We start from the raw sequence: 144,179 nt of genomic DNA on the forward strand, positions 1-144,179 counted from the left end.
TCGTTTTAAGTGGGTGGTATAATGCCGGGCCCAAAGCGCACCAGGCCCATGAACTCCAAGGAGTTGGGCACTTTCCTGTGGCTGGTAATGCACTACCTGCCCAGACTGATAGAAGCTGGTAGTAGAGTTATCCAGCGTTATTGCATGTCGGTGCGGAAAAGCCTGTGGGAGAATATCCGGCAGCAGATCATGCAGATATATGACGGGGACCAGAAGGCACAAAAGTTAAAGCATCGCTGGCAAGATCTTGTGGACAGGGAGTCAGACCAGCTGGAATATGTTGAGATTACAGTTGGTGGACCTATACGTAAGTACATTTTTGTCACTGAGATGTAATGTGTATCATGTTACGCTTTAACAGTTATGGGCCATGAAGTAAGGGTCACAATGATGTTTCACATTATATTGTCTTGTGCTAGATAAATAATCTAGACATACCATGGCTATAGTGCATTATCACATTTGTGAATCATTGGTTCCTGTGTTACAATGTGACCATCACTATTTTCACTATTACCATAGGTGAGTGAAATGCGTTCATGGTAAGCATGGATTTCACACGCATTGCAATGCATTTACTGAAACTTGGGAGCCAATTTACATGGAGTAACCATCATCAGTACACATCTTATTCAGACGTTCTGGTGAAGGTCAGCACTTTACCTCAGATACAAGGGGGCACTGCTTCACTTAAGCCTGCTTGCAAATACAGCCCCTACTCATGCAGCATTTTGCATGAAATAGGCATGTAATGTGTGTTGTCGGGGTGTTCCACAACAACATCCATTGCTGCATGATGCTGCCCCATCCTCACATGGTATGGGTCTGTGCAAAATGTTTTCACCAGGAAAAACCTGATCTGAAGCAGGCGATACAGTGAGAAATGTTATATTCCTCCATGTATTATGATATTTCCACATGTGCTGCTTTCTGCTGCACACATACATGTATATATAGAGCAGAACCCCTGTACAAATAGGTTATGTGAGGAAATGTGTCTCTTACTGAACATTAACAATTGCCCCTGCTGCGCAGGCACCCTAGCAAAATAACTCTAAGGTAAAGACTCTGGCCCTACGCTGCTTCTATTGCACCTGCACTAGGGGTAATGCAGTGGGGCGTCATATTCCTGTACATAAGGCACATCCCTGCGTTTTTAAACAGAAGGACCACAGCTTTATCAAATAGGGCGTTGCACTGCGCACCGCAACGTTCTCTTCATTATGTCCCTTCATGTGATTAAAAGGGTGGCACTGCGCATGTGCACCAAAGGAAGTAGTCCTGCTATAGGCATGTGTCTTGTGAAGGGACAACATTGTGATCTGCTTTTGATGATCTTTGGCATACCACCTCTTAATTGGCTAGCATCTTTGATGTCTGCCATGGCTTAATCTGTTTTGCTAATCCCTAGTAATTAACTTTGTACATGATGTAGGGATGTATTGAAATTGTGTTGTACGATCCCATACCCTCACCAGCACTGACATTTAGGCTGCACAAGTATAAATTGGGACCAGTACGTATGATCACAAATATATGCAGGATGATGATTTAATGGTGTGTGTAAACAGAGGGCCTCCAGAAACCATTGCCAATGTATGTATGTATGTATGTGAATTCTGTAGGTGCAGACAATCATGCAAGTCAGCTACATGTGTGTAGCTTTTTTGAGATGCTACATGGCCAACCAGTGCATGTGCAATAATATCACATGTATTTACAACTAGCCATCCTAGGAAATGCGTGTCATCTAGGTATGTAAATATGTTATCTGACCACTTACAACCTGATAGGCCACATGGCCAATAGTGTGACATATGTAGTGTGTTGTTCTTGCATTCCATGTAGGTGCGAAAAAAATTATGATGTCCTGTACATGGTATATCTTGCAGATGGAACCCACCTTATACCGATTCAGAGATGGCCAACTTCGGCAACCCCAACTTTACCGGTAAGTGTCTTTATCTGTATAACAAGTGTGTTGCAAGGAGTCAGTTTCATGTCAGATGTATATGTATTTGCCTGAATCATTATGCATCCTACCCACCAATTCACTTTGTGAAGATGTGGCATAGGTAATGGATAGACGTGGCCAAGTGTTGCAAGTATATCACCTTCTCATTAGTATTGATGATGAAATGTTGACTAACTTGAACTTGCAAGATGAAAGTTGTGTGTGAGGTGTGTAATTATGAAACTGTCTAACAATGCTAATGTATGTGGTAATTGTAGTACAAGTCGGCCTGAATAGGGTGTTATTGCTACAGTATGTATGTCATATGTACATCTAAAAAACTTGTCTACATTTCTACAGGGTTGGTATGGCCCACGGTAGAGTGCCATAATGTCAAAATATGGAGTTGTTTACATGCCACTGTCTGATGTGTTGTACATTTGATGCATCCAGTATTACATTTTATGCTTACCAGGTTATCTGTACAGGAAGGAATGTATCCACAAAAAGCTCTTTGTCCCATCTATCTCAAAATATTTGGACGCAAGAAACATGCTGTAGCATGACAGCTATTGAATGATTGCCAAGGTATACCACTTAACAGACATGGTAAATGTATTCACCAATCCATGAATACAGACGCAATTATGTACCTGTATATGGCAAATACGGAGATGATCGGAGAAGGAAGAGGTGTGGCGCCGCGGCCAGGGCGACTGACTCCGGAATCTGGGGATCACGGTTCGATCCCCGGCGGCAGATTAGCCCAGCACCATGTGACTCTGGGCAATAGCTTGCTTAATCTGCCCGATGGCCCCCAGCGCCTAGAGACTCTTACAGGTGATTGTTCGTGCTTTACAAATGTGGATTATTATCATCATAACGCCTGCCTATGATGTGGGTATGTAAGAGAAACAGTGGTTCCTGCGGACAAAATACTACTCTATATTGGTAATGATATGCACAATCGCAATGATAACTGGTTGGATTGATGTCAGAAGGAAAGGAGACCATGAACACCTCTGTTTGTATTTACAATAATTCTTTTATATAATTCAAAGAATATACGGGTATGTACAAAAAGGAAATTACACAATAGTGCTTTGTGTCCCCAGTGTGAATGGAACCATAAAGCAAAAAGTGGTGAATTTGTGACATATACAACTTGGTTTCCACAATTTTTAAAGGCAACCATCCATAACTTTACAATGATCACAGCTACTGTATGCAATAATCAGAGCTGATCAAATGGTTCGCTTTAAATAGCTGTCGACGATGTTTCGACCCTTCATGCGTTATAAGGTCTCTTTAGGACCTGTGGGTGTAGGGACATTTGAAAGGGGGTTGCGCAGCCACGTGAAGAGTGTGAAACACCGGTCAGGTGAGAAAAGAAGTAAAGAGAATACTCACACGGGACCCAGCCGGGTGCCCAATGTGAGGAACGGTGTGAGAGGCTGGCAACCACGGATATGCACAGCGTGGTGAATGACGGTATATTGGACGAGAAAATGCCTGTAGACTCGGCCTGTTAGTGATACGAGTGGATCTCAGGATCAATGCCAATTGCGCAGGTGGTGACCATTGATGCCAGGTAGACGGACGGTGCGGTTCTACCTTCTTCGCGTAGCTGAGGCACGCGTTACAGATCTCTTGTATCGTTTAAAAGATTGTAACCTGACCCGACGGGACGATCGAGTCCTCGTTTAACTACTTACAATGCACAGGTTGGACCAGCCGCACCTCCTGCGCAATTGCCATTGCCATTTCCTCTGTTGTTAAGGCCTTAAAGAGTGGGATATAAAAAACATTCTCCAAAAGAAGTGATCTAAAGGTCTTAAATTAAAAGGCCCGGCAATACATTAACAGATCAGGACTTGCGATTCCCCATAGATCTTTCTCAGACGTAACTTTTTCCACGCAGTCCTTGCTCCCTTATCTGCCCAAATAAAACTGCACAATGTCCCTTGTCGTTTTTTAACAGCATCCACGTTAAATTCCAAAGGGATTGTATAAAAAATAAACGTAAACTTAGGTACAATGAACATTTTCAATAAGTTTGATCTACCTAGGAAGGATAAAGTTAGACTATTCCAGGTCCTCAATGGACTTATATTTTCTTTTTTTGATTTTGCAAAATGTATCTGAGCCAGGCCACTGAGATTCTGTACCACCTGAACCCCCAAGTATCTGATCTTTTTTGCTGGTTTACAAGATATCCTGATATTTACCGAATTCCTTAAAAGTTTTAAAAATCTCTGAACAGGATGTTTCCATCTCACTGGTATAAATCATCAAATCATCTGCATAGAGACCCACCGTCTTTTCCCAACTTCTATATTTAAAAGGTCTTATATTTAAATGTGCTCTTATTTTTTATGCCAACGGCTCAATATATATGTTGAAATGTAAGGGTGACTAAGGGCAACCCTGACGTGTCCCACGTTCAATTTCTGTATGATCCGCGAGAGTCCCATTTACCAGAATCCTAGTAGTGGGATTATTATATATTGCTGACACTGCTCTTGAGAAATTCTCCCCTAAGTCATTTTGCCTAATCAACCACTGTAGGAAAGGCCAGCTGACCCTATCAAATGCTTTAGCAGCATCAAAAGTGAGGATTGTCAGAGGAGTTTTACTTGTTGCTACGTCTATTGTTCCAATCAGTTCCTGGGTCAGATAATGCAGATGTCTCCCCTTTGTAAAACCCTTTTGGTCAGGATGTATCAGTTGACCAATAACACTCTCTAATCGTTTTGCCAAGATTTGCGTATCGATTTTATAATCTGAGTTTAAAAGAGAAATCGGCCTATGTGATTCACATAGTTTGGGGTTTTTAAATGATACTGATTGTTGCTTCTTCGCAGGAGCATAGTAATTCTTTTACTTCCAAAAAGGCACAGTTTATCAGTTCTTTAAACCATAGGGCCAGTTCCTCTTTAAGAACTTCATATAGCTCATTGGGGAGACTGTCTGGGCCTGCTGCTTTCCCTTCTTCCCATTCCCAGTATTACTTCTTCTAAACTTATCTCTGCACTTAGGAGTTCTGTTCAGGAGGGTGTCAACCATGGGATATCTATTCCCTCAAAATAGCTTTCTAATTGTTCTTTAGATACTATTAAGTCTTCATTATACAAGTCTTTAAAGAGCCATACAAAAGCGTCCTCCAATTCTTTACCTCCCTTTCACAGTCTACGTGATTATGGATCTAAAATTTCTGCAATATTGTTCCTGATTGATTCCGATTTAGTTTTCCATGCCAGCAGATTCCACAGTTCTCTCTGTATTCATAATAAGAACTCTTACTAGTCTCTCATTTCTTTTTGATTTCTTCTTCTAGGAAACTAGATAATATAAATTTCGCTTCCTGTAGATTACCCCGTATTAAAGTCTGGGCTTGTGTATTGAAGGGGTTCTCTAATTCCTTAGACCACTTAGTTATATTATATTCTAGTTTCTCGATTTTGACTTTCCTATCCCTAATCTGATTTATAGAAAGATTGATTAGACGTCCCCTTATAAATTCTTTATAAATTTCCCAAACTATGTGCATCGGGGCTGAAGGTCTATTAATCTGAAAAAATTCCTTTATCTTTAAAGTTTTGACTAAATTGGTATTCATTAATAGTACACGGTTTATCGTCCATCTCTTTTGGGTCAGTGGTTGATTTAATATAAATACCAAACTGACCGCTGAATGATCTGATAAATGCTCTACTATGTGTTTTACATTGGAGACTTTATTACCAATCCTGCTATTGACTTAGAAAAAATTGATTCTTGAAGAGTGTCCATATTTTTTGTTATTAAACGTATATCTGTTATCCTTGATTAACTTTCCCCTCCAGATATCTATTAAACCCAGGTTTTCCATCATAAGTTTTAAAAAATCTCATTATTGGATTGTTAACTGTACTCATGGGGGACGATTTATCAAGGATTGGGTCAATCAAAACATTAAAGTCATCCCCAATATAACAGGGACATTTACATCCAGGAGGGAGTTATATAGGTCCTGAAGCAGTACTGGGTCTTCAATATTGGGGCCATAATATCCTACAACTGCAAGACAGTTATCATACAATTTAAATTTAGCCATGGCCTATCTCCTCCTTTTGTCTACCATGCATTCCCCTAGGTGTGCCTTAATATATTTTTTAAAGAGAATTGCTACCCCTTTTGTACAGCACTCCTGATCTGTGCACACATAGTGTTCTACCCATTTTAGATTTTTTTAAATTTTGCTCCATTCTCCTTTTACAAGTGTGTCTCTTGTATTATTATTATCTCACTATTAGACAATTTTGAGAATTTCAAAAACAATTTCCGCCTACTAACACCAAGACAGTTGACATTCCAAGTTAAAATGTTCACAGCCTTGTATTTAAATACCCCAGTAATTTTCTATCTTAGTATATACAACAAATAGGTAAAGTCCCAGTCTAAAAGGATCTGCCGCTTTTGTGTCAAGGAGCACCTTGTTTTTGTTTCCCCTCATGCTCACCCACCCTGTGCTGAACATAATAGAAAAACTTCCTACATGAATGTGTCCCCCCGATCCCTCCCTGGGGAACCCTCCCATTTATAATCAAGTGTCCTTATTAAGGGCACTCTTATTTTTTGAATCCTGTCACCATTCCGGGATTTATTAAACTAAGTTATTTTTGGTGTGCTTTGATCTGATCAATCAACATTTCTGCTTCTTTTGGGTCTTTAATATTATGCATCTTATTACTCTACATTACCCTTAATGTGTCTGGCAAACACATTTGAACAGTGGCACCCAATGATCTTAGCTCTAGCATAGACTTACCCAACTCCCATTGCCTATCCTGGGTTGTCCTAGAAATATCCGATCTGATTCTAAAAGTCCATTCTCCCCTTGTGTGTGAGCCTGCTTTGATGGCTTCTAGTAAGATTGTCTCCTTGAGCGTGTATGTTTAAAAATTTACTAGAATCTTCCTCATTGTCTTCCGGGCTGTAGATTTGCGGAAAGGATCCCGGTGTATGCGCTGTATATCTTCTTCCAGTGTACTAATGTCGAGATTTGGGATGAATTCCTTTAGTAAACCTGTCACAGCTTGTTTTATGTTGTCCCCTTCAAAGCCTTCTGGTATGTTTAAGATCCTCATATTGTTTCTTCGTGCGTTGTTCTCCAGGATCTCAATCTTGTCTCTTAAATCTTTTTCACCTGCTCTAAGGGAAGATATCTCTTTTTGGTTTATTTCAACCTCCCCAGTCTCTATGGATACTTCCATGTTTTCCATTCTTTCCACTAAAGAGTTCACCTTACACTCCAGACTTTCACAAACATCATGTATCTTCCCCTGATTTTTTCCGATATATCAAATCGTTCTTTCATTTCACTGAAGAGGGATGTTATCATTTTTTCCACCCCTGGGTGTGTCCCCTTTTCTACTTGCATATGGGGTTCCAAGTATACAGGATGTTCAACGGGTAGAGTTGGACTCTTTTCCTGTGGCATTTCCTCTGTGCCATTATCTGCCAATACTTGATATCTGTTTGTAATCTCTAGATCTCCCATAGTTTCCATAGCATTGCAATTACTGGTAAGTTTTTTCTCGCTGCCTCTGCCTTATCTGTAATATCTGCTTGATGTTGATTTTTACAGAGTGTGCCTAGTATTGGAGTATGGTTTGGCTTCGCCTTTCCCTGAGCTTCGACTTTAAAATAAGACTGCAAGGACGGGGTTATTTTAACGCGAGCAAGAGATTTTGGTCCTTTTTTCTCTCCTTCTTTTCCCATTCTCTGACCCTCTACCAGTTTGTGCAGATTATTTGGGGTCTGGAGGGAAGTAGTAGTATCCTGTGGAACCTGTGTATTTCAGGGGAATTCTGGTGTTACATAGTTTACTAAAATATATTTGTTTCTCAGGGCATATCTATTGACCTGTCACTTTGAACCCCCCTTCAGCCTCCTTATTAGTTATTGGTTATTATTCCTGAGCTATCTAACTTCTTCCCTAGTACTGAAGACTCCTGCTGGTCTCTTCCTGCTTTTTGTTTTGTCGGTGTCATAAATGTTGTCTCATCCCTTTGTATGGAAAACTGACTCCTCAACCGTTCTTCATCCCTAGTATTTCAGGGTTCATAACCCGTCTGAGATGCACCTCCTAGGACTCCTCAGTAGCAGATTCAGCCTGAGGCTCACCGGTCCCAGTAAAGCCCTGTGGCAGCCTCTGCCCACACTCCTACACCACGCTGGGGGGAAGTGCCCACGGCTATCCCGGCTGATTCCCGTCTCTGCGTCCTCAACTGCTGCATACACACTGCACTGGAGGCCAAGGGAAAGTCCTCCGAACACTCCGTGCCCTCCGACACACTCCACACCTACAGGATTCCCCGTATTGCACCGCACACTGCCAAACACTGCTCTAAGCTTCCGGAAGGTGAGAGAGCTTGCGACCTGCCTAACCACCAGCCGCCATGTTCGCCCCTCGTAACTCAAGTATTTATTAATGTGTATCAGTGATCTATTGTGCTCATCTGAGTCTGGATATTATAAGGTATCTTAGCTTGTCGTGTAGCACAATGTGTGAGTAGTATCCTGATCTAGGGACAGGGTACTGTCATACTGCCCCTTTATTTACAGAATCTGACATCCATACGATACAGACCAGGATATGTTTGCCTGATGAAAGACTGCTAAATATGAAGTCGGGTGGCAATCTCTGCTCACCTAGCAGAGTTTGTAGTGCTTTACCAACCCAGCATTCCGTTGGGAACTTGGAATTCAGGTAAAAGCTCCGACTCCGTGGTATAGCAGAGTTAGCCCCTGCGCCCATGCCCATCAGAACAGGAAATAATCACTTACCTACTCTGGCGTCTCCGGGCTGTCCTCCTCCTTGCGGTGGTATCTCCTGGGACGATGTCCCCCCCCGGTCTTGAAGAAACACCACACATCCAGTTGTATTGTAGGCGTGAAACATGTCGACCTTTTAAATCCACTCTCACTCGTCATTACACGTTATTTAGCTGCAACAGGTTGAATTGCTCCTGCCAGCCTAGACTCATGTAGTCTTTTTTAACCATAGCACAGTGCCCAGTTAATAAAGGTTCACTGGAGCACTGATAGCTATTTTTATTTTCACTCATACGCATGACATCCACTTTACTCACTACTCCACGCCCCTCCAACCATACACATAGGGCCTCCTGGTGTGTTTAGCTAAAGACCTCCGGCAAAGAGCCCCCTGAGGGGCCTGTAGGGCATTGCAGAGCCGGCCCAACGAGGAACTGCCCTATGATGAATCATGACACCTCTTGGGGTGTGTGAGGGCCCTTCTCCTTATTGGAGCTCTCCCCTTTCTGATCCTTCTCACACCTGGGTTTCCCTTTTCCCTCCCTTCTCTGACCTTCCCTTTAGGAACCGCATACTTCTATTTGATCCACATGTCCTTGGGCATGTATGCTGGACCTGTCTCTTAAAAGCCCCCGTTCCTCTATTATTGATTTATGTTTCACTGGTTGATATGGATGTACATCACACTTGCAGTAGGAATGATTTCACCCTTCACATTGACCACATGTTACCAGTTAAACATTATCGAGGCCACCTTGACTTTGCACTCAAAGCAAACCACACCATGGATGGTTCAAAGATTATTTTTACTCTCACTGCCTATCATAGTCCCAGTGTCTGCAGACACAATGTCATAGCTTTTTGCAGTATGGGATTAAGTGGCTACACATATTATCCATTGGTCTATACTTGTCCAGATTCATGGTGACAGATAAAACACATGTGCAAACAGAATTGGGTCACACACGGACAGTTCACAGAATAACAACCCCAAAGGATGTTTCTGTGGGTCCTCGGAGTCCATGGGTGTAGCTGTGGTGGTAGGTGGGGCCTGTTGGTTGTTTGGCGGGGTATGTTGAGATGCCACAATGCTGCTGACCCTCCCTGGGTCCAGAGATGGTGTTCCTATAGAGTCCAGAAGCTCTTGGAGAGTGTCGTGGTTGATAGGTTTTCATCATCATCACCATCATTGGTGATATCTGCAACAGGGTGCTGACCAGGAGGTAAGGCTTCATCCTCTGCAATGGAAAGGGCAAATTCTATTGATGTTGTCCCTACATGATGACATTTTTTTAAGCATTTGACATTCAAAGTGCATGACACTTTCCATTCTTCTACGATCCATGCTACACCTGTTACACTAGGCTGTGCACGGCAGTTTACACTGTCCATAAATGTTACATGTCAGGAGCTCAGGATTATGACATTACCACTGTGTGACAACACTGAGTGGATAAGGCCTATCCTAGTAGTCATATAGGAATCACTGACATCCATTCTGTTTCATCATGTGCAGAGCTGGTCATCTGTAGGGTGTAAGACATCTTATAGATTTCTTTCACACACTTGTATGTGTGCATTGATGCCTCTGTGCATTCAAAACAATGGTACAGACAACCAACTTACTGCCACACTATGATGTGACCATGATCATGAGTGGCTTATCCAGTAGCTACTACACGTACATCATGTGTGGCTATCCCCAAGAGACTGTTATTGCAAGCTTTACAAGGTGACATGTGTCATGCAGCACCCCAGATGTTTTTTGGGGGGATTGTGAGATGTATCTACGGAGGGTGCTTGTGACAAGATTTTGACAAAACATGGCACTGCCGGCACTTTTATCTATGCAACCCATCATATTTACACATACACAGGACAGCACCATACTCAGAATGAGCGTGTACTCCCCTTGTGTTTTCCCCTGCAGTGGCAATGATGAAGAATGTCAAGCAGCAACTCAGAACCTTTGAGCCAGAGTTCAAGGATGGATGCCTTGCTGCACAGCTGAACTTTTTGCAGCAGTACAGGGTTGTGTACAGGGATAACACGTACTCCAGTGTATATGGCCCTTCCATGCATTTGTGAAAGGTTGCATGTTGGCACAAACCAGTCTGTATGCATTTGCATCCTACCACTTTTGACTTTACATATGGCCTATGTTCTATATATGTGCACATTTGCATTCCTCCTCAAACCCAGGGGCATAATTACAAGGTGATATCGCCACCAAAACGTGACTTTTGGTGACGTTCTGGTGACAAAATCCCCTTCTCGTTATTTGCAATGCAGTGTGAAGCCACTTGACCTTGTAACTAAGGCTCCTTTCCACGCTTCACTTAGTATGAAAGGGTCATGCAATGGGTGTTGCAGTGGGCATTCTTCCACACCACCTATTGCTTTTTTAAGCTTCCCCACATTTACAAGGCTTGGGCAGCACCAACAACTAAGGCCAGGTAAAACATGGGCCTTATTTAAAAGCCCCTTGCACCGCTGGTATGTCACTTTTTCACATATTAAAAGTGATGCAGCGGCTGCACAAGAGGCTTAAGACCCATGGTACTAGGATGGCGATATGTAAAAAAAATATTGATTTCTCATCATATTTTACTCTTTCTATGTGTGCTGCATTGTGCTGTACACATAGAAATGGCAAATATCATGTAAGGATTGTTTATGTGCAAGGAGGTGCACCTTCCTGCACATCAACATATACCCCTGCAGCGCAGGCACCCTAGCAGCATGGCACAAGGGTGGCTGCGCTTGTGCAAGGCAATTTTATTTTAGCACCAGCACTAGGAGACATGCAAGGGGTCATCGTATTTTTGTGCATTCAGCCCATCCCTGCATTTATAAACTATCAACTTTGGAGTAACACAGCGCTCTGCAAGTTTATAGGAAAAATGCCCCATATTTACTACAGGAAAGGGCCATATCTTGACAACAATGTTCATGGCTGGTCTTACATTGTGTGTTAATATAGCCCAACTGTGAGTCTTGCAACGCTGCCCTATGCAAACATTTGTGCTAAAGACACATGACTGTTCACTTGTCATTATTTCTATGCATAGAGTACCTAGGTGGCTACTGTTTGACCTGCACACAGTGTGGGAGAGCGCTGAGGTATAGGTGCCTGGACTGGACGACATGACATATTTCCCCCCCAAGTCCCTTGTTGGTACTTACCCTGTTGTTGATGTAGTTGGTCATAGTCAGCATAGTTCTCTCCCTATACTCCAACCACCGACTCCTAACAGATGACTGGGACACCTGCTCCTCCAAGAGATCGAGCTCTTCCTGGGGCACTGGACTCCCACCTCCGACCTGCAATGCTGCCTGCCGATTGCTTGCCTGTTTCTGCTAAGTTTTGCGCTTGGCATCATGCCAGCTCTTCTTGCAGTCCGTCACTGTCCTCTTGACTTCTACGATGGAGTTCACCTTGTTCACTATGGCCTGCCATATAGCTTTTTAGGTCCCCAATGACAGCTGACGAAGAGCTGGTGTTGATGCTCCGTCACCTCCACAATCAGGATCTCATTCTCCTCCTCACTGAATCTGCATTTACTCTTGCTCTATCCGTTGGAATCTGGCTGGACATCCTGGTTGTTGGTGGAGTTGTTCTGTGCTGAGCTTGTTCCTGGCTGCTCCATTCAGGTTTTTTTCCTCCTTAGCGGAGTATTTGTATTTTGTTCCACGCTAGATGCTGAAATGTGACGTTTGTCTGACTAACAGGATTTTTCTTGATGCTAATTGGCCGGCTGGCACTTTTTTTCATGCTAACAGATTTTTTTCTTATGACTTGACGCTAGCGTTAGCTTCATTTTTTCCAGCCGCTAGCTATTCCTAATGCCACGTAGTGTGGTATTATTAATATGGTGCAAGCATGGCGTTAGGAATTAGTGTATGGCAGCGGTAAAAACAATACGCTAATCAGCGTCAAAGCATCATAGCGACAAACCTTGTAAATATGCCCCTTGGTTATCTCTTATCAGTCTTTTTATGGAATAAGAGAAGATCTCACATTTCCTTATCTAAGCTTAAACATCCTAAGTGTGTTGGTGGAGTTACCTTCACTGATTTTCAATGATATCACAAAGCCTTTTGTCTTCAGCAGGTATCTTTCTGGCTTTGCAGAATCTTTCCGCTTCTTTACCTCTTTGATTGACTATAGAAAAATCTCTTATCTCCTCCTTTTCTTTCCACAAATATATTTCTCACTCATCTCATCCTCCGCGTCTTTCTTCTCCAATTTTCATACAATTATGTAAAGTACTACACTTTCACATTTCTCACAACTCATTGACCAATTCCGCATTTGAATGTCTCTCTGATATAATAACGCTATTAAGATTCATAATAAACCTTTCTTTTGGAAGTCCGGGAGAGATAAAGAATTATTTGGGTTGGAGATTTATTTGTTGAATGTGCTCCAATCTCCTTTCCCCAATTTCATCAAACATTTCTATGTCCTACTTCCTTTCAGATTAAGTTTAATCTCTTTTCTTTAAAAAAAAAAATTTTTAGGAGATTTTTCATTAGAGCAACAAAAAGTAGCCATTTTCCAAGCACAGGGATAAAAGGCATAACAAATCCAGCATAAGCAAATTGAGAAATGAAAAACATAATAAAAATACATGAAAATCGACACATGACCTAATACCTTGGAGAAGGAGAGCACCGCGGATTAACGTAATGAAACCCAAAGCTCAAGACTAAGTGGACCAGCCCTGACAAGACACCATCTCGGTCTGCCACCCTCAAACGGAATCCCATATCCGACCTAGCCGACTCCTCCGAAGGCTATTATCGATTAGTACCATCTCTAACCTACTCGTATGTAAAAATTCCCGCCACCATATCTAAGGATCAGGTGTCTTACTGGCAAGCCAAAATTGTGCTAAAACCAGCCTAGTTAAACGGATGGAAAAAACACGGGGAGGATGGTTGGTGAATTCCCCAACATAATAAGCTTCACATCTGCAGAGACCACCATATTGAATATATAGCCCAGTTTACCAAAGATAAATTGCCAAAACAATTGTAGCACAGGCCAGGATGTGAAAACATGTACTGCATTAGCACCAGCCATCCCACAGCAGAAGTAATGTTCATCAAGCAGTAGCTTCATAATAAAAAGACAATGCGGGGTATAGTACCAGTTATTAATGCACTTAAGATGATGTACCTTCAACTGAGATACACTCAAAACTAAATGGGACAGCGTGTTACTACTAGGCCTGGGCGATAAATTCCGTTCCGTTTGCGGAATTTGTACAATTTGGGTAATTTTGCGTTCCGCGTAGAACGCGGATTTGCCCAAAATTCTGCGTTCCGTGGAAGTTTTTGCTTGTTCGCGTTCTCAAAATGCGTGTTCATGAGATATTTCCCTCGAGCACGCAAACAGCGTTAGCGAACAGGAAAAAAGCATCGCAAACAAGCAATTCTGCGTGTTCGCAGAATTTCTGCGTGCTCGCGGAGATTTTTTACCGTTTCGCTGAACTTTGCGTAGCAGGACTACGCAAATTCTGCCCACCCCTAGTTACTACACCGAAGATAGGCCCCAGTAACAACTTCTTTGCACAGCCAAGAACTCCACTTATTATCCCTCTGCTGGTACCAGTCCTCGATTAGATTATGTGAAGCCTCATAAATTAAGTTGTAGACAAACTCAATATTTCTCTTACCAGGAGTAGTCCTTATAAGGTCCAAGCCGAGGTTTTCGGTAGTATTCAGGTCTTCCTTAAGGCTGAAAGTAAAATTCAGCAACTGTAAATATCTAAAAAATAACCTAGATGGAAGGGAAGCCTGCTACTGTAAACTATTAAATGAAGAGAAGTTGTCATACTCAAACAGTTGTCCTAAGGTCAGAAGATTAACCCTACCGCATATTTCCTGAAACCCATTGTGAACTCCATTCGGAATGTTGGGATTATACCCCAAATACGTAAGTTGATTAAACGGGGTCCTACCCAGGAACAGTCTCCTAAAAAAACGCACCAAACCTGATGAATGACTTTAAGGGTCTTAATGCGAGTATGCCTGAAGTACATTGTGTCAACAAGACCCGAACTGCGGACAATCAATTGACCTAATGGAAGAAACTCTGAGAACATGCCTGCCAGTGGCACAGAGTCCACCCCAACATTGACCGGAGTCGAGTGAAAAATTATTGCCAAAAATAAAATCTAAGAGCAGGAAGTGATAACCCTCCTTCCTTAGACTGCTGTAGAAGCTGAATCTTACATCGAGGTATATGGTAGGCCCAAATAAACTTCTGCCATCATGCCTCCACTTTGGAAAATAAAGCTGCAGTAAGAAAAAGTGGAATACAGAAGAAAAAGTACAGGTAATATGGGAGAATAATCATCTTAACAAGATTACAGCGACCTATAAGCCCCAGATGCAGATGTTCCATTTAAGAAAAACCTCCACTGAATGCTTATACAACTTCCCAAAGTAATGGTCCAAGATATCTGGAATTTTCATAGTTAAAATGACCCCAAGGAAGACCAAGGACTTCATCCACCTCTGATCCTGGACAGGGGGTCCACACTTGCTAATATCTGAGTCTTATTGGAGTTCAGTTTCTAGCCAGAAACAGCCCTAAATGATTGAGCTGCTGACACCACTGCCTTCAATCCCACACTTATAGGAGATATAAAAATGGCGATGTCATCCACATATGCGAGAATTTTGACTTCAGATTGGTTAAGCCGCAAAGGTTGTATCCCCTTATTTTGTTTAAGAGATTGAATAAATAGTTTAATATAGAGTGCTAACAACTGTGGAGAAAGAGGATAGCCTTGCCAGGTACCACGTAGAATGGCAATAAGGTCTGATAAAGGGCCTGCATACTCTTGCCTTAAGGCCCAGGTAGAGATGCCGAACCCTGGAAACAAATATAGAACCCAAACCAGTGGACTCCATTACCACCCAGCCGAAGGGCCAAGAGACACGGTCAAAGGCCTTCTCAGCATTCAGACAAATCATACTGACAGGACTCCCTGCCAAAGAGGCCACCTCCAAAGTCATAATTGTCATGCTTACATGGGATGTTGTATCACAGCCGGAATAAAACCATGCTGGCTCGGAGCCACCAGTTTTGAGATAATCGCTGCCAACCAATTGGCAAGAATGCAAGTATAGATTTTAGAATCCGCAATAGTTTCAGATATAAGGTGGTATGACCCACAGGAAGTAGGATCCTTCCCCTTTTCTGGAAAGACAGCAATATTCGTTTCTTTCCAATACTCAGGGACGTCATCCAATAAATCCAACAAATTAAAAAGATCCCTTAACACTGGGGCCAAATTCTGTGAAAAGGTATCATTAAATTCAGATGGTATCTGGTAGCCTCACCCACGAGCCAAGGAACTGATGACCTCTTTAACCTCAAAAAGAGTAATAGGTGCCTCTAGTTTAAAACACTGGTCACGAGTCGCCCAGCAACCAAAATACTGCTGTATAAATTCAAAGATATATTCCCTGGACAAGAGACAGTCCTCCCTATAGAGGTCCTGGAAGAACCGATGAAAGACCTCATGAACAGAAACGGGATCAGCAACGTGAAGCCCATTCTTATCCTTGATTTGCAGAATATAATTTGACCTAGATTGATCTTTTACCCTCAATGAGAGAATCCACCCCATTTCCTCATTATTCTCGAAGTATGCTATCTGGCGGACCCTACCGCTTTTGACCAATTCTCCCAGATTATTGTCCTAAGGGAAGATCTAAGGACGGCAGACTGTTCCCAAAGCTGCTCAGCCTTTAGCCAGTCCTTCACCCTAACACTGCTTTCCAGATCGGATTCAACTGACCTCAGAGTCCATTGAATCATAGTTTCCTCCCCCAATGACATCCTTCATTGGTAAGAAGTGAATTGAAGAGTCTGACCTCGACAAAACACTTTAAAAGAGTCCCAGACCACCGGAAGTGATGCTGTTTCAATGTTAAATTCAAGAAACTCCCTTATATGCGAATTCAGTGAAGTAACATACCCATCTTCTTACAGTAGCCTGCATTCAAATATTTAGATACGGGGCCAGATGCTTGAGCAGACTCACTAAGTTGGAAAAACAAGGACAAGGGGTTGTGGTTCAAAAGAACCCTTGTGAAGGAAAGTAGGATCTGCTTCTTATGGTTACCCCCAATTTTTGCTAGATCTAATGCTGCTTTTGACTAGTCTGACTGGGATCCTGCTAATCAGGACCCCAGTCTATCTGCTTTCTCCCTAAACTGTTGTGTTATGTACTTGGGTACACTCCAGATTGGATACAGGGGTACCCTTTTCAGTCCCTAGTATATGGTACACAGGTGCTCCAGAGGCCTCCCATGGGCTGAAGCATGTAGTATGCCACCCATGAGAGGCCATGCAAAATGGAACTACAGGCCTGCCATTGCTGCTGGTGTAAGTTGGTGCAAGCACCACTTACTTAAGATATAGGTTTACTATATCTAAGGGCCACCACTTAAAACCTTTAAGTCACCCCTCTAGCAGGCCTTAACAATCCTGAGGGCAGGGTGCTTGGTTCTAAGTGAGAGGGTCCCCCTGCATGAGCGGGACACCCCTGCTGCCTATGGAGTCCATTCTCCCTAGTTGTCGGTGATGCAGTCATGTACTACTATAGAGGGGCATTATGCGACTGTGTGATGACCAACTCTAAAACGGCTGAAACAAACCCTATCGTGTTTGGTGTCAAACATGTTGGAATCATACCCCCACAGTGGTAACTAGTGTGGGATGTATGATTCCACCTCTCAGAAGCATCCTTAGTGGGGCTCCTGGTGTTCCTGGTATCAGCCTTCTAGCTCCGTACAGCACAAAATGGTTGCTGCCGACCAGAAACACATTTCTGCCCTCCTGCTGCTGAGCCAAGCTCGAGCAAGGGAAGGATGAACAATAGGCATCCTGTCACAGGGAGGTGTGACCCCCTCCCAGCCAGGATTTAGTGTATTAGGGCTGGGTGGGAGCGCTTGGCAGCGACTGAAAGTCTGCATGAGGGGCACATTTGGTGTCCCTGTGCACAATCTAGTCCAAACCAGTCCTCGAAGCCGTTGGCTCTCGCCCTGGCACAAAACTGGACAAATGACATGGGAGTAACTTCCCCACTGTCCAGACCCTCGCCTGGGAGGGTCCCCTGAATCTTTCCAACCCTCTCCCTTGGGTACTTAGGGGCTTACCTGCCTGTAGGACCTTAGATTCGTCGTGGACAAGATTCAGAACTGAAACCACTGCACTTCGACCGTCTGGGCACTCTGGACTTCATTTGGGCCTGACTTCGTCTCCTTCTCAGTCTGCTGCATCGTCTGTGCACCATACAGGATCTGTGTAGGACCTGTGGAGCATCCAAGACACCTGAAGATAATCTCCCTTGGAGGGAAGGAGTCACTCCCCTGCATTCACAGGCACCGCAACACTGCTGACTGGTCTGTTGATCCAAAGCTCCTATAGGCTCAAAAAGGCTCAGCGACACAGGGGGTGGGTTTCTACGTCCCTCGAGGTCTGAGCTGCCCTCTCACTGAGTTTGAGGTCAGAATCCTTTGTGCAATACCCAAACCCCTGTGCACCATGTACTTTTGAAAGTGCATGTGCTTGTTGGCAATCCTGCAACAAGTGCATTGGGCTTCAAGTAGCCCCAACCTCTGGAAACTCTTTCTACAAAGATCGTCAACCACCTCACACCGCTTGCTTCGTGGCCTGTTGTTTGGTGAAGCTGCCCAAGGTCCTCTCGTGACTCCTGTGCCTCCGGCCTGTGGGTCCAATTGAGGGTCATCTTTAATCTCCTTGGGCTACCCTGATTGCTCAGGGCCTGTCCTGACTCCCCTGCTTGTGGTGGTTCTCCTGGACCTTGCTGGTCCGAACCGTACACTTACTTAATTTACTGCATGGGTTGCTTTTGCCAAGCCTTGTTGGTGCTCCCGCCAGACACTGACCCCTCAGCACTCAACATCCTTTGTGGGACAGCTCGCATCTGGCTCCTGGTCATCCTCAACGTCTCCTGGTCCCCGCAGCCACAGAGTCAAGGTCACCGTCAACTATCCTGAAGCATCTGACATCGGTGGGCATTCGTCTACCGAGCCCCTGGTCACTCCCAAGTGACCCAGACTCTGTCCCCTCTGCTTTAAGGTACTCTTCGACCAGAATCCACGTTTGGATTCCAACTGTCACTTTCTCCTCTTCCAGCAGCGGCTCTTCTTCAAAGTCCTCCACTGGGTTCGACTGTGGTTTCCAACGCCACTTCACACCTATGCACCCAGCTTCCCTGGGTTAAATAACTTGGGTAGTTCAGTATCCACAGGTGGGATGGCTCTTCAACCTTCTGTCTTCCACAGGGTTTCTTTGAAGTCCATTGGGAAGGGTCCTTAACCTTTAAAAATCCAACCCCAACCTGCACATAGACTTGTACAGAGCACGCAGTCGTGTTCCCACACTGCAGAAGCACTCTGTGGGGTCCCTATCTACTCACCTTGGGTGGTTCCTTGGGGTCCCAGCAATTCTATGTTCTCTTGACATTGTCCTGACTCGAGTCGTGGTTCTTATATCACTTTTTAGTATATGGTTCGGTCCTCCCCTGGGGTCCACTGTGTATTAGTGCTATTACTGTGATTTATTTTCTATACTATTGTGTCCTTTGTGTATATCTCTGTGTGGGAGATACTGGGATGTACTAGAGAGTATTATATAATAAATACACATTTTTGATAAATATCTTGTGTGGTTCTCTTTCATTTAATCTATTCTATAAGATTGCATTCTGGTAAAACAAACTGCTTTACACTCCTTCAAAACTAAGCCTGAGGGGTGCTCACTACAGCTACCACTTGGATAGCTTTCTAAGGTTGTCTGAGACCTCTTAAATCACCATAAGAGTTGTCTGGACTGGTGCAAGGTGCCCACTTACATTAGTGGACATCAAATACCAGGCCAGCTTCTCACACCTTGTGTTACACGTGATCCTCGAAGAGGAAACACAGCGTGTTGCTAACCAAAAGCATATCCAATCTTGACATGGCCTAATGAGGAGCGGAATAGAACGTAAACCACAGGTCATCAAAAAGCTGATCTGAGGGCCCAAGCTGGGATGACGACTCAATCTTAGGGCACAGTGTAACATTAATGTCGCCACAATGTAAGGTGGGGCCCAGAGATGCAACTCGATAAAAAACGATCATTCGTATAAGGCCCATAGAGAACGCAAATAGTAAAGAGCTCGGTATCCTTCTGAATAGTTGCCACCAACCTGCAGCCTGTCCCGCCAATCCATAATTTGACACAAAACCTCCCTTCAGCCATCCCATATCATGAGTACAACCCCCCTCTGGGGCAACTCGAAAGGGATAACGTCTAATATCCAAGTTCTTTTAATACTGAGCTCTCCGTCTGAGATAAATGAGCCTTTGGAGACACAAAATTTGTGGCCTGAGATTGTTCAATTCCTCCCGTACAAGTTTCAGCTTGACCCCAATAATAATCCACAATAAAATATGTAGCAGCTGCCCAGAGCCTCTGCCTGTCCTAGCTATAACCATAACCCTACATTATCCACGGGCTTCTCCTCCCCACCACACTAAAAGATATGCTCGCTCCAAGAATGTTTTGTCAGATCAAGCTGAATATTTTACCTACAATGTAACAAACCTTGCTCCAAGTCAATTTGCCAACAATAATACCTCAAATGCTCTGAAGAGTGAACACAAAAGCCCCTAACCCACGTCTGAGCCCACCCCTGACTCCCATGCGGTGAGCCAACCCACCCCGCCTTTCCCCGAGCACCTGGGGCCCAACCTGAGTTGTGGTTCAAAACCGGCCAACCACTGACACAACTTTAGGACCGGCCCCACCTGCCTCAAAGTCCGTTTAAGACCAGAAAAAAAGAAAGAGAAGGAAAGAGAAAGGCATCCCACTACTCCCCCCACATGCACCCAAGAGTCCAAGTCTAAAAAAAGCAAGAGGAAGGCATAGCTTACGCACCAGCACAAGAACAGGGGCGGCTCCTCCATGTGGGTGGAGGAGTGATGCCCCACTGCTTTCTCGCAGTGCGAGAAGCAGAAACATAAAATACAATTTTATGTTTCTGCTTCTCGCAGTGCGAGAAAGCAAAAGAAGGGTTTGGTTGGGGGCGGGCGGGTCGGGGAGGAGAGGCTAGCCCAATGTTATGGGCGCTGACTGTTTGGTCCGCCCCAGGGCCGACCAAACCAGTCATGCACACTTTGCCCTTTTCTCCATGTAGGCTGCATGCAGCCTGCATGGAGAAAATGGCCTCCCCATAGACGCCTGTGCAGTCGGCGTCTCAACCAATCACAACACTGACATTGCAACATTGTGATTGGCTTAGGGGAGGGGAGGGAGGCTGCCTGTGGCTGTTTCCTGCAAGGATGATGCGGGACCGGACCACCGAAGGTACGTATTTTTAAATTTAGAATTAACCCCCTCCCCGCGCGAACCCTGCCACCCCACCCATGAGTCATGCCGGCCGCATCTGCACAATTATAGAGCATACCTTGACAAGAAAGGGAAGAGGAAACCCTGCTCATCAGCAGCCCCACCGCAAGTGAAGAAGAAATTCCCCCACCCTGTCAACCACTAAGCATAATATATCCAGCCCTGAAGCCCATAAGAGACTAGTCCCAGACCAGTTCCAAACCCAGTGCTTTATCATAAGAAAACAGTGCCCAAGGCAGCTCACTAGCCAGACATATACCAAATTCTGAGAGAATAAAAAGGGAGGGTCCTCACCTTATCCCTGGTTGCCACTTAGTTAGCACTTCTTGTATTTTATAACCATCAAACAATAAAAAAGTCTGACAATCAGTAGAGTTGCATGCTCCATAAGAGAGACCGAGGCCCCCATTTTCTGGAGTGTTGAAATGAACTCCCGTAGCTGCCAACGTCCCACGACTGTTTGATTACAAAAGTCTGAGCAAACAAACAAATTGTTGCCACATGCTTTGGCCGGGTGCTTAGGATTTTGCTGCCTGAAAAACCTCTTGTCGAAGGATGAATCCCCATATAAACCAGTATGGCCCAAGAGTACCGAGAGGGTTTACTGGGAAGATGGAAAGGAAAACGATGTGCCCATTGTACCATACAATCCATATCCCAATCACTCAAAGCAGGGAAAGCCTCTCGGAATAAACGCACTACAAACCCACAGGGGTCATGTTATGTTATGTTATGTTATGAAGTTTTGTAGAGCGTGACTAATACCCGAGGGTGTCCTGGCGCTATAGAAAGAACACCATCCTAAGTCATGGCGGCGGCGTAGAGAGTTAAGATGTAAAGAGGCTGGTCTTAAGTGCCTTCCTGAATTCTTGATGGTTAGATATATGTCTAAGGCATGGCGGCAGAAGGTTCCAAGCCTTGGTAGCTTTTGCCTGGAAGCTGCGTCCTCACCAGTTGGCTTTCTTTACCCTGGGGACTGCGACCAATTTGGCCTCGGAGGACCGCAGGCTTCTTCCCGGTGAATACCATTGAAAGAGCCTTATTAGATAGAGGGGTCCTTTTTTGTGTAGAGCTCTATGCGTAATGCACAGAGCTTTGAACAGTATTCGTTTATTTACTGGCAGCCAGTGAAGATTTTTTATCTCAGCCGAGATAGAGGCATATTTCGGGGTGCCAGATATCAGTCTTGCCGCAGCATTTTGCAGTAGCTGCAATTTTTTCTGAAGTCCCTCCTGAATGGTAAGGTAAAGACTATTGCAATAGTCTAGTTTAGATAGGGCCAAGGCCGAGATGACCATCCAGTGTGACTCTTTAGGGAGAAGGGGCAGTATCTTCTTACATGATCTCAGGATAAAAGATGTGGAGGAAATTACTGCATTGACTTGGTCCTTAAACAAAAGTTTATCGTCAATGATAATGCCCAAGTTCTTGACTTTCCTACAAGGTGTGGGAAGAGGACCCTGTGAATCTGGCCACCAGGTAGGAGTCCAGAAACTTGGGTCATTTCCAAACAAAACCACCTTAGTTTTGTTGGAGTTCAGCTTGAGGCAGTTTTGGGTCATCCATCTGCCTATTGCAGTCATGCACTCTTTAAAACCTTCTGCTACGTTTGATATGACTCCAGGTAGAATCAATACCACAATCTGGGTATTGTCTGCGTAGGAGGTAAGGTTGAATCCAAAGGATTCTACCAAGGGTGCAAGGTGTTTCACGTACACATTAAAGAGTGTGGGACTGATGGAAGATCCCTGTGGGACCCTGCATGGTAAGGAGAAAGCCTTGGCCGTAAAGTCTCCCAACGTGACCGCCTGTATTCTGTCTGCTAGGAAGGACTTAATCAGCCTCCATGCTTTTCCTTTGACGCCCATTTCATGTAACCGGTCCATCAATATACCATGATGGACCGTGTCAAAGGCTGCAGACAGATCCAACATGATCATTGCAGCCTTTCCTCCCTGATCCAAAGTAGATCTAATTTCTTCGGTTGACTTGACTAAAGCAGATTCAGTGCTATGTCCTGTTCTAAAACCATGCTGTGTGGGATCTAATAGCTGGGCCTCTTCCAGGAATCTGCTGAGTTGTATATTCATGAGTTTTTCAATAATTTTAGCAGGTAGAGGGAGCCTAGATATCGGTCTGAAGTTGTTAGGGTCCAGGGGGTCTAACTGAGGTTTCTTTAATAGCGGAAGGATGGATGCTGATTTCCAAATCCTGGGGAAATATCCTTTAGCAAATATCGAATTCAAGATAGACGTAAGAGTTTCAGTGACTGGTTCAGGTGCTAACCTAAGTACGGATAGGGGACAAGGATCCATGGGGGAACCCGATTTAGTTGTCTCCAGAAGTTTGAGAACCTCGACGGAAGATGTGGGTGAAAAATTATACAGCGTCACAGCGTTATTAGCCAAACCATGTCAGTCCACTGACCCTGATGTAATTGTGACATTAGCTAAGTGGGTAAATGTGGAGAAAATATTATCCACTTTCTCAAAGAAAAAGTTAGCTATTTTTTCGCAAATTTCTTGGCTGTCTTTTATCGGGGGGGTGATAGGGTCAGCGAGGGATTTAACCGTTTTAAATAATTCTTTGGTTGAATTTCCTGCTTCTTTGATTTTTGCGGCGTAACAATCTTGTTTGGTTTTAAGGAGGTGTTGTTTGTAATGGGACAGACAGGTCTTGTAGCGATTTTTGTCCTGTATATCATAGTTTCTTCGCCATATTCTTTCTAAACGTTTACAGTCACGTTTATGTTCTCTTAGTTCTTGCGTGTACCATGGGGACGACGGTCGAATTCTAAAATTGTGGCGTGGTTTCCTGGGGGCCAATTCCGTGCATGCTGAGTCCAGCCACTTGGAATAGTTGAGGGCTGCAGCGTCCAAATCTTTAGGAATGACAGGAACGGATTTTGCCAGATGATTAATCAAATCAACTGCGTTAACTTTTTTCCAGGCACGATATTCCGTATGGTTAGCAGTGGTTTTTATTGTACCATGCATGGAGGGTGAGACTAAGAATAATATAGCTTTATGATCAGACCAGGTCACAGATAGTGAATCACTAAAAGTAACCTGTGTGTTATTAGTAAAAATACCATTCAAAGTGTGACCAGCTTTATGAGTGGGTCCCATGACTCGTTGAGTCAAGTCTATCGTCTTAAATAAATCAATAAGTTTGATAGTATCTGGGTCCTCTTCGGCTTCTAGATGGAAGTTAAAGTCTCCTTGGATTGAGTAAGAGCTTGATCCTAGTTCATTTTCCACCCAGGTGCTAGCTTGTACTAAGAACCCAGCTTTTGGGTCCGGGAGGCCTATATAGTAGGGTACCTTTAAACGTGTATTGATGAGAAAGGCGGAAGCAGAAATCCAAGGCCTCACAGTCAGAGTTAGTAGAATTATTGAATGTGGCTTTAATGGACTCATGATAGATTACAGCTAATCCACCACCTTTCTTGTTGACTCTGTTCTGGATATAACAGATATAACTAGCTATGACGATATCCGGGCCAGAGGCCTTATCTGTCCATGACTCCGTTATGAAGGCTATCTTGATTCCTTCGTATTCGATGAGGTGGGCACACTCCGTACTATGTTTTACTAGTGACCTGGCATTTAATAGAAGACATTTTATTTCGTTACTTAGTCCTACCCTACTTATGATATATCTATTATGAGCCTTCTTGTGTCCGAGTAGCTGTATCTTTCTTTCACAGTTAGTGCAGGTGATGCTATTGGGAACAGGTGATATGTCGGGAAAGATGCATCTATGCCTGCAAGAAAAATCCTCGGCCTTGAGAGCATGTAATAACTCACTGGAGTAGACCTGTCGCCCAGAAGGATCTAGGGGGAACCGAACAGGGGAACTGGCGCGGGGCGCGGGACAGGCGCGGACGGGCGCAGACGGGCTTTCCTTAGGCGCGCCAGCGGCGTGCCCGCTGCGCGCTGGCATCGGTTAAGTAGATGTTTCCCAGAAAGCCTAGAGCGCCGACCAAAGTTCCCACAAGATGGCGGCCAGCTCTCGCTTCCCTGGATTCAGTGCAGGTAAGGGGGGAACAATGTGCAATGGAGCAGCAACCAGAGGTCAATGTGCAAAATCGCAATCACTGTTAAAACGTCTTTAAAATGACCGGTTTCGGGGTTTCACCCCTCTTCAGCCAGGATAGTCATCACCTTGTACCCCCTCAGGAGCCCCCAAAACCTGCAAATTGTTCTGACGTGACCTATTCTCCAAGTCCTACACCCTTGAAGACAAGGTGATAATCTGCTGCTCATGCTGGGCCACCCTCTGGCTGTTGGATTCCACTCCTTTTTGGAGTGTCGACTGGAAGGCTTCCATAACTCCCAACCGTGACTGGATGATGCCCATATTTTTTGATAGTTTACGGAGAACCACTTGAGTCATTAGATGGGTGGCCTTCAATGCCATTAAGTTCGTACGATAGTCCTCTCTGTGCTGCAGTGGGAGATGATAAAGGGACCCTAACATTGGGGAATCCTGCGTCGACAACGTAGGTGGAGATCCAAAGGCAGTTATGGGGACTGCCAAGTCATGAGAGCGAGATGGTACGACCAAAGATGAGCCCCCGAGAGGAGAGCGATTCGTAGGCGTCAACTGTATTCTATTCGGGTCCCATAGAAGCTCGTCTTCTGCCTCCAATGGGGCAACAGGGTCGATTAGACCTTGATCAATCACTGCAGACACACAACCCTCTGCTGGGTCTGCAGGCATCCATCCCCTCTGTTCAGATAAAAACACAGAGGAGGCAGAAGGCCCCCAATGTAGTCCTAGGGGAACTGTTTCGAACATTAGAGGCCAATACAGTATGGGTTGCCTGATCAAGATCTTCATCCAAATCACTTATGGAGAGATTTAAAAAAGAAAAGGCCCCAGGACAATCCCACCCCCCCCCCCCCCCACCCCCCGCAGTCGCAGCAACCTTTAAAACATCCAGGGCATGGAAGCTAAGTAGCCAGGAGAGATTTTGACTTGACTAGTGATATCTGATGGGCTACTGAAACCTCTACAACCTGAGCCACTAGGACAAGGCCCACTGGAGAATCTAGTTGAGAGGGTAAGACAAAGATCGGTGGGATCAGCCTCCCACCGCTAGATGTAACTTCACCAGAACAGAGGGGGGAGTTTGCGGTGGCAGCAGAAGAGATACTCCCCATCCAAACTGGACTCAGAAGTTGTAGATGTAGTTGTAGCGGGGAGGGATGCGCCCACTGTCAAAAATGCATCCATTGTATGTTGGGTGCTAGGTACTAGACTGTCCCTCCCCGGTCCAGCTGATACCACAGTGTACCCAGGTGTCCTCTCACTTGGGAGTGTCTCCACAGTAGGCAATACAGGGGAATCCTCGTGTCTCTCCTGCACATTTGTGGGAGGGGAGGAAGGGCAAGAGACAACTGTCACCCCCCTCTGCCCACTGCGAGTATTAATACTGCCACCCCCCCCACCTTATCGGGCAACAAACGCTTCCTCTCCAGCTCCAGGGAGATATGGGAGATATGCAACGTATCTGTGCCCAGATGGCCACCCTTCTTTGAGGCACCTTTCACAGGCATCCTGGCAAATACAGCTTGTGCTTCTAGCAGTGCTTCTAGACGCCCCACACTTCAGACACAAAACCTTCCTCCTCCCCAATGGCACAGCCGCCAACAAACATACAGTGGAATTACCAGCCCACAACAGTGCATACGGTGCAAAACCAGACCAGCGAGCAAGCAGTAACTGAAAGAAACTGAAAGAAAAAGCCAGCAACAATTAAGCGACTGCGTGTCTTCCTCTGCCCCGCCAACAGTTCAGGAACGCAAATAAAGAGCCGCCCACAGCCACTTTCACAGCAGCAGTTGTCTCTGAGATTCGCGTTCCCCCAGTAGCTGCAGCCAGTCGGCTACCAATATGGCCCCTCTGTCGGCACTCATTGGGAGCTATAAACAAAAAAACGTACGGCTGACCAATGTTAAGCACACCAAATCCCAAATCAATACACAATACACAATTTCTTAATAGGTGCAAAAACACGTCCAGAGCATGCCGTACTTGTGCTCTACTGGAAAAACAGATATACAAACTCTTTTACAAAGAGACGGTGCACCAAGGGAAAAGTCTTTTCAAGAATTCCAATTGTTGTTCTTTTATTTTCATTCAACTTTCAGAAAAATCAAACTCAGCCAACGCGTTTCGTTCTCTACGAACTTCGTCAGGGCATAGATTGTTTCTAAGGAACGACCTCCACAAATTTCAAAAATGGCCGACTTCCAAGTGATATGTTTGTTCATATAAAATTGTATACGACCTCTCCAAATATAGATGCGATCATAAATGCGTCACCGGCTAGTTCAAATATTAGTCGGACTCTTAGTTCAGTCTGTATGTATCATAGATAAAAATAGAACAACCTTGTTGTTGTATATTTAGGCCCAATGTACAGGCTCCATTTTTCTTTCGAAACGGGCGCTATCTCAGGTCACCGGCGAAACCGGTGACCAGATTATTATTGTTCTTGGCAGTGAGGTTTCATTTTCTAACGTAGTAAAAAACCATTTACCTAATGTCTCTTTCCATTTGAAGATTTTCTTTATGTTCTAAAGTTTTTTGCGCAATATCCTCTACGGAAGGTCTACCTCTACAGGTCTCTTTACAGAGTGTCTCCTTTCACCACGTATGGCTAGAGACACCTATGTATTTTTACTGAATGAAGCAGGCATGACTTTCACTCATACAATTCCAGACTAACTGCTTAAGTTCACCATTGTAAAATGGCTTTGCAATTGTGTTGCTGTGATGCACATAATCAGCATTTTTTCTCCCACTGTGTGCACTGTCCAACTTTCCCCCACACTTGGCGATGAGTACTTTTATACACCACAGGCCAACGTGCAGTGATTTTACTTTACCCATTTGCACTCTCCTTATGTGTCCTTCCAAGTCTTACTAGTGTACTTCACCCTGGAATTCTGGTATTCTGCCGAGGACTGCTCTGCCACTGACCTGATGGCCAATAAGGCCTTGCATCTCACAGATGGGCCCTGCCACGGCTGCCTCCTCAGCCACCCTTTGTTAGAAAGCTGCTTCTTTGAGGCATTGAAGTGCTAATTGCAATAAGTGCATTGACTGTTTGGGGTGGTAGACTATAGTCAGGAATGCTGTCACATATTAAGTGGAATTAATGTGAATCTAATTGCATACTTATTGATGGAGATTCGGTGGAAGAAGTCCTTAACAGGTAAATATTTTGAGTTTGGGAAGGCAATGCCTATACATAATGGCTTCTCAATAAGCCAAACATTACTAGTTTCTTTGGCCCCAGTAAAAAAAAATGCAACTCCATTCACAAAAGAGTTTTGCAGCCTTTAAATATTTTTATAGCCACTCATATCTCGATTTTCGCTAGGAATTCACACAGGAATTCCTGGCATAGAAAGTAACGTATCATTTGGTCTTTCTCATTTCAAAAAAGATTGATGGATTTTAATCATAATGTTTGGAAAAGTCAATAAAAATAATGGAAGAATAGCCATCTTGACTAATGCTACACATCCCATAATAGTTAGGGGTAGTGGGTGCCATTGAAGTAATAGCCCCCATATCTATTTGAAGGTGGTAATATCATTTAGTTGAAATAAATCTGCAAAATTAGTTGTGACATAAATCCCGAGATATCTGATGGGGCGATTACTATTAAGTAATTGAGCTTTAGACTTAGCCTTATGAATCTTGTACCCACCAATGTCTGTAAAATGTTGAATTGTAGCGAGCGCATAAGAATATTTTGTTCCTTGGCTGCCAAATATAATATCATGTCGGCCGCAAAGATTTTTATCTTTGGGGCACCTTTAATTGGGGCCCTAATTCATAGACCCTGCCTTAATGTTGCAGCCAAAGGCTCAATGACTAGGGCAAAGAGAACAGGTGACACCCTTGCCTTTTGCCTCCCTTGATTGTAACCTGCCCTACCATTTGCAAATTGATTGCAATTTTGGCTTCAGTGTGCTTATATGTATTTAGCAGAAGTGGACAAGTTTCTGAGGGTACCCAAAGCGTAACAGTATAGTGACCAGGACCTCCCGTTGTACTAGGTTGAAAGCTTTTTAATGGTGGACTTTGTAGTATTTGCTAAGTAATACTTGATTGCCTGTACCACTAAGTTGGTTTTGGATGAAATCAGCCTAGTAGGCAAAATGCCACTTTGGTGTGAGTGGACCAGGGTCTGTGCTAACGGGACTAGTCTTCTCGTAATGCTGGTGAAGATTAAATAGTCACTGTTCAACAGGCTGATTGGACGGTACAAACCCGGACTCTTGGGAGTTTGTCTTTTTTGATAAAGCTAGCGATCACTGCTTCAGTAAATGAGCTTGGAAGATCACAGTCTTCTAGAATTTCTTTAAAAAGAACCACTAAGACTTTAGTCCCTTGAGTTTGTCACCGAGAGCAGAGTGGCAGCCATTCTCTTGCAGCCACCACACTCTTTTCAACTTCCTCCATTTGATAATAGATGTGATATTATATTGTCGAAAATTATATGCCCTTTTGGTTGCCACTGTTTATTAATGTCTAAAGGACAAACATTTTAAAAAATGATTGAAAAGGGTGATTAAGTATTTTTCATTTGATCTACTGTGTGATTATTATATATAGTTACCGTAAAGCGCTGGTATTTCCAGGAGTAGAGCTGAAACTCAAAGTTTATATATCACTTTCTGATTTCGTCTTTACGGAAGCATCTAAAGCTGATTTTATTGCTAAGGCATTATTTAAAGTTGTCATTTATTTTTTTCCAGGAAACAAATTTGGACAAATATTAGCACAAGATAATTTGATCTGTCTGATTGGCAGCTCGAAAATGACCACCTGGTGGAAAAGACCATAATGGGATAAATCTTTAATGGCCCCATACATTATATATTTGCCACGATCGATTTTTAAAATTTGATTTCCAATTTAAAATTTTTAGAAAGGCATTGACATCTTTGTTAGCTTTTAACTTTAAGACAATTAGTTTTGATGCTCGGTTCCATAGTTATGGCGGTGCTAATTCCATGCAATATTCCAGCCTACGCACACATGTAGATATCAACTGCACTGACCAAATTACATCTGCTCAGCATAATACTATTCCTGGAAGAATTTTATTTTTGAGACAGAACGCCATTTCTGGAAGATTTTTCTGACTTGTTAAAATGGACTGAGCAAGTAATATTGTGTACAATGGATAATATGGTGAGCATTTATAATTCCTGAGAGCCAGGAATGTTTTGAGGCACAACAGAAGCAGAAGACATACACTTTTAGAAATTTACGATTATTCTGCATAAACCAAATGTGCCTTTCTTCCAGTGCCAAGGGTCTCATTTCTGCGAATAACTCTCCTGCAGTGTCTTGTGTATTCCTTCCAGATATTGAGATAAAAGGGCCTTAGGCATGGGGAAGGGTGTTGCTCTCCCGTGAACAGAATGTTGTTCTGAGGGGTTGTACTCAGCCTTTCTGAGCTCTGCCACTGACAAATGCAGCTTACACATAGGCCTGCCTGCCCTTTGTTGCTTTATACAATTTGGAACCAAACTTAGGGAAGGGGGAAGGTTGTACAAAGGAGGCATCCCCCACCCTCAGGCTGGCGCTGAGGGTGAAAGTGGCACCCTCAGAACCTCTCATCAGAACACTGTTGGACCTGGGGAAGTTTCAGAAAAAGGACTTCCTTGCTGTCTGCAAAAGGAAGATTGGACCTGCTTGCCTTAAACCCAGGCTCTCCAGAAGTGACTTCAAGGGCAATTGACTGGCCTCCTGTTTGAGCTATAGGGACAGAATAAGCTTCCAGAGGCCTCCCAGCAACTGCCCAGCTGACCAGCACCCAGTGGACCTGCCTGAGCCCTGCTGCTTACTTCTGCTGGAATAAGTCCTGATCCTGCCTGAAAGTGCCCCCTTAGATCACGGATCCTTGGCTGATATCACATTGTATTCCTCCGGAAGAAAAGGTGAAGATACAGATGTTTGGGCTTCTCATGATTGCAAAGTTAACTCTTCATTCAGAGAATCCTTCTCCTGTGACTACAACCAACATGAAGGTCCAGCAGGACCTACTCTTTGGGCCAACAGCAACTGTCTGCAACGACTGCTAACGCGAGTTCTGCATTTTGCACCGAACGTGACAAGGTGCGACTACCACCAATGCGAAGCAGCAATGACGACCAACTTATTGTCGTACAATTGCGACCATCAGCTACACCTGACCCTCTCCTCATGCCGAACAGAACCTTCTTGTGGCCTCCTCCAATGAGAACTGCAGCTCATCGCGTAGACTGGAGAAGGTGACTTCAGTGGGACATACGTGGTCCCTGTATCTGTCTCTCACTCCATCGTGGGCAGCTAGAACGTATTACTTTCCTCCATTCCAGAGTGACCAGGTAATCACGGCTGGCGCTTTGAGCATTTTTACGCTATTTTAACCTAAAACTTAATTTAAAAATCTATGGTTATACTGGTCGGATTTTTGCTGTTTTGGTATCATTTTATAGATTAAAATATTCTTTATTTTTCTAAATTTGTTTGGTATTTTTCCTGTGTTGAATTTATACTTAATAACTTAGTGTACCTACCTATGTTGTGAGAACAATGAGTTATTTCTGGCACAGGTAGAAAGCAGGAGCAAAACTGAGTTATTTAGGGGCATATTATCAAGAAACTGCATTAAAATTATTGCCGCTTTAGCGGCAGAAAAACGCCGCTAAAGCGGCGGTAATGGGCTTGATAATACGCCCTTAAGAATTCCCATAGAAGCCCATGTTCTGGTGTCAACATGGGCTTCTATTGGAATTCTCTGCGGCATATTATCAAGCCCATTATCGCCGCTTTAGTGGCAGTTTTCTGCCGCTAAAGCGGCGATAATTTTAACGCCGTCCTTGATAATATGCCCCTTAGTCAGTTGCTCAAAGGCAGCACAGTCAGATTCAATGGCATGTTCAGTCACAGGAGTGTGCTGCCAGAGTGGTCAGCTTGTGGGACTAGTAAGTATGGAAGAAGAGTAAACGGTCCTGTGTGAGAAAAATATATGGAGTGCAGAGCACTGAATGGATTCCATGGCTAGTGACCTTTCAGGCATGTCAAGTATGAGCAGGGGTAGGGCAATCCACACTGTGACAACCAATGGTGGCAGGAAAGGTTTGTGTGGAAAAAACTGCTGGCAGCAGAGAAAATATAGCATTCTGATGAGTGGACAAAACGTTCACAGACCACAGATATGATGTTTTTTGTTTATTTTTTTTATAAATTTCTATAATTTAGCTTTAATTACTACCAGATAATGGTGTTCCTAGTGGTTCATTGTCAGAAAGCGAACGCATCAAGGATTTACATGAATGAGTTTCCGTGACCAGAATCTTCAAAATACCAGTTAAGCCTTATGGGTATATAATCCTCTTGATTAGTGATGTGTGTATATTATCTGAAAGAGATCCTGTTCTTGGACTGCTTTCCACTGACAGAAAAATATGGTGTAAGCACTTTGACAAGGTTACATAGTAGAGATGATGAACTCGCCCTTAATTGTAACAACTGGGGTCTTTCGCTGCTGCCGTCCTGTGGCCCCCAGTAATGCAGAACTCCTAAATGGGAACATTTTTTAGCACTTACCTCTCAACGTAGTAAGGCAGAGCAGTCCAAGACTTATTCAGGGGAGGTGATGTAGGCTAGAGAATCAGCAACGAAACAAACAACCTTTCAATGAACTACCAGTACATTTTCTTATGAAAAGTACTTTGTTGCACACACTATTAAATACTACTCAAAATTAACAAATATACACAAAATGACAAGTAGAAATACGTTTTATGACGTTCTCTAGGGGCCCTCATAACCATCTGCGGGTGCACACTAAAGAAAGGTCCCACATATCAGGTATCCCTAAATCTACCTTGTACTCTCTGTGCTGGAGATGCATCAGCAAGTCCTGAACCCTAACAAGTAGTAAGCATCATTTAACTGAGGAGGTGAATTGATGGAAATGCAGGCCGAATAAATTTGCCAGTGTTCACCAAGGCAGCTTTATTAATACTTTCCTCTTCCACCCAGGGCCGGCTTTAGCACTATTGGCACACACTGCGACAATATTTTTTGGCGGCCCCCAATGACCACATCCTCCACGGATTCCCTCCCCACCACCCTTTAACAGTTTCCATAAGCCCTGTCTCTCAGATGCATTTAATTAATTTTATAGCGTCACTCATAAAAGTGAAAGGTGTCAGAGCGCTTTACATTTCACACACATTAGACAGAGACTATCAATCATAAGTGTGTATATCAGTGTATAATGAAATGTTACATAAGATAGAGGACAACAAGGGGGGGATTCACATATTATCCATACAGGTAGGCACCATAGTTGAAGAGTAGTTGGTCTGTAGAAGCACAAACTCTGAATTTAAAATGTAACACAATGGATTGGGGCTCTCTATAATAACAAGAACTGATTTGTACCCAAATTAACCCTTTTTGGAACATTAAAATAATGAAAGTCTGGGGAAAAAAATCCATACGCTCTAATCTATACCTTAAAGTCTGCACGCAGTTCTATGACATTTAATAGCTTACTGTACACTGCAACTAACAAAAGGAAGTCTCTGAAAAAAGCCTTAACCCACTGACCTGTTTACATTACATTCACTTTGTGATCTGTGTACATGTTCTTTGCAGCAGGTATTTTGGCGCTACCTTACCATTAATTAAAACTTTCACAAAACAAAACTTCTAATAGACAAAACTCTGATCAACCTGGAAGAGCATTAATCACCGAAGTTTTTTTGACATATTAATTGTTGCCTCAAAATTGCTGGAGGCCAGGAACGCGGAAGCAGGTGCCTGAATCAAATCTGTGCCCCCGCTGCTTCCCACGATCGCATTGGTGATATCATTGCCTTTTTTACTGTGTTTTTACTGACACGTTCCGTCACGGCTTGTGCTGATTGAACGGAGGATCGGTCGGCAGTACAAACTTCCGGTTTACCGGAACTGGCAAGTCAGCGTTGTAGCTTTCTCCCCCGCCATTTCTACTGAAACGGGGGAAGGGTACAGGCGCGCGCACCGGCGCCTGAGTCAAATCTGTGCCCCCGCTGCTTCCCACGATCGCATTGGTGATATTATTGCATTTTTTACTGTGTTTTTACTGACATGTGACAAACTTGTTTCTTTTACATTTTATTATTCCTTGCGCCGCACTTACCCTCCTATTTCACCAGGCCTCGTAGCTAGCTGCCTAGCCCCGTTCCGTCACGGCTTGTGCCGATTGAACGGAGGGTCGGTCGGCAGTACAAACTTCCGGTTTACTGGAACTGGCAGGTCAGTGTTGTAGCTTTCTCCCCCGCCATTTCTACTTAAACGGGGGAGGGGCGCGGACGCGCGCAGCGGCGCACCAAATGCAAGCCCGTCTGCACCTGACCGCCGCTAGACGCCAGGACCCTTGACCCACCGGTAATCTCTATTTTATTTTAAAGACTGAAGAAAATCCTAGAACTGTTGAATTGTTGAGGCAATATGATGGTCCTAAACTATTCCAGAAATAAACTCATAGAACTAAATACCTCTAACTCTGTCACGACTGACGCTCATGCAGTAGATTCTATTAAAGTTCTAGGAATCCCGTACATAGTTAGACCCACAGAAGCCGAACCTCACAGCACTAAAAATGGAAAGACTTCTCGGCAACTCAGTGCCATCTACCTCAATGCCCGCTCCATTCCCAAACATTCCGTTGAGATATGGAGTTTGTTAGATCAAGAGGCCCCAGATATCTGTTTTATTACAGAGACCTGGTTATATGAATATGCTCTTCTGGACATACACACTGCTTTCCCCCCTCAATACAAGATAATTCGAGTAGATAGGACACAGACTAAAGGAGGCGTTTTGTTAATAGCCCCTGCAAATGATCTTGATATTACCCTTTTAGAAACCCATGTTCAAAGCCATCAAGAAATGTTCTTTTTTAACCCCTTCCATGCCCATGACGGAACGGTTCCGTCATGAGCATCGGTTGCGCTGTGCTCATGACGGAACCGTTCCGTCATGGCCCCGCCCGCGCTCGAACCCTTCAGCACCGCGGGGGAATTCCCGCAGCGCTGAAGGGGTTAAGATAAATGGCTACCAAAATGGTTCCTGGAGGGGGGCTCTAATGTATCGCCCCCCTGGACCCAAAGGCGATTTCTCAGATAAACTATTGGAGCTTTTAGCTCCCCATGTACTGGCATCAGTCAACTTTCTCCTAGTCGGAGATTTTAATTATCATGTAGATGTATTATCTGATTCCGATACAGAGAAGTTGATCTCCAATATGAACATTGTAGGCCTCGACCAACTGGTACATGAACCCACACACATTGCTAGCCACACCCTTGACCTTCTTTTTACTAACCGGCCCGAAATTACTGTAACCTCCCCAGTTCCATTATTGTGGACCGATCACTATCTTCTAAAATTCTCGATTCCAATCACGCTAATAAAAAAAACCTGAAAATAGACTGCATTACGCAGACCTTGGCGTAAAGTCACTTTGCCTCTTTTCTTAGAACAGTTCTGCCTTGATCCAATTAGTCCTGATGCGGGTGTAAATCAAACACTACAAATCCTAGAGAAGGCAATTTTAACCATGCTGGATGGAATTGCTCCCTCTACACAGGTAAAGACCAATATTAGAACTGCCCAATGGTTCACAGATCAATTAAGAACCATAAAGTCCACATGTCGTACAGCGGAACGTAAATGGCGCAAGAGTAAAAACTCGGTTGACCGCGCAAATTATAAAAATATATACCATAGCTACATGACTGAAATTAAAGTGGCAAAGAAATCGTTTCTAACGGACAGGATAAATAAGGCCGAAAATTCCACCAAGGAACTCTACCAAATTCTGAAGGAATTTACAACCCCTAGAAACAAGCCGTCAACACCCGATTCTCAACACTGGGCGGGCTCCCTTTCTAATTTTTTCGAAGAAAAGATTTTAGCTATTCATCTATCTCTGTCACTTCATAGTAACAGTTCTCATCTAGTTGACGAGTCTGGCACCCTCACTGTTCCTTCCCACCTTCTAGACGAATTTACCAAATGCGACACTAAACAAGTTTCTAGTGCTATGCAAAAGATAAAATCTGGCTCTCCCATTGACCTTGTTTCCCCAAAACTATTTTTAATTATTGCTCCTGCTTTGGTGGATAATATCACGGACCTATTCAATAAATCCCTTTCGGAGGCAGTCTTTCCCTCGAGTTGGAAGATTGCCCGTGTGAAACCAATCTTGAAAAAGCCCACAGCCGACCCTAAACTCCTCTCAAATTACCGTCCAATTTCTCTACTTCCCTATTTAGGGAAAATACTGGAATCCCTTATCAATCAACAGCTTGTTGCCCATCTGGAGAGCCACAATCTCCTGGACCCCTCACAGTCTGGTTTCAGGGCTGCGCATAGTACTGAGACAGCACTGGTCGAGGTTACAGATAACATCAGACGGGCTCTGGTTAAACATCAATCAGTTATTCTCGTCCTCCTCGACCTGTCGGCTGCATTTGACACCACCTCCCATAGTATTTTAGAACAACGGCTCTGGGAGATTGGTGTCAGAGGCAATGCCCTGAAATGGTTCAAAAGCTATCTATCGGACCGCAAAACTATGGTTCAGACGGGAGACAGCATTTCCTCCGCAAGATCTGTTAGGATGGGAGTGCCACAAGGTTCCTTCCTGAGTCCTACACTCTTTAATCTGTACATGACTCCATTGGCCCCAGTGATCAGAAAGTATGGATTTGATGTCATATTGTATGCTGATGACACTCGAATCCTGATTACACTGGGTCCTGATCCTACTGAAACCAAGGCACGCTTTAAAAACTGCATGTCCCACATTGATAGGTGGATGAAAAGTGACCATCTCCAATTGAACGGTACTAAATCAGAAATTATGCTCTTTGGGAAAGCGCCTGAACACTGGTCGCCCGATTGGTGGCCATCTGATCTTGGCACCTGTCCTGCTCCCAAAGAGGTGGTCCGCAATCTGGGTTTTTACATGGACAATCAACTGTCCATGAAAACCCAAATAAACCATATTGGTAGCACATGCTTTGGAATAATGCGTACTATGCGGAAAGTTTTCTAATGGATTCCCATTGAGGCTAGAAAACCACTGATTCAGGGACTTATCACAAATCGAATGGACTATGGCAATGCGCTTTTGTTGTCCATAAATGAAAACTTATTAAATAAGCTACAGATTCTACAGAAGACTGCGGCCAGAATGATCCTGAACCTTCTGCATAGAACATCTTCCGCTCCATGTCTGAAAGCCTTATACTGGTTGCCGGTGAGAAAGCGAATTCTCTTTAAAGTCCTCTGCCTCACGCATAAACATCTATACGGGAAAGGCCCACAATATTGGTCTAAAAGCTTTACTGGTACAAGCCTCAGAGGGCACTTAGGTCCAACACTGTGTCACTGCTTAACCCTTTCAAAATACACACGACGAGACAAGGTGGCAGATCCTTCTTGTATCTTGCGCCATCCTCCTGGAATAAAATGCCCTTATACTTACGCTCCATTCCTGTCCACAGTTGTTTTCGGAAGAACCTGAAGTCGTGGCTGTTTGACCAGTAACTCCTCTTCAGTCTGTCCAGAGTCGCTGCAAGCGCCATGAGACTTTTCGGAGTGATATGTTTGCACTATATAAGTGCCTTTGACTTGACTTGACTTGACTTAACGCACAAATAAACTAGCAAACAGATACCCCCATGCGCAGTCAGCACCCGGTGCGGTGGCACCGGTCGCATCGCCCTAGAACCGGCCCTGCTTCCACCCTCCCAGCTGTAAAGTTAAATATTGATTGTAGTACAAAAACAAAAAACAAAGGGCACCTCTATTTTCGCTCTGCTCCGACTACAAAATGCGATAAATGTGCTAAGAATATGCCAAAAGGGAGTCTGTCACCGCAATAATTAAAGGCAAAAATCTTGGGGGCATATTATCAAGAACGGCGTTAAACTATCGCCGCTTTAGCGGCAGGAAACTGCTGCTAAAACGGCGATAATGAACTTTATAATATGCCCGTGAGAATTCCAATAGAAGCCCATGTTGATACCAGAACACGGGCTTCTATTGGAATTCTCAAGGGCATATTTCCCAAAAGCGGCGATAATTTTAACGCCGTTCTTGATAATATGCCCCATAGAGTTAAAACACAACGGAGTCAATATTAAACCATTTCACGATGGCACGTCCTTTTAATGTATTCATCAAAATATGTTCTATTGCACTGATCAATATTTTTTCAGTGTTCATTATTGTGCACTACATGAGTCTTTTGTCTATCTTTAACCTGGTTATGTAGCATCATAGAACGTAATAACAAAGGGCCATACACCCGATAGTCATTAAACCATTTTTACAGTGGAAAAAATCTGCCTAGGTCATATTTACATTTACCTGGAAGTTAAGGTGACAAACCAAATTTCCAAATAATACTCCTGTAGGGTTCTGACGTTCTCTGTGAAGCCCCCAAAAGCCCTCTTCAATCCCCGTTGTGCCCCTGACCTTCCACGGACTCCACGTTTGTAAATATGCACATTTCTAAGGGTCTCTGGAGGTCTTATATGGCATCCTCTCTCCTCAGCTGAGCTAGCCGCAGTGCTCACTTTGATATTTCTGTGGTCGATCAACTGTTACATTATCTTTATCCTTTTGTTTAGTGCTTTTTTTTTTTTTTTTTTAACAAAAAGCACTCTTTTGTGCAAATACCTTTCTTCTCTGATTGGTGCTCCATTTACTTTCTTTTGTGGCCTTGAAGAAGCTCAAACCCTGTGATCTTGGACTGGGTTCCCTTCTGCTTGAACACACTACTCTTATGCTGGTCGGGAAGGTGATTATGACCTTCCCTTCTCCTATCCAGTCAGGGAGCCCCCTGCTTGCTTTAGCCTGCCTGTGGTCAGAACATGCAGGCAGGCACAGTTGTGATGCTTGCTCCCAGCTCCACCAGGCACAGACACAAGGATCAGGGAAGGTACACAACAATGTTCCTGTAGCTCTGGTCCTCCCGGGGCCCTTGGAGACTAGTGTAAAGCTGTGGGTTCACGCAATAGCCCTAGGACACTGGTCCTCACTGGGGAAGTAAACCAGTGAAGTGGGAGTGCCACACATGTTGCTGGTAAATAATTATGCGAACACACACTGGTCGAAGAACAGAGGAGTGCCAGGAATAAGCAGAGCCTGGCTCTTTAGCGGTGGATTTACCCTTGCTCCTCAATTATGGCACCAACTCTGGGACATGGAAGAGGCCCAGGCCAGCAATCCCCACCCGGGAACGCCTCTGCATTCCTCACCTGTCTGGGCCCAGTGTCTGGTGCTCAGTTGGATACTCCTCGATAATGGCGCCAAGACAGGGGCCTGGATGAGGGACCAGTCTGACAGACCCCTGCTTGGGCACATCACCTGATTCACCACCCTGCTGCAATCGATGGCTAATGCCCCACAGGAGCACACCGAAAAGCCGGTCTCGCGGCAGTCCCCACAAAAGCAGGAGTTGTTGTAGGCCTCAGTGCAAGCAACAGGGCAGGTCCGGTCATCCCCGGCACCGCAAGGCCCTCAGGACACACCTCCATGGCGGCAATGGGGGTCACCGCCCACTCATCAGCGGATCAAGGCGAGGGAGACCATGCATGAAGGGCTTAGTGATAGAAAGGAGGCCAGCAATAGTGTCACCCAGCCCAGCTCCAGCAGGCACATGCGGTCCTCCGCCGCATCACGAACCAGGTGCCGAGGCGCGCGGGCCATGACAGAATCCTCTACTCTGCTTCCTCACCACGCGGGCCAGCAGACCAACGCCCCGCTCTCCCACGGTAGCCTCACCGGATCAGGCAGCATGCAGTGATTTGTGTGACCTCAGGGCCTGGGGGGGCCCGACCCAGAGAGGAAGCCCCCTGCCACTAAGGGTGGGACGACCCGAGGGGTACTGCCGGTGGGCAGGTGACTCTCCGCTTCTTCGCATTGCGGTACCTCGGACGTCACAGGGGTAGCACCACAGCCGCCACTCAGGCCAGTGAAGGTCATGGATTAGTAGCCTCCCCGGCCTCGCCGCCCACGGCCCCAGGGCATCGACAAGGGAGGTGTGTCTCAGCAAGCTTCCCGTTGGTTCGTGTGGTCCCTATGATGCGCTACCAGCCACTATGATAGCCGATGGTCGGGCTCGCTCACAGAGCACTAGGTAGGCATGTCCGCCATCTTGGCTGGCTCGGTCACACCCCAGCACTCAATTCCTCACATAATGGAGAAAAACGTTTATTTACGTGTAAATACTTATTTACATAAGGAGCTGATGTACAGTAGTCCAGTGAAGAGAGGGTTTTGATAATGATGAGCGACGCCGCTGACAATAGTTAACAGTGTTAAATTCCTCCCTTTTGTGCATGTATAAATGAGGCAACCTCATAGTAGTAAAATGGGTTCTACCTGTGAAAAGTCACGTTTTTTTCCTTGGGCCCTATGGTTTTTGACACTCATTCACAAAACCTACAGAAACCATCAGATCGGTACTCTCCTGTAAGAATCCGGTGCACCCTTATCTGTTCATAGGGTGGTAACAACATTGTTCGGAAAATAGTAATTCCCTGCGCTTTGAGTATACAAGAACACACATTGTACCTGAGAGTAAGAATGGTAGCGCATCATATGGGTAGAGCCACCAAGGGTTGAAAGCAAAAAATAAAAAAACAGAAAAGCTCACGCTCTCTCTCGTACACTTTCTCAGGCATGCTAGTGATAGAGGGATGAAATGATAGTATTTGCACTGGTGCAAATTTGATGCACATTCCAAAGCCGCTATACCTACTCAAATGAATCTTGATCTCCATCTACGTCTTAAATCATTAATTCACTAACATACCAATGACAATGAAGCAGATGTTGCCCTACAGTAATGACAGAGAGGAGTGCAGTTGCAAACCATGAAGGTTTATTAACACATTGGTAAAGTTACAGTTTCAAATCATATCAGTTAGCCATAAGTCAATAATCATTTGAAAACGTGAATATAATAAAGACAAATCCAAAGGCAAATGTGAAGGCAAGTTATTTAAAGATTAAATATGGAAATTATAGCAAAATATGTTCCCTGAAGGGAAACTCCCTAGAGCTGAGCTAGAGATGGGGCAAAGTCTGGGGTTTCATAAGCAGCAGGTGTCAGCAAATATAACACCTCAAATAGAAGCAAATGAAGGTTCCAGTCAAGACAAGAAGACATCTGCTTGCTCCAGAAGCTTTCTCTATAAGCAGGGTTAAAAGGAGCATGGGGTGCCAAAAGCAGATAAATGGACGTCCGCCTCGGAAGGAGGAAAGAAGTAAGTCTAAGTATGTTAGACCTGTCAGCCCTTTGGGTGGTCCCTCCTCATCATTATTTATTTTGTCCCACTTTTGCCTCAAACCCTGTTATGAATTTTTCCTTTTTGGGAACCACCAGACTTTTTAGTGTTGATGCAGTGTCAGGGAGCCATTTTCCCTACCCCTGGAACTTCTGTCTGGGGGCCTGAGACACAAAATGGTGGCCACCTGTGACATCATCAGAACCCACTGGAGATTTCTAGAACCTTCTGCAACATTCTGGAACCCTGTGACAGTTGGAGGCGGTTTAGAATGTTGGGAGGCCATCTCAGTGTGGCAGTTGGCAGTTGGCACTTGACTGGAGAGGAGAGAGGACAGAGATTCAGAAGGAGGAAGGAGTGAGGCAGAAGGAGTGAGGCAGCAGGGGTGGAAACCAGTGCTTGGAGTGGGGTCCAGAAACCCACCCTTGATGCTAGTCCCTACTGACCAAGCCCAGCCTAGAGCCCTGTGTGGGACCAAGACCAGAAAAACCATCTTAAGGACCTAAATATTGTGAAGAGGCCTTAAAGAAGACGACCCACAAGTTCCTGACCTGTACAGCAGTGTTCTCCTGGAGTCCTGACGTCGAGAAGCCTGGAGACCTGGAGCCCGAGGTGGAGAAGCGGCGCTGACTGAAAGCAGACGTCGTACCCGGAGCCGCCAGAGGTTGATAGAGGGCGCCGACAGAGGTCGTGGAGTCACCGGAGGTCGAGTAGGAAGTCACCTGAGGTCGAGGTGAGGCGTCGACGGGGGAGTGAAGTCCGCCCTCCGGAGTCGCCGGAAACCCAGGTGAAGCGCGCAGGAGATCGGGAGTGGAGGTCGCACTCCGGAGTCGCCTGAGGTCGAGGTGAAGCGCGCAGGAGGTCGGGAGTGGAGATCGCACTCCGGAGTCGCCAGAACCCGAGGTGGAGCCGACGGAGGTCGGGAGTGGAGGTCGCACTCCGGAGACACCCGGAAGCGGGGAGACCGTGACCCTGTGACGCCGGAACACGACATCAAGCCAAGGCCGCCCAGCGACATCGATCCGGAGCCGCCTCACGGCACCGACCCGGCGTCAGGTAAAGCGGATCGACGCGACATCGAACCGAGGCCGCCCAGCGACATCAAACCGGAACCGCCAGACGGCATCGACACGGCGTCAAGTGGAACAGATCGACGCGACATCGAACCGGAGCCGTCCAGCGACGCCGACCCGGCGCCGAGCGGAGCCGATCATCGTGAAAAGGGCAGTAAGTGGTAGAAAGGGCATCTGAGGCCCTGTGGAGCTCTAAAAGACCATTCCAGGGGCTAGAGGGGTGTTAGGACCAACCTGAGAGTGCTAGGGGGTGAACTGAGACTGGTGCAGGGACCTGTGTGAGGGACTGTGTAGTTGGAGAGTCAGAACCTTAGGTTACCCTCATTCTACCTCAGCTTAGGCCCCAGCCTTGACCACTCTAGGTGGGACATCCCCAGGCCACCCCAGTGACCACAAGCTGTACTTGGGCATGGTAAAATCAATCTACCTCATAAATGTGATCTGATTTGCAATTGTTTGACTGCTTATATTATTTATTGAAGGTGTGTTATTTATTGTCTGACTGTATTTATTCCTGCCTTGTATTTATTGTCTGACAGTATTTATTTGCCCTATGTATTTATCGCACCACTATCTATTCCTTGTGTATTTATGACCTAATCCTATTTATTGCACCTGTAAAGTGTTATTATTTAATTGACCTGCTATTGCTGAAGAAAATCCTTTCGTATTGTATTTGTGACATAACCCTGCAACTAAGAGAAAATTAAGATAAACACAAAGAGATTCTTTCATAAATTTTTACGGTGTAGAGTCGTTTTTGGAACGGATGAACGCATGGTTATTGTGAGGGTGTGACGTACGCTTAACACGGTGCCTGACCCCCGACCGCTCGAGCCAAGATACCACCCCTTGTGCTTGGAAAAACCGGGTGACTGCTGACCCGGTTGCCCGGTTTTCTAACATAATTGGTGTTCAGCGGTGGGATACAGCTGTGCTTGCGTCCACTCGACAATAACTGTGGGTAGTCCATAGGCCTACACCGGGAGTTTTCTCAAAGCGGACTTCCTAATTCTGAGTTTTGTTTTTTCCAAATTTACTCTGGTGGTGGGAGGAGGTATTACAAAAGGTACCCCCCTGCATAGCTTCTGTAAACACCTGTCTTCTGATCTGAGTGGGCAAAATGGAGTTTGTGTTGGAAGATGTGGAAACGTATACTGTGGCCCAACTCAGAGAGTTTTGTCAGAGAGAGGGGGTGTTTTGTCCCCAAGGTGCAAAGAAGGGTGAACTCCAGACCAGCTTGAGGGCTTGGGGGGAGGCACGACGAGAAAGTAAGGCTGAGCAGGAGGACAGGGATGGAGAGCCTGATAGCGAGGGGGCTGGATTGTACCAACCTGAGGTGGGGAACCTAGTAGCGGGGCCCAGAACCATTTCCAGGAAGGGCAGCACTGTCTCTAGCGGTGGCTTATCTGAAGCAGAGTTAACTGACCGGAGGGAGAAAAGACAGCTCACATGGAAGTTAGCGGAGCTGGAGAAAGAAAAGGAGGAACGGAGGATGGCTCACGAGTTGAGGCTCAAGGAGATGGATCTCCAGATCTTACGAGTCGGGGCACAAACTGTTCCTAATGGTGGCAGCAAAGACCGAGAGATCACCAGGGAACCCAAACCCTATCTGCCGAAAGACATAGTAGCTAGCTATAGTGCAGGGGATGATATTGCCAAGTGGCTAGCGGCCTATGAGGTCTCTTTAAGGGCCCATGGGGTTCCAGAGAAGTACTGGGGAGGGGGATTGTACAAATACATGCCTCCAGCTGGTAGGGATGCATTATTGGCCCTAGAGCAGGATGAGCAGACCCACTACCCCACCATGAAAGTGGTGCTCGTGAGAAAGTTTGGACTAACACCCGAGAAATACAGACAGAAGTTCCGGGGTAGCCACAAACTGGGCACACAGAATTGGGTGGATTTCCTGGATTATGCGAAGAAGGCATTAGAGGGATGGATTCAGGGCAGTGAGGTGAGGGACTACGAGGGGTTGTTTGATTTAATGTTGAAGGAACACCTGCTCGAAAAATATTTCCCTGAACTGCGTCAACACCTGGTGGATAGCAAGCTGACCAATCCCCGGAAGCTTGCTGAGGAGGCGGACATTTGGGCTAGTACCCGGGTGTCCACAAGGGGGACTGGAGGGGATACTCAAAAGGCCGGACAGGGCGCCCTCCAGAAGAAAGAGGGAGGGGAAAAGAAAAAGGAGTTCTCTAAAGGCCCCCAAAATAGTTTCCCAGGGAAGGGAACGGGATTCACCCCTAGGGCTAACCCACCCAGAAACCCTAATCCTGGCCAGAGTCAGCAGCCAAGGGTTGTCCATTGCTTCGAGTGCGGTGGCGTCGGACACTATAAGGGAGATGCGAAGTGCCCGAAAAGACCACCCCCTCCCATCGGAGGAAAAGCCCCCGGAGTAGCTAGTGTAGTGCTCGGGGAGGAGATGCCTTTAGATAAGGGAAGGGAGTGGGCGGGTGTCACTTTAGTGTCCCTGGGAGAACGGGAGATGGTTCCTAAGATCCAGGTGCCCGCAAATACCATAAAGTATGGGCAGTGGGTCACCATCAACGGCCAAAGAGGGGAGGCTCTGAGAGACACAGGAGCCAGTATGAGTATGGTACGTAGCCAACTGGTGTCTCCAGAGCAGGTAATTCCCCATGTACTCCACCCTGCCGCGATGGCTGACGGCAGAATGGGCCACTATCCGGTGGCCGAGGTTCCATTTGAATGGGAAGGGGTTGCAGGTTCACTTCGAGTTGCCGTAAGCCCTGCCGTGCCAGTCGATTGTCTGCTGGGGAATGACATGGAGCACAATGCTTGGAAGGAGGTGGAATACCGGACTCATGCTGAGATGCTGGGTACACCTGACTGGGCCTGTGTCAGCACAAGGTCCGCGACTACCCGGAGGGGGAGTTCGTTTAGGCGGGAGCCTGGAACAATGGCACCGCCGGCTGCCAATCAAGGGAAGAACCGAGGACAGGAGGAGCCTGCCTCGGCATCCGCGCCCTGTGTGACGGATAGGCCACCGGAGGAGGTGGACCAGGAGTCCGCGGAGGGGGATGTTACCAAACTGGAGAACCTACCCATCCCGGCCGAGTGGCACGTGGAGGGAGGGCCGACCAGGGAGGCATTCTGCAAGGGCCAGAAGGAGTGTCCTACCCTTGAGGGGCTGAGGCGACAGGCCGACGCCCAGGCAGCAGGGAACGTTGAGGGGAACTATAATATTTACTGGGAGGATGGCCTCCTCTACAGTGAACCCAAGGCACCCATGCACGGATCGTCACGGGCCTTGGTTGTCCCTCAACGTTACCGAGCCTTCCTTCTGGAATTGGCTCATGAAATCCCCTTGGCAGGACACCTGGGGCAAGACAAGACCTTTGCCCGTCTTGTCCCACACTTTTATTGGCCTCAGATGAAAGTGTCGTCCGACACCTACTGCCGGACGTGTGTGTCTTGTCAAGCCAGTGGGAAAACAGGGGTGAAGCTGAAAGCTCCCCTGGAACCACTTCCTGTCATTAGCACCCCCTTTGAAAGGGTGGGCATCGACATTGTGGGTCCGTTAGATCCGCCTACTACAGCTGGTCACAGGTTTATCCTGGTTCTGGTGGATCATGCCACACGGTACCCAGAGGCTATACCTCTGAGGACCATTACTGCACCTGTTGTGGCTAGGGCCCTGATGGGAATCTTTACCCAAGTGGGTTTTCCCAAGGAAGTTGTGTCCGACAGGGGGACCAACTTCATGTCAGCATATATGCGGGCGATGTGGAAGGAGTGTGGCGTGACATACCGGTTCACCACTCCTTACCACCCCCAGACCAATGGTCTGGTGGAGAGGTTCAATAAGACCTTGAAAGGCATGATCAGAAGTCTGCCTGAAAGCCTGCGGAGGAAATGGGACGTCCTCCTACCCTGTCTATTGTTTTCCTACAGGGAAGTGCCACAGAAGGGAGTGGGCTTCAGCCCCTTCGAGCTTTTGTATGGGCACCCTGTGCGTGGACCTCTCAGCCTGGTGAGGGACGGATGGGAAAGAACTCCCAGGAAGCTTCCCCAGGACGTGGTGAGCTACATGCTGGCCTTCCGGAGCCAAATGGCTAAGTTGTGGAAGCAAGCTTCTGACAACTTGGAAGCCAGCCAAGCAGTGATGAAGGCGTGGTATGACCACAATGCTCACACGGTGGAGTTGGAGCCTGGCCAGAAGGTGTGGGTGATCGAACCAGGAGAGCTTAGCGCCCTCCAGGATCGCTGGTCAGGACCCTTTGAGGTGTTGGAGAAGAAGGGTAAGGCTACCTACTTGGTGGACCTGAAGACCCCTCGTCAGCCCCTACGGGTGCTGCATGCAAATCGCCTCAAACCCCACCATGAGAGGCCCGAAGTCATCTTGCTGATGGTGACTGACGGAGCAGAGGACGCGGAAAGCGAGCCTCTCCCCGACTTATTTGCGTCTCAAGAAAAGGATGGGTCGGTGGAGGGAGTGATTCTCTCCCCATCCCTAACTCCTGAACAGCAGGAGGACTGCCGCCAGGTTCTGGGGCAGTACTCCTCGTTGTTCTCCCTTGTCCCGGGTAGGACTCACCTGTGCGTCCATGACGTGGACACAGGAGACAGCCCACCTGTGAAGTCCAAGATCTACCGGATGACAGACAAGGTGAAGGCCAGCATTCACAGTGAAGTCACTAAGATGCTGGAGCTAGGAGTGATTGAACCTTCCAGCAGCCCCTGGTCCAGTCCGGTGGTACTAGTACCAAAAGCTGCACCACCGGGTGCCCAACCGGAACTGAGGTTCTGTGTGGACTACCGGGGACTGAACTCAGTAACCAAGACTGATGCTCATCCGATCCCATGGGCGGATGAATTGATTGACCGGCTGGGAGCTGCCCAATATTTGAGTACCTTTGACCTTACTTCTGGGTACTGGCAGATCTCTCTGACTGATGGAGCGAAGGAAAGGTCAGCCTTCTCCACGCCCAAGGGCCACTACCAGTTCTGCGTGATGCCCTTTGGGCTCAAGAACGCACCTGCCACGTTTCAGCGTCTGGTGAACCAGATCCTCGCCGGAATGGAGAGTTTCTCTGCTGCTTATCTGGACGACATCGCCGTCTTCAGTAACAGCTGGGAGGATCACTTGCGTCACCTGCAAACTGTTCTCCAGGCCCTGAAACAAGCTGGGTTAACGATCAAGGCCAGTAAATGCCAGATCGGGCAGGGGTCGGTAGTGTACCTTGGACACTTGGTGGGTAGGGGAGCGGTGCAACCCCTCCAGGTGAAAATCGAGGCTATTATGGCCTGGGAACCCCCCAAGACTCAGACTGAGGTCCGAGCTTTTCTGGGCCTCACAGGATACTACCGCCGCTTCGTGAAGGGGTACGGGACCATTGTGGCCCCCCTCACGGAGCTCACGTCCAAGAAACAACCTCGACGGGTAGTCTGGACGGAGGCTTGCCAGCAGGCCTTTGTGAAACTGAAGCAAGCCATGTGCGAGGCCCCGGTCTTAAGGGCCCCAGACTTTTCCAAGGAGTTCATTGTCCAGACGGATGCATCGGAACATGGCATTGGGGCAGTGTTATCGCAACTCAATGAAGAGGGTCTGGATCAACCCGTGGTCTTCCTATCCCGGAGACTACTTCCCAGGGAACAGAAGTGGAGTGCAATAGAGCGTGGAGCCTTTGCAGTGGTATGGGCTCTGAAGAAGTTGCGGCCATACCTGTTTGGCTCGCACTTCCTGGTTCAGACCGACCACAGACCCCTTCGTTGGCTGATGCAGATGAAGGGGGAGAATCCCAAGTTGCTAAGGTGGTCTATTTCCCTACAGGGAATGGACTTTCAGGTGGAACATCGGCCTGGAGTGGACCACGCCAATTCAGACGGTCTCTCAAGGTATTTCCGCCTTAGTGATGAGAACTCCCAAGGGGTTGGGTAGCTCTCCCCACTTTCAGCTGGGGGGGACGCGTGTTAGACCTGTCAGCCCTTTGGGTGGTCCCTCCTCATCATTATTTATTTTGTCCCACTTTTGCCTCAAACCCTGTTATGAATTTTTCCTTTTTGGGAACCACCAGACTTTTTAGTGTTGATGCAGTGTCAGGGAGCCATTTTCCCCACCCCTGGAACTTCTGTCTGGGGGCCTGAGACACAAAATGGTGGCCACCTGTGACATCATCAGAACCCACTGGAGATTTCCAGAACCTTCTGCAACATTCTGGAACCCTGTGACAGTTGGAGGCGGTTTAGAATGTTGGGAGGCCATCTCAGTGTGGCAGTTGGCAGTTGGCACTTGACTGGAGAGGAGAGAGGACAGAGATTCAGAAGGAGGAAGGAGTGAGGCAGCAGGGGTGGAAACCAGTGCTTGGAGTGGGGTCCAGAAACCCACCCTTGATGCTAGTCCCTACTGACCAAGCCCAGCCTAGAGCCCTGTGTGGGACCAAGACCAGAAAAACCATCTTAAGGACCTAAATATTGTGAAGAGGCCTTAAAGAAGACGACCCACAAGTTCCTGACCTGTACAGCAGTGTTCTCCTGGAGTCCTGACGTCGAGAAGCCTGGAGACCTGGAGCCCGAGGTGGAGAAGCGGCGCTGACTGAAAGCAGACGTCGTACCCGGAGCCGCCAGAGGTCGATAGAGGGCGCCGACGGAGGTCGTGGAGTCACCGGAGGTCGAGTAGGAAGTCACCTGAGGTCGAGGTGAGGCGTCGACGGGGGAGTGAAGTCCGCCCTCCGGAGTCGCCGGAAACCAAGGTGAAGCGCGCAGGAGATCGGGAGTGGAGGTCGCACTCCGGAGTCGCCTGAGGTCGAGGTGAAGCGCGCAGGAGGTCGGGAGTGGAGATCGCACTCCGGAGTCGCCGGAACCCGAGGTGGAGCCGACGGAGGTCGGGAGTGGAGGTCGCACTCCGGAGACACCCGGAAGCGGGGAGACCGTGACCCTGTGACGCCGGAACACGACATCGAGCCAAGGCCGCCCAGCGACATCGATCCGGAGCCGCCTCACGGCACCGACCCGGCGTCAGGTAAAGCGGATCGACGCGACATCGAACCGAGGCCGCCCAGCGACATCGAACCGGAACCGCCAGACGGCATCGACACGGTGTCAAGTGGAACAGATCGACGCGACATCGAACCGGAGCCGTCCAGCGACGCCGACCTGGCGCCGAGCGGAGCCGATCATCGTGAAAAGGGCAGTAAGTGGTAGAAAGGGCATCTGAGGTCCTGTGGAGCTCTAAAAGACCATTCCAGGGGCTAGAGGGGTGTTAGGACCAACCTGAGAGTGCTAGGGGGTGAACTGAGACTGGTGCAGGGACCTGTGTGAGGGACTGTGTAGTTGGAGAGTCAGAACCTTAGGTTACCCTCATTCTACCTCAGCTTAGGCCCCAGCCTTGACCACTCTAGGTGGGACATCCCCAGGCCACCCCAGTGACCACAAGCTGTACTTGGGCATGGTAAAATCAATCTACCTCATAAATGTGATCTGATTTGCAATTGTTTGACTGCTTATATTATTTATTGAAGGTGTGTTATTTATTGTCTGACTGTATTTATTCCTGCCTTGTATTTATTGTCTGACAGTATTTATTTGCCCTATGTATTTATCGCACCACTATCTATTCCTTGTGTATTTATGACCTAATCCTATTTATTGCACCTGTAAAGTGTTATTATTTAATTGACCTGCTATTGCTGAAGAAAATCCTTTTGTATTGTATTTGTGACATAACCCTGCAACTAAGAGAAAATTAAGATAAACACAAAGAGATTCTTTCATAAATTTTTACGGTGTAGAGTCGTTTTTGGAACGGATGAACGCATGGTTATTGTGAGGGTGTGACGTACGCTTAACACGGTGCCTGACCCCCGACCGCTCGAGCCAAGCTACCCCTTGTGCTTGGAAAAACCGGGTGACTGCTGACCCGGTTGCCCGGTTTTCTAACAAAGTATAACTAGCTAAAGTCTGAAAACGCACAATTAAACAGGAAACTTCATATAAAGATATTCCATGGGTTCCCACAGAGAAGGAACCAATCAAAACAAAAAATTCAAGGAGGAGCATGGTATCAGCCTATTTCACATGAGTAATGCAGTAAATAGTTTCAGTCCCAGGGCCTTCAGAGATATCAGACAATGGAAGGGCTTCTATTTCGTCGACTCCTTTCTTTCGCCGGTGAATGAAACTACAATCCAAATCAATAAATTGCAAGAGTTGACCTTCACATAAAATCCTAACAATAACATTACAAAGTAATCTGAGGACACACTGAGCTACATGTGAATCAAGATAAAGATTATGCACATCGAGCAGAAATACCTTTCATTACTATGGAGTCTTTAAATGAGGCCTACAATAACTAATGCTAAGCTTAATATGGACGCACCCTAACTATGGACAACGATTAATGTAAAAGTCAAACATTATGGGCAGTCTAAATGAGAAATTATACATGAATATATTTGCTTAATGATTTCGTGTGTTATACATTAATTTATCATTCAAATGCAAACGAAATATCATGACATTGCGTCACCACTAGAGACTTTCTCTAACGGGCCGAGGGGTATTCCGTCCTCTGGTTCTTTTGTAGAAATGGTGGGTCCTTTCAGGGCATAACAAATAGTAGTTTGTCCCTGTGAGAACAAACTGCATTAGACAGCCATGGGGCATATGGAACGTTTACATTTAGGATCTATAACTTCTGGGAAGTGGTGTGTGCCAAGTGTTCTAGGTTACAAGGATGATCTCACATTGTCTATAACCTTAAGGCAAAAAAAGCTTTAACGCTCATAAATGTATAAACATGGTTCATGTATTACAAGCAGGTCAGTGGAGCTCTCGGACGTCATCTTGCTTTGCCAATAGCTTTGTGTCAGATGTGCCTAGGGAGGCTTCCTTTGCTAAGAGCTGTGCAATGGCACACAGATATTCATAGATGGCTACGCTGGCTAGAGCTCAGAGGCGTGGCTTAGCCTTGCATTCACCTCTCTAAAAATCAGGGTACATATACCCAAATATTAAGGGCAGCAGAAGCGTCAAAGAGTGATATGTGTTAATAATCAAAATGTGTAAAATGTAGTTGTCTCCCAGTTTATTTTTCGGGTTTACTAATTTCTGTTCCTCTCAGAATGGAACAACACAGCATTAGGGTGGTGGTGTGGCGCCGCGGGCAGGGCGACTGATTCCGGAATCTGGGGATCACGGTTCGATCCCCGGCTGATTAGCCCAGCACCATGTGACTCTGGGCAATAGCTTGCTTAGTCTTCCCGACTGCCCCTATCGCCTACAGACCCCTACGGGTGACTGTTCGCGCTTCACAAATGTGGACATTATTAATGTAAACCAAATGAAACACCCTACAGTGCTATGAACAAACAAATGCACGAACACTGTTATATACAGTGTAGGGAAAATAGAACAAACAAATGAACGAACGCACTGATATATATTGTAGAGCAAATGAAATAAGTAGAGTGATATGTACAAGCAGACTGTTATAGAGCAAATGAAGCAGGCTAGAGTGACTAGGAACTAACACACTCATGTTTTAATTTACTCCCCCGGGCTCGATCACTCGCTGACTAGCTGCTCTTGTACCTGAGCTTCTCTCTACTGACCCAGGAACGTTTACCCTGAATATCGTCTCTGGCCTGGATTTTGCTACTCAGTGCCGCGCATGCGCACTCTCGGTGGTACACCGGTCTGCATTTTCACGCAAATCCAGTTCTTCTGCATGGCAGACCTCGTGCTTTGCACGGGCTCATTAATCTGGCCTTGGCATTACTTCCTGACAATATGAGGAAACGCTAAAAGCCAAGATAAATTGCCGGTTTTTCCAAGTAGTTCATCATTGTCATTTCTGGTGGTTCTTTTGCCCTCCGAGAATTGCTTGGTTGCCTCAGCAGCTGTAATTGATTGGATTATGTTAATGTTACACTTGATTACCTTCCCTACCTATCTCCGCAATGCAGGGCTGAAACACGCGGTATATGTACATAAGGTACATCTGCCATTGGCCAATTAAAAATAGTTGCACACTCAGCCATAAATCATGTTAAAGTTATAATCTTCATTTCAGTTTGTACTAAAAATAAAGAGCTAATTGTGAAGAAATAAATAAGTGCGTATGGTAACACTACAACGGCTCAATATAATTCTTTCGTGAAAAAAGAAGTATGTGTAATTGTTTTCTTTTAAACGTCACTGACTCTAAAAAGCAAAACTACGTTGTACTCCATCATGCGTGTACCGAAAACAAATGGAGAACCAAGAAAGAAAAAAAGAAACGGAATTTCTCAGAGGTTAAACTCTTTGCTGATGTGCGATTGGCCTATAGGAAATGTGTGGTTTTCCCACAGCGTTTGCAATGCAGCCTGGTAATTATGTACACTGGCTAGTAGTACTCATGCCCAGTGCTTTAAATGGGAAAAAAATAGTGCGGGTACTCATTTAAATGTGGCGAGTGGGCGGGGCTAGGGGCGGGGCTAAAGGGAAGACATGCGAAATTTATTCGCTTATATAATAGTTGCAGCACACACGAGAAATGTGTTTCTATGAACAAATCAGGTTAATTCCTTATACAAAATAAAAGTCAACAGTATTTTAACCTTTCCTTATTTTGTAATATTTATTTTACAAAAACAGGCACACACAAGCAGGCAAACAGACACACACAAGCAGACACTCACACAAAAGAATCAGGTGGGACTAAAGCCCTTTTAACCTCCCATGGCTTTTCTCACTGTGCAGTCACTGGGCTGCCTCCATTCCTTGCAACACAGCATGACGGCGAACACTGGGATATCATGCAAATGAGCCCAAGCTGATAGTTCAGCGGGGGCTCAGCTCAGGGCTATAAAAGTGATTTGGCTGAACAAAGAGACAGGCTACCAACACTAAAGGCCAATGCACCTTCCCTCCATTAGTACTGGTACTCTCCAGGATACAAATAAGAAGTGCCGGTACTCAGTACCGGCCCATTTAAAGCACTGCTCATGCCACACGCTGCATAGAAGCCCTTCACAAAGATTTGCAGAAATCGTGTCTTTTTAATAATCAGCAAGCACGGTTTCCTCTTTGGATGCATTGGAATGGAGAGGTGGGCCATCAAGGCCAGCAAACCTCCATCTCCCCATTGGCAAAATGCTGGTACTTTAGCCCCAGTCACTAGGAGGAACGTGGACTTCAATACCAACAAGCAGTGGCAATGGCAACAGGTGTGACCTAGGTGGTAGTCAAGTTTCTTTGTTTTTTTAATTGCAAGTATATACCACATCCAGTAAGGTATTGAATCACTATATGTATATTACACGTTTGGGGTGCTTTTCGTGCACAAATTGCAGTGGTATAAATATCCGTCAAAATAACCTCGAAAAAACTCTTGAAGGCGTTACCATTGTCAGGGACACTAGTAATATGTGGCAACATTATCTCCATTATGTGTCGAGGTTATCGAAATTATATGGCAGTAAGGCAAATTATGCAGCACATTTTCTGGCAGCATTGTTTTCATCCATTTGAAAAAGAAACAACTATTTCTGTTAAATCTGCAAATTATATGCCGAATGTAAAAAATCCACAGAAAACAGATTTTTCATGCTATTTATCCCACTATAAATATGCAATATAAAAGATACATATTGAACAACATGTATTTTAATCCAGTACTGACATCACTGGGTTCTAGTGATACTTACAAACCCCCTTGGCCTTCAGGCTTGTGGTTTATGATGTTATCATAACCCCTTGATGGCAAAGTTAGGAAATATTAGACCATATTCCAAGGTTACCCATTATGTATACTCACGTTCTCACTCTCTTTCTCTTGATATATATATATATAGCGAACGACCTTTACAACGCGGTCGTTACACCGCGGTATGTTTACATCGCAGTCATTACAACGCAAGTCGTTACAACGACTTGCGCTGGATGGTGCTATACACTAAGAATAGTACGATTTACAATTCCAACACCTTCCCTACTGTTCCGTAGGCTGGAGTTGGAATAGTAAATCATACTATTCCTAAGTCCAGTGCCCTCCAACGCAAGTCGTTATAACGACGTGCACTGTTATAACTGCGATGTAACGTACCGCGGTCTAACGACGCGTTGTAACGTCACATATTCATATATATATGTATATATATATCTATTCACTGAAAAAAACATGGGTTTCACACACGTTATAGTTAGGAATTAGCATTTAAAAAACCTTAGAAATTCAATGAAAAAACCAAAGGTTTCACATATGTTATAGTTAGCTGGATATTTCACTCGTAAAAAACCATTGAAATTCCCCCGTTATAGTTAGTTCAGCTAACTATAACTCGCGCGCCCGCAATGCACTACTGATGACGTCACATATTACATCACTCATGACATGGTCAGTGACATCACTCATGACATCACTGATGACATCTCAAATGACATCACTGATGACATCATCCAGTGAATGTGTGTTTTTCTGAAAATTAAATATGTTTAATATATGTATATCTCAAGGTCGATGGAAGAATAAATGAGTATATAAGTGTCTAAATTGATGATTTGTTTTTGAAAAATTGATTGTATTACTGACTGATTAAGTGTATCTTTTTGAATACATGGCTAAGTGAGTAATGTTTAAATGTGTAAATACCTGTATCAGTCTCTCACTTTGTGTATAAGTGTCTGCATGGGTTGATGAGTAGCTACATGGGTGTTTATATAGGTTATTATTTGGTTTTTTGAGTCTCAGTATGAGTGTCTGAGTGTCTTCATGGTGCGGTGGGGGGTATTACGTAGTGCATAGATGCATGAATGAGTGACTCACTGTTTGTATGTGTTGAAGACAGCATGTGCGCAGGACTGTATGGGTAGATGAGTGTGTGCATGGGTGTGTTAGTGAGTGAATGACTGTCTCAATAGTGTCTTCATAAGTAACTACATATGTTTTAAACTAGTATATGTGACTATTGGTGTTTATAAGTGAGTATATGTGAGAGTGAGAGATTGGAAGAGTTCCTGTATGAATAAGTATGTGTTTCTATAAGTGATTGTTTAAAAGACTAAGTATGTGTAAGTTTCTGTAAAAGTAAGTGTGGTGGTGTGTGTATAACTGTATATGCAAGTAAATGGATGTTTGATTCTTTATTAGCATGAGTGACTATGTGTGAGTAACTCTATGGATGAGTGGCATTGTGTTACAGGATGTTTAGGTGTATGAGTACATATGATGTGTGAGTACATGTATGAGTGACTGTATAGGACTGTTGGTGGATGAGTGGATGTGTATGTGGATCTTAGAATTACTGAATAGGTTGTTGTAACTGGTATTGGTATGTCCATTTTTTGAAAATTTCAGTCTCTTTTTTTGAATGTTTGTATCAAAGGTTATATTAGGGTGAGAGGAGGTCTACCACTCTGTCACAAGGATGATGTCATCAGTGATGTCATTTGAGATGTCATCAGTGATGTCATGAGTGATGTCACTGACCATGTCATGAGTGATGTAATATGTGACGTCATCAGTAGTGCATTGCGGGCGCGCGTGTTATAGTTAGCTGAACTAACTATAACGGGGGAATTTCAATGGTTTTTTACGAGTGAAATGTCCAGCTAACTATAACATGTGTGAAACCTTTGTTTTTTTCATTGAATTTCTAAGGTTTTTTAAATGCTAATTCCTAACTATAACGTGTGTGAAACCCATGGTTTTTTCAGTGAATTTGCAAGGTTTTTTAAATGCTAATTCCTAACTATAACGTGAGTGAAACCCATGGTTTTTTCAGTGAATTTGCAAGGTTTTTTAAATGCTAATTTTTTTTTTTTTCTTCTTTTTTTTTTTACATATTTTTATTTTAATTGTCTATCCTTTTTTAAAGACTATGGTTAAATTTTAAAAATTCTACAATATGTTTTTATTTTACCAATTTTTTAAAATAAACAGGTAAAATTTATTAGTATTACATATTTTTTTTTTTTCCTTTTATTTTTTTTTTTTACCGTGCGCGTACGGTAAGCGCACGTCTTGCTGTAATTACGTTAGATTTCTACGCTGTTTGCGTTCATTTACGCAATTTGCGTAGACGCACGTCACGCGCGCACAGCGCGTAACGCGTACGCTGCACGCGCACGTTACGCGGAAGTGAAGGGGCGTGCCTGTTTTGCGCATGCGCGCGTGCGCGTGTCTTTTTTACGCGCATACGTACTTTTGCCGTAAGCGCACCATAAGCGCACCGTAAGCGTACGGTGGGTCATGTGATCATGAAACACAACTTTTGATTGGTTGAAACTACTTTCAGTTCTAGAACTCTCCTACACCACACCCATTCCCCTCATTTCTGCTTGTGATCCCTTAGGAGAAGGAGCTGGGTTGTCTTTGTGATACGATGGCAGAACAGCAGAGCCCTTCTGAGAGTGAGGCTAGCAGCACTACCTTGAGGCAGAGAGCGAGGAAACAAAAGACCTCTTTCATATGGGAGTATTTTTCTTTTCCAGAGGGCCAGCAAAAGGTAAATGCACCCGCAGTGACTTGTAAGCTGTGTGGCCGTGTACTTTCAAGAGGGAATCCCGACAGGAAGTATTCCTTCGGGAATCACACCATGTTGAGACACCTTAAGGATGTACACAGAAGGACACATGCTCGACTTACTGAAGGTAACCCTTCAGTAAATCAACCAAGCACATCCACAGCAGCTCAGCCTGGACCATCATCTGCAGTGCCGAGTCCTTCTTCTGCAGGTCAGGTGAGCCCTTCATCTGTGGGGGGAGCATCTCCTTTTTCTTCTCCTCAGGAAATTAACCCTCGGTTTCTGAGGGTTGAAATACGGTGCGCCACTTGTCATGATCTAATTTGTTATAGGGAGACCAGTATTTCCCTAGAGAACAATAAAATAGATCAGCACACTTGTCGTACCGTCTAATATTCCCATTCTTTCTTTCCTCTGTCCCTGCATGAACACAACGGCTCTTTTAAGAGCCAACCTTACCTTTCATTTATTTTTTATATATGTTTTTAAAACTTTTTTTTTTTTTTTTTTTACCGTACGCGTAATTTTTTTAAATTTTTTTTTAAAAACACTAAAAATCAGTAACCTGGGTGACTGCCTACACTCCAGCAAGGGCAACCAGCCTTAGTGATGCTGAATGTATTTGCATTACTGACTGAAACCTCAAACCCCACTCGCTTGTGAATACTGTGCATGATTCCACAGGGTAAGCAGCTGGGTGTGTGCTAAGAGTCTGCTTCTGCACCAAAAAATGGCTCCCCCTTTCCATCCAATGCAACTGTGAAATCACCAGAGCAATACGCAATAAATCTCTGCCTGTAATTCCTATATGCACACAGAGTCATGTTTTCACATTAGTCACAAAACGAAATTTCTTTGCCATTTTGAAAGCACACTTACTACTCTTTTTTTTGGCAAGTGATAAACACTTTTACAGTCTGTCACATTTTGAATCCACTTTTCAGATTCTTAAAAAAGCACATGTCCAAACTGCTTTTTCAGACCAGCACCATGTGTAACCTGGGTGACTGCCTACACTCCAGCAAGGGCAACCAGCCTTAGTGATGCTGAATGTATTTGCATTACTGACTGAAACCTCAAACCCCACTCGCTTGTGAATACTGTGCATGATTCCACAGGGTAAGCAGCTGGGTGTGTGCTAAGAGTCTGCTTCTGCACCAAAAAATGGCTCCCCCTTTCCATCTAATGCAACTGTGAAATCACCAGAGCAATACGCAATAAATCTCTGCCTGTAATTCCTATATGCACACAGAGTCATGTTTTCACATTAGTCACAAAACGAAATTTCTTTGCCAATTTGAAAGCACACTTACTACTCTTTTTTTGGCAAGTGATAAACACTTTTACAGTCTGTCACATTTTGAATCCACTTTTCAGATTCTTAAAAAAGCACATGTCCAAACTGCTTTTTCAGACCAGCACCATGTGTAACCTGGGTGACTGCCTACACTCCAGCAAGGGCAACCAGCCTTAGTGATGCTGTATGTATTTGCATTACTGACTGAAACCTCAAACCCCACTCGCTTGTGAATACTGTGCATGATTCCACAGGGTAAGCAGCTGGGTGTGTGCTAAGAGTCTGCTTCTGCACCAAAAAATGGCTCCCCCTTTCCATCTAATGCAACTGTGAAATCACCAGAGCAATACGCAATAAATCTCTGCCTGTAATTCCTATTTGCACACAGAGTCATGTTTTCACATTAGTCACAAAACGAAATTTCTTTGCCAATTTGAAAGCACACTTACTACTCTTTTTTTTGGCAAGTGATAAACACTTTTACAGACTGACACATTATGAATCCACTTTTCAGATTCTTAAAAAAGCACATGTCCAAACTGCTTCTTCAGACCAGCACCATGTGTAACCTGGGTGACTGCCTACACTCCAGCAAGGGCAACCAGCCTTAGTGATGCTGAATGTATTTGCATTACTGACTGAAACCTCAAACCCCACTCGCTTGTGAATACTGTGCATGATTCCACAGGGTAAGCAGCTGGGTGTGTGCTAAGAGTCTGCTTCTCTACCAAAAAATGGCTCCCCCTTTCCATCTAATGCAACTGTGAAATCACCAGAGCAATAAGCAATAAATCTCTGCCTGTAATTCCTATTTGCACACAGAGTCATGTTTTCACATTAGTCACAAAACGAAATTTCTTTGCCAATTTGAAAGCACACTTACTACTCTTTTTTTTGGCAAGTGATAAACACTTTTACAGACTGACACATTATGAATCCACTTTTCAGATTCTTAAAAAAGCACATGTCCAAACTGCTTTTTCAGACCAGCACCATGTGTAACCTGGGTGACTGCATACACTCCAGCAAGGGCAACCAGCCTTACTGATGCTGTATGTATTTGCATTACTGAGTCCAACCTTAAATCCTTAAAGTATTCTTTATTTTTACCAGTACACCTTAATTTATCGTGAAAACATAGTCTATATTATTTTACATGTTCCTCACATTTAAATTTCTCCCAAAACAGAAAATAATAAACACAACTTCAACAAAAGGAATTCCATTTCTATTATTCATTTCTTAATTTACCATATACATCCCCTCTCAAACTCTAAACTCACCTTTAAAATTAGTTAGCTTTGAAAGAAATGTGGCACTCATACAGCAGATTATCAGAGCCAGGATCTCTGTTCTTTACACCTCTCTCCTCTCAGCAGAACCAGATAATGGCAAACTTTCCCTCTCTTTTTCCACACATATACATGTTAATTTCAAATCTCAGTGCTTCCCCCTTTTTTTCAAATGTAATCACACATTTCTATTGGTTGAAAACCAACCCTTTTCCAAAAGTACCGTTCCCCCAACTTGACTTCTGCCTAGTACCCTTCCCCCAACTTGACTTCTGCCTGCTACCATAGCAACAGCTCATGGAACACTGCTGTGTGGAGTTAGGTCAGAAGTTCACCAAACAATGTTTCAATTCCACAGAGCAAGAGTGCTTGACTTTTCAAACCTAACAGCAAATCCATAGTACTGTTCTTTGGTAACACATTTTTCTGTACCAATACAAAACATGCTTCTATTAATTTACACATACAGCCTAGTTTTTATTCTAGAATGGTATGAAACAGCCAATCAGTTCTTTTTTTTATGAAAAAAATATGTATGCCTCCATTTCCAAACTGTCTTTCATTTCTTTTTACCATTCTACTGAATTACACCTCCTGAGTGCATCCAGTTCTCCTTTGAAGATGTTCACAGTGTGGATTGTAGGACACAGCTATGTCTTTGTAGTACATGCTTAGTGTTTCTATGCTCATGGAATGTTTATTCTCTTATGTTCTTCCCTGTCCTGTGAGTTCTAGGTTCTCTTCCAAGACAGTTGCTGTTGGCTTCTGTCGTGGAGAGTCCGTTCTTGTGTCTGCTCTGTCTCATTAAACTGCTCTTCAAGAAGATACCTATCTATGCCTACTTATTTACTACAATTTGGCGACGACTGGCTTTTAACCCATACGCTGCATTTCCAAGGCACACAGCAGTTTCTGCACAAGAGCGGAAGATCTTCACCCTTCACACCCACTCTTACCTTTTGGTGCCCACTTCCTGATCCAAGCCTTCATCGGACCCAGGCTTGATTTTGCGATGTTCTGTCGGCGTTGAGGTTGTCAGTCTGATGGTCCTGACTTCATAGCTCATAGCTCATTTGGCAGCTTGGAAGTGCTTCGAGTCGCCCTGACTCCGATCTGGTGGTGTGTGAGGCTGAGCCAAGTCGTTGTTGTCTCCAGCTGCAAGTTCCTGCGCATCGGTGTCTTCAGTTTCTTCTCGGTGCCGTGTGGCTTTGAAGTTGACGGTTGGTGCAGTTGGTGCAGCGGGAGCTTCGTTCCTCTTCGAGGCAGCAGCTGAATGATGATGTCGTGGAATCTTGCAGTGCAATCCTCGGCGTTCTGTGTGAGGTTCTAAGGGGTTCTTACACTCTCACGCTCTGACGCTGTGACGCTCTGACGTCCTCTACGTGGCGGCCATCTTTGTTTACATCGTTGTCATCACTACGGACACGGACGTGTTTCAGCTCCGTCTCACAGTGTTCCAGTGCAGTGTAACAGCGGCGATACACACGTCTTGTGTATTGTGAAGAAACGGTCTGTTCCAGTGTCCTGGTAACAGCGGCGATACACACGCTTTGTGTATTGTGAGGAGACACACAGGTACTGTTGATTCTTTTTGTGTGTGTATACTCCGCCTTGCATCAGTACAGTGGCAATACTCACGCAGGTTCTGTTGTTCTTCCTGTGTGTGTATTCTATTCCTGTGTGTGCCTACGCATTGTTTTAATTACAATGTCCAACGAAAATCCCTCGATAGTTCTTCCTCCAAGTTTCTTGGTTAGTCCCGGTCAACCCAGCATCTCGTGGGATGATTGGTTCCCAATGTTTGATAATTATCTAGATGCTTTGGATGCACAGGAGTATTCTGCAAAAAGGAAGAAAGCCTTGCTTTTGAGTTCTTTGGGCAAGGAAGGTCAACGCATTTTTCGCTATTTACCACAGGCACTACAGGCTAATGGACAACCTGTCCCAGATGAGTATAAGGAAGCAATTTGTCGCTTAGAAGTCCGATATGCCAAAGAGGAGAATTTGGTCATGAATAGGTATAGATTTTATACCAAGGGTCAAAAGATGGGTGAAACTATCGACAATTTTGTGGAAAGACTTAGAGAAATGTCGGTCAAGTGTAAGTTTGGCAATATGACTGATGAGCTCATTAGAGATCAACTTATTGTTCAATGTAACAATAAGAAAGTTCAGGAGCGTCTTTGGGCGGCTAAAAATCCTAACTTACAAACCGCTATTGAATTAGCTAAAATTGTAGAAGATTCACAAGGATATATGAAAGAACTGGAGAAGAAGCCGTCTAGTGATGTTAATGAAGTCTCGATCCAGGAGTACTCAGAACAAACTTTTGCTTCTGGTGAACTGTCTGATGTTGCTGCAGTTAAGAACAAAAATGTCTTTAAAAAGAACTTTACTTCCAAACCACCAATTACACAAAAGTTGTCTTCACCTCGTATGTGTAACAGATGTGGTAGCTCTGTCCATTCCTCTGACTCAAAATTTTGTTTTGCAGCTAAACAAGAGTGTCTTAAGTGTGGTAAAATGGGTCATTATGCCAGAGTTTGTCGCGGCAAACCTCGCTCTTCTGTCACCACTGTTGAAGATTCCATTCTATTTGATGAGGAGGGCCATAAAATTTTGGTCATTGATGAGGATTCTGCAGGGCAAGTTGATGATAGGCGTAAGGTTAGGCCTAAAGCTCTCTTCTCCATTGATAGTAAAGAAGTGTACTTAATGGTGGATACGGGTTCTAGGTACACTATCATTCCTTATGAACTTTTCAAGGACAAATGGGGTTCTAGGGGTCTTTTACCCAAAGACATCTCCCCGGGTGGTTATCAAGGTGAGACCATTGACATTGTGGGGTATTTCACAGCGGACATTATTTTTTCATACAGGAAAATACATGGCAAGGTTTATGTGTCCAAGATTGGTCCAGCTATACTTGGGTGGATTCATCAATATGACTTAGGGATAATTGTCAATCCCCGTGCTTCCCCACAAGTAATGGTTGTTGAAGATAGTGGTTTACTGGATATCCTAGAGAAGGCCAACTTGGTATTCAGAGAGGGTTTGGGTCAGCTCAAGGGCTATTCCCATCGTATTATCTTAAAAGAGAATTCTGTTCCTGTGCAACACAAAGCCAGGCGCATTCCGATAGTGGTTAGGCAAGAAGTTAAGAGTATGATTGATGACATGCTTGTTTCTGGGGTTATTGAACCTGTGGAGGCTTCACCTTGGGTTTCTCCCATTGTCGTCACAAAAAAATCGGATGGCAAACTCCGTTTCTGTGTTGACTTGAGGTCGTTGAATGATTGTGTGATTGCGGATACTTTTCCACTCCCTAATATTTCGGAACTGGTCACTACTCTGCATGGTGCTAGGGTGTTTTCTAAGTTGGATCTTAGAAGTGCTTATCACCAAATTAATCTTCATAAGGACTCTAAACACTTGACAGCCTTTATCACACCGTTTGGCACGTTTCAATTTACACGGTTGCCCTTTGGTCTCATTTCGGCTGCCAGTGTGTTTCAGAGGATGGTAACTGATCTTTTTAAAGGTGTTGGTAATACTGTGTTTTTCCAAGACGACATTTTGGTTTATGGTGACTCTGAAGAGCAACACAATGTCATTCTCAGGCTGGTTTTGGACAGACTTTTGTCAGCCGGCTTGACGTTGCGTAGGGACAAGTGCAAGTTTTTGACTGAACAGATAGATTATCTAGGTTACACTATTAGTGCGAGTGGTGTACGTCCGAAACAGGACTTATGTCGTGCTATTCACTCTGCTCCCAGGCCAAAGGACAAAGATCAGTTGCGTTCCTTTATGGGACTTATTGAATATTACTCAAAGTTTGTGAAAAAATGTTCAGATAAAACTGTTTCTATGAGGTCACTCCTCAAGAGAGGTGTTAGTTTTGTTTGGTCTTCCCAGTTGCAAGAGTCTTTTGAGGCCATCAAAAGAGAGATTTGTAATGCAAAAGTGCTTACTCCTTTTGATATTAAAAAGACTTCTGTGGTGACCGTAGATGCTAGTGCTACTGGTTTAGGGGCTATGCAATCTCAAGTTTATGATCAATCTGAGTGTACAGTGGCTTTTGCCTCTAGAACTTTCACTGATGCGGAGAAAAATTATTCAGTAATTGAGAGGGAGGCCCTAGCTGCTGCTTGGGCAGTGGAACACTTTAGAACTTATTTGTGGGGTTTGAAGTTTGTGCTGAAGACGGATCATAAGCCCCTCATAAAAGTTCTCTCTCCTGGGGGCACGGGCAAAGGCTCTGCTAGACTGGCGAGGCTTGCTTCTAAGCTCCAAGAATTTCAATACTCTGTTCAACATATCCAGGGCTGGAAGAACACTCAAGCGGATTGTCTTTCAAGGTTATCTTTGGATTGGAGGTCAGTTCTTGATTCTTCCACTTCTAGCTCCTCTAATGATATTGCTGTAGCTTCAGTGGAAGATGCTGTGTTTGTTGGTGAAGGGGCTTTCCAGGCTTGTGATTGGGAGAGAGAGATGGCTGTGGATGTGACGTTGCAGGAGGTTATCAAACTTATTTCGCTTGGTTCTAGAAGGGAGAGTGCGGTGTCGGTTTCTGTGCGTCCTTTTCTCAAGGTCTTGGATGATCTTTCCTTAGTTGGGGACAATCTTATCGCTAAAGGGGAGAGGTTCATACCTCCTTGTGGTCTAAGGAGCAAACTTTTGGCCTTGGCACATGAGGGGCTTTTGGGTCAAACTCTCACTCAGCGTCGTCTCAAAGACAATTTCTGGTGGCCTGGCATGGATTCTCAAGTTGTGGATTGGGTGGAGAATTGTCCAACATGCAGAGAGGGGGAAAAGAGACTCAAGGTTTGTCCTGGTACTTCGCAGGGGCATCTACCTAATCCAGGTTCACCGTGGCACACATTTGTTTAGATTTTATTGGTCCCATGGGTGAGTTACATGAGAGAGACAGATTTGCCATAGTGGTGGTGGATGTTTTTTCAAAATGGTTAGTTGTGGAGTTTACCAACAATATCACTACTGATACCACTATCAGATTCTTAGGAAATTTGTTCAAGGATGAGGGCCTTCCTTCTATAATCATTACTGATAATGGTACTCAATTGATTTCTTCTGATATGCAATCTTTTCTCATGGGATGTGGGATATCTCACCATCGCACATCTTTATACAACCCACAAGGCAATGGGATTTGTGAAAGGGCCAATAGGGTGGTAAAGGGCATCATACAGATGGCTTTTTCTGATGGTTCTATTGTTCGGAAAATGGTCAATGAAATGTTGTGGGCATATCGCACTACACCTCTGATTGATGGTCAGCTGTCTCCTTTTCAAATAATGAGGGGGCGGGTTCCTGGCTCTAAATTGATTCCGGCCTGGATGAAGAAGGTGGTTGCTGGGGAAAAGGATCTTGCTGTGTTGCTGCCTACTTCTTCTGTGCGTCCTTTTTGTGTGGGGGATTTGGTCAAGGTAAAAAGGGGCAGGATAATCAAAGGGTTGTCAAAATTTCAGGGTCCTTTTACGGTCAAGAAGGTTTTGGATCATTGTGTCATTCTTAACAATGGGGAATGTTGGAATTTCAGGCGGTAGCTTTGTATCGGAGAGGTGCTTCTTTGGAAGGTCTTGGAGACTCTCTTGGGCAATCTCCTTCTTCTGAAGAAGGAAGCAGTGGGTATCTTTTGGCTTCTCTGCCTTCGGAGTCTCACTCTGCTGGTGCTGCACCTCTAGTGGTTGGGGGTGCTGGGGATTCGTCAACATCTAATCCTATTCCTCTACCTGTACCTTTGGTCTCCAATCGCACTCCACGTTTTAGGAGGGCTCCAACCTACTTGCAAGATTTTGTTTGTTGATGTGTTTTTTTTTTGTTTTTGTTTGTTTTTGTTCTGTTTTCTTTAGAAGGGAAGAAGATGTGTAGTACATGCATAGTGTTTCTATGCTCATGGAATGTTTATTCTCTTATGTTCTTCCCTGTCCTGTGAGTTCTAGGTTTTCTTCCAAGACAGTTGCTGTTGGCTTCTGTCGTGGAGAGTCCGTTCTTGTGTCTGCTCTGTCTCATTAAACTGCTCTTCAAGAAGATACCTATCTATGCCTACTTATTTACTACAGTCTTCTGGAGTGAAAAGTATGCAGAGAAAACAGGTATGGTGAGAGACCTTGCTTTACCAAATGTAGACATTAAATGGATTGGTCAGAGAGGGTTAAAGTGGCACCAATTGATGCCATTGGTGAAATCCTTCATGCAAATCCAACACCCTGACCTCATAATAGTGCACTGTGGTGGCAATGACCTAGGCACTTTGACTGGGGTAGGTCTGGAAATGCTTATGAAGGACACCTTTGCACAACTGTTTTCACTTTTCCCTAAAACTGCCTTTGTGTTTTCTAACATATGCCAAAGGCAAAAATGGAACTGGTCCAATCATTTCTGTCCGCAGATTGACAAAGCAAGAAAGCACGTCAACAAATCTGTTTCTGCTTTCCTCCGTGACTATGGTATGGGTTCCATTTACCACAACAACTTGCGTTACGACATGCAAGACATTTATAGAGGAGATGGTGTGCACTTCAATGATGAAGGGAACAGAGTCTTCCTCTTGTACCTTAGACTCTGCATCGGTACTTACTTGTAGGTACCACTAAAAAATCACTTCATAAACACAACGGCTCTTTTTAGAGCCCCTAATATCTAAACACTTAAATCTGCATTTCATTTCATTTTTTTTTTTTTTTCTACCGTACGCGTACGGTAAGCTTACCGTACGCGTACCCCGCGATTTTTTTTAAAATCAATAAATGTTTTCTTTGTACTTTTCTGTCCTTCTTTGACCCCCTTACAAATGTTAGGGGGTCTGTAACTCTCCTCCTTGCCCCCTTTTCAAGATATCACTCTTTTTTTTCTGAGTGAAACACACGAAATGGCGGCCGCCGCTTCCTGGTTTCGACCGATTCGAATGTTTACTAAGATCTAAGAGCCAATCAGAATCGAGCTCGCGCACGCCACCGTACGCGTACGGTAAGCGTACCGTAAGCGCACCGTAAGCTGGCTCAGATATATATATTGATTTAAAGGCTATTTTCTCAGAATCTACTGAACAGATTTACACCAAACCTACAAAAGGCACTTCCTTGACCTGAGGACTACCTCTCTGCCAAATTTCTAGTAATTCTGTTCAGCCGTTCGGGCTGTAGCTGTGTCTAAAGGTCCTATGGAAAAATGCATGGGAAAAACGCGTTTTGGGACCCCCCTTTTATCTCAGCCCCCGCTTGACGAATCCCCCCGAGACTTTCAGGGTAGGAGCGGAGCATAGCGCCCCACCTATTTTGAAAAATTCGCGAGGATTCGTCGACCGGCGCCAAAGTTATTCCAAATAGAATGTTGCGGATTTCCTATGGAAACGTGGTCCTAACTATAACTACCTACTGGCGACCGCCAGTAGGTAATATATATATACACATACATACATACATACATACATACATACATACGTACATACACATATATATTGTTTTTCATCAACAAGCGCCGAAACGCTATGAGGTTCGAACTCCCTCCAAGATAAAATTCCGGACACGTCAAATGCAAATTCCAGAGTGATTTATTTACATAGCTGAACAAATCCAACACGTTTCGGCATCTGCACGCCTTGGTCACGGGTACAAGAAGACATTTTCTGGCATAATTTAAATACAATTGCGATATTAAACAACATATAAAGGGGACTTCCACATAGTTTTGCTGGCTACATAATCGTCGGCCATCTTGCAATGTGCACACCACCAATGATCTCTAAATAAATTATATCAAAACAAAATTAAATACAAGCCCACATGATAACTCTGGTTTTGTTTTACAAATTAGTTTAGAATTATACATAATATTACCACAAAAACAACCTTAATTCATCATGAATGAACTTTTAAATAACATACTTCTTCTTATGTTTTTATATCAGTTTATTCTTTAGGGCTTAAGTGTTGTGTGCTTCAGTTAATATAGGAAGTACAATGCTTCCAGCCAAAAAGCATATTTTGGAGTACATGCGTGCAATTCAGAATTAAGATAAACAATATCCGGTAGCTCGTCATTTTGAGGAACTACATAAAAGCAGCAGAAATTTGCTTCACTTTTATGTGGTAGACCATGTCACTCAGACCATCAGGGAGGGGATAGGATTCGGTAATTGCGCCAGTTGGAATCGAGATACATACTCGAGCTTGACACAAGGGCACCACAGGGTTTGAATTCCAATGAGGAATTAGCTTGCTATTTGGGGGAATAGATTTACCTGCAATTTGTTTTTTGTAGGGGTATGTGGCTGTATCCTTAGCATTCCCATGTTCATAATATACATAATACTTCGTGCACCTAGGCTTCTAAAATTTTTGGGGTTTTGACGTAACTTTTTCTTTACAGCACTGACAGTGTTTAATTATTGGGTTCTTTATTTTTTTGCATTACATAGGTCCAGCTGAGGAGCATTACCTATAGAAAGAAAAGCATGATAACAAGAAACCAAACTTGAACCATATAAATAGTAGTTGGAAATTGCAAAGTACCAGACAACAGATCTGGTGCTTTACATCTTACAATTAATATTTTACAATTTCAGTTATAATATGAATTATGTGGTAGTATTAAATCAAGGCTTTGTGTTGCAGGAGAGGATACTCATGTTAATAAGTGAATGTCAGCCCACTGGGGCGTTAAACTATGAGGGAAATATTATTTTGATTGTTTATCAATTTTGATTGTGATTACTGTAATCTTTGAATATGAATTTATTATAATCATATCAGCCTTATTTTAAGGTCAATTTGCTGATGTGTCAATATTAGATTTTTTATTCCGTCATATTAACTATTGTGTCATTCATGTATGATATAATGACAGATATGCTAGTTAGCCTTGTTTAGTAATATGCCCACTGGGGCAGAATTGAACACGTATTTTATGAGGAAACTCAGATGTATTTTATATGACACTTATTAATGTTTCTTGCTATTTATGGCTTATAACCTTAAATGTTATGCAATAGTTATTGAGAAACTACGATTGATTTACATTATAGGTAAATGTGTATAAAAATCTTCCCGATTGGAACTGAAGTACATGACACAAGAGACCCATTAACGATCTTATGTGAATGCCCAAGGTTTGAGGAAGAGTATGTGTCGATTGCAAAACAGTGGTTTAATACACCAATGTATTTGGTACATAGCATCAACATTTTTGGTACATAGCACTATCAATTATTTATATATTGCTGTTCATACCCCAAACCGGCATCTACTGTGGTCTGCCTTTCCGGTCAAATGGTGCATGTGTTTTCATGCGTGCGGGTGTTGGCTTTAGATGGATTGCTGGATGATAGTTGTCGCGAAGATCAAACAAAGTCCCTATTGCAGCACAATTGTTTAATTTCTTGCTAGGTTATTTCTTTTGTGCACTGAACTAAGATATCATCAAAGTCACACATTGTAGCATAGCCAAGTTATTCTTCCGAGCGCACAGGAGGCAAAAGTCCAGGAGATATTATTTTCATGTCAATTTCCAGCTTTCCTAAGCCTGTCAGTGTACGTGAGCCCTTGCAATGTGCAAGAATGTTGTTCTCGAACATTCATGCCCATATTTATCAACATTTTGAGCTTGGTTTAAGTCACAAAAGTGACGCAAACCAGCGGAAAAATGTTTTTTTTTTTTTTTTTTACTGGTGCAAAACTTGTTTGTGGCTGGAAAGCTGCCTGAAAGTAACACAGAGCAGCGGAAATCATCAAGGGGGCGTTGCAAGGGTAGTACATGAGCGTTTCCTTACAACCACTCATGGTTTTGATGCAAAACCCTGTCTACTAACAATAATATGTATAAATCAAAAGGAGGGAGAAAGAAGGGGTATGACCCACTCAGCTTCTTTGTCTCAATCGTATTATATATCAAATGGAGAGTGGATCACAGGTCCTGAAAGAACCAGGGTTAGCAACAGCAGTACTAGGTACTGTTAAGAAACCCTCAATCACGTGTTAGTTTTAGGTGGAATATAGCGGTATGTTCGATTATCCGCTAGTCGCTTGACAACGTGACAGCATCATCATTGGGTTAATGAGTGCTTCCTCCACCCGGAGGTATTTCCTCTGGTCTTTCAGTTGTGATCAGAGAACCGTGTTAGGTGTGTGGTGAAGTGCTAAGTGGTGAGTGAAGAAAAATTAAAAGACTCAAAAGAACCAGTTTATATTTTTAATGGAATTGGGTTCGAGTTGAATTAAAAACTACTTATCGTGCACAGAACAGACTATTTAGGGTCTGGTGCACTAGAAAAATGTGTCCAGAAAATAGGTCGACATGTTTCAGCCTTGTCTCATGCCCCGGAGGGTCATATAGGCTTTCATCAGGACCCTAGTGTATGTGTAGGAGATTCTATTATTAGAAGGGATCTCCCTCGTGAGATAGGTGAATACAATTGTTTCACCAATCGATCTGTTTTCTACTTAGAACCTTGATCGTTCAATCGGAGGGTTTACGTCTGGTAGGGTAAGCTGTGCCCGCTCTATTCGTCGGCAATCTGTGACTTGTTCTGTCACTGCTTCTCTCCACCCGGTGTGTAACAATAATAGACATGGTTGTGCGCCCAAAAAATAACACCACTATGAAACTGGCGTTAAAAGGAGAAATGCTTTAATTATCCTAACCTTTTCATGCATGTGTGCTTCACTGTACAGCACATATCTGAAGTGGGAACAAATTTAAAGTTAATCTAAGAATAGTATTTGCACTGGTATTTTAGGATGTAATCAAAATTACGCTTCTCCATTGGTTGTTTCTGACTTTGTCTTATTCATCTTGTAAAGTTAGATCCATTAAAATGCAAATCATCATGCAGCCTTTTTTGATCCTTATCAGATTTAACAATATGATAAAGTTATGATCCTCCCAGGTTGTTATAACAATCAACAGCTGTTTTGTACAATTATATTACACACCACATTTAAATAGCTATCAGACATAATCAGATGGGTCTGCTAGATCCTCTTTGTAAATTACCACACAAAAACTACCCTTGCAACTGTACTCCAGGTTGGGTTACATATTAGAACATAGGGAAAATAAACTCGGTGTCAGTTTGAAATGTTGATGGTTATCCTGTTGAGCTCAGTGCCCTAGATGTTTTTTGATGCTATGTTTAGTTTTCCTAACTTTCTCAAGTTTTCTCGAGACATTAAGGTCTTGCTGGTTGACAATCCGTGGTTAAAGTCAGAAGGAAGTTTGGTAGAGTACAAATCTGATATTAATTTTCCCAAGCTGTACTAAAGTATACCTGCAGAGGCACTTAGAGTATGACTTTGATACAACAATTCAAAGAGTCTCTATAGCTGCTTGCTATCTTTTCATTCTTTTTCCAGGGTGCATTTCTATCCATTACTACTCTGATTTTTAATATTTATACTGTACCATTTAAGAGCATTGTGCTCTCTGATGGTGCCTAATTTTTATCAGAGTTAGGAACTCCTCCCCCTTTAGAAACATGTTTGCCTTTTCCAAGCTCCATGTGGGACTGCACAGTTAAGTTTTAGGGTCATATCATACTGTATTGCCCTTGCCGGGATAGGATGAGCCATGTTTTAGAACTGTTCTGCTAGACGATGAGTAGGTAGTCTCAAAACAAAGAGCGTTCTAGCAATCATAGTGCTGCTTATTACTATTCCTCAACACCAGTTCCCATACGCTCAGTGGTTTCTAATTCACCCTAAGGGAAGATCTTGGAGGACAAGTCACAGTTCCTAACCTGTGACTTCCTCTTCTCAAGGTTCATCCTACCAATGGTATTCTGAGTGTTCAACCATTTAATTTAATGGCATAGTCTCTGTCTTAAGGTAGGCCCTCCCGTTGATCCTCCCCATCGTGGCTCTCTCAACATCCACATGTTCTTTGGAAACAGTAACTGAATTGACCAATTGGTTTGTGGTGACTGTTGATGTGAGGATTTCCAGGCCGATAACCATTTAATCCAAGCCATTTTAACAGCAACGTCATTAAGCATAGGATTAGCAAGTGCCATCCATGCCAATCCAAAGTGCCAAAAGGCTTTTGCCATTTGTCAGCTTGACATGGATGACACTTGCTAATCCTATGATTAAAGACTTTGTTGTTAAAATGGCAAAAGGTTTTGTCACTCTCTAGCTTGGCATGGGTGGCACTGTGCTAATTCTATGCTTAAAATCTCTGCTAGAGAAACATATATTTGAAGTGAACTGATTCAGTGTCAGTGGTGATGTATGGTATAAATGAGCTACTCCACACCTAAACTTAGGAACTACCCAGAGTTCCCTGGATCCTTTTTTGCATGATTTATGCGGCACTCTGATCCTAAAAGTGTGCTGTATTGACTTATGTTGGATGCTCTCTTGTGTCTAGACAAAGCTATACCAATCTGATGAACTCTAACTAGAGCGAAACACGTGTGTCAGTTGTTGCTTTTGTTCATTCCAGGTTGGCTTGGCTGGTATCTTAGCAGACCTAAGCTGTAGTTCTTTGCCTGGTGTGGTAAAAGTCTTATTTCATTTTTCAACTTGGTGTGGTTGGCACCTGCTAATCCTATGCTTAAAGATTTTGCTGTAGGGGGCGTGGCTAAGTAGATGCAGATTGTGGCTGAGGCTTAGAAAGCTCTGCTGGACTGCTGCTCTTACCAGCGACAATCCCTGTCTGCACCGGGTCCCAGCTGACACAGAATGTGACCCTAGAGAGGGGAGGTAAGCAGACTGCTTCCTGGCCCAAACAAGAGGGCCATGAGCACCCAAGAGACCCAGCAACGAAATGGCCAACTGGCAAGGACTGCCGGGGGCATGATGTGTTCCCCATCCAAGACAGAGCTCTCCCAGAGAGTGCTGGAGGACGGTCCCCACCTGGAAGGGTGAGAGGCAAAGGGGCATCCAAAAAGGAGACCCGCAACGTTGACGCAGGCTCGTGACAGGGCAGTGGTCCTGCTGCCCTGTGACTGCCTCCTGCAGAGCTTTTCATGGCAAGAGCCTTGTAGATATCCCGGCTCATAACTGAGCTCTCCCAGAAAGTGCTGAGGGACTGTTGTCCCTCCTCCCCATGATGGGTGAAGGCCAGGGGAGCACTAAGCATGGAAAACAAAAAAAAACTAAATAAAAAAAAACTAGAGGAGACCTACGATGGTGGCTCAGGGGAGGCCTGCAGCCCCATGGCAGCCTCCAGAATGGGCACCTCTCCCCCTGGCCGACACTGAAGGAGACGATCTTTACGCCAATTTCCCTGTCACCATGAGCGGTATGTTCGGGATGTCCAATAATGGTCCCACGACAGGTCGCTGCAGCAAGGGCACGAGGGGAGATATAAGGGGGCAGACTCCCCCTTGTAGAACCGAGTCACAAGAAAACAGTCAAAAAAAGATTAAAAAAGAAGAAAAGGGGGCAAGGTTTTTTAAAAAAAACATCCGAAATAATAAATAAATAAATGAAGCGGGGGCTCCCCCACTTCATTTAAATGAGCCCCCGGGTGGGCCAGGTTCCGGGGGCAATCCTATAATTATATTGTGGGGGCTTGCGCGGCGTCCTTAGTCCCAGGGAACGCCACCTCCCCGGGCCTATGTAAATTAGGTGTGGGAGGGCACACGGCCCTCCCATAGCCTCGGGGACCGCCACCTCCCTGGGGCTTGTTTTGTAATTGTTAAGTCCCGGGGATCACCACCCCTCTGGGCTTTAATTAAATATGCAAGGGGGCCTCGCGGGTTCCCCTAAGCCCCGGGGACGACCACCTCCCTTGGGCTTTGAAAATAGAGGGAGGGGGCCCTCCTGGAGCCCTTGATGGCCCCGGGGATCGCCACCCCCCAGGGTCGGTTCCTGCAATGTCCAGGGGAGCCCACCCCCGGGACATTGTTGTTTGCTATGACAGGGTGGAAGCACGTCTCGCACACTGTTGCTTTGTTGAAGCAAGAGGAGGATAACCTGCTCTCGCTTCAGTGAAGCAAATCGGGATTGCTTTTGGGCAAGGGGAGCTGTATGTTAGCAGCTCCCCTTGCCCAAAAGCAATGCCGGTTCCCGCAGGAGGCAGGGAGCCAGCTGGAACCATGGGGGCATTGGGGCTCCCCCCACGGTCCCCAACGAAGAGGCCAGGCCCTGGGGGATGGGGTCCCCGGGGCCAGTAGTGGACAAGGGAAGAGGGACCACGCGGCCCCCCCTTCCTAATGATTAATAAAAACATTCAAGAATTGGGCATGCCCCGGGGAATGGGGTCCTCCAGGGGCATATAAATTAATGGAAGTGCACCATTTTATTTTGGGAAAAGTTTGGAGTGGCGATCCTAATGCAGCGCTCAGCACAGCCCCCTAGTGTGAACACGCTGGATGTGTGGCTCTCAGTGTGACCCCATAGTGTGAACACTCTGGGTGCGCGGCTCTCAGCGCGGCACCAGAGTAATTCACAGGTCTTTAAAAGACCATTTACCTGTAAATGTGGCTTTGTTGTGATTTCACCTCTTCTTAGAGCCCCTGCATCTCCACTCTGCCTATGACTGGAAGAATTAGCCCCCCCCGAAATTTTTATCAGCCTACCCCGAAATTTGGCTCTAGCTGTGCCCCTGACTGGCGTGCGCAGGCTCTGCCCACTCCGCTTACGTTTACTGAATTCCATAGATTCTATCTGCCGTATGTCAATGATCCAGCTGTGAGGCTGGGTATATCTTGTAGACAGGATTCTGGTCCTTTCCCGAGGGTTGGTTTGCAATCCTGATGCTCCGCCGGGGTTGCCACTGGTTGGCAGCCAATTAGAGCCAAGCTCCTGCTCGGGGGTTAGGCTCCGCCAACATATGTACTTATCCAATCACTCCGGCAATCCCCAAACACTTATAAATTCACTATACACTCTCATTGCAGTACTCTAATCATCCAGTCTCTACCCATGTACTCGTAGAATGACCCAGACAAAGTTACATAACCAAGGTCTTCCCCACTGCCAGAGGTAACATGGTTGCGTGCGCAGCCAACAGCACAATGTAATGTGGTAGGGACCAGGGCCCTCACGCATACATAATGAACACACGGACACAGTTAGTTAGATAGTGGAACTGGCTACGGGCACGTGTGCTCTGCACCTTTTTATCACCAGGGTCACATGTCCACTGACGTCTGTGCTGGATGCATGTGGGGTGAGTGTAAGCCAGCCCTCAGGGAATAGTTGGTGCTGGCAATAACTACAACAGTGTTCATCGGATCACACACAGAAATTCAATCATAAAGGGTCCATGACTTGTGGTGCACTAAGGTAGGGGCACCAGATATTAAATCACATACAAAAGATTGTATCGTAAAGGGTCCATGACTGGTGGTGCACTGAGCGTGCTGATGTGAAGAAATTGTTAATGTCCCTTCGGGGTATTCCTGCTGCCTGAGGTGACATTGTTGCATCCGGTGTCTACAGCACAAAAGTGAATCATAAAGGGTCCCTGAGTTGTGATGCACAGAGTTAGTGGCACCTGAAGAGCTCAGCGTGTGCGCAGCCAGCGATGATGGCTTGTCCTTGCAAGACAGGATTGGATATGTGTGAGACCTGCTGACCGCAGTGTAGGCTGGAGGCAGCAGTCAGCAAGGGCCTACAACCATGTGGTGTTGACTTGTGGTGTACTAAGTTAGTGGCAACAGTGGGACTCAGCGTGTGTGCAGCCAGCGATGATACGTGGTTTGGGCGGGCCGCACTGGGAGCAATGTATTTTGCCTAATGAATTCTGCGTCAATAAGGCCACGTGGCGGTGACTTGTGGTGCACTGAGTTAATGGCATCAGAAGCATTCAGATTGTGCGCAGCCAGCGACGATGCGTGGTGCGGGCGGGCCGCACTGGGAGCAATGTCTGTTGCCTACTGGACTGCGTCATCTGCAATCACGACTCGATCTGAATTGTGAGCCCTGCTATCAACAGTGTAGATGGAAGGCAGTAGTCAGCGCAGACATCGAGGAAAATCCGAAGACAAAGAGTACAGTTCTCTCTGCAATTAATAAATCAAGACACAATTCAAATTGTGAGCCCTGCTGACCACAGTGTATGTGTATGGAACAAAAGATTTAATATGTATGGAATACACTGTCGAAATGTGTAGGTTTCAGGGACATTATAGTTAGTTGCCTACTGGACTCTGAAATTAATGAATCAAGACTGAATTTGAATTGTAAGCCCTGCTGACCACAGTGTAGGCCGGAGGCAGCGGTCAGCAAGGGCCCACAGGCACGTGGTATAGAGTTGAGCTGCACAGTTAGTGGCACCTGAAGCACTCAGCGTGTGCACAGCCAGCGATGATGCGTGGTCCGGTCGGGCCGCACTGGGAGCAATGTCTGTTGCTAATGGACTCTGCAATTAATGAATCAAGACTCAATTTTAATTGGGAGCCCTGCTGACCGCAGTGTAGGCCGGAGGCAGCAGTCAGCAAGGACCAACAGCCACGTGGTGTTCACTTGAGCTACACAGAGTTAGTGGCACCTGAAGTACTCAGCGTGTGTGCAGCCAGCGATGATGCGTGCTCCGGGCGGGCCGCACTGGGAGCAATGTCTTTTGCCTAATGAATTCTGAGTCAATAAGGCCACGTGGTGGTGACTTGTGGTGCATTTAGTGGCACCTGAAGCACTCAGCGTGTGCACAGCCAGCGATGATGCGTGGTCCAGAAGGGCCGCACTGGGAGCAATGTCTGTTGCCTACTGGACTGCGTCATCTGTAATTACGACTCAATGTGAATTGTGAGCAATCCTGTCTGCAGTGTAGAGCGGAGGCAGTGGTCAGCAAGGGCCCACATCCTCGTGGCATTGAGTTCAGCTGCACAGTTAGTGGCACCAGAAGCATTCAGCGGGTGCGCAGCCTGCGATGATGCGTGGTCCGGGCGGGCCGCACTGGTAGCAATGTCTTTTGCCTAATGAATTCTGCCTTAATAAGGCTACGTTGCGATTATTTGTTGTGCACTGAGTTAGTGGCATCTGAGGCACTCAGTGTGTGCACAGCCAGCGATGATACGTGGTCCGGGCGGGCCGCACTGGGAGCAATGTCTGTTGCCTACTGGACTGCGTCATCTGTAATCGCGACTCGATGTGAATTCTGAACCTTACTGTCCGCAGTGTAGGCCGGAGGCAGCGGTCAGCAAAGGCCCACAGCCACTTGGCGTTGAGTTCAGCTGCACAGTTAGTGGCACCAGAAGTATTCAGCGTGTGCGCAGCCTGCAATGATGCGTGATCTGGGCAGGCCGCACTGGTAGCAATGTCTTTTGTTTAATGAATTCTTCGTCAATAAGGCCATGTGGCGGTGACTTGTGGTGCACTGAGTTAGTGGCACCTGAAGCGCTCAGCGTGTGCGCCACCTGCAATGATGCGTTGTCCGGGCGGGCCGCACTGTGAGGAATGTCTCTTGCCTACTGGACTGCGTCATCTGCAATCGCGACTCGATCTGAATTGTGAGCCCTTCTGTCCGCATTGTACATCGAAGGCAGTAGTCTGTACAGACAAAACTGTGTGGTGCTGTGCCGCTGGGTTTGCAGGGGGCCTGTGTCGAGGAGGCCCGCGGCCACGTCAGTGGCCTGATGGCAGGGTGAGGGCCACCGCTCTGGCAGACACGTTGGCCTTCACAGAATTGAACCACGCCCAGATCCCCGGCCTATTTATTCACACTCCTACGCTGGAGTGGCATACATTGGACCAGCCCACTCCGCTTCCGGTTCTGCTTACAGGGGGGGACGACATAGCTAGATGACCGAGATCTTCCCCACTGCCTAAGGTAACATGGTTGCGTCCACTGTCCACAACAGTACAAGCACCAGCAGTATATGTACACATGGAGAGGTCTGTGCTCTGCATAGTGAGGTTTGTCGAGCACATTACCGCTACAGTTGGCATTGTGTGCATTGTTATTGACGGGTGACTTGCCTCCTTCACACATACTTGGTTCCCACGTCTCCCACCATTCAGCTATTGTGTGGCTGAGGGGCCATGCCGTTTTGGGAAGGTACGCTGTTCTGCACTGCCTCGGTGGTAGTAGGGAGGGGTGGCCGAGAGGGAGGTCGTTGGGGTGGTGGCGGTGGGTGTTGTGGCCTTCTTGGGTGTCGGAGCTGCATGATCAGTAGCTCTATGACATGTGTTGTTCTTCAGATGTGGTTCTGGGCTGGGCTCCCTTTCATACTGTAGGTAGTCGTCCTGCTTTACACCAGTAACAGGCAGATGTTAAATTCCTACTGCTAACGCGGCTTATTGCCTGTTTTTGGATCGCATCGCAGATTTCGCTGGTCATTGAAAATATGGGGAAGTGGTGTTTTCGTGTTTTTTTTGCACGGGAACACCTATTCTGCATATCATTAGCGTTAGTTGTCACTCTCATTGATGGCGATGTTTTTTGGCGGAAGCTAACGCTGGAAAACTGGCAATATCGGCAGTTGTCACCAGGTTGAGAATGGGATGATAATTCTTTTGCTGCGGTAAAGTGTCGATAACTCAGCGATAAGTTCTTGAGAATACACTCCATCGTTTTTTTAAATTTTTTCGTCTGGATTCGTGCATCCAGCCGCTTTAAAAAAAAAAATGTATTCATTTTTTGGCCCTGGGGATTTTTGTGGGATCCCCTGAGCAGGCCTAGGGGGTCAGGGTGTTTGTACCCTGCCCACTTTTCTTGTTTTTTCACCTTTTTTCTTGTGATTCGCATGTTGCTACAACAAAGTCCTAAAAAGCACAAGGGCTTGTTTTAGAGTCACCCTATAACCCAAAAGTTGGGACTTATCGCAGAGTTATCTGCAGTTTAGCACAGCAAAAGTGGCGAAAGAATTATCGCACCATTCTCAAGTTGGTGCACACTGCCACATTGCCCACAGGCTAACGGTACCAACACAGCGGACAGTCAACATCGTTACCCATACAAAGCTGCTGGCTGTGCTGCACCTGTTGGCCTCTGATATCTTCCAACTAACAACTGCAAGAGTCGGAGGAGTCTCACAGCCAGCCCTATTAAACTTCCTCACACGTCTTGGATACATGTCTACAAAAGCAACGTAGGGCCCCTGTATCCTCACCACCTGCTCGTCCCAATTCGTAGTATTCCTGCACAACCAAACCCAACCCTAGCCGTTGTTTGATGCCTCTGTGCTCCTGATCCAAGATTGTAGTCACTGAAATGGAGGTGCGCCTGGTCATGAAGTCTAGTAGTCAACAGTAGTGGAAAAACAGTACTTTATTAGAAAAACATAACATAAATTAGCAACACAAATACATCAAACATTGCCAACGGGGAACATCAACTTGTAGATCAAAATAACTTTAGATCGTCCTGGAAATCCCAAAACTCCGTTTTCAGAAACCTGTTGGATAAATGAAGACAATGGTCAAGCGTTAGTATGGTCACAAACGTAATATGGTACAATGTATTGTACTTGGACAAAACGGAATGCTTACAGGTATGATCAATCCTTCACAAAATGACCGTAACAGAAGCTTGTGTGGTCGTAACCTTCGTAGGAAAGAAAAGGAACGTTTCAACTACACCAACTTTTGTTACGGTCACATTATGCAGGATTTATCACACCTGTAAGCATCAGGGTTCATTTCAGCTTGATACACCTGCATGTTCACTTCACCTACACTGCGCAGAAACAGCTGGAGACCAAGCAAGGGAACCACGCCATAGCAGCCTTCCTGCACGTGTTGGGGGCAACTGTCTGCACACATGTACTACTTGTGCCCCCTGCCGACACTGCACACAATCACCGCAACAGAAACCACATGCATTCCAACAATGTGCAGGCAAAACTGGACCACCGGGGCCTGTACACTAATGTCGTTGCAAACTTCTCAGGCAGTGTGCAGGATTTCTACATCTCTCGCAAGCATACTAACCCTGGTCCCCAGACCAGACCGCTGCCCAGCGATGACTGTCCGACCCTGCGCACCCAGACCTCAATGCTCACCTGCCACCACCGGCGTGTCTCCAAGAGGGCCTACCATGTGCTAGAGCAAGCTCCTCAGCCGTCGCTGGATTCTGCAGCACAGGCCCCCAGCGCATCCTGCTGCACTGCGCCGAGGAGTCATGTCTGTACAGCCAGCTGCCTTTGGCGTACACGCGGTCCAGCCAAGCTCTCAATTCAAATCGTGTCTTGATTGCCAGGATAGCGTATCAAGGCCACCCATCATCACAGGCTGCACACCCGCTCAGCTCTGGTGGCACTAACTCAGTGCAGCTCAAGTCATCACCACGTGGTAGGAGGCCCGTGTTGGCCAAAATGCCTCGGCTACCACCAACTCTGCGCACCTCAAGTTATCGTCACGTGGCAGGAGGCCAGTGTCCGGCAAAGTGCTTCGGATGCCACCAACTCTGTGCACCTCAAGTCACCGGGACGTTGCGGGAGGCCCGTGTCGGTCGAAGTGCCTCAGCTGCCACCAACATAATAAGCACATGGATACACCCAGCTAGAGAGTGGAAATGGCATCGAGCACGTGCGCCCGGCCCTTTTTATTGGCAGGGTCACATGTCCTGTGACGCCTTTGCTGCATGGGTGTGGTGTGGGTGTAAAGCAGCCGTGAGGGAGTGGCTGTGGCATGTTGACAACTGGACTTGTGAACAGAAGATCACTACAGGGACATGTAGTGTTGTAGTTCCCTCCCTGTGAGCGTAAGCGGAGTGGGCCGGCTGAAACGCGCATCAATTATGACTTCACCAATATGGCGGGTTGAATCCGCACACCCACCGAGATAGGTACAGGATCTCCACTTTTTTCTAAATAAAAAATATATATTAATATTTAAGAAAACAGAAGACATTATATTATTTTAATAACAAACAAAAAAATTACAAAAACTATTTTTTGGATATTAAAGTTACAAAGTATCACTAAAAAAAATTCAAAATTACTGAAAAAATCATAGGTTTAATGAACATTATAATTCGAAATTAGCACCCGCAATGCACTGCTGATGACGTGACATATTACATCATTCATGACATGGTCAGTGATGACATCTCAAATGACATCACTGATGACATCACTGATGCCATCATCCACATGAAAATCTGATGCACCTCCTCACACTGTAATATAACCTTTGATACACCCACTGTAAAATACACTCATCCAGAGTTACTCACACACCTAGTCAGTCATGCAAAGAATCAATCACATTTCCATTTACTGACCTGTACAGTTATACACACACCACATCACTTATTCAAACAGAAACAAATGCATACTTACTCTCTTATACAATGACTGATACAAGTACACACTCATCTATACAGCCACTCTCACAATCACTGACTCTCACGTATAGTCATTTATATACTTCAACTTTCACATACACTGCCTTTTACATATGTAGTTGCTTGGACATGTACCATTGAGATATCCATTCACTCACCAACACACCCACACACACATTCACCCACCCATACAGCTGTTTCCACATGCACTCTTGAACCCATACACACAGTGAATCAACCACTCAAACATCTATGTACAGAGTCACACACCTCCCACCCACCCCCACACACACACTCAGGCACCCATACAAATACTAAGGCAACCAATTGATAACCCATATAGCCACTCATGTAGCTACTGACCAACCCATGCCGCAGCTTATACAACAACAGACAGACTAATACAGACATTCACACAATTTAGTCACTAACCCATGCATTCAGTAAGACACATGTAATCACTCACTTAAACAGTCAGTCATGCACCTACTAAATCTTCCATTCAGACACTTATACACCCACTCATTCCTCAGTACACCTTGGCATATATATAAAATACATATTTAAACTTTAAAGAAAAACACAGTCACTGGACGATGTCATCAGTGATGTCGTCAGTTATGTCATGTGAGATGTCATCAGTGATGTCATCAGTGATGTCACCGACCATGTCATGAATTATGTAATATGTCACATCATCAGCAGTGCATTGCGGGTACGTGAGATATAGTTAGCTGAACTAACTATTACGAGGGAATCTCTATGATTTTGTACGAGAGAAATGTCTAACTAACTATAACATGCCTGAAACCTATGTTTTTTAGTGAATTTCTAAGGGTTTTTAAAATGCTAATTTCTAAATATAACGTGCCTGAAACCTATGTTTTTTTCTGTGAATATATATATATATACATGTATGTGTGTAGAGTAAAGTGGTGCCTGGTAGAGTGGCATAGAGTGCAGTGATGTACAGTGCAGAGGCATAGAATGGTGCAAAGTAGAGTGGTGTATAGTTCATGGAGTAGAAAGCAGTGGAGTACAGGGGTGCTGAGAAGACTAGATTGGTGTAGAGTGCAGTGGCTTAAGAGTAGAGTGGTGTACAGAGTAGTGGCATAGAGTGCACTGGAATGCAAAGCAGTGGCATAGAGTAGAGTGGTGCAGAATAGAGTGGTGCAGAGTAGAATGTCATAGAGTGCAGTAGCATAGAGTAGAGTGGTGCAGAGTAGAGTGGCATGGAGCGCAGTGGCATAAAGTGCAGTGGCGCAGAGTACAGTGATGTAGAATGTGTTGTTGTAGAGTCCAGTGGTGCAGAGTAGAGTGCATCAGTGCAAAGTAGAGTGTAGTGACGTAGAGAGTAGTGGCATACAATAGATTGGAGCAGAGTACAATACTGTGGCATATAGTTCAGTGGTGTAGACTACAGTGGTGCACAGAACAGTGTTGCAGAGTGAATTATAGTGCAGTGTCATACAGTAGAGCGGTGCACAATAGAGTATAGTGTAGTGACGTAGACTGCGGTGGTATAGACAGCAGTAGTATGAAGTTAAGTGGGGTAGAGTAGAGTGGCATAAAGTAGCGTGGCATTGGATGAAGTGGAGTAGGGTAGAGTGTTGTCAAGTGGCACTGTGTGGAGTGGCGTACCGTAGAGTGGGGGAGAGTGGAGTGTCATAGTGTGGCGTGTAGTGGCACAGAGTAGAGTAGAGTGGAGTGGCCTAGAGTAGACTGGTATAGATTGCAGTGGCATAGAGTGCAGTGTTGTACAGTAGAGTAGTGCAGAGTGGAGTGCAGTGCAGAGTGGCACAGTAGGGTACAGTGGTACAGAGTGGTAGTACAGTGACGTTGAGTGCAGTGGGATACAGTGTAGTGGAGGAGAGTGCTGTAAAGTACAGTGACCTAGCATGCAGTGGTGTACAGTAGAGTGGTGCACAGTAGAGTAGAGTGCAGTGATCTGGAGTGGTGCAGAGTAGAGTGCAGGAGCATGTGGTGCTACTTTCGGTGCAAAGTAGAGTGCAGTGACGTAGAGAGTTGTCGTGTACAATAGAGTGGAGCAGAGTACAATACCGTGGCATATAGTTCAGTGGTGTAGACTACAGTGGTTCACAGAACAGTGGTGCAGAGTGGAATAGAGTGCAGTGGCATACAGCAGAGTGGTGCACAATAGAGTATAGTGTAGTGGTGTAGAGTGCAGTGATGTTCACTGCAGTGGCATAGAACTCAGTGGTACAAAGTGCTGTGGGGTAGAGTAGAGTGGCATAGAGTAGCATGTCATTGGATAGAGTGGAGTGGGGTAGAGTGGTGTGGAGTGGCACTGTGGAGTGGTGTGGTGTACAGTAGAGTGGGGAGAGTGGAGTGCCATAAAGTGGCGTAGAGTAGCATATAGTAGAGTGAAGTGGCATAGAGTGGTGCCGAGTAGATTGCATTGCCCTAGAGTACGGTGGAATAGAGTGCAGTGGCACAGATTTGAGTGGCTTAGAGTGAAGTGAGGTAGAGTGAAGTAGCATAGACTAGAGTGCCATTGTGTGGAGTGGAGTGGGGTGGAGTGGCATTGTGTGGAGTGGAGTGGCATGGCATACAGTAGAGTGGCATAGTGTGGCATGGAGTCGCATACCAAAAGTGGAGTGGCATAGAGTGGAGTAGCTTAGAGTACAGTGGCCTAAAGTACAGTTGTATAGAGTAGAGTGGTACAGAGTAGAGGGCAGTGGAGTGCAGTGGTGTAGAGTAGAGTGGCATAGAGCAGAGGGGTGTAGAGTGCAGTGGTGTGGAGTAGAGTGGTGTAGAATGCTGAAGAGTACAGTAGAGTGACGTCTAATGCCCCTGGAGTAGAGTGCAGTGGAGTAGAGTGGTGCAGAGAAGAGTAGAGTGGCGTACAATGAGGTGGCATAAAATAGAGTGGTGTATGGGGCTTTGTTATTTACAGATTTACAGCAATGGCATAGAGTGCAGTGGCATAGAGTAAAGTTGTGCAGAGTGTAGTGCAGTGGTGTAGAGTGCAGTGGTGTACAATGCTGTGGCATAGAGTGCAGTGGAGTAGAGAAGAGTGGTGAAGGCTAGAGTTCAGTGGCAAAGAGTGCAGTGGCATACAGTGCTGTGGTATAGAGTATAGTGGCATAAAGTACAGTGGTTCAAAGTAAATAAGAGTGGCATAGAGTGCAGTGGTGCACAATTGAGTAGAGTGCAGCGCGTAGAGTGGCACAGAGAAGAGCAGAGTGGCACAGAGTGAAGTGTTGTAAAGTACAGTAGTGTAGTGTGTTGTACAACTCACCCCTCTTCTCACCTCTCTATTTTTTTTTTTAACATTTCAAAAGTACCACAGTATTTTCTCAATACATTCGACAAACTGGTGAAGTTCAGTGGTTTTGTACCTTTAAAACAGCCTTTTATAACTGACATCTTCACTTAACTATAACGTCACTTTAAGTATTGTTTTTTTCAGTGAATTTCTAGAGGTTTTTTTAACTTGAAGTCATATTTAATTACCATTCGTAAAGCCAACCCCCCAGGGGTTAGACTGCAGGAACTGCCCTGCAGTCAAACCTCCCCCATCCCAACCCCCAATAAATAAAGCAGATCCATCATCTTTCTCCAAAAATCACCTATAATATCAATCAAATATATATTTCAATAATACACTCAATGCAATGTTTATTGATTACTTATTTATTTTTAATTAAAATTGTATTAAAATACATATGTATGATTTTTTTTACATAGCTTTTATTATTATATTTTGTGGGTGAAAAATGTGAAACTAGTCAAAGACTCACTGTTTTCTTAATTTAAAAAAATATTTCTAAGCCTTTCTTAAAAATGTATCCTAAAAAATATTTTTCATGAAAACAGCCTCAAAATAACCTTATATATTTTAATATACGTCTTCAGACCACAGAAAAGGCAGCCATAATGACAGTCCCTAGAGGGTTGCACTTACAGCTGAAGAACAAAAGCGCCAGCATGGTAACTGCTTCACAAAATATGGTGAGTTCTCAAGGGATCATAGTTTCAAGGACCTAGTAGACTTACTGTTTTTTTATATGTTGCTGTGGGACTGCAGAACTCCTTTCAGCCCCCTCTGCAACAAAACATTTGGTTGTGCCTCTGCTAGGGACATCGACAAAAACAAATCAATATGTAAATAGCCCTTGCAGGGCATTATAAGGCGCTCCTTGAAGGAGCAGTGAATTATAAATGAGCAGCTGAGACTGCACATTTATTTTTCTTTTTTAGCCTTTTGAAAATGTTTTTAGGCGGCCGCGGTGCCCAACCTGGGCACCCTACACAATTTTCCTTGTTGGGGTCAGGGGAGAGCCCCACAGTCCCTGTGGTCCACTGGCTCCCTGCTCTCGCAAGAGCTGGCTTTATTTATTTATTTTAAGCAGCAGGTCCCTCATTGGGGAATGCGGCTAGGGGGGCCCAGGACCCCTGCAGTCCCGCCAGCTCCCCTGCTTACACACATCCCAACCCGCTGGAGCAGTTTTCTTTTGCTCCTGCAGGGTGGGAGCAATTCTGTATTTCCCTACCTGAGAGTGTGGGTAGGGAAATGTTTTGTTCTCCCACAGAGAGAGGGCAATTTTGTGCTCCCGCTGGGTGAAAGAACATTTCACTTTCTCTGCCTGGCCATGTGGGTAAGGAATTAGATGGTGTTCCTTTGGTTGGGGACCCTGGGACCTGAGACGAACTTGGGGGAAGAAATCTCAGGCTCTATGGGGGGGCATTTATTTAAGTGACGGCCCTGGGGGAGTGGGTACCCAGGGGCTTTATAGGCTTGTACATGGGGCCATATGCCCCTCCCTTTTTTGACAGGTTTTGTTCCCATGGTTGGGTTTCCTGGGGCTTGTCATGGCTCAGAAAGGGGGGCCACATGGCCCTCCCCTTTATTCATTGATTTCGGCATGGGGGTGGGCTCCCTTGGACTCTGATGGCTTGAGGGAGTGGGTCCGTGCATCCCCCTCCCCATGTACTGTGTTTTCCGCCCAGGCTTTCTGGGGCCTATTATGGCCAAAGAGGGGACCCTTGCATTCCCCTCTCCCCATATATAATAATTTCGGCCCGAGGCTAGATTCCTCATGCCTGTAAAGGCTAGGGGAGGATGGCTGTGTGCCCCCTACCATTCATAAAAAAATGTGGCCCCCAGCCAACATTCTTTTGTGTTTCTTTCTTTCCTGCGGTAGTCCTGCAGGATGATGGCAATATTTGTAGATTTCTTTTTGTTTTTGCCCCAGAGGGTGTCTCTCTGGGTCTCATTCATGGTGCCAGGAGGTCAGGGTGTCTCTACCTTGCCCCCTTATGTTTTTTTATAAACATGTTCAGGACAGGGGACTAAGTCCCTCACTCACTCCTGCAGGAGTCAAGATGGCCCAAGGGGAAAAAAGCTCCCTGGGCTAACCAAAATGCTCTATTTATAAATTAGCGCTCCCGCGAGGGTCTCTCAAGACTCTAACTGACCCAACCGTCCAGATACACAAATCTTTTCTAACCTTAATTTCTCAAAAATGACTAAGCGGTTTTACACCAAATCCGAAAAAGCACAATCTGCAGATCACGATCTAGCTTTCTGTGTTTTGTTTCTAAATAAAGTATAAGGGGCCGGGTTAAGGATACCTTGCCACGCTAAGCTCTGTAGTGGGTTCTAGAGAGACCCCCCCCCGGACAAAATAAAGAAATCTGTCATTTTTGTCGTGGTCCGTGATCTAGCGGGACTCTCTCAGGATCTCTGGGTCAAAAATAGAGAATGCTGGCCTGCCATTTTAAAATACAAATATTTTTGGGGGAATATGATTAGGCCCCCACTCCCTAAGCCTTTAAAAGCCACTGAGACCCCATTCCCTGAGGCGTGGTAGTTAATTTCAGGTGAGGTAGGCGTGAGGCCTCGTTCCCTCAGCCAATCGTGGCCCCAAGGGCCCAATGTCCCAATTGTTATGAAGGCAATGGGGGCCACATGAGCTCTTCCCTGAGCCTTTAAAGGCCCGAGTGACCCCATCCCCAGGATTGAATTTCATTAAAAAAAGGAGAGAGGGGCCAAGCGTTCCCCCTTCCCGAGCCTTTTATAGGCCCCAGGCACCCCATCAATTATTTAAATTGAGATGTCATGAGTGATGTCATAAATGATGTCATAGAACATGTCATGAGTGATGTAATATATGAGGTCATAAGCAGTGTATGGCGGGGGGTAAGTTATAGTTAACTCTATCATAACTATAACTATACCTGGTAAATATTTTGTGTAATGTAGTTTAAGATATAATTATAATTACTAACTATAATGTTTTTAACCATTGTTTTTTTTCAGCAACCACTTGCTCGTGTTTTCTGAGACACCACCGCTGTAACAGTACATTCCAAGCAAAAAACAGCTTAAAAGAATTGCTAAGTTTTCTGAATATCACATCCAGATACTTAAAGGCCTTACGTAACTTACCACACTATAGTAAGCTACATGGAGCTTTCACTTGGCATCAGATTTTCAATGTAGCATTTAGTTTCTTCACATAGTTTTACTCTTTAACTTATAAGGACAGAAATTCTGACTGTGCGCTCAAAAATCTGATAATTGCCACCAGCCCTTTTAGGCTTGTGTTTGAGATGCTGTGATTACAGTTGAAGCCTATTATCTGATTCTAGATAGTCATGGGGACTATTGCCTCTTCTGAAATACAGCATAGTTCAGTGAAGTACTGTAGCAGTCCCATCCCTTTCTCCTAATTTGTAATTATTTAGTAAACCATTTTATATTTGCTAAAACCTGCACTTTGTGGGAATAGAACAAATCTAACATCAACTTGACATCTGAAATGTATAACTTAGCACACATGGGAGAGCACCCAACGGTTCTTGCAAGCGAGCACGCACACATTTACCATCGCAAGCAGGATGCTACTTGCACGAACTGTTCCATATTAAAAAATAGTGACAAAAACACACTACAAAAACGAATATTATCTAGGGAACATGAATATCTTTACATAGATTCCAAACTTTTTAATATTCGAGACCTATTGTAGAACAGTGTTAATTTACTATTCTAATTCAAACTCAAGAATATTTGAGGTCCAATGATTCATAGCTGGTTTACATGCATATTTAAATTTTTGTAGGGAGATGTTTATGCTTTGTTCCAGTCCAGCCAAGCCGAGAAAAACAGTCGGGCCGGCTTTAGGGCGGTCCAACCAGTGCGGCTGCACTGGGCGCTGACCTGGAGGGGGGGACCCTGACCTCATGGGGGTGGTCTGTGTAGCAATAACTTACTGATTTAACCCGTTGAACACGGCGCGAATTCAGCCGCGGTGCGGGCGTTTTAATCAGTGGGCGGGGTTTGGACGGCCCCTGGCCGTCTTCCTCACACGCCCACCAGCACGTGGGATGGCCGGGAGCCATCCGCAGCACCGAAGGGGTTAAAAGCACCTGCAGAGCTCCTTGGGTGTCCAGCTATCAGGCAGCAATAAAAATCTCAAGCTAATTCTTGTGATTAATGTTCCTGCTAGAGAGAGAGAGATCGGAGTTTTGTCTAGTGCATTCGCCATAAAGTAGTGCAGAGGGCTAGTGCGCCTGCTGCAAACAACAGATCTGTATTTTATGTGGATAGCTGAGTGGATTAGTAAAGCCCGCCTTTGCCAGTGCTTTCAAACAATGAAATGTATTTGAGAGAGGGGCTATGGAGAGATGTGGGGCACTTTTGCTGGGTGATAATGAGGGAATCTGAGGAGGAGGTCATGGGGAAGGGGGCACAAACAAGATTGTTGCACCAAGCGTCACCAGAGCTAAAGCTGGCTCTTATTACAGTCTGCACTTTGACACTTTTAGTTCATAAGTTATTGTAGAGAAAGGACCTTATTAAAATCATGGTGGCTGCACTCTATTTCACCAGGTCAGTGGAGGGCTGCACTTCGCTGACCTGGTGGATACAATCTGCCACATTTAGAGATCTCTGCCAGCCATCGCCAGTCTATTGTTTTGAAGCGACTGCTCTGCTGTAATTTTGCCCACATTTAAGGTCTGGTACTGCAAGAAGTGCTGAAGCATGTGTGAAACAACAGTTCAAAACCTTTAAGGGATAAGGAGCATAAAATCCAGAAAACAGAGATTTTGAAATTAGAGCAAACTATTAACACGATGCTGCTATATTATCAATGGAACAAAAACCAGCCAAACATTCCAGCCACAGTAAAATAGTCTTACGTATTTGGCATGAAGTTTAGATTGAGGCCCCAGAATGAAGGCTTGTTGTAGGAGTCCATTAAGTTATTTGTCAGTAGAAATCTATGGTAGTAGACAGATGTTCAAGAAACTGATTAGGAATTGTTATATATTGCAAGAAATTGTGGTTTTAATGGAGTGGGGAGTACCCACCTCAAGTAATAACCACAACCCGTGTCTAAATTAACCTGAGTTAAACTCCCTTATAGTGATGGCAAAGAGCAGACAGGATTAACTCAGAGGCAATGTGTAAAGTATTTATGCAGTGCAAAAACAGTAATAAAGTCAAAACACAACACAAAAAAAATCCCAAACCAATTTAGAAAAGTAAACTTTAATAAATAAAATGACACAACACAACAAAAATTCAATAAAGGAAACCAGAGTTATAAACTTTTAAAGTTGCACCCAATAGGAAGTTTTACCTTCGGACTTAGGACCAGATTTAGTAAGCACTGGCGTTGTCTTTGTGCCACCAAGGCGATGTAAGACAGCGCAAGCTCTTAAGTGAGATTTACCACGCAAAGTCACTTGGTGTGGCTCGGAGTGGCTTAGTAATTCAGGAGTAACGCATGGTAGCATACATTGCTTTGCATTACTTTGCATTGGGAAGGTATTATAAACATAAACACTGCCTTATGGGCAGTAAAACCTACATAGGGTTGGCTTTTTAATATTTAAAAGAAAGATTTCAGCCCGTCAAATCAGGTTATTTTGACACGTCGAATATGCAATTTTAAAACTGGACAGCCGGGTTACAATCGTGGGTCTGCAGCCATGCTTGCATTGTCACTTTAGTGAGTGGCACAATGACTGATGCAGCCCATTGGAGACATTTAACTTACAGACCCTGGATACACTATATGTTAGGGACTTATAGTTGAGTTAAATATTTTTAATTTAGGAGCATGTCAAATTCATCATGTGAAAAGGGAGAGCACAGGCACTCTATCACTGGTTAGCAGGGGTAGGGTGCACAGAGTTCTACAACCAACAAAAACAGTTAAGGTTAAAATCTGTAGATCCAACCAGCAAAAGACAGGGAGAACTACCTACGCTGAAGAAAGTTCTCATCATTAAAAATGAAAAATCCTGTAAAGACAATCAGCGTTGGCTTGGTCAGTCCCAGGGCGCTGTTACACCGTAAAGTCCATACCCTATAGGGAAATGGACCACCTCAACAGTTTAGAATTCTCACCCCACATTTGTATCAGCCATCTGAGGGATCTGTGGTCTGTTTGAACAAGGAAATGAGTCCTAAATAAGGCATGATCTCAGGTTCTACAGTGGCCAGACCACTGCAAATGCTACCCTCCCAACTGCACTCCACCTTTCTTCTGTGGGTAGTAGCCGCCTGCTAATTAGGCCCTTATCATTTAGCCGTGAAAGAACTGCCCCAACACCATGCTTCGAAGCATCTGTCTGCACAAGGAATTCCATACGAAAGTCAGGTGCCTTAAGTACCGGAGTAGAACACATGGCTTCCTTCAGGGTGTCAAATGTCTTCTGGCACACCACTGTCCAGATCACTTTCTTTAGCTACTTCTTGGAAGTCATCTCAGTCACAGGAGCAACAATGATGCTGTATCCCTTGACACATTTCCTGTAGTGCCCAGTGAGGCCCAAGAAGGCTCTCACCTGGGTCTGGGTATTGGGAGGATCACAAGCCTTAGTGTTATGTATCATGTCCTGGAGAGGTTGTACATGGCCTCCTCCAATGTGGCGAATCAACTACATTAGAGAGCCCTGCCGTATCTCTCACTTATTGGACTTAAAAGTCAGGCCTACCTCTTGCAGGGCCTGAAGCACTTCTTTGAGGTGGGACAGTTGGAGATGAAGACATAAATATCATCCACGTAGGTGGCTCTGAAGTTTTCCAGGCCAGCTAGGATCCGGTTGACCAACCTCTTGAAGGTGGCAGGGGTATTCATTAGCCAAAGGGACTCACTCTGGATTGAAAGTGCTCTTCTAGGGTGGAGAATACTAACCTCTCCTTGTCCCCCTCGGTTAGGGCAATCTGCCGAAACCCTGACTTCAAGTCAAATGTATTGAGGAACTTGGCAGCCCCTAACCTGTCAAAGAGCTCTCCAGCTCTGGGAATCGGGTGAGCATCAGTCTTGGAGACTGAATTGAGGCCCCTATTATCCACACAAACCCTGAGTCTCGGGGTTTTGCTGGGTGGGGCAGCCTTTGCTAACAGCACCACTGGACTGGTCCAAGGACCTCAGGGGCCTCAATCACCCCCAGATCCAGGTAACATGTAACTCACAACATTGTGTGGGGACTTCTTGGGAGCTTTCTCCCACCCCTTCTTCACAAGACTGAGAGGTCCTCTAACAGGGTGACCAAATAGAAGCTCAAAGTGGCTGAAGCAGAATCCCTTCTGTGGCACTTTCATGTAGGTAAAGAGAAGGCATGGTTACAAGACGTCCTTTTTACATCTCAGGGGCTCTGACAGGCCTATAATAATGACCTTTAGGTTCATGGTGAATCTTTCAACAAGCCCATTTGTTTGAAGTGGTATGGAGTGGAGAACTTGTAGGTTACCCCACGCTCATTCCATGTGGCCTTCATATAGGCAGACATGAAGTTGGTGCCCCTTTCAGACACAATCTTCTTAGGGAAACCCGAGTGGGTAAAGACCACCATTAGTGCCCTGGGCATCTCTGGCACAGTCACGGACCTGAAGGTTATGGCTTCAGGGGACCATGTGGCAAGGTTGACCAAGACATGATAACTCTGTTCTCTAAGGCTGTCTTGGGGTCCAGAGGACAAACAATATCTAAACTCCCTCTCAAAGCTTTCCTCACCATGAGGAAAGGCTGCAGGGGAGCCTTATGCTATACCCTTGACTTATCACTGGCCTGGCATGTAACACAGACCCTACAGAATGCATCTAATTTAGTCATAATCTGAGGCCTGTCCAAGATGTACTGCCAGGGGGATGTCATAAGCTAACTTTATTAGGAAGGCCCTATAGCACTGCCAGGACCACAAACACTCTGGATGACCCAAGCTCAGGGACTGTATGCTCACTATAGACAATTCCCCCCCAAAAGTGGAAATCACCATAGGTGCCAACATTGGAATGGGCTTCAGTCTGCTTCTGTAGTCCCTTAAGAGTGGAGCCCTCAAGAGTGGAGCTCTCCTTCTGCATATTGTAGAACTCTGCCTGGGATTGTACTCCTGAAACTTGTCACTCATCTAGCTGAGGCAGGTCTTCCAGAGAATAAGAATCCTCCTCTGTAGACTCCAGGGCCTCTCTGCAGGATCAGTCTCCTTCTAGACCATGGGAACAACCAGGGTGGGTTTCCCATGCACCTTGTATCTCCTTTTCCTGGCAGGAACCTGGGCCACAATTTCAGGCTCCAGATCCGTTTAACTCCCCTATCTGGCAGCCATGGAGGGTGGTCATCAGAACTCACTCGGCAATCCCAACATCTCCAGATGAAACTGAGCTCCACTTCTTTCCAGAAAGTGCATTCTAAGTAATTTCCCAGCAAAAAATCTACAGGCATGACTGGTGATCACCAGAGGTGTCAACATTGGCCTGGGCTTCAGTCTGCCACTGTAGGCCCTCAAGAGTGGAGCACTCCTTATGCATGTTGTAGAACTCTGCATGGGATGGTATTCCTGCAGCTTAGCACTCATCTAGCTGAGGCAGACTTCCAGGGAAGAATTATCTTCCCCTGTAGGCTCCAGGGCTTCTCTGCAGGATCAGCCTCCTCCTAGACCAGGGGAACTACCAGGGCGGGTTTTCATGCCCTTTGCCTCTCCTCTTCTTGGTAGGAACCTAGGCCACCCTTTAAGGCTCCAGATCTGTTTAACTTCCCTATCTGGCAGCCATGGAATGTGTGGTCATTCGAAGTCACTCAGGCAATCCCAACATCTCCAGATGAGACCTGAGATCCACTTCTTTCCAGAAAGTGCACTCTAAGTCATTTCCCAGCAAACAATCTACAGGAATGACTCGACTCACAGCTACCGTTAGAGGACCAAATACCCCACCTCACTCTAGGGGTATTAAAACCACAGGATAGTGGCTAACCTAGCTGTCTACTTATCACAACCTGGTGGACTACATCAGGGATAACCTGCTCTGAGGACACCAGATGACACCTAACAGTAGTCATACTTGCTACTGTGTCTCTCAGAGTCTATGCCCTCTGCCCATTAATGGTGAGCCACTGCCTATACTTCTTAGTGTTGTCAGGCAAGTGAACTTTAGGCACCATCTCTTTGTCACCCAGGAATAGTAGGGTAATCTCTGGTCTACCCCAAAACAAACTGGGGCAACCACACCCTCCAGCACTACACAAGCAATACCTGGTGTGAGCCCACCCGTTGGGGCTGTTTCTTTTCAGAGCTCATGGCCTCTCCTTTCTTGTGCACTGATTGGAACAATCAAAGCACTAGGGCTGGTAAGACCCTAACGGTTTCTTCACTCTAAAACAGCCCTCCTAGGTTCAGAAGTGGAATAGGACACCTTTCCATGGAAACCCTTTTGGGGGCTTTTTGAGAACTCCTACCTGTTCCCCTCATCATTCTGTTGAGGGATACCCAACCTACCTTTCTAGAGGTCTTTCCACATAACTTCTTTGACACTGTGGTACTGATCCAGAGGTCAGCCTCCTTCCCAAACTTTCGGGGTACAGTTAGCTTGGAATCATTTAGGTTTCTGGTGCAACTCCACAAACAATTCTCAGGGGCATAGTCACAAGAAACTATCGCCGAATCAATGGCACTTTTTCGCAGCCAGAGGTGCAATAAATCTATCGCCCCATTCACAAGCTGGTGTTAACAGCCCACAGCACCAGTATACCCGCGATAGCAGCCGCAAAAAACATCGCCACAGAAGCCCCCCGCAACTATGGCTAATGAGATGCAGAGTGGGCGTTCCCGTGCCAAACGCGGTGACAACAAAATACCTCAACATTCACAACGACCAGAAAGAACTGCGATAAAAACACAAAACAGGCGATAAGGCGTGTTAGCACCAGGAAATCTACACCTGCTCTGACCTGGTGTAAAGTCGGACAGCAGCCTGCACAACAAAAGGGAGCACAGCCTAGGGCAACATCGGAAGGGCAACAGATGCCATAGAGCCACCCATCATGCGGCCCGGACACCCAAGAGGGCCACAACACCCTCTGACACCACACCCAGGCCCGCAACACCCCCCCCCGCCGGGACCACCCCAACCCCATACTAAGAAACTGCACACCAACACCACGAACCCCAATACAAACATTTTGCCTGATGTCGCACAAGCAGGAAAATCAACGAACATGCGTGGCCAGGAAATGGAGACAACCCTTAGGGTGAGTCCTAGCGGCTCCTCACTGAACAATCCGTAGCACACAGCCTGGAAGACCAAATCCAAGAGAAGAAGGTGTGCTATCCGCCCAACAAAGGAAAGACAGGGAGAGAGCGAGGGAGAAAGACGGAGTGAGATTGCACAAGCAGCCAACATGTGTGTGTGTATCGCCAACGTACACCATGAGCCCAAGGCCGTGTCCCAATCACAGCGCCAAAGCCACATCACATTCTGAAAACGCAAGTAGTAGTCAGACAAACATCAGGGATGAAAGCTCCATTCTCCCAATGCAGAAGGCGGGAGGACACCTGCACCTCCTTGGTCCAGAATGCACCTGGAATGCCCTGAGAGAGATGCCATGGCAGACGGGGACAACTCCCACACCACGCATTCTGCAAATTAACTATCTGACTCATCCACACCCCACACACAGAAGCCCCTGCCTGTGGTACCCCCGCAGGGTTACCTTTCCACTGCTACTAGCTGTGCTGGAGTTTGATCCTGACGCTGGAGGACTGAGGAAGCGTCTTGAGGCTCACAGCTAGCGCTTTGTAAGGCGCTACCTTTCGCCGGACCCGCTTCCCGGGTCCCGCTTCACGGTGCTGTGGTTTGCTGAATCCTGGACACATCGCACTGAGGGCTTTTGGTAGACAGGGCTGCGAGCGAGAATACTGTAGGACTCCAACTTCCAAGAGTCCCTGCTGTTTCCTTCACCCAATCCACCTGGTGACGCTCTCCCTGTAGGCCACGCCCCTTGCAATCAGTGAAAAGATTCTGGACTTTGAACCTCGGCGGTTACCTTTCCACTGCTACTAGCTGTGCTGGAGTTTGATCCTGACGCTGGAGGACTGAGGAAGCGTCTTGAGGCTCACAGCTAGCGCTTTGTAAGGCGCTACCTTTCGCCGGACCCGCTTCCCGGGTCCCGCTTCACGGTACTGTGGTTTGCTGAATCCTGGACACATCGCACTGAGGGCTTTTGGTAGACAGGGCTGCGAGCGAGAATACTGCAGGACTCCAACTTCCAAGAGTCCCTGCTGTTTCCTTCACCCAATCCACCTGGTGACGCTCTCCCTGTAGGCCACGCCCCCTTGCAATCAGTGAAAAGATTCTGGACTTTGAACCTCGGCGGTTACCTTTCCACTGCTACTAGCTGTGCTGGAGTTTGATCCTGACACTGGAGGACTGAGGAAGCGTCTTGAGGCTCACAGCTAGCGCTTTGTAAGGCGCTACCTTTCGCCGGACCCGCTTCCCGGGTCCCGCTTCACGGTGCTGTGGTTTGCTGAATCCTGGACACATAGCACTGAGGGCTTTTGGTAGACAGGGCTGCGAGCGAGAATACTGCAGGACTCCAACTTCCAAGAGTCCCTGCTGTTTCCTTCACCCAATCCACCTGGTGACGCTCTCCCTGTAGGCCATGCCCCCTTGCAATCAGTGAAAAGATTCTGGACTTTGAACCTCGGCGGTTACCTTTCCACTGCTACTAGCTGTGCTGGAGTTTGATCCTGACGCTGGAGGACTGAGGAAGCGTCTTGAGGCTCATAGCTAGCGCTTTGTAAGGCGCTACCTTTCGCCGGACCCGCTTCCCGGGTCCCGCTTCACGGTGCTGTGGTTTGCTGAATCCTGGACACATCGCACTGAGGGCTTTTGGTAGACAGGGCTGCGAGCGAGAATACTGCAGGACTCCAACTTCCAAGAGTCCCTGCTGTTTCCTTCACCCAATCCACCTGGTGACGCTCTCCCTGTAGGCCACGCCCCCTCTACACCCAATCTATATCAAACGGGTCACTGCTCCGCTGCGCGGGAGCGCGCGGGAAGCGCCCGGGAGAAGCCCGGGACAAGGGCGGGCCCTCTGAGGCCCTCAGAGGCACGAGAAGGCTAGGCTAGGCCAGTCCCCTAACATCTGTCTATCCGCATACTGTTCGGCCAGAGTACCCCCACCTGTCTTGTGACCTCCTCGCCCCATCTGAGAAATGTTTTAGAATGTTTACAACAATCTGAGAGGTTCTGTAGACATAGATTATCAGGCCTAGGATTAGTTCATTAAATTTATACCTTAGAGAAAACTGCCAAGTATTTCAGCCTAGATGCACTAAATAGTAATTTCCCCTACACTTTTTTCGTTTCTCATTGTTTGTTTGTGATGATGACAAAGAAATTAAGGTCTGGGAGAATACTGGTAGGAAGATCAGGCTCAAAAACCAGATCGAATCCCCTCCGAAATAAGCTCAGCCAAGCCACTAATTTGAAAAGCACTTGCCAGCTTTTTAATCTTTGGGAAAGGGGTAAGAATAAAGCTATAGTGGCGGACAATATGTCGGAGGATATTAAGGACTTTGGAGCTATCCATTCAGACATATTACCCAATACTTCGAGAGAGATGCCTGAAAATAAAAAGGTAATTGTGGATAATAGTTCAGTAGTAACAAAAGTAGCACCTTTGTCCTCTGAGTGTGGTTTTCCTCTTCCCCTATTCTCTACAATGAAAAATATTATTGAACTGGTACCAGAAGTAGTCATAAAAACAAAGAAAGACATAGAACAAGATAACTTGCATATAGAGAAAACTTCACACGAAGAGGCCCATCATACAGTAAATATATCGCCAACAAAAGATTCTTTCAACAATGGTCTGTCTCCAATGGTCCTTGACAAAGACCTATGTCAAAGGTACATAAAGACTGACCTGGTCAAAGCCGAGATGGACTTAAAAACCCCGGTAACATCGACCCATGCTGGCTTGCATCTTTACAGTAGTACCCCTTCCAAGTCCTCACACTCAAATTTTTCCATAAGCCCCAATTTGAATCTGATTGGGATAAATGCACTACAATGTCAGGGGACAGACAAACCCATTTCTGATTCCCTCCATATATTAGAACACTTATTGTCGTCCATTTTACAATTATTGGAAAAATTTGTGGGGGGATCCGACTGTGTACTTGATACAGTGACCCAAATTTTGAAAGTTTTATTGGGCACTCAAAAAGAGAAGGATGCAGTCCAAAAGAAGCAGTCCTCCTCCTCTGTAGTATCAGATGAGGTAGGAATAAAAGAACAATTATCTGTAGTTAATAATGTTCCCAATAGAGTATATGAGGATGTAAAAACAAGTGCTACCCAGCCATCCCCCACCCTAAATTGTTCTTTAGTTAATGATTCAGAAATTAAATTTGGTGGGGAACTCCCTCCAAAAACTGGGAATGACCTTTTCCCTATTTTTAAGAAGCAACAGGGAGAAGGAGATAGAGAGGTGGATGCCACTCCGGTAGGGAATGGTAATAAAGGGAAGTCAGTGATAATAAAAAAGAACGGAAAAAATAAGAGGAAACTATTGAGACGGATAGAAAAAAATAGGCGGAGGAAAATCCTCTTTAGAAAACATCTTAATTCCCCCTTACACAATGAGGTATATCAAACTCAGGTGGTAGCTGAAAAGGATAATAACCCTGAAAATAAGATCATTAAAGAAAATATTGTGCCTCCGCCCCTGGCTACTCCAGTATTATTATCTACTTCCCCCCCCTCCCCATCATCAACAATTGACACAAATATCCTCTTCCAACAAGTTACCATCAATAGGGATATAATTGGGTCAAAAAATCCAACATTTTCAGGACAGGAGCAAAACCCCTCCGGCCAAGTAGCTCCAATACTTAACCCCCTAGCAACACCTTTCTTGGGAGTAGTTGCAAGAGGTGCCCCGTTAATAGAGTCTAAGGAGAAAAGCATAGATACCGTATGGGTAGAATTTTCTCCCCTTTTTGACGCTGAATGCATTCTGAACAGATCCCTCCTGCTTAAATATTTTCAAGAATCTGCTAACTTGAAATTAATACAATCAGCCGATCTAGATAGGGTACAATTATTAAAATCAGAAGTGGGGATGATAACTAGGGTGAAGTTCCACTCCAAGTTAGTAGCCAATCTAATTCTGTAACGCTCAGAAGATCTGCAGAGCAGAGGAATAGATGTAATCCCGGTGTTGGGGCATACTAGACAAAACAATATCCTTAAATCCCAAACTCGCCAGAAGCCCCCCTTTTCTCTGTTGCAAGCAGCAACAGGTAGTATAAATAAGGTGGGTGAGCTTACAGAGTTAAAAATATGCAAGTCTAAGGATTCTCGTTTAGTATCCTATGCTAACCCTACCTTGCCATCTTATCAATCTGATATCGGAGAGGAAAATGTTCAATGGAATTGGCTTCCCAGAGTTCTTGCAGAAAGATCCCTAAATAAACAACTATCTAATTCGCATCTTTAGCAAAGAATTATTAATAATATCCTGGAATGCAGCCGGTTTAAAAAACAGTCCGGAGAAAACGGCATTCCTTTTGTCCCTGGAGGCAAATATAATATGCCTCCAGGAGACATGGTGTACCGATAAAATTCAAATAGGGAAAGATTATTATGTATTGGAAGGTAGCGCCACCCCGAACAAAACAGGACATGCCAGTGGGGGGATAGCTTGCCTCTTATCGAACCGAATAAATTGGAACTATGTGCACTATATGGATCCGAGTAAACTCTTCCAAGTAGTAACCTTATTTGAGTCTGGCAATCCTAAAACTGGCAATCGTCTGGTTCTGATAAATGTCTATATACCACCGGAAGCTGGTTTTAATGCAATCTTAAAAAAGGTTTTCTTGCATAGCCAGAGTATCAGGGAGAAAGATCCAACGGCGGCTATAATTTTAGTCGGGGACCTGAATTGCAAGATCTCCAACTCAAGCATAAACTTATTCTGTGATAAACTTAGAGAAGAAACTCTCCATATTCCTCGGGCAGCGTTTCCTGAAAATATAAAAACAAATAAACGTGGCAAACTTTTACTAAATGAGTTGGCAGAAATGGATGGGATTATTGCAAATGGGAGACTCCCCTCGGATTCCCCGGCTAAGTTCACGCATAAATCCTACCAAGGGGAATCGATTCTTGATTACGTAATAATGGGGTCCCAATCATTTGAGTTATTGAAGGATCTCGATATTATTGATACACCGTTAAGTGATCACAGAATCCTCTCCATCTCGATGAATGTAAAGCCATCTAAATGTGATCAGTGGTCTCTGAATAGTGATCAAACAAATTTCGGTTCCAAATCAGGAAGGTGCTACTGGAACGCAAGGGCGTGTCGAAATTTGGAAGAAATGCTCGATGTAGCAATATCTGAGCTTCCTTCCTGGTATGGCTCTGAAATTGAAAATTTCTCTCTGTTCTTGAAGTCAGTGATAACAGGGGCAAAAAAGCTCAATAGGAAAAAGTCCTTTGGAATATTTACTAGCCCTCTGAGACTGCTTAACATAGAAATTAATAAATTAGTAAGGGCCCAATATTTAAATAGATCTGTTGCTATAGCACAAAAAATAACAATGTTAAAAAGGAAACGGAGAAGGCTATTAACCACATTACGCAAAGAAAAAGAGGATGCTATCTGGGTAAAAATAAGAGAAGCTGCTATTAACGGGGAAATGAGGCAATTTTGGTCCCTTATAGGTGAGGGGTGCGGACTGAGAACAAGCCCTTTACCCATCCCTATTGAGGAACAAATATGGAGGGATTTTGTCTCTAATCTTTATGCAAGCAATAATACGGTGAACTCGCAAGTACGGCCAAACGAAATGAGCTTGTCTTTAGAGCCATTTACAGAAAAGGACATAGACTTAGCTATTGGAAAAATGAGGCACTCCGGGGCTATGGGCCCGGATGAATTGCCCATTAATGTACTAAAACAGAACAGGGCTAAATGGAGTATGCTACTCTGTCCAATTTTCCATATTTGTTTATCTAGAGGTAAGGTTTTACCCTCTTGGAAGGGAAGTATCCTGGTACCATTGTTTAAAAAGGGAGATCGTTTATCCCCTCAGAATTACCGCCAGATTGCACTGTTGGATGCAATCGGCAAAGTTTTTACAAGATGTCTGCTCAAACGAATAAATGATTGGGTGGGGCATTTAAATATTCTTCCTCTCGAGCAGACAGGTTTCAGGAAAAACCACAGTACCATGGACAACTTAACAGCCCTCCAGGTAATAACCGATAAATATATTGGAGCCAGAAAGGGGAGAGTCTATGCGGCATTCATAGATTTCTCCACGGCCTTTGATAAGGTCGACCGACAAGTACTGTGGAGAAAGCTACATGCCCTGGGAATGCCTCATAGACTCTTATGCTTGGTACAAGATTTGCACGATAACACGTGGTGCAGAGTGCTATTGGGGGGTGAAAGGGGCTTATCCCAGCTTATTCCATCGGCAAATGGCCTTAAACAGGGCTGTCTTTTAGCTCCTCTTTTGTTTTCCCTTTATGTTAGTGATCTTCCCCTTATCATATCTGCATGCGAAGGAATTGCCCCACGTCTGGGAGACAGATATATCTCTTGTTTAATGTATGCGGACGATATATTAATCCTAGACCTTACTCCAAAAGGCCTTAACAACAGTCTGCATTCATTATACGCATTCTCCGAAAACCATTTCCTGAAAATAAACATTTCCAAAAGTAAGGTAATGTGTATGGAGGGGCGAAAAAAACTGAAGTTGGAACACATTAGCTGGGAGGCCAAAAACTAGAAAGAGTAAAATCATACGTATTTTTGGGTAAGGTTGTAAATAGCAACTTGAGCAACAAATCCCATATAGAAAATAGTTCCCGCAAGGCAAAGTCGCAGGGAAATGGGTTAAGAGCATTATACAAATCAACCGGTAAAAGACACTTTGGTTATTTGCTGGAGGCTTTCCGGGCAAAAGTCCCCCCAACTTTGCTTTACGGCATAGAACTCATCGACTTAGTCGAATGGGGTTTTTTGGACATTATCGAGGGTTCCCTCTTGAGAAGCTTAACTTCAGTTAATAATAGTTGCAGTGCAGCAGCCCTTCGTTTAGAATTCGGTCTAAGAAGTAGCTGGGCACAGGGTCTGGCAGGAGTCATTCGCTGGGTTATCTGTTTGGTCAAAGGAAAGCCAGCCACACTAAGATCCCTAATCACAAAAGAGTTGATGGGCCCACTAAAAGAGCATTCGATTCTTATAAAGAATTATAGGAAGGCCATTACACTCTTGGACTTAGAGGAAGCCACTCTTTTAGACCTTTCTATGCAACAATTCAAATTTACATTAAAACAAGCCACATGGAAGCTAAGCTACGAAAGGGATCGTAACTTGATTGTACAAAAGAAGGGGGCCACTCAAGCTGTTGATTCCTATTTGTTTAAACAAATACAACCTTACGCCTCCTGGAATATACCCCACGGTTTGCGCCGTTTTTGGCTGCTTCTTAGGCAGGATCTCCTTCCACTGAATAAGTTGTTGGCCAAATGGCATGGTGTATCTAATATATGTAACCTTTGCAATATCTCAGTCCAAGACTCTATACATGTCCTGCTAGTCTGTCCAGCATTAATGGCCCACCGTCGTCTGTGGGTAAAGCCTGTATGTATTCAGTTTGGTATTTTATCCGCAAGATCTCTGATAGATGCTATCTTCAGTCCCCCAAACGAAATTTTCTGTAACAGAATTTTTAACTTTTTCAAATGTTTTTTAGAATTGTATTAGATGAACGGTATGATAATCCGTACATTTTTTGCTAGAAAAAGTCGATTATATGTGGACTCATTTTATTATATTTTGGCTGTTATTTTGTAATATGTGGATCTCCAAGGAGTTCCAAAATCATATTTAAATAAATAAATTGAAATTGAATACCCCTGCATGGGATGCCCTTGACACTCACGGAAACAGCAACCCACTCTCCCTAACGTTGCACACACATGCAAATCAATGCTCAGAGCTGTGACATATCCTCCACACAACTGCCGCAGTTCAGAAGAGTGCTGGTGCCACGAGACGCACCAACGCAATGGCAGGCCATACCGGGCACATGCACAACCCCCGTCACATGGAACAGTACCGTGCACGTATGCTGCATTTACTGGGCGCAGTGCCACTGGCAGTGCTGCGGATCAGTTACCAGCTCAGCTTCTGCCTTTCGAGTGTCCCCTGGATGTCTGCCTATCCAACACAACTGTTGATGAATTGGACTATGACTTGTGTCTGCGCCCCCTGTTGGATTACGAACAGGAGTGTAACCGAGACAGCCATGCATGGAATGCCCTGACATACTGCGTATGTATTGGTAGTTGTGCATGGGTGATTGCACAATTCCTCGTGTGCAGTGACCACATCGAGGCGCTCCCCTATTGGGCTGTGTTGCGGATTGGTCAAACAGCATGGGCTGAGCACGCCTGCCCGGACCACTTCATGGATTGGTTCACCCTGGGGTTCCTTGAACACGACAACGATGTACTATTGGAACACATTGCACATGAAGCTGCACGGGCATTCATGGACGAGTAACTATGTTCCTGCAGCCACATCCGATTGTCACCCACAGCACATGTCCCAACTTGTTGCATCGTGGGGATTGCTCACACATCCCACCACAGCAGAGGATACGTCTGCCTACGTCCGGGCTCCGGATGCATGTGCGTGGAACAACGCGTGTATACACACACCTGTGCAAGGTGATGCAGGTCCATGCCCGGTGCAACACAGCATCGTCTGACAACGTTGCCAATTCGGACACACTGCTGGGGGAGAGCACACACATGGCAATGTAGCAGGACATGTGAACCTGTCGGACCCTCACACCTGATCACTGTCAGCCGAGCAGACAATCGGCACACTCCGGAGGCAGAGCACTATGCATATCCCATGGGTAGTGAGTCGTGCTCCCTCACACGGGGCAATGGGCAGACGCCAAACAACACATGACTCATCCAGCAAGGCAAGGTGGACTGAGAGCGTTGCCATCCGTGATGAATGTTGCCCAGTTTAGCCCTAACATTTCCTGAACTTCGACATGTACCCATGCTGCATGTAAGTGTCTTATGCATGTCCCTGCCTGTTGTGGCCGTTGCCTTGTCCGTACTGACACGCACATGCCAATAAAGTCTATGCAACTCCACTGGTGTCTAACTGTGTGGTGTGTTGTTTGGATTGTCCACTTGTGCGCCACCATGGGCATCGTCCCTACCCAGGGAGGAACTGACTGACGCATGTGCCATGGGGGGTGTCCCTTTGGCAAGCTCCACCTCTGTGAGCCAGACATTGTTATTGGATAGATGCTGGACGCCATGTGCAAATACATGACTTCAGCAATGTGAGTATGGTGTCCAACCACTGACCATGTGGAGCAATGTCATATATCACAACAGAATGTATCCACACAGATGTGTGTGAGTGTGTGATGTGTGTGAGTAGGTATGCGACGTGAACTTCTGGTGTCACATGTGCTGTAGGACACCACTTCTGGCCTGCTTTCGTTTGGGCGAGTCCTACACACAGCCCTATTCAATACATGGATGTGTGCCTACGTAGGGGATTGTGAGATTGTTGTCGATGTGCAATGTGGACACAGCTAGTACTCACCTTCACAGTCATCCAATTGGCCATGTGTCTCAGGGATACACATGCGCATAGATGTCAATTACCAGGGTGTACCTTCATGTGCAATTATTGTACCTACATCCAGCCACACCTTCATACGTGAGTGAACATAATGATGACACATTTATGTGATTTAGAATGTTTTATTCACATTCAGGTGATTGCGGGAGCTGGGGCTGTACATGCCCATCCAAGCCCACATCACATGGAAGCCCAGTGGTGTGCCAACCAGAGTCCTTTGGGGATTCCACAGTGATTGGGAAGAGGGAGAGTGCAGTCCGCAGCAGGATAGCTGTGTAATTGGCCAGTGGTGAAGAAATGGCAGTCCGTGTCGAGGTCCGGGTGAAAGTCGCAGAGTGTTCCGGGGGTCACAATGAGGTGTTTCCCAGGCCATGATGCATAGGTCATAACCAGGCAGGGACAGGACATACAGCGGTGATGGCTGCTACTGCCTCCTTCCCCACACCATAGTTCACAGCCCCTTCTTACTCCCTTGATACATGTTCTGTGTCCGGTGTGTCCGGTGTGTGTGGCGGGGTGATGGCTGCATCACTGTATGCCACTGACACATCAGACTGCAAAGGTGATGGGGCAGCATCACTGTGTGCCACGGACACATCAAGGGTCAGAGTGGAACCTGTTGTGGGCTCTGTCCTGTGATGCTGGTGTTGCACATTGCTGTCGTTGCTGATGTCCTGTGATTACTATGTGTGTGTGCTGCATGGTGGGGGAGTTGCCTCTGCAGCTCTGATTTTGTGTAGCCTTCTCCCTTTGAGGCGGGGTGCCTTTGAATTGTGTGTTTTTCGGGGGCTGAATTGTTTTTGACTTGGGTCATATGTGCTCTCGGACAAATTTAGGTGCCTGGTGTATTGTTCGTCTGCTGCGTGTATTGTACGGCATGGGTTATTGGTGCACGTGGATATGTCAGAGTGTGACGTGCTCCTTTACGGATGTGATCCGCACTGGGCTACCTCCATGTCGATTCGTAGGCCATGTCGTTTTATTGGCTGCTGCCATGCTATCGGACATGCAGTGTTACTTGCATAGTCAGTGTGGGTCACAGAGCCACTGCTTTGCTGGATTCGACACATGTGCATGGGTCGGTTGTGATATTGGTGATTGAGGGGCCGCTCTGTGCACATTGTGGATGGGGGCCTACTTGGCCTTTCTATGTTATTGTGGTTGTGCAGTGTGCTACGCCTACTTGTGCATGTATGCCATTGTGCCCATCTCCCCTCATCCCCTCGTCCCTGGTCGTTACTCACCCTGTTGCTGTTGGGTCAGGTCATATCGTGCTGTGTCCAGACCCCCCAATCCTGCCACTGTCTCCTCACTGCTGACTGTGGCCACCATTTGTTCCAGCTCATCCAGCTCCTCCTGTGTGCCAGGAGGCCCACCTCCAGTCGCCGTTGCTGCCTCCCTGTTGGCGCCAAGCTTAAGTTTGGTCTGCCTTTTCAGATCATGCCAGCGCCTCTTGACCTCCTCGACACTCCGACTGCATTGACATTGGTAATGATGGCCTGCCATATTTTGGTTTGGGTTGCCAGTGCCGCAGTGGAGGTGCCGAACAGTTGGTGATAGTGTTCGGTCAACTCCGTGACAAGGATCCGTTCTTCCTGCGAACTGAACACCGTCTTCCTCTTCCTCTTGTCCTTGCCCTTCCACGAACGCGGGGTTCCTGGCTGGTCCTCCGTGGGGCTTGTGGTGGCCAACTTGTCCTGTGCACTCGGTCCGGGTGCATCCATGTTTTCTACGCAGTTTGAAATGTTTTTTGGCTTTTTTTTCTTGCTTTTATGTTGCTTTTTCCCGCCAGACGCGTGGGATTTGCAGGCCTGTGGCTGGTCTTCGCTTATTTGTGTACCGCGATTGTCCTTATCACATGATTTTTCGCGTCCGCGCTTCGCATTTTTGCAGCGTGGCATCGATTTTGACGCTGACATTTGACGCGTTATCTGGTGTCTATCGCATGCTACCGCCTTGTTGTGAATTCCACGTTGACACAGGGTTATTTTCACGCGATGGGCTGCGATATTGAAAGTTAGGTTACGCTACTCTTGCGGTAGTTATCACACGTTTTTGTTAATATGCCCCTCTCAGTAGTTGCTTCCTCATCAATAAATTATAAAGCCCATAAAATCATTTACTTTACTGCTACTCACCAACCATCCAGTGCCTTACTTGAAACCACAAATGTACCCATGAATGGTGTGACCGCTTCTGGCTATACCTGAACTTCAGGCAATCCTTCTCTGGGCTTCGATCAAACTTTGTGATATGGGCTTCCTCCATGGACGCATATCCCATCTCGTCAGTGACATCTAGGGCCAATAGGGTATCCCTTCCAGCAATTGGCATACAATTCCACAGACCAACCCCCAAAAGTCCCACTCTGGGACTCTATGCACTGGCAGGCCACCTCATATGCTGCAAACCAATTATTCAATATTATTTCCCACCACATAGCTAAGCACCAGGTCTTTGGGGATGTAGACTCTTTTATCTCAACTAGGCACTTTACTGTTGCTGCCACCATCATCTCTGAATGCAGAGGCCTTCTTTGCCTTTAGGTTCAATTCTTTCTGGCTTACTTTATGAGCAAGCAGGGCCTTTTTCTCCACGAAGTCCAAGACTGGTTTCTGTCCTCCAGTACCATCTTTGTTTCCTCAAGGGTAAGGGTAGCCAGTTGTAGCTTTAGATTTCTCTCTGCCTGCCTGCCCTCTATCTCTGACTGGGTCAGACTGCAGGCGGACACACAGCTCACTTCTCTGGACATGGCAGGTGAGCAAGATCCTATGGGCTCCTCCTCCTCTGTCATGGGGGCCCCTTATTCATCCTCTGGCTCACCATCCCCTTGCTCTTGTGCGGTGGACTGTAGCAGGCAGACCTTCTCCCATGCTCTGTGGCCTATCTGGCAGGCCCCTTTCTTGGACCCTTTGCCAGCTTCAGTCACCTCTCTCTGCACAGTGTCTCCATATCTGCCATGCTGAAGCACTCAATGGTGCTCAGATCCACGTCCATTCTTTCAAAATCTGAGGTGCAAAATTAAAGGGTAGGAATAACATTTTGGAAAAATCAAAAATGGCCAATTAATAGTAAAAAGTCAATTTGGAAAATAAAAAAGTTGATTTTGATGTCAGTTTATAAAAGGGATTTTTGGTTTGAGCTTAAATGAATGAGTGGTACTGCAAAACAAAAATGTGAATACACTGGATCCCTCTGGGAAACACCAATTGGAAATAAATGGGCTATTTGTTGAGAAGGGTGAATGCCTGACTCGGGCAACAACAACAATCTGTCTGAGGGTGAGCCACAAACAGTCACTTAATTAACCTGTGCTTAACCCTCTGGTAGCTTGCCACAAAAGCAGTCAGGCTTAACTGAAAGGCAATGTGTAAAGTATTTATGCAGCACACTCATACAGTTATAAAGTAAAAATACAACACATGAAAAATCCCACACAAATTTTGAAAAATGGAGAGCATTTTAATAAATAAAAGTACACCAAAATGAATTTAATCCAGTCAATAGATCCAGACTATTGAGTTTTATATTTTCTAGAAAAAATAGCACCCAAAATCACTAAGCGACAACTGCAGTTGTCTGATCGCACTGAAACGAGACAAAGTCACAAGTTTAGGCCTATCACAATGAAGTACGCTCTGGGTACAAGACCGAATTTGGCTCACTGGAAGGCGTACCTGGTTGTCTGAGGGCTGAGCTGCGAGGTCCTGCGTTGCTCTGAGATGCGTCAGTTCTGATAAGACTGCCGATCAGGAGCTGCGAGTCGTTGCAATGCAAGGTACTGCATTGAGTTGCATTGCAGTGCATCTGTACCGATGAGCCCCCCAATCAAAAGCTGTGAAGTGCTATGATGTGAGGTCCTGCATCCAGTTACGTTGCAATGCGTCTGTTCTGATGGGTCGTTCCGATGAGGCCATGTATCAGGAACTGTGAGGTGCTGAAATATGAGGTCCTGTGTTGAGTTACGTTGCGCTGCATCGGTTTTGATGGAAGACTGCACTCTGATGCAGGACTTGAGGGGCACCTCTTGGGGATCAGGACTCACTCCAGCAGGGCACAGGCAGGTCCAGTTGGTTCTGGTCAGCAGGGCAGATGCAAGACTGGTGTCTGGAGCTCATTGTGCTTCTGTAGCTCATACAGGAGGTCAGCCAGCTAACTCTTGGAGTTACTTTGGTTAGCCTGGTACTAAAGCAATCAGGTCCAGCCTTCCTTCTCAGAGAGAAAGCAACAGGACAGTCCTCTGGCAGCAGGGCAGTCCTACTTTTGTAACTTCCACAGGTCCAGGTGTTCTAAGGAGTGGCTCTGGAGGTCCAATATACTTGTTGCCAGCCATTGGGTTTGGGACTCCCTGTCCCACCTCCCACATCTGGTCCTGGCAAGTTTTTCCCCTTCCCCTATTAAGGCTCCAGTCTGTCTGTGGTGATAAGAGACAGGGCAGGTCTTGTGTCAAGTTCCTTTGTGTGAGCTGAAGGCAAAGCCCTTTGTGGTGTAGATGGGCCTAGATACATCTCCTCCCGAGCATCCAGCCAGGGTAGCCCATCGTGACCGCACCCAAGCCTTCTTTGTGCCACTGCTTGGAAGCAATACACAAACTTGTAAAGCAAAGTCATTCACAGTCATGTGACCCACAACACTGGCAGAAGTCACAAATGGGTGGGACAAGAAAATGGCAACTTTTTAAAAGTGGCATTTTCAGAACTGTGACTTAAAATCTGACTTTACCATTTTCAATTACAATTATTTTAAGTGTAAACAGCATATTTCTATCTGCTCCCAATGCAGAGTTGTCAGATATTAAAGCTAATAAGGTAACCCAGTGTTAGTCACATGGATATATATGCCTTACAACTGTGAAAAATGCCTTCGCAATTTTTCATTATTAGAATATGTAAAACGTAAGTACCCATGTTCTACTTTTTGGGGGGCGTGGCTGAGCACCAGCGAAGATGGACACGCGGTAAAAGAGCTCCACACTTTCTAGCTCTCATCACAATAATATCCGCCCAAAAATCAGAATAGTTGGAAGAAGGGAACAGTCCAGCACATGATGGAGCCATGGGAGTCCCCTCGAATTAAAATTGCTGTCTCCAGCAGCAAAGTAAAGTGGGCACCCAACAAGCAACGAAGGCCCGACTGCAGACCGCAGACTTGCGTGCATGATGGAGCCGTGCAAGACATCGAAAACAGCTGCAGCCAAAACCCAGAGGTGATATACAACCCCAAGATGCACAGAGAGTCACGTTGAGCGGAGAAAACTAGGTGAGGAGAAGTGGTGACGGGCCACGTCTGCCGCAGTGGAGCTAGTGGAATTGGTTCTTCTCCCCCGCCTGAAGGTAGCGGAGTGTGGTGTCGGAGCGAGGCCTTGTCTCGGCTGGAGCTCCCTGGTTGATCGCTGGCAGAAAAAGGTGGAGTGAGAGGAGTGCCCCTCTCCTGACCCCCGGCAGAGTCGCGCTCATCAATCTGGCACAGAAACCACCACTGCTGTTGCACCCACCAACCAAAAACTGTCGACAGTGCCAATGAGCTTGCAAGAGTGCGAGGGGGTGCAGCTCACACTTGGGTATTTGTGGGTGTCTCCGGTGAAGCACTGGTGCCCCACCACTCCAGCCGGCATCGGGGGGCAGATGAACTGTTCAGCAGCGCCTCGGGGAAGGGCCGACATTGGACCTAAATGATATAAAACAGCGCAGGGATAAGGGGGGGAAAACTCGAAGGAGCACTCCTTAAAGAGTGCGTTAAGATTGAGGCTGGGACACTGATTGAGGGCCAGATTGAGGTGATCATGAGTTTGGTGCAGTGGCGAACTGGACTGATAGTTGCATCTCCTTACTGTCAACGCCCATAAAGTGAGTAACCTACCAACCTAACTCGTTCCTTGGGGGTGAACCCCGACAGGCCGCGTGGTGCCCAGGGCAGTGCACTATGGCTAGGTGGCGGGTAGTACCCTCTGGGGTACTGAAATAACTTTGCAGTGGGGTTTCGCTGTCGATCCCTTCCCCCACACTGGTGGCTCGATCAAGTAATGTCTGGGAACAGGGGGGCAAGGTCCGCGCACCAAACCAAAATGGATAAATATGCTTCCTCAAAAGCTGCAGAAACGGAGGGCGCAGAAAAAATTGAGCCAAGGAAAACACATAGACAGGGAACAGACGACCCCTCCCTTAAAGACATCACAGATGCCATCACCGCTGTACGAGCGTCACTAGAGAGTGGGGTGGACTCCATAACAACCGAAGTGACGCTTATAAGGGACGCCCTACAGAAAATGCGTGACAAGGTCAAAACAATAGAGGTAGCAACAACAGATCGCTGCCATGATTCCAAGATGATGCAGCAGCAAATCAAAGACTTGCAGGCAGCGAGGAAGGCGATAGAACTCAAAGTGGACGACTAAGGAAGGTCACGTAGAAACAATATTCAAATACTTGGGGTGCCGGAGCAGGCGGAGGGGCCCATGCCCAACCTCTTTGTAGAAGACCTGATAACCAAGCGCCTACAACCCAAACATCTCTCAAACTTCTTTTCTGTTGAAAGAGCATCCTTGGGGGCAGGCTGAAGCCCGAGTCTCCTCCAAGGCCAATAATGGCTCGACTTTTTAATTTTCGGGATCGGAATGTGGTGTTGCAAACCACCCGTACTGCAGTGCCAATCAGAATAGAAAATAATGTGGTGATATTCTTCCCTGATTTCACAGTGAATGTACAAAAGCAACACCGCACTTTTATAGATATCAAACATACATCAAGAGAAAAGGGCCACAGATACTCCATGTTGTTTCCCTGTGAGATTACGAGTGGAGGCAGAGGGTAAAACCTGTTTTTTTGACACCCCGGAGCTTGCACAAGACTGGATCGATGGATGGAGACTGATTGGGACAAACGAGGAAAGAGTAATCCCCGAAGCAGATAACATAGACAGAGGAATACCTTTGGTGACAGCAAGAAAGGAAGGACGCGAGATTGCTGAACTCTCCTGCTGATGAGCTAATCAAGAAGCAGCAGGGGGCGGGCTTCAACCATGGGCTGATGTGGACAGAGTAAGCAGATCACAAACGTTTTCCATCTCCATCCTGGTGGACTTCTGGCTAAGTGACTTTCAGATTCGTAGCTGTTGTTACTGTTAGTGGGACTCCACAATACTTTTCCTTTCAAGTAATTGCGGCAGTGAGTAGATAGAGAAGGAACTCTCCCACTTACCTAGTTAAAGTTTTCAAATGGGGCGACAGGCACTCTGCATAGTTGGGGATAGGGACAGTTTTTAGTCCAGATTGCAGGGAAGCAGGGAGGGGGATTGGGGTTAAAGTTATTTCTTAGTTGTAGTTTAGATGACACTATGTTATTGCTGAAAGGGGTATCAGGTGATTACCTCAAGATACGTTCAGAATTGACATGGACAAACTATCTCCCGACTTCACCCATACACACACGTACAAACCCACTGTATGCGGGTCCTCCAAACACACCCAGGGGCGTAGGTAATAATGGCAAAGGGTAGCATTAAACTACAGTCCTGGAACGTAAATGGTCTGGGGGACAAGATAAAAAGGGGAATAGTGCTCCAATATATCAAGTGACACTTGACGGATGTAGTCCTCCTGCAGGAGATGTATTCGATTGGTAATGCATGCGGGGCTCTGACCAGATGGGGCTATAAACTAATAGCACACTCGGCATTCACTGCCGGGTCCAGAGGAGTAGGCATAATGATTAGACAGAGATTCCAAATGATGATTGAACGCACCTGGACGGACAAACTGGGTAGACATACAGCCGCTTTGGGGACATGGGAAGGCAAACCACTCATATTACTGTCCATATATGTACCTACGGGTCTCCAGGTGTCAGCTTTTAAAGACTTGGGGGACCTCTTGCTTACACTTCCCGAAGGGATACTACTAATGGGAGGAGATTTCAACTCACTAATTTCGGGACAGATGGACCGACATCCTCCAAAGGAGGTCCCACCCTCACAAACACAACTCCGCGACTTTATAGATGCCATAGGGCTGGTTGATGTGTGGCGCACCCTACACCCCACAGATACCCAATTTACTTATCACTCCGGGGCTCATAGGTGCCTATCCAGACTAGATTATATAATAGCACCTGTGGACCATGTGGGCCACATTGGAGAGGTGAGACACTGAGCCTGAGGTATATCTGACCACTCCCCCCTGTGGGCCCCCAAGAGATGGGAGAGCGACAGGCGGCCAGAATAGCACCAATAAATCCCTGGTTTTTGAAAAATCAAACAGTCAAGAAAAAAGTGACAAAAAAAATAGGACTGTACTTCAAGGAAAATGAAGGTTCGGTCTCATCGGCACAGTCGCTATGGGAAGCCTTCAAAACAGTGATTAGGGGTCATGCAGTCTCCCAGGTCGCAGGGACCTGAAAAGAGAAATCCACACAACTAGCCAAATTGGAGGGGGAAATCTTACACCTTGAAGTGAGGGCACGGGAATCCAAAGAGTCAGAAGCCCAGCATATGCTGGACGTAGAAATGAAAGAATACAAAGACCTAACTTCTGATGCTGCTTGGGCACAACACAGGGCCATGCAGAGCAGGATATACGAAGTCGGAGATAAAGCAGGGAAACTGCTGGCATGGCTTGACAGAAGAGAACAGGCCAGTAGATTAGTAGCTGAGCTGAAATCCACGTCAGGGTTGCGTTTAACAGACCCACAAGATGTCGCAGACGGGTTTGCTGACCACCTCCTGAGCATATACAAATCTCACACCCCCTCTACATCTGATGAGGCAAAGGCCCTGTTGTCGGACATGACACTTCCCACTTTATCAGAAGAAGCTTCCGCCCTGCTTGAGAACGAGCTCTCACACCTTGAGGTAGAAAGGGCGATCTGTGACCTATAGTCGGGAAAGGCGATGGGCCCCAATGGGCTGCTCATAGAATTGTATAAGCTTGCACCTAGCCAAATACCACCACATCTCACCAAGATGTTCAAGGAGAGTCGAGAATGGGGGATTCTTACAGCTGATCAGAGACTGGCCACAATTGTGGTCATTCACAAAAGTGGCAAGCCCAAAAACGAAAGCACCTCTTATAGGCCGATATCGTTGCTTAACGCAGAGGTTAAGATATTGGCCACAATATTGGCCACTCACTTCCTCAAAGTGATTACCAAATTAGTGCACTCTGACCAGTCTGACTTTATGCCACCATGAAACGTCTCCCTTAACCTGCAGCGATTGGACGGAGTAATGGGCAGGATAGAGGGATTAAGGGAAGACGCAGTGGTAGTGTCGCTGGATGCAACCATGGCATTTGATACTATAGCATGGACCTACATGTTGGCAGTCCTTAAGAAAATGAGTTTAGGCCCCAATTTTACCAGCTGGGTAGGGCTCCTATATAGTGAGCCACTGGCTCAAGTGGTGGTTAACAATAGACAGACAAGAGTGTTTGCCCTTGAGAGAGGAACCAGGCAGGGCTGCCCTCTCTCTCCACTAATCTTTGCACTGATGCTGGAACCCCTGGCGCATTGGATAAGAAATGATCCAGCCTTGAGGGGATTACGTTGGCCCACAGACTGGGAGGACCGTATTTCCTTGTATGCGGATGATATATTGCCATGTCTGGCATCACCGAGCGCCTCCATAAAAAGAGCACTTCACATTTTCGCAAACTTCAAGAAAATACTTTGGATACAACATAAACTGGTCCAAATCTGCCATCTATGTCTTGAGGGACAAATTCCCCAAACTGCCTAAAGGGTACGTAATAACGGAAGTGATAGAAGGGTTCAAATACCTGGGTATATACGTCACCAAAGACCCTGTCCAACACTATGAACTTAACCTCCTTCCCCCCCTGCAGAGACTCAGAAGCGATGTCTAACACTGGAGATCTCTCCCACTGTCACTCATGGGGCGTGCAGCGCTTTTTAAAATGATGCCATTACCAAGATTCCTGTACATTTTGCAAAACTCACCGGCCCCAGTCAACTCAGACTATTTTTGTCAAGTGCTCACAGCGGGAACTGTTGTGGGAAGGGAAACTGCCACGGATAGCAACCCAAAAACTCACACGGGGATGGTATGCTGAGGCCTAGGACTACCCGACATATGCAGATATTACTGGGTAACACAGTTGGCTTCAATTAATCAATGCATATATAGACCCATTGTCGACCCGGGGTAAAGAATGGACAGGTGGCTTCTCCCAAACGGGAGTTATTCCAGGGCACTCTACGCTAACAAGCCCACAAAATCTCTGGCAGGCCCAACCAGGCACACTGTACAAATATGGCATACAGGGAACAATAGTATAGGATGGGCGGGGAAGATAACGCAAGCTACTCCCATGTGGGACACTGAGAAATTAGGTACGCTGGGGAACTCTAGGGGCTTCGTGGGGTGGGATTTGAGTGGGATCTCCAGGGTGGGTGATTTATGGAAGAAAGATGGCGTGGTCTCGTTTGCACAGTTACAAAAAGAGTACAAAATGGCGGAGGTGGAAACATTTTGTTACTTCCAGGTCAAATATGTCCTACAATTGGCCATTCCAAAAGGCCAGTCGCTCCCCGAGTTCTCCCCACTCAAAGACAGAATTCTAGATGAGTAAGTACATGCCCAAAAGGGCAATCTCATTGACATATCAAAAATTAATGAATAACATGCCAGACCCCCTCTTACAACTTCGTAGTCAGTGGGAAAAAGACATGGAACTGGAGGATGATGACTGGCGGGCTGCCCTCACATCTCCCAAAGAGATAGCAATCTCGTCCCGGTTGAGGCTAGTGCAGCTCAAAATATTACACAGAGTTTACTTGTGAAGTACTAACCTGGTCAAGATGGGCCAACCCCAGGTGTAATAGAGGATGTGGTCAGGAAGGCACTTTTATCCACACCATCTGGGAATGTGCTCAAATTCAACGATACTGGGCGGAGGTGACTCAGTGCAGGTGTTGGGAAAACGAGTAGAGCCCAAGATAAAAGTTTGTCTTTTAAATGTGTGGGACCCCACCGACTTGAACGGGGCAGAGAAAGCCTTGGTGACACTTGGGATGATAGTGGCTAAGCGAAATGAGGCACAATTGTGGGAAGCTCCCGATACTCCACCACTGGGCACATGGAAGAAAGACATGGACTGGTGCATGGTGAGGGAGAAAACTGTATATGAATCATGTGGTTGTCCCAAGAAATGGTCACAGGTATGGGGTAAATGGAACGTGTATAGGGGGAACATCTGTGAGCCCCCTCAACCAACACAATATCCTGATTCTGACATTTATTAACAGTGGTATTAGAGGGTTATGCGAATTTTGCAAAGCTAGAGATAGTCATACAATGCATGATAATGTGTAAGGCTGATGTCGTAAGTAGTGCTTAGAATTGTACCTGAGATGTTTTCATCAATAAAAAAAAATCTTTAAAAAACAAATCCTACTTTTTAACTACAATGCACCTTGCCCTAAAAGCCTTTAGTACCTACTTTAGGAATGACTTATAAGTATTAAAACAGAAGGTTTAGGCCTGTTAAATGGTTTATTTTGCTAGCTCGAAATTGCAGTTTAAAGCTGCACTACAGGCTGCAGTGGCCATTACTTTACTAAAGTGCTACTTTAGTGGGTGGCACAATGCAGGTCCAAAAGCAGATTTTAATTTACAGACTTTGGATATATGTTGCAACATTTGCTATGGGCTTACAAGTAAATTAAATGTGCTAATTAGGTGTACGGCCATTTTTCCATGCTTGAAGGAGGGACCACAAGCACTTCACCACTGGTTAGCAAGGAAAAAGTGCACAGAGTCCTAATGCCAATAAGAGCGGGTCCAGCAATAGAAGGTAAAAATCTGGGAGAGACTCAGTGAAAAGGACCAGGTCCAACATCAATGTAAGAAATCAGCTGAAAGAGTGAGCACCCACCTCAAGTAATAACTACAACCCTACTCAGGGTGAACCTTCAAAGTCACCAAGTTAACCTGAGCTCAACCGCCTGGTAATTATGGCACAGAAGAGACAGACTTAACTTGGAGGCAATGTGTAAAGTATTTATGCAGTACCAAAGTAGTAATAACATAACGTGTATTTGTAAAGTGAATGTTCACCCAAGGGTATCTCGGTGCTGAATAACAGATATTTATTGTTACCCAAACTCAGTGGTACTCACTTTAGCGACCTCAGAAGGATGAAAGGCTGAGTGGACCTGCCGGAATTTGAACCTGTGACAAGGAGGTCGAACACAGGGTGTAGAGACAGAATATCGAGTACAAAATGGCGAGGTGCACAAATATCAAGTTGGAAATATCGTAGGTCAGAAATATCGACGGCAAGAATATCGAGGTTAAGAATATTGAATTCAGGTTAGTAATATCGATTTTAAAAATATCGAAGTGTTTACTATCGTTTGCAAAAATATAGTTGTTAAAAATATCGTTTTTTATTATTGTTATGTATTTTAGTGAATATTTTATATGCATGTGATATATGTTTTTGTGTGTAAGAATTGTTTTCATTTTTAATATATGTGTTACATTTTTAGTAGTTATATAATTTTTTGTTTTTCATTTTGCGCTTTTAGTTCCATAGTGGGTTGTGGGTATATAGGGGAATAGGGCGGGAAGTAATTTAATTTTATTACATTTATTAATTAATTTGTATTTATTAATATTTGTTTTTTTGATATTTTATAGTATTAAGGTGTCGATTCCGATCCTGTAAAACCCAGGTACGAATGGTCGGACGGAGCGTTTTTTCCGTCCGACTCGTACCCGGGAAAAACATTTTACAAACTCGCAAGTACGATTCGCACAGAAATACCATTACCGCACGAGTCGTAAAAAACACCAACCGGCAAAAAAATACATACAAATCTGTTTCTGGACGGCGCACACGCGACGTCCGGACGAAGTCAGGCAGCGTTCTACGGACCAGCAAGTACGATTCGTGCCGACGTCACTCCGTACGCAGCAGTTTTTAAGGGAGCCAAAAACTGCCGGGAAATTGAGGACGACGCGAACAAGGACCCACGGACAGCGATGGACCCCAACCTACGCGTCATCCCGGCCCTCATAGCCTACCACCTCGTGTACAGAAACCGACGCAGACGCCGTAGAAGGTCAGAACAACCTCCAGGGGCAAAGGGGGGTGTGTGTGTGCAAGGGTCAGGAAACATAACCCACACCCCACAATCACTAAAACATCCTGCACAGTAATTACCTCCATGGTCTGGTCACTTCGGGGGGCGTGTCCACCAATCCCACGTCCCGCCACAACGGAAGTGGACGTGGACGCGTACCCGTCACCACCACAATGGTGGTACGGGACGTACCCACACCCCCCAGAGCGTGGGTACAGACCGTACCACGCCTACCCCTACGTCACACCAACAATGGCGGTACGGCCTGTACCCACGTCCCAAAGGCATGGGTACGGGTCGCACCCCCAAAGTTGGGCTGCCCTAGGGGTAGGGGCCTACCCAGGCCAACAGCGCGTGGGTACGGCACATACCACACCCACCCCTACGTCACACCAACAATGGCAGTACGGCCTGTACCCACGTCCCAAAGGCATGGGCACGGGCTGCACCCCCAAAGTTGGGGTGCCCTAGGGGTACGGGCCCTACCCAGGCCATTAGCGCGTGGGTACGGCTCGTACCACGACAGTGGACAGATACATAGGGGTGTGTGCCAATCACTCCCAGCAGTGCCCAGACATATGAGGGGTGGGTGCCCATCACTCCCAGCAGTGCCCAGACATATGAGGGGTGGGTGCCCATCACTCCCAGCAGTGCCCAGACAAATGAGGGGTGGGTGTAGAGGACCCCCAGCAGTGGACAGACACATGGGGTGGGTGCAGAGGACCCCCAGCAGTGGACAGAGACATGGGGGTGTGTACATCACCCTCCGATGAGCAAAACTCCATGGGTGCATGAAGGCATCCACAATGTGCGACAATGTTGAGAGTGCCATGACAACACATCACTGACAGCAGTGTCCCACTCCTATGAGGATGGACGTCCTTCCCCCACTGCATGACACACCACATGTGGGTGTGATGACAAATTACACATGCATACCCACCCCTGGCGGAGGCAGCACAATACACACACTGAGATCATGCAACAAGACTGCATCCTCATGTCAAACACCACTAATCTAAGAGAGTCTAAGGGAACACACACTGTCACCCACATTCCAGGAATGATAGGAATGTACAGGTGCCGGGCCAGCCAACAAGTCGTTGCCTCCCATGGAAGGAAAAGTGTGGAGTACACACAGATACAATGCCCACAATTGTCAGGCAGGTGCCCAAATACCCTGCAGAGCACGTAACACATGTGTGTGAGGCAGGGAGTACACACATGCATAGTGCGGAAAAGGGAAAATGTCCACATGAAGTCATGTCAATATACTCCATACACAAGTACAGTGTCCACCAAGGATGCCGCAAACGATGCAGGTGGAGACATTGCAGAGCATGCATGGCCAAAGTCGAAGGGATGTGTCACACACCGAGGAAATGTTGACACAGCTCAGCATAACAATTGGGAAACACCCAGCAGGGAAGATGTCAGGTGCCACAGAGGAAGGAACACACCTTGGGACAATATCACCATGCAGTAAGAGCTAACATGACCTACGAATATATGCAGACACCTTGTGACGGCATGCAGATACCAGGGTCCACCCCGTGAGCAGGTCACTAAAACATTTCCCAGACACCCAACACATTATCACCACCCCAACTCAGGGAGCAGCAGCACCAACAGCAATACCAGAAAAGCAATAGTGTGCAAACGAAAAAATAAAAACCACATTCAGCATCTCGAAGAAAAGTAGCTACAGTACACCATTCAACAAGCCCATAGGCCACGCCAGATGCAAAGTCCTGGGGGGGGGGGACACGTTGGGACGCGTCTCCCCTAGCTTGCCTGCACAGTTCACTGTACCATATCATCCACAGAAGGGGGGGCATCATGTGGGGGGGGAAGAACCAGGCACCGCAGGGACAGGAGGGGCACGGGTAGGTGTAGTGGGTGCAGGGACGGACGACTCCACCACAGGGGGTGGGGCAGCGCCAAAGGAGGAGGGCAGTATGGCGCTGTACACGGCCGCAAGCTCTTCCAGTGTCTCCCCTGCACCCGAAGGCACCACAGGCCCCAAGGAGGGGGGGTCGGAGGGATGGGTCGCAGCGCAACTGGGGGAGGGTGTGGACAGGGGGGGGACTCAACTACCCTGCCCGGGGAATCCCTCAAACGCTTGCGGGGTGGTGTCACACTGGGGCTGAGGGACGGACTGGCCATGAAGGACTCTCCGCCCGACTGTTGGGCAAGAGAGCCAAGGGGAGTGTTATTGGAGGTAGTGGGTCTTGAGGAATGCGGACTCCTACTGTGACAGCGTGGCTGCTGTTTGCCCCCTGACCCAGTGCCTGTGCCATCTCCCCCCGTGTGTGCGTGACAGGAGGTGTGCGCTTGGCCTTCTCTGGTTGTGTGCTGCCTGTGTCCGGTGGGGTGCGTGCATGGGGACGTCTGGGTGTGCATGGGACAGGCATGGGAGTGGGAACTGCGGATGGTGCTGGGGTAGGGGGGGACGGAGCGCTGCAGGAGACCCACCGCTGCCGTCAGTGACGAGTCCATGGACCTCTGCAACATCCGGTGGTCAGACATCGCTGATGACATGCCCTCCATGTACGACACCATCCGTGTCAGCAGTCTGGTGTGGCCATGGAGGACACGCAGCAGCGATGTCTGACCACCCTGCAACTGGCGCTGAATGTCCACAGACTCTGCTTTGACGGCAGCAGGGGAGACAGGGGCAGGGGGTGCGGTGCCTGGCACGAAGGAGACATGTTTGGCATACCACAAACTCCCCTCCGAACCCAGAACCCCTCATCCGACTAGCTAAGTGTCCCATTCGTTAGGAGAGGTTGAGCTCGGCGGTCCCAATGTATAGACAACCCAGAACAAGCGACTTACAACATTCTCAGGAATGGTGGGAATCAGACATACCTGTTCGTCGTTATTCTCAGATTAGTCCACAACAGAATAGACACAGACAAGATAAAGTTGAAAGAGCTCATTCAATTAACCTCGCGTCCTAAGATGCAGTACTATGGCTAACATGAATGTCTGACAGAATATCGACGGACAGAAAATCGACCTACAAAAATCTCGACACAAAAATATCGATGACAAGAATATCGAGATCCTATCTACAACATGGTAAGTACAAAAATATCGAAAATAAAATATAGAATGTCAAAAATATCGTTATTAAAAATATAAAGTATTTTTTAGTAAAAAAAAAAAAAATGTAAAATAAACCAAATAATACTTATAAATAAAATAAACATAATTAAATATATTTTATAATGTTTAAAATTAATAATTAATATATATAATGTAATAAAACATTAATTAAACGTATACATATAATATATAATATATATACTTACTTAATAATACATTTTAATAATTGTTTTAATAACTTATAACTTGTTAAAAATTATTATAAATTACAAATACATCATACACATAAAACACATAAAACATAAACATAAAACAATAACATGAATAAAAATTAAATAATTATATATAACACATTTAAAAAACTTACATTTAATTTGAATATTGTTAAAATTAATTATATATTAAATTAGCTAAAATAATACAAAAAATATTAAATAGCACCGACCATAAAACTACTACTCCAGCTCCAAAAAAAACAGTAAAGAAAATGTTGGATAGCATAGAGCTAAAAATTACTATTTCCACTCCAAGAGCTGACGAGCTCCTGGACGACGCACCTGCATGCCTGTGCGGGCACTGAGGCCCTTGACGGTTGCTTGGCGGCCCTCTCTTCCACCCCTAACTATTTTCTCTACTGAGGAGGGAAGTTATCCCGAAACCCGAGCCATGTCTCGGGCGATATTTTAAAACCCGGGACATGTATCGGGTCTAGAGATTATCTGTTTAACAAGTACTTACTTGCACCCACTGGGGTGAACCACTCAAGAACTTCATGTACTAGCTTCCCATGGGGCAACCCGGAGGAGGAGCTAGCGGTGTGCGCTCCATTGCGGATGTTTGTATAAATGGCTCCCTTGAGCTTTGAGCTGACGAGCTCCTGGACGACGCACCTGCGTGCCTGTGCGGGCACTGAGGCCCTTGACGGTTGCTTGGTGGCCCTCTCTTCCACCCCTAACTATTTTCTCTACTGAGGAGGGAAGTTATCTCGAAACCCGAGCCATGTCTCGGGCGATATTTTAAAACCCGGGACATGTATCGGGTCTAGAGATTATCTGTTTAACAAGTACTTACTTGCACCCACTGGGGTGAACCATTCAAGAACTTCATGTACTAGCTTCCCATGGGGCAACCCATGGGAAGGGCAACCTGCCAGAGGTCGCTACCACGGAGTATTTAGCTATTCGTACTACTTCCATCACGCCCCCTCTCACCTACATACTTATCTATCGCCCCCCTCAATCCCCTTTATTGTTTCTCCCTGACTTTTTGGAAGTTCTGTCCACTATTACAGTTAATAACTCTTCCATTCTGCTCTTGGGTGATTTTAATTTTTGGCCCTCTGACCCAGCTGAATGCCCATCCTCAAAGGAATTCTCTGATACCCTTTATTCTTTCAACTTCATACCTCACATTCATTCTCCCACCCATGTCAAAGGTCACATTCTTGACCAGGTTTGGTCCCTAAATTGCTCCGTAGAGTCCCTTACCATCTCGCCCTGTACATGGTCTGACCATCACCTGATCTCTTTTGCTCTTCCCATACACCCCCCGGTCAAGCCCCCACTCCCCAAAAACATCTGTGTTCGTGCCTGGGGACGAGTAGATCCCGAAAGTTTATCCTCCCTACTTACCACCTCTCTTCCTTCCCTGCAAGGTTTATCCACCCGTTCCCAGGTAACGGCCATTGAACAATGGCTCTCTTCAGGCTGTGACTCCATCGCCCCCTTGAAACGGGTCTCAACCAAACGAGAGAAGGACGCCAATCAGTGGTTTAACGAAGATCTCAAAGCCACTAAATTGGCGGTACGTCGAGCGGAGCGGGCCTGGAGTAGAAACTACTGCCCCTCTCTACGATTGGAGTTTATTAACATCCTGACCCTATACAAAAAGGATATCCTGGAGGCAAAAACCACCTATTTCTCCTCCAAAATCCTCGCAGCCGAAAACCAATCGAAGGAAATTTTCTCGATTATACACAATGTGGCGTTTTCGGACAGAACCTCTCTTAAGCCCACCCCTTCTCAGGAACTCTGTCATTCCCTCAATAACTTTTTCATTCAGAAAATAGTCACCATCAAAGCTAACATCCCCCCTCCTTCCCCTACTTTTGTGGATCCCCAGTGTCCCCCCCCCCAAGGGACAACTCACCTCCCTCCCACCTCTGACTAAGGAATCTCTGACTGCCATAATTCCACTTGTCAAATCTGGTTCCCCGTTAGATCCCTGCCCGGCTCATATTCTTCGTCATATCTTTACCAGCTGTTCAGACCCCCCCCTTCATTTCCTTAACAGCTCTCTTTCCCAGGGCGTGGTACCTAACCCACTTAAAACCGCAGTCATTGTCCCCATTTTGAAAAAACCGGGCGCCGACCCCTCAGTTCCCGCTAATTTTCGCCCCATCTCCCTTCTGCCGTTCCTGGCGAAAGTACTCGAGCGCCACGTCACCTGCGCCCTGAGCTCTTTCGTGGAGAAGAACGGGGCTCTCGTCCCCCGCCAGGCCGGGTTCCGCCCGCACACTCTACGGAGTCCGTAGTTCTCTCGGTCCTTGATAACCTCAGGGAGGGAATGGATACCAACCAACCCCAGGCCTTGGTCCTCCTCGATCTCTCAGCCGCCTTTGACACGGTGGATCATTCCATCTTGCTTTCCCGTGTCAGGGCGGCGGGGATCGGGGGCACCGCGTTGGTTTGGTTATCCTCCTTCCTGAGGGACCGTACCCAGGCAGTTCGCCTGGGTGATTTTACTGCGGACTTTCGCAATGTTCAGTGCGGGGTCCCCCAAGGCTCCTCCCTTTCCCCCCTTTTATTTAATCTTTATATTTCCCCTCCTATTTTTTCACTGCAACAAATGGAGGTCGCCGTATTTAATTATGCGGACGACCTCCAGCTTGTCTTCAATCTTTCCTCTTCCCCCGATTCTGTTCTTAATTTCCAAACCATCATGATTCATATCCGAGACTGGATGAACCACAACCATCTGAAACTCAACCCAGACAAGACCGAGCTGGTGTTGACGGGTGGTTCATCCAGCCCCTGGTCCCCTCTCTTCTGGCCGCCTTCCCTAGGTCACCCACCTGTTCCCTCTACCTCAGTCAAAACTCTAGGCATTAAGCTCAATTCTCAACTCACCCTTCACTCCCAGGTCAGCTCTGTGGTTTCTTCTTCCTTTCTTTCACTGCGCACTATACGCAAGGTGTCCCGTTTTTTCTCATTTGATGCTTTAAAATTGATCACCCTGGCCATGGTCGTATCCCGCCTGGATTATGGCAACGCCCTATATGCAGGTATACCTGCATATAGTCTCCGGCATCTGCAGCAGATCCAAAACCAGGCGGCGCGCCTGGTGTTCAAACTTCCAAAGTCCCACCATATCACCCCCCTCCTAAAGTCCCTACATTGGCTTCCTGTTCGTGCTCGTGTCCAGTTTAAGCTTGCTTCCATCACCTTTCAAGCACGACTGGGCACGGCACCGGCTTTCATCTCATCTGAGATTATCCCTTATGTTCCATCCAGGGAACTGCGTTCATCTACCCAATCCCTTCTTACAGTCCCACGGTTCCGGAGAAAGAAATGGGGAGGCTCGAAATTTGCGACCCTCGCCCCGATCTTCTGGAACTCCCTGCCTCTCGAGCTTAGAGCTTCAACCCTGTACCCGCATTTCCGGAAACAGCTCAAGGCACATCTCTTTGCTAAATTCTTCAATTAATTCATTAGCAGTTCATCTTTTTCTTACTTAGCTCCAGCTCCCTTGCCCAGTCCTCTGTCAGTTGTAGCGCCATGAAACCGCTGGTGTACGTGCGCTGTATAAATAATTTTAAATTCAAATTCAAATTCAAATTCAACCCGGAGGAGGAGCTAGCGGTGTGCGCTCCATTGCGGATGTTTGTATAAATGGCTCCCTTGAGCTTTGAGCTGACGAGCTCCTGGACGACGCACCTGCGTGCCTGTGCGGGCACTGAAGCCCTTGACACGGTTGCTTGGCGGCCCTCTATTCCACCCCTAACTATTTTCTCTACTGAGGAGGGAAGTTATCCCGAAACCCGAGCCATGTCTTGGGCGATATTTTAAAACCCGGGACATGTATCGGGTCTAGAGATTATCTGTTTAACAAGTACTTACTTGCACCCACTGGGGTGAACCACTCAAGAACTTCATGTACTAGCTTCCCATGGGGCAACCCGGAGGAGGAGCTAGCGGTGTGCGCTCCATTGCGGATGTTTGTATAAATGGCTCCCTTGAGCTTTGAGCTGACGAGCTCCTGGACGACGCACCTGTGTGCCTGTGCGGGCATTGAGGCCCTTGACGGTTGCTTGGCTTCCCTCTCTTCCACCCCTAACTATTTTCTCTACTGAGGAGGGAAGTTATCCCGAAACCCGAGCCATGTCTCGGGCGATATTTTAAAACCCGGGACATGTATCGGGTCTAGAGATTATCTATTTAACAAGTACTTACTTGCACCCACTGGGGTGAACCACTCAAGAACTTCATGTACTAGCTTCCCATGGGGCAACCCGGAGGAGGAGCTAGCGGTGTGCGCTCCATTGCGGATGTTTGTATAAATGGCTCCCTTGAGCTTTGAGCTGACGAGCTCCTGGACGACGCACCTGCGTGCCTGTGCGGGCACTGAGGCCCTTGACGGTTGCTTGGTGGCCCTCTCTTCCACCCCTAACTATTTTCTCTACTGAGGAGGGAAGTTATCCCGAAACCCGAGCCATGTCTCGGGCGATATTTTAAAACTCGGGACATGTATCGGGTCTAGAGATTATCTGTTTAACAAGTACTTACTTGCACCCACTGGGGTGAACTACTCAAGAACTTCATGTACTAGCTTCCCATGGGGCAACCCGGAGGAGGAGCTAGCGGTGTGCGCTCCATTGCGGATGTTTGTATAAATGGCTCCCTTGAGCTTTGAGCTGACGAGCTCCTGGACGACGCACCTGCATGCCTGTGCGGGCACTGAGGCCCTTGACGGTTGTTGGCGGCCCTCTCTTCCACCCCTAACTATTTTCTCTACTGAGGAGGGAAGTTATCCCGAAACCCGAGCCATGTCTCGGGCGATATTTTAAAACCCGGGACATGTATCGGGTCTAGAGATTATCTGTTTAACAAGTACTTACTTGCACCCACTGGGGTGAACCACTCAAGAACTTCATGTACTAGCTTCCCATGGGGCAACCCGGAGGAGGAGCTAGCGGTGTGCGCTCCATTGCGGATGTTTGTATAAATGGCTCCCTTGAGCTTTGAGCTGACGAGCTCCTGGACGACGCACCTGCGTGCCTGTGCAGGCACTGAGGCCCTTGACGGTTGCTTGGCGGCCCTCTCTTCCACCCCTAACTATTTTCTCTACTGAGGAGGGAAGTTATCCCGAAACCCGAGCCATGTCTCGGGCGATATTTTAAAACCCGGGACATGTATCGGGTCTATAGATTATCTGTTTAACAAGTACTTACTTGCACCCACTGGGGTGAACCACTCAAGAACTTCATGTACTAGCTTCCCATGGGGCAACCCGGAGGAGGAGCTAGCGGTGTGCGCTCCATTGCGGATGTTTGTATAAATGGCTCCCTTGAGCTTTGAGCTAACGAGCTCCTGGACGACGCACCTGCGTGCCTGTGCGGGCACTGAGGCCCTTGACGGTTGCTTGGCGGCCCTCTCTTCCACCCCTAACTATTTTCTGTACTGAGGAGGGAAGTTATCCCAAAACCCGAGCCATGTCTTGGGCGATATTTTAAAACCCGGGACATGTATCGGTTCTAGAGATTATCTGTTTAACAAGTACTTACTTGCTCCCACTGGGGTGAACCACTCAAGAACTTCATGTACTAGCTTCCCATGGGGCAACCCGGAGGAGGAGCTAGTGCTGTGCGCTCCATTGCGGATGTTTGTATAAATGGCTCCCTTGAGCTTTGAGCTGATGAGCTCCTGGACGACGCACCTGCGTGCCTGTGCGGGCACTGAGGCCCTTGACGGTTGCTTGGCGGCCCTCTCTTCCACCCCTAACTATTTTCTCTACTGAGGAGGGAAGTTCTCCCGAAACCCGAGCCATGTCTCGGGCGATATTTTAAAACCCGGGACATGTATCGGGTCTAGAGATTATCTGTTTAACAAGTACTTACTTGCACCCACTGGGGTGAACCACTCAAGAACTTCATGTACTAGCTTCCCATGGGGCAACCCGGAGGAGGAGCTAGCGGTGTGCGCTCCATTGCGGATGTTTGTATAAATGGCTCCCTTGAGCTTTGAGCTGACGAGCTCCTGAATGACGCACCTGCGTGCCTGTGCGGGCACTGAGGCCCTTGACGGTTGCTTGGCGGCCCTCTCTTCCACCTCTACCTATTTTCTCTACTGAGGAGGGAAGTTATCCCGAAACCCGAGCCATGTCTCGGGCGATATTTTAAAACCCGGGACATGTATCGGGTCTAGAGATGGTCTGTTTAACAAGTACTTACTTGCACCCACTGGGGTGAACCACTCAAGAACTTCATGCACTAGCTTCCCATGGGGCAACCCGGAGGAGGAGCTAGCGGTTTGCGCTCCATTGCGGATGTTTGTATAACTGGCTCCCTTGAGCTTTGAGCTGACGAGCTCCTGGACGACGCACCTGCGTGCCTGTGCGGGCACTGAGGCCCTTGACGGTTGCTTGGCGGCCCTCTCTTCCACCCCTAACTATTTTCTCTACTGAGGAGGGAAGTTATCCCGAAACCCGAGCCATGTCTTGGGCGATATTTTAAAACCCGGGACATGTATCGGTTCTAGAGATTATCTGTTTAACAAGTACTTACTTGCACCCACTGGGGTGAACTACTCAAGAACTTCATGTACTAGCTTCCCCTGGGGCAACCCGGAGGAGGAGCTAGTGGTGTGCGCTCCATTGCGGATGTTTGTATAAATGGCTCCCTTGAGCTTTGAGCTGATGAGCTCCTGGACGACGCACCTGCGTGCCTGTGCGGGCACTGAGGCCCTTGACGGTTGCTTGGCGGCCCTCTCTTCCACCCCTAACTATTTTCTCTACTGAGGAGGGAAGTTCTCCCGAAACCCGAGCCATGTCTCGGGCGATATTTTAAAACCCGGGACATGTATCGGGTCTAGAGATTATCTGTTTAACAAGTACTTACTTGCACCCACTGGGGTGAACCACTCAAGAACTTCATGTACTAGCTTCCCATGGGGCAACCCGGAGGAGGAGCTAGCGGTGTGCGCTCCATTGCGGATGTTTGTATAAATGGCTCCCTTGAGCTTTGAGCTGACGAGCTCCTGGACGACGCACCTGCGTGCCTGTGCGGGCACTGAGGCCCTTGACGGTTGCTTGGTGGCCCTCTCTTCCACCCCTAACTATTTTCTCTACTGAGGAGGGAAGTTATCTCGAAACCCGAGCCATGTCTCGGGCGATATTTTAAAACCCGGGACATGTATCGGGTCTAGAGATTATCTGTTTAACAAGTACTTACTTGCACCCACTGGGGTGAACCATTCAAGAACTTCATGTACTAGCTTCCCATGGGGCAACCCGGAGGAGGAGCTAGCGGTGTGCGCTCCATTGCGGATGTTTGTATAAATGGCTCCCTTGAGCTTTGAGCTGACGAGCTCCTGGACGACGCACCTGCGTGCCGGTGCAGGCACTGAGGCCCTTGACGGTTGCTTGGCGGCCCTCTCTTCCACCCCTAACTATTTTCTCTACTGAGGAGGGAAGTTATCCCGAAACCCGAGCCATGTCTCGGGCGATATTTTAAAACCCGGGACATGTATCGGGTCTAGAGATTATCTGTTTAACAAGTACTTACTTGCACCCACTGGGGTGAACCACTCAAGAACTTCATGTACTAGCTTCCCATGGGGCAACCCGGAGGAGGAGCTAGCGGTGTGCGCTCCATTGCGGATGTTTGTATAAATGGCTCCCTTGAGCTTTGAGCTGACGAGCTCCTGGACGACGCACCTGCGTGCCTGTGCAGGCACTGAGGCCCTTGACGGTTGCTTGGCGGCCCTCTCTTCCACCCCTAACTATTTTCTCTACTGAGGAGGGAAGTTATCCCGAAACCCGAGCCATGTCTCGGGCGATATTTTAAAACCCGGGACATGTATCGGGTCTAGAGATTATCTGTTTAACAAGTACTTACTTGCACCCACTGGGGTGAACCACTCAAGAACTTCATGTACTAGCTTCCCATGGGGCAACCCGGAGGAGGAGCTAGCGGTGTGCGCTCCATTGCGGATGTTTGTATAAATGGCTCCCTTGAGCTTTGAGCTGATGAGCTCCTGGACGACGCACCTGCGTGCTTGTGCGGGCACTGAGGCCCTTGACGGTTGCTTGGCGGCCCTCTCTTCCACCCCTAACTATTTTCTCTACTGAGGAGGGAAGTTATCCCGAAACCCGAGCCATGTCTCGGGCGATATTTTAAAACCCGGGACATGTATCGGGTCTAGAGATTATCTGTTTAACAAGTACTTACTTGCACCCACTGGGGTGAACCACTCAAGAACTTCATGTACTAGCTTCCCATGGGGCAACCCGGAGGAGGAGCTAGCGGTGTGCGCTCCATTGCGGATGTTTGTATAAATGGCTCCCTTGAGCTTTGAGCTGATGAGCTCCTGGACGACGCACCTGCGTGCCTGTGCGGGCACTGAGGCCCTTGACGGTTGCTTGGCGGCCCTCTCTTCCACCTCTACCTATTTTCTTTACTGAGGAGGGAAGTTATCCCGAAACCCGAGCCATGTCTCGGGCGATATTTTAAAACCCGGGACATGTATCGGGTCTAGAGATTATCTGTTTAACAAGTACTTACTTGCACCCACTGGGGTGAACCACTCAAGAACTTCATGTACTAGCTTCCCATGGGGCAACCCGGAGGAGGAGCTAGCGGTGTGCGCTCCATTGCGGATGTTTGTATAAATGGCTCCCTTGAGCTTTGAGCTGACGAGCTCCTGGACGACGCACCTGCGTGCCTGTGCAGGGACTGAGGCCCTTGATGGTTGCTTGGCGGCCATCTCTTCCACCCCTAACTATTTTCTCTACTGAGGAGGGAAGTTATCCCGAAACCCGAGCCATGTCTCGGGCGATATTTTAAAACCCGGGACATGTATCGGGTCTATAGATTATCTGTTTAACAAGTACTTACTTGCACCCACTGGGGTGAACCACTCAAGAACTTCATATACTAGCTTCCCATGGGGCAACCCGGAGGAGGAGCTAGCGGTGTGCTCTCCATTGCGGATGTTTGTATAAATGGCTCCCTTGAGCTTTGAGCTGACGAGCTCCTGGACGACGCACCTGCGTGCCTGTGCGGGCACTGAGGCCCTTGACGGTTGCTTGGCGGCCCTCTCTTCCACCCCTAACTATTTTCTCTACTGAGGAGGGAAGCTATCCCGAAACCCGAGCCATGTCTCGGGCGATATTTTAAAACCCGGGACATGTATCGGTTCTAGAGATTATCTGTTTAACAAGTACTTACTTGCACCCACTGGGGTGAACCACTCAAGAACTTCATGTACTAGCTTCCCATGGGGCAACCCGGAGGAGGAGCTAGCGGTGTGCGCTCCATTGCAGATGTTTGTATAAATGGCTCCTTTGAGCTTTGAGCTGACGAGCTCCTGGACGATGCACCTGCGTGCCTGTGCGGGCACTGAGGCCCTTGACGGTTGCTTGGCGGCCCTCTCTTCCACCTCTACCTATTTTCTCTACTGAGGAGGGAAGTTATCCCGAAACCCGAGCCATGTCTCGGGCGATATTTTAAAACCCGGGACATGTATCGGGTCTAGAGATGGTCTGTTTAACAAGTACCTACTTGCACCCACTGGGGTGAACCACTCAAGAACTTCATGTACTAGCTTCCCATGGGGCAACCTGAAGGAGCAGCTAGCGATGTACGTTCCATTGCGGATGTTTGTATAAATGGCTCCCTTGAGCTTTGAGCTGACGAGCTCCTGGACGACGCACCTGCGTGCCTGTGCGGGCACTGAGGCCCTTGACGGTTGCTTGGCGGCCCTCTCTTCCACCCCTAACTATTTTCTCTACTGAGGAGGGAAGTTATCCCGAAACCCGAGCCATGTCTCGGGCGATATTTTAAAACCCGGGACATGTATCGGGTCTAGAGATTATCTGTTTAACAAGTACTTACTTGCACCCACTGGGGTGAACCACTCAAGAACTTCATGCACTAGCTTCCCATGGGGCAACCCGGAGGAGGAGCTAGCGGTGTGCGCTCCATTGCGGATGTTTGTATAAATTACTATACCCACTGCAGGGAGTGCAACAGTAAGGAAAGTGTTGGATAGCATACGGGTAAAAATTACTATTCCAACTCCAAAGAGTGCAACAGTAGGGAAAGAGTTGGATAGCGTAGGGGTAAAAATTACTATTCCCACTCCAGAGAGTGCAACAGTAGGGAAAGTGTTGGATAGCGTAGGGCTAAAAATTACTATTCCAACTCCACAGAGTGCAACAGTAGGGAAAGTGTTGGATAGCGTAGGGGTAAAAATTACTATTCCCACTCCAGAGAGTGCAACAGTAGGGAAAGTGTTGGATAGCGTAGGGGTAAAAATTACTATTCCAACTCCACAGAGTGCAACAGTAGGGAAAGTGTTGGATAGCGTAGGGGTAAAAATTATTATTCCCACTCCACAGAGTGCAACAGTAGGGAAAGTGTTGGATAGTGTAGGGGTAAAAATTACTATTCCAACTCCAGAGAGTGCAACAGTATGGAAAATGTCGGATAGCGAAGGGGAAAAAATTACTATTCCCACTCCAGAGAGTGCAACACTAGGGAAAGTGTTGGATAGCGTAGGGGTACAAATTACTATTCCAACTCCAGAGAGTGCAACAGTAGGGAAAGTGTTGGATAGCGTAAGGGTAAAAATTACTATTCCAACTCCAAAGAGTGCAACAGAAGGGAAAGTGTTGGATAGCGTAGGGATAAAATTTACTATTCCAACTCCAGAGGGTGCAACAGTAGGGAAAGTGTTGGATAGCGTAGAAGTTAAAAATAACATTGTTATAAATAAAATAATTATTTAAAATAATTAGTGATTTAATTATTAAATAACTCAAAATTATTTACAAATACCAATAAATAATTATTACAAACATAACTACCAAAGAATAATTAATTAACAATACATTAATACGGCTCCCTTGAGCTAACGGGCTGACGAGCCTTGGATCTGCACCTGCGCGCCATGAGAGGTACTTGACTTGTTTTTATTTACATTTTGGCAGTCCACACGGCACCCCTTTACACTGACCTGCTCCCTGCTGACGAGAGGCAACTACCTCGAAACACGTGTCCAGGGATGGCTAACGCAACACATACTGTTCTTTTTACACATCGTGGCATAGGCGTACCCGCCGTCGCCACTACATTTACCACAGTCCTTTGGGGCAACTTGCTGGTGTGACGAGCAGTGTGCGACCAACTTTTGCACAATTTATTACGGCTCCCTTGAGCTAACGGGCTGACGAGCCTTGGATCTGCACCTGCGCGCCATGAGAGGTACTTGACCTGTTTTTATTTACATTTTGGCAGTCCACACGGCACCCCTTTACACTGACCTGCTCCCTGCTGACGAGAGGCAACTACCTCGAAACACGTGTCCAGGGATGGCTAACGCAACACATACTGTTCTTTTTACACATCGTGGCATAGGCGTACCCGCCGTCGCCACTACATTTACCACAGTCCTTTGGGGCAACTTGCTGGTGTGACGAGCAGTGTGCGACCAACTTTTGCACAATTTATTACGGCTCCCTTGAGCTAACGGGCTGACGAGCCTTGGATCTGCACCTGCGCGCCATGAGAGGTACTTGACCTGTTTTTATTTACATTTTGGGAGTCCACACGGCACCCCTTTACACTGACCTGCTCCCTGCTGACGAGAGGCAACTACCTCGAAACACGTGTCCAGGGATGGCTAACGCAACACGTAGGTGCCAATTCCGATCTGGTAAAAACCGGGTACGAACCGTCGGACGGAGCCTTTTCTCCGTCCGACTCGTACCCGGTGCGAAATCCATCCGAAAATGCAAGTACGATTCATACGGAAACACCATTTCCGTACGAATCGAACAAAACACCGACCGAACAGAAACTAAACACAATTCCGATCCTGAAAGGCGCCGACGTGACGTCGGTAAGCATCCAGCCTACGGTTCACGAACCAGGAAGTACGATTCGAACCGACGTCATCCCGCACGGAAAATATTTACCGGCTGCCAAAAACTGCCGGGAAATCAGGACGACACACGCAAGGAGCAGCTGGACGCGACGAACAGACATGGACCCGAACCTACGTGCCATCCCTGCCCTCCTAGCAGTCCACCTGGTGTACAGGAACCGACGCAGACGCCGCAGAAGGTCAGCACAACAACCAGGGGCAAAGGGGGGGGGCAGGGGCAGGACACACAACACCAACACATGGTACCAAATCACACATGGCCTGGACATACCTGACCATCAGGGCCTGGTCACTTCCAGGGGGTGGGGGCGAGGCCAGCAACGCAAGCGTCCGCCACAACGGAAGTGGATGGTCACGCGAACCGGTACGTACCCTACCCAGGCCGCAAGAGCGTGGGTACGGAACGTACCACGCGTCCCCCTACGTCACTCCAACAATGGCGGTACGGCCCGTACCCACGTCAGAAATGCCTTGGTACGGCTCGTACCAGCATTGCTGGGGTCATGTAGGGGTACGCGTGGTACGACCCGTAGCCACGCCCCCAAGGCCTGTGTACGGTGCGGACCCCACGGCACCGCAACAATGGGGGGACGCACCGTACCCACCCACCAAAGGCATGGGTACGGCCCGTACCCAGGCACGCAGAGCGTGGGTAGGGGCATGTACGGACCGTACCCCCACCCGTGGAAGTACGGCCCGTACCCCCACCCGTGCATGTACGCCCGAACCCCCACCCGTATATGTACGCACCCAAGCACCACCCGTGTATGTACGCCCCGAACCCCCACCCGTGTATGTATGCCCCGAACCCCCACCCGTGTATGTACGCCCCGAACCCCCACCCGTGTATGTACGCACCGAACCCCCACCCGTGTATGTACGCCCCGAACCCCCACCCGTGTATGTACACACTGAACCCCCACCCGTGTATGTACGCCCCGAACCCCCACCCGTGTATGTACGCACCGAAACCCCACCCCACCCGTGTATGTACGCCCCGAACCCCCACCCGTGTATGTACGCACCGAACCCCCACCCGTGTATGTACGCACCGAACCCCCACCCGTGTATGTACGCACCGAAACCCCACCCGTGTATGTACGCACCGAAACCCCACCCCAGCACTGTATGTACGCACCGAACCCCCACCCGTGTATGTACGCACCGAACCCCCACCCCACCCTGGTATGTACGCCCCGAACCCCCAGCCGTGTATGTACGCACCGAACCCCCAGCCGTGTATGTACGCACCGAACCCCCACCCCACCCTGGTATGTATGCCCCGAACCCCCACCCGTGTATGTACGCACCGAAACCCCACCCCACCCGTGTATGTACGCCCCGAACCCCCACCCGTGTATGTACGCACCGAACCCCCACCCGTGTATGTACGCACCAAACCCCCACCCGTGAATGAACGGACCGAACCCCCACCCCCCCCAGCCGTGTATGTACGCACTGAACCCCCCCAGCCGTGAATGTACGCACCGAACCACCACCCGTGTATGTACGCACAGAACCCCCACCCGTGTATGTACGCCCCGAACCCCCAGCCGTGTATGTACGCCCCGAACCCCCACCCGTGTATGTACGCCCCGAACCCCCACCCGTGTATGTACGCCCCGAACCCCCACCCGTGTATGTACGCACCAAACCTGCAATAAGAATGGTGTGTGCCAAACACCCCCAGCAGTGCCCAGACATAGGAGGGGTGGGTGCAGAGTCCTCCCAGCAGTGCCCAGACACAGGAGGGGTGGGTGCAGAGTCCTCCCAGCAGTGCCCAGACACAGGAGGGGTGGGTGCAGAGTCCTCCCAGCAGTGCCCAGACACAGGAGGGGTGGGTGCAGAGTCCTCCCAGCAGTGCCCAGACACAGGAGGGGTGGGTGCAGAGTCCTCCCAGCAGTGCCCAGACATAGGACAATATACCCCATCAACAAGTTCAGTGACCAACAAGGGTGATACCCCAGATGCAGGCGGAGCCATCGCTGAGCCAGCATGGCTATATTGAACGGCAACCCTCACACATCCAGGAAATGTAGACACAGCACAGCACAGCATTTGGGAGACACCCTGCAGGGAAAATGGCCTGCTCCACAGAGGATGGAACACACCTTGGGACAATGTCACCATACAGTGAGAGCAAACATGAACAAATACCATTGGCAGAGACCTTTGTGATGGCACGCAGATGGCAGGGTACACCCCATGAGCAGCACACTCCAACATTTCACAGACCCCTAACACATTATCACCACCCCAACGCAGGGAGCACCAGCACCAACAGCAAGTCCAGGAAAGCATCAGTGTGCAAAACAAAAAGAAAATGCTTTATTCAGCAGGAAAATATCTCTGAGAAAATGTCCACTATGTACAAGGGCCATGGGCCAGCCCAGCAGCAAAGTCCGGGGGGGGGGTACACATCGGGACGTGTGTCCCCTAGCTTGCCTGCACAGTTCACAAGTCCATTTCATCCACAGAAGAGGGGGCATCAGGGGGGAGGGTGGAAACAGGCACCGCAGGGACAGGAGGGGAAAGGGTAGGTGTTGTGGGTGCAGGGAGGGATGATTCTGCCACAGGGGGGGTGCCAGCGCCAAAGGTGGAGGACAGAATGGCGCTGCACACGTCGGCAAGTTCCCCCAGCGACTCCCCCGCACCCAATCCAACCACAGGCCCCAAGGAGGGGGGGGGGCAAAGGGATGGGTCGCAGCGCCACTGGGGGAGGGTGTGGACAGGGTGGGGGACTCAACTCCCCTGGCCGGGTCCCGCCTCCACCGCTTGCGGGGTGGTGTCATCCTGGGGCTGGGGGGCACACTCGCAGTGGATGATGCTGTCACCGACTGTTGGCCAGGAGAGCTAAGGGGAGTGGATTTGGAGGGAGTGGGTTGTGTGGAATGCGGACTCCCACTGTGGCTGCGTGTTCTACGTTTCCCCCCCGACCCAGTGGGTGTGCCTTCCTCACCCTGTGTGTGCGTGACAGGAGGTGTGCGCTTCGACTTCCCTGGTGGTGTGGTGCCTGTGTCTGTTGGGGTGCGTGCACGCTGACGTCTGGATGTGCGTGTGACAGGCACGGGAGTGGGAATTGTGGATGGGGCAGGGGTAGGGGGGGTACGCAGCGCTGCAGGACATCCAGTGCTGCAGTCAGTGTGGAGTCTATGGACCTCAGCAACTGCCGTTGGTCAGACTGCGCAGCCGACATGCCCTCCATGTATGCCTCCATCTGGGTCAGCACCTGGGTATGGGCATGGAGGACATTTAGCATCGCAGTCTGACCAACCTGCAACTGCCTCAGGATGTCCACAGAATCCGCACTCACCGCAGCAGTGGTGACAGGGGCAGGGGGTGCGGTGCCTGGCAGGAAGGAGACATGTGGGGACCGAGCACGGAGGGAAGGGCATGTGGGAGGCCGGTGATGGAACCTGAGGTGGCGGGGGGATGTGGAGGGCTGCCATCAGCTGGGGGTCAGACTCCGCCACCTCTTGGAGCTCAGCCTCGGACCCGTCTGCGTCATAGTCTGTGTTGGCAGTCGACAGGTCCTCTGCCTCACTCCCTTCGGCCTCCGTGCCACTCCATGTGCCAGACAGGACAGCACTGCTGGCACTGGTGCTCAATCCCTCCTCCCGGTCCGTGCTAGTGTCTCCTTCCGTGTCCCCCGGCGATGCTGTGGGCAAGGTGATAATCAGACACCTGTACACATATGTCACATGAGTCAAATATACATAGGTCACATTGCATAGCCTGAAAAGCAACAGGAGTAACACCTACAAAACAATGTACACATGTAGGCCATGGAACACACAGTTTTTCGACCCACCATGCCACTGAGACACAATGGAGAGCATGACACAACAGCAAATCACTGCACCTGAAATTTTACAGAGGAGCCAGCCTCTGGGGACAAATGTGCATAGCACCTGCACCACACTGCGTCGTCAAAAAGGGATGAGCATGAATGATATACATTTACTCTTGCCGCATGCTGCAAAGGCAATACATTAAACCAGGCAAAACATGACTGGGTCGCTGCACCTTGAGCGTATGTCCAGTCAAACATCACACACAGGCTAAACCCAGCAAGGAGGATGAAGCTCCTGACATGTAGGCCTTGTACGCACAAACCACCCACACCTGAGACAATCTCATTGAGACGGAGAAAGTATGTACACCTCTCACTCTGGGATGAAAACACATGGCCTCCACCAATTAATGACTGTACACACACAGCCCCTGGTGGCCATGTCCACACATCATTGATAGGCAAACATCATCAGATTGTCTCAACAACACACACAGGTAATGCCCACTGTGAGTATGCACAAGCAAAATGGGTCCCCCTGTACAGTGGACACATGTAGCAACCTGTAGGTCCAACAGTTGAGCCCAGGGTACAATGCCACCCTACCCAACCCATGGCGAAGACACAGTGAATGGCCATATTGTTGGATGACGCACATGAGACCTAGGAAGAGGTGCCCCAGGGCACAGTACTGCCCACACTCCTCCATGGTCCAGGATGGACATGACTGCAAATTAAGCAACCGTCCCTGCACTTAGCAGGCCTCCCACTCAGGCACATCATGTCAGAGGGCACACAATTGGACATGCATGCTGGAAGGCTGTACAGTTTGGAGACACACCCCTATGTCGTGATTCACAATCAGTGCCAAGTGACATGGACACCACAATGACTGAAATTGGCCATGGCACACGCAAGGTCCCCATACCTGTGGCACATCACCCCCACACATGATGCTGATGGCATAGGGCACCTGCATGAACTGCCTGCCTAAATAACCTTGTGCAAGAGTGGCTACACACAGACCAGGGAACACATGGCAAGGAGGGGAAGGGAGGGAGTGAGAACAGCACCGGGCTACTTTGGGGACAAGTTGACGCACTGCACAATCAAACCCTGGCAGTGTATCCATGCAACTGCGCACTTACATTGGCTGGGGACACACAACTGACACACATGTACCTACCCCCTTCCTGCTGCTGCTTCTCCTGTAGGCGCCTGTCCATATCGGGGAAGACCACCGCCAGCACACGCTTCTGGATGTGGGTCAGACGACGGCGCCCACGGTTCTTACGGCTCTCAGGTGAGTCCCCCAGCAGGAGCCGTGCAATCCTCCTCGTCCAGCACCGGATGTCCTGCCAGCGTTTCCTCACCTGAGACAGGCTCCGCCTCCGACCCTCTGTACCCCTCACGGCACTGACGGCTTCCCTCCAGATCTCCCCCTTGGCAATGGCGCCTACCTGTGAGGATGCAAAAGTGAGAATACATTAATCCACATGAGCAAAGACACAGAGACACACATATAGAACAATCCTCTTTATGAACAGGCCATGGTATGCATGCAACTAATTGCACCTTTGTCATAGGGACATTATCCACTGTGGAAGGCCAAATGCACTACGTGCCATTGAAAGTACACGGGTGGCATGAGGGGTACCACACACTCACTGACCAGGGATCACACTGTGCCTCACAGGCTACACCAGGATTATGTACAGCACCTCACAGCAGTCACCTGCCCCAGCACACTGATGCTACCTCAGCAGAGTACACAGACACACACAGGTACAGGACAATCACATGGCATTGCCAACTGCGGGTACACACCTCACTCTGCCCATGTGCCAGTAGACGGGGGGTGTCACAGGTGTGGGGCTGGCTCAGCACGGCATGCACACAGCACTGCTCCCTGCTCACATCGGATGGCCAGGCTATATCCATCCCTCATGCTGCTTGTGTGCAACACTCCCCATATGCACTCACCCACATGACAGGGAACTTACACACACACCAATGTGCAGGGGACGAACACGGCCTTTGGACACTCACAGCACAGGTACACTGAACAAACACACATCCATGGGTACTGACACCTGTCACACTGGGGGGAACACAGGATCACATCAGGACTGTGGTAACAACATCCCCAGGAGGAGTATGCAGGCAGAATGTGGCATGCACCTTGCATTCATTGTCACAGTAGGCACTATGCAAGTGAGGAGTGCACACAGGAAACACAGCATGCTCTGCATGGGTGACATGAGGCCTTCCACACCCTGGGACCCACTCCAAACAACAGTGCATGTCTGTCACACATGGACACAATGCCAGAAGTCACTGTCACACAAAAGGGGCACAGTCTAAGCTAGTGGAGTCTGCACTCACCTGAACCCCTGGTCGACCATACAGGCTCTGGAACTGTGGGAGGATCACATCTATCAGGGCAAGGTTCTCCTCCTGGGTGAATGGCTGTGACCTCTCCACAGTCCTGGACATGGTGCCAGAGGAATCACTATCAGCAGCAGTGGTCATGGATGAATGGATGTGCAGGCAAGTGCTCTCTCATGGGACCTGGCTGCCTTATATATGCCTGGCTGGCCTGTTCATGTATGGGAGTACAGATTGATTGGTCAGTCACATTTGCATCCTACGTTTCATCCAATCCCTTCAAACCTACCCCAGTGTGTGGCTTTGCATGGTTTCAGTTTTGATGATGATGTCAAGTCAACATCCACATTGCAACAATGTAGATTCTTTCAAACTGACTTCTGCTGGGCACCTGGTGCTCAAATTCAAAAATCTAACTCAGTCTCCATGGCAACCATCATGCATTTAGGCCCTTATACTTGTCCCTCATGTGTCCCCTATGTGTTTTCATACATTTACACACAGGTACGGTGCGTTCCACGCCCTAGGGCACCCCACAAGCAGTGATACGGACCGTACACGCGCTTGTACGGTCCGGATCACAATATGGGCGCTGGCGTATGCGTACGCCACAGTAGTACGGACTGTACACGCGCTTGTACGGTCCGGATCACAATATGGGCGCTGGCGTATGCGTACGCCACAGTAGTACGGACTGTACACGCGCTTGTACGGTCCGGATCACAATATGGGCGCTGGCGTATGCGTACGCCACAGTAGTACGGACTGTACACACGCTTGTACGGTCCGTACTACTGTGGCGTACGCATACGCCAGCGCCCATATTGTGATCCGGACCGTACAAGCGCGTGTACAGTCCGTACTACTGTGGCGTACGCATACGCCAGCGCCCATATTGTGATCCGGACCGTACAAGCGCGTGTACAGTCCGTACTACTGTGGCGTACGCATACGCCAGCGCCCATATTGTGATCCGGACCATACAAGCGCGTGTACAGTCCGTACTACTGTGGCGTACGCATACGCCAGCGCCCATATTGTGATCCGGACCGTACAAGCGCGTGTACAGTCCGTACTACTGTGGCGTACGCATACGCCAGCGGCAATATTGGCCCAGGGACCCTATACACGCACTCCGAGAGTATGTACGGTGCGTTTCACAACTGTCAGTGGTGACAGGCGGCACACAGACAGGAATGGAGCGGTCAGGTATTGCCAAGGGTGGACACCAATGCATTGTCTGTGCAATACCACATGTGTGTGACACAGGTGTGTCAGGATGTGATGTGGCACTTTACCCCTGAGGTGTGGGCAAAGCACATGTACGATGAGCTGTGTACACATGTCGTGTGTGATGGTGCGCATTGTACCACACATCCCCTGCACTCCTTTGACATGTGTGCATGTCGTACACACTAGTGGAGCCATGAGTCACTTGCATGTCCCAGTCACGGACACCCGCACCTGTCCCCTGATGCCAGGTACACGGAATATTACACATGACATGTGTATGGCTGCGTTGCACGCTGCAACCATGTCATGTGTGTGGCATGTCTTTCCATGATTTTGCTGTAGGTGTGTGGTCCAATGCATCAGCAGTTGCTGCTGCCAACATGTGTCTGTGTGTAGATGGCCATGGCACACTGTTCCGCACACCAGCCCACATATGTGATTTGCCATGAGGTGTGTATGTATGCAACTACACGGAGTATCAACACAAGTACATATCCACATGCTCTCTATGTATGTTCTGTCTCGACATGTACTCCTCCAAGGCAATGTGTGTGGCCTGTCCTATTCCTATGACATGTGACCAGTGCATATCGCATCCAACAACCTGTCTGTACCATACGCATACTACTTCTGCACATGTGTGGATGTCTGTGAATCCTGTGATGCGTGTGCATGTTCACTTACACTGGCCCACAGCTAGTCTCATGCCATGTCATCGTGATCTTGCCCCCCTCCGTTAGTGGCTGTCCCTTGGTAGGAGTGTCACCTGACTGGCGTACGTGTCCAGGAAATGTGGCACAGACCAGACCTGACTCAGAATGTGGCATATGTGTATTGGCTGTGTAACATGTGCTCAGTGCATTGACAATGTCGTTGTACAGTGCTCACTCTTCGGTGTTCCTTCCATTTCACTGCAGGGCTCCGCCTCTCCCTCGACGTATGCCAGACATGGCTGCCCTGCATGAACGGGACTGTATACGCCGCTACAGATTCAGCCAACGGTTGATTGATGAGTTGACTGGCCGGCTGGAAGCACAACTCCTCCCGCGCCACAGGTATCCCAGTGCACTGACACCCAAGTTGAAGGTGATGGCAGCCCTACATTTCCTTGCCACGGGTACGTTCCAACATACCATTGCTGATGTCGGGGGCATGTCCCAGACGATGTTCAGCCGTGTTCTGCATGATTTCTTAGAGGCCATGTTGGTTCACCTGGATGAGTACATTAAATTCCCAATTCGTGAGCAGTTGACAGATGTCAAGCGTGAGTTCTATGCCCTGGGAGGGATGCCCCATGTCATTGGGTCCATAGATGGGACACATGTTGCGTTGGTACCACCACAGGCACAGGAGGTGGTGTATAGGAATCGCAAACATTATCACTCCATTAATGCCCTTGTGGTGTGTCTGTGTTCGCTTTCCAGGATCAGCACACAATGCCTTCATCATGAGGCGTAGCAGGCTGCCTGAAATGATGCTGCAGCTGCGGAACGAGCGAGCATGTATTGTTGGTGGGTAGACTCTGGCAGTTCAGTGTTTGGCGTCATCTTCCAATCTCACTGCCTGTGCTGACACACTTCTGTCCATGATGTTTCCTTGTAGGGGACGCTGGCTATCCCAACATGCCATGGCTGATGACGCCTGTCCGCAACCCCAGCACGGCTGCCGAGCACCGCTACAACAACGCACATGGGCGGACCAGGAGAGTCATTGAGAGGACGTTTGGACTTCTGAAGAGCCGATTCCGGTGCCTCCACAAGACCGGCGGAGCACTCCCATATGCCCCGGTGAAGGTGTGCAAGATCATCATCGTCTGCTGCATGCTGCACAACATGGCAGTGGAGGAAGCTGTTCCACTCATACTGGATCAAGATGACCAGGACCATCCACCCGTGGAGGATGAAGGCCTTGGTGACGGGGCAAGTGATGTGGAGGAGGAGGAGGCTGTGGAGGACATGCGGAGTCGGCTCATACGCAACTTCTTTGCTTAGTGGTGAGTTCCAGTGTCTGAGTGTGCACGCATTGGGCCGTGTGTGGCATGTGTTGCAATGTGTGTGTCCATCTGCATGTCTGCCAAGTGAGTCAGTGGTGTGTATTGAAGTGTCACTCGAGTGATGGCGCAATGGAAGGATGTTGTCTGAGGGTCATCATTGTCACCTGTCATGTTGACAACATGATACGTGTTGAGTACATGCTTGCGGATGTGCTCCTTTGGGCTGACTCCTTGTGTGTCTCTCTTCCACAGGTCCATGGGCATGCTGTCTGCTGGTGGCATTGTTGTGCTCCTGCTACTCCTAATGAACACAGCAACATGTGCTGATTCTGCGTCACATGCACGGGCAAGTTTTGAAATCTCCTTAGGGTAAGGGATGCCTCACGGCGTTTTGGGTGTGTGAATTGTTTGTAGTCTGTGTGCACTTCTCCGGTTCATGTGTGTTCCATTTGCATACATGTGGATCCTACATGGGGAACATGACATGGGGCAGGCTTCACCTGGAGCCATGGTCAGACTTGGTGACTGTCATGTGGCAGGGGATTGGGGATTGTGATGAGGCCATCATTGTGTGTAACACTGACCTCGGAAACATACAGGTTGCACCGGGTTGACATGGTGTGTGATTGCCCCATCAGGGCCTCAATGGTGTATAGCGGCCTCTCCGTGGCAGCAGGGGGTGTTTAGCTGTTATCCGTCACTTTTGTGTGCCAGTTCAATGGAATACCAGCATCTGTGTTGCAATGGGGGGTGCCAGTGTTGCTCCCACATGTTCATCCACATGACCTGTGTATGTGTTGACAGAGTATCATTGTCATTCCAACACACATGACTAATAAATTTGTCCCTCTGTCTCCAAGGTGCCTCTTCCCTGTCAATGGTGGCCTGTTGCCACTGTGCGTGCGGCATGTCTGGCATAGTTTTCAGAGGTGGTGCATATGTGTCTATGTGTAGAGTGACAAGATGCTAGGGGTTTGTCAGGGAGTGGGAACTGTATTATGCACAAGATGCACAGTTCCATCCACCTCAAGGCAAGAGAGACCATCCCCCAGGGCAACTACAACATCCGTGTCGAATCCTACCCTGCAGTCTACGGACATGTGCCTTACGACTCCCATGATACTTGTCCATATCCGGAGTGCATCTGCACAGCTCTGCTACTGCGTCGGGCAACCAGGCCACATCAACGTCCAAACGGGATGGGGGGAATGTTTCACAGCCAGCTGCAGGATGACCTTCTCGATCCACGCCCACACTCATGATGCAGCCCACAACCCCAACACAACCATGTGGCACTGTGATCCAAAACTGCATTCTGGCATCTCCATGCATCCAACCTTGGGCTAGCCACCATTCTCAACATCCGCCTGACGCAAGCATGCAGGACATTGTAGGGACACATGTCTAGACATACCTGGGAGCGGCAAGCCAGGTCACTCCACATGATCCCTGACCTCTGCGCATGACTGTTGCTCCCCTGAATGTGTCTGTAGCCACAGTTGTGCGGGAACCACTCAGCTGGTTGGGCCCAGCACAGGTGAGTATGGTACTCCATGTCTGTATCAGATGATACACTGGGACCCATGTGTGTCCTGGGCAAGACTGAGACCCCACGGTTTGGATGGTTGGAGTTAATTCTGAGATCAGGCATGCTTTGACTTTATGACACACTCATGTATTGTAATAATGCAGAATCACAGCATCATCTTGTAAGTGTGATTAATTTATTTGTGGTGGGGTACGGGTTTGTGGGGATGACAAGAGGTGCACAGCGGGAGTGTAGAATCCAAAGTTCACTGGGGGAGTTGGTATCCTTGCCGTTGCAAAATGTCAGAGTCCATGCCACAGTCTTCGTCAACATAGGTCAGACAGTGACCAGCAAGTCCATGTGGCAGAGAATGTCATGTGCTGCTATTGGGCCAGAGGGCCAGGTGCCAGGCCAGGTGACCTGGGAGATGGTGATGTTCTGCTGACTCTCACAGTCTTTTTCGTGGACGACCCACCTTCCTGCGGGGACCCTCGGAAGCAGGCCGTGATGATGTCTGTGACGCTCCGTCGGATGAATCCTCCTCCTCCTGATCCCTCCCTGTGTCTGGTAATGGCCTTCGCCTGGTGCCACAGGGAGGGTTGCCCATGTTGTCGGCAATCCGACGGAGTACACCGGTCATTTGGGTTTGCACCGCCACGAGCTCAGCCTGTCTATCCTCCATCCTTCCTTGGTGTTGCAGTTGACAGGCATGTTGCTGGGCCTGCAGGGTCTTCATCTCCTGGAGGGTCCCCTTGATGTCATTGAGGGTGGACGCAATCTGGTCCATGCCCCTGGTGTTACGCCGGTATGTATCCAGGATGTTGCTGACCTGGGACACTACCGGGTCCTGAGCTGCCTGGTCAGGTTCGCGCCTCCGCCGTCCTCCACTCCCGCCACCCCTGCCCACGTGCACCTGGCCTGCCGTTGTGGGTGCATCGGGTCTCCGGGACCCCTGAGGGATGGCATCTG

This window comes from Triturus cristatus, chromosome 4_1 (genome assembly GCF_964204655.1).
Source record: "Triturus cristatus chromosome 4_1, aTriCri1.1, whole genome shotgun sequence".
NCBI classification, from domain to species: Eukaryota; Metazoa; Chordata; class Amphibia; order Caudata; family Salamandridae; genus Triturus; species Triturus cristatus.